This window comes from Hemitrygon akajei, chromosome 4 (genome assembly GCF_048418815.1).
Source record: "Hemitrygon akajei chromosome 4, sHemAka1.3, whole genome shotgun sequence".
Lineage (NCBI taxonomy): Eukaryota > Metazoa > Chordata > Chondrichthyes > Myliobatiformes > Dasyatidae > Hemitrygon > Hemitrygon akajei.
In genome coordinates this window covers 66496152-66640330 of record NC_133127.1, presented here as the reverse complement: position 1 = coordinate 66640330, position 144179 = coordinate 66496152, and the positions used below count along the sequence as shown (strand labels likewise).

Here is a 144179-nt window from a genome sequence, read left to right as displayed (position 1 = left end):
TGCGGACTTGTGACTGCAAAACGCTCACGGCGGAACAGCATGCGGAACTCTTGGTCTGAGACGCCTTTGTGACCGGATTTAGGTCAGTGTATGTGCGCCAGTGGCTGCTGGAAAATGCATATCTTACCTTACGCTTGGCGATCGAGACGGCCAACACGCTGGATGCTGCTCTGCACAACGCTGACGCTGTCCAGCCGCGCGATTCCCCGCCGGTTCCGTGGACACCTCCGACCCCGCCGCCACCGGTTCCCACGAGCAAATTCGCCAACGCTGCTGCCAGTCGTGGGTCCACGCACTCCCCGAACCCGACCAAGCGAAAGCTGTGTTATTTCTGTGGGCTTGAGAAACATCCTCGAAACCGTTGCCCAGCTCGAGAAGCGACCTGCTCCAGCTGCGGAAAACCGGGCCATTTCGCCAGAGCCTGTAAGTCTAAACCGCGCGCGGGGTCAAGCAGTGCTGCATTTGAGACGTGGGGGCCGCCATCTTCCATGCCCGGATGTGGGCGGCCATCTTTGCCGGCGTCACCATGCCCCGCCCCTACCTACCCGTGTGAGACGTGGGGGCCGCCATCTTGCATGCCCGGATGTGGGCGGCCATCTTTGCCAGCGTCACCATGCCCCGCCCCCGACTTGCCGGTGTTTACCAGGCACCAAGACGGCATTTCAACTCTGACCACCGTAACCCTCGACCAAAGCGCTCCGCACCAGCTCGCAAGGTCAATGATGGACATCCTGGTGGAGGGGCTCAGGACTAGCTGCCTGTTTGACATGGGCAGCACTGAGAGTTTTATTGACCCGGACACAGTGCAACGCTGCCGACTCGTGACACGGCCGGTAAGCCAGAGGGTCACCTTGGCTTCTGGGTCGCATTCCACAGACAACCGAGTGGGTTGTGTAGCGACATTGGTGTAGGGCACATTGTAGCAGGGCACAGAATATCGGAACTTTGCGCTACTGGTCATGCCTCAACTGTGCGCTCCCGTGCTATTGGGGCTGGACTTCCAGAGCCACCTCGAAAGTGTGACTATGGCATATGACGGGCCCCTCCCACCACTCACTGTCAGGAATCCTCAGTTTTGTGGGACCTCGCCATATACCCCGTCACTGCACACACACACACACACACACACACACACACACACACACACACACACACACACACACACACACACACACACACACACACACACACACACACACACATCCCAACCAGCACCATGCCGACAGCTGCGCTACTGACACCACTTGCAGCCTCTCCACCCTCAAGATCCCTCCCCCATCGCTGTTCGCCAACCTGACCCCCGACTGTAAACCTGTGGCAACTAAAAGTAGGAGGTACAGCGTGGGGGACAGGGCCTTCATTCAGTCAGAGGTGCAGCGGCTGCTCAGGGAGGGGATCATCGAGCCAAGCACAAGCCCTTGGCGGTCCCAGGTGGTTGTTGTTCGGACTGGGCAGAAAAATAGGATGGTTGTGGACTATAGTCAAACCATCAATAGGTTCATGCAGCTTGACGCGTACCCCCTACCCCGCATCGCGGATATGGTCAATCAGATAGCTCAGTACAAGGTGTACTCGACAATAGATCTGAAATCCGCTTATCACCAGCTCCCCATCCGCCCGGAGGACCGCCCCTACACCGCCTTCGAGGCGGGCGGCAGGCTCTCTCACTTCCTGCGCGTCCCATTTGGTGCCACAAATGGTGTCTCAGTCTTCCAGAGGGAAATGGACCGGATGGTGGACCAGTGCCAACTGAAGGCCACATTTCTCTATCTGGATAACATCACCATCTGTGGTCGTGACTGGTCGGATCACGACGCCAACCTCCAACGATTTTTCCAAGTGGCTGAAGCTCTGAACCTTACTTATAATAGGGACAAGTGTGTGTTCGGAACCACCCGACTCGCTATCCTTGGGTATGTCGTGGAAAATGGGGTCATTGGCCCTGATCCCAACCGTATGTGCCCCCTGTTAGAACTCCCTCTTCCCACCACTCTCAAAGCCCTCAGACTGTGCCTGGGTTTTTTTTCCTATTACGCCCAATGGGTCCCCCATTACGCCGACAAGGCCCGCTCCCTGGTCAAGTCTACCACTTTTCCCCTCTCTGCCGAGGCCTGCGCGGCCTTCAGCTGCATTAAAGGGGACATTGCCAAAGCAACGATGCATGCGGTGGACGAGACCATTCCCTTCCAAGTAGAAAGTGACGCCTCCAATTTCGTGCTTGCCGCTACCCTCAATCAGGAAGGCAGGCCAGTAGCATTCTTTTCTCATACCCTTCAAGGCTCTGAAATTCAGCACTCCGCGGTGGAGAAAGAAGCACAGGCCATAGTGGAAGCTATTAGGCACTGGAGGCACTATCTCGCCGGCAAAAGGTTCACCTTGCTGACTGACCAGCGCTCAGTTGCGTTCATGTTCAGCAACCAACAGCGGGGCAAAATCAAAAATGATAAAATTTTGCGGTGGAGAATAGAACTCTCCACCTACAACTATGATATCCTGTACCGGCCTGGCAGACTCAATGAGCCCCCTGATGCCCTATCCCGGGGAACGTGTGCTAGCGCACAGCTCAACCAGCTATACGCCCTTCATGCACATCTTTGCCATCCGGGGGTCACCCGATTTTACCATTTCATGAAAGCCCTGAACCTGCCGTACTCCCTGGAGGACATCAGGACGATGACCAGGGACTGCCAAATCTGCGCTGAGTGCAAACCGCACATCTACCGTCCTGAAACGGCGCAACTTGTCAAGGCCACCCGCCCTTTTGAGCGACTGAGTGTTGACTTCCCTTCCCTCCACCAACCGCAATGTCTATTTTCTCAATATTATCGACGAGTACTCGCGGTTCCCCTTTGCCATTCCCTGCCCCGACACCACTACCACGTCCGTCATAAAAGCCCTGCGCCAGCTTTTCACTCTGTTCGGATATCCCTGCTATATCCACAGTGATAGAGGGTCCTCCTTTATGAGTGACGAGCTGTGCCGGTACCTGCTAGCTAGGGGCATTGCTACTAGTTGGACCACGAGTTATAATCCCCGGGGAAATGGACAGGTGGAGAGGGAGAATGCCACAGTGTGGAAGGCCACACTTTTAGCCCTTAAGTCAAAAGGGTTGCCGGTCTCTCGATGGCAGGAGGTCCTCCCTGAGGCACTCCACTCTATCCGCTCCCTGTTATGTACGTCCACCAATGCCACCCCTCACGAACGCCTATTCTCTTTTCCCACGAAGTCTGCCACTGAAACCACCCTACCAGTTTGGCTGATGTCCCCAGGGCCAGTGCTGCTCCGGAAACATGTGAGGAGTAATAAATACTCCCCGCTGGTCGAGAGGGTTCACCTTCTCCATGCGAACCCCCAGTATGCCTACGTGGTCTTACCTGATGGGTGGGAGGACACGGTCTCCGTCCGCGGCCTGGTGCCCGCAGGAGCAGCAGACCACTACCCCAAACACTCCACGGTAACTAAGAACCCTGTACCCAAGGTGACACTGCGCACACCGAGCCCTACACAGACCCCTCACGACACTCATATACCGGGAGTCTCATACGCATATATTCCAGGCGCCTCGCACACGCTTGAGGGATCACTGACGCCTAGTGGGTTGACACCTCCAGTTAGGCCGGAACCAGCACAACCTCCGTCTCCGGTGCAATCACCACCGGCACCTGTGCAATCACCACCACCGGCACCTGTGCAATCACCACCACTGGCACCTGTGCAATCACCACCACCGGCATCTGTGCAATCACCACCACCGGCACCTGTGCAATCACCACCACCGGCATCTGTGCAATCACCACCACCGGCACCTGTGCAATCACCACCTCCGGCACCTGTGCAATCACCACCGGCACCTGTGCAATCACCACCACCGGCACCTGTGCAATCACCACCACCGGCATCTGTGCAATCACCACCACCGGCACCTGTGCAATCACCATCACCGGCACCTGTGCAATCACCACCACTGGCACCTGTGCAATCACCACCACCGGCATCTGTGCAATCACCACCACCGGCACCTGTGCAATCACCACCTCCGGCACCTGTGCAATCACCACCGGCACCTGTGCAATCACCACCACCGGCACCTGTGCAATCACCACCACCGGCACCTGTGCAATCACCACCGGCACCTGTGCAATCATCACCACCAGCACCTGTGCAATCACCACCGGCACCTGTGCAATCACCATCACCGGCACCTGTGCAATCACCACCGGCACCTGTGCAATCACAGCCGGTGCTACGTAGATTGCAGCGACAGATTCGACCACCTGATAGACTTAACCTGTAAATATACTTGTAAGAAACATCGCCACCTGGGGACTCTCTTTTAAAACAAAGGTGGGGGGGGGGTGAATGTGGTGAACTACATATACCTGTCTGGACACGCCCCCTTCTGACTGCTCCTGTGGCTCCTCCCACAGACCCCTGTATAAAGGTGATGGAGGTCTGAGCCCGGCCTCTCTGTCTCCAGGATATAGTATAGTGGTCACTCACTGCTTGTTCCTTCTTCCAGTCAATAAAAGCCGATATCTTGCCTTTACGTCTCAGAGTGAGTTATTGATGGTGCATCAATCATTCACATTTGTAACTCAAAATTGTAAAGAAAACACTGCAATAATGTTGTCAATCCTTGATTCATATTTTTACCTATAAGTCCCTGGGCACTTTGTCTATTTACAAGTAAGATGAAAGGTCCATTAGCCAGATCTTGTGCAATGAATGGGCAGCCATAAGATGGCCACAATTTTAACTACCGAGCTGTCAACTTCACAGGTAAATATCAAGTGAAAATCAGTTAAAAAACGTCTGTGATTTTTTTTTTGAGATGTTACTGGAATCTCAGGCATCATGTTCAAAATAGAAATTGATTTCCAGCCATTAAGGAAACCATGAGATGTAAGGATAGCAATGGCATATAACAGCGAAGTAGAAAATCAGCAATGAAGCTGATAAGGATCATCCTACAACTACTCCTTTTTCTTATATTCTTCCACGTTCTACTGCTTCTAGGGCTTCCCACCTGCCTTCAAAACATAATTGCATTGGCATTGTTACCTGTATCCAACATGTATGGAATAATGCCCTGAACTGTATGTGTAACAAGTTTTGATAACAAAGCTCACCCTACAGAAAGGTTAGCAACGACATTATCAATTGAATAATTACATTCATGGGTGTGTGTCACAAATTATGATGTAACATTTTTCAGGATTTTTGATGGGAAAAGAAAATTGGAGATGGCAGATTATTTGACTTGGACATGGATGGCAAGGGTGGATATTTGAAGAAGAGGAGTGATGGGAATAATGAAAGAGCCCAATACCTGAGGAGAGGGAAAGACAGCTTTAATTTATAAAGAAAAATTAGCTGGCCAGTGTGATTGGAATAGGGTGGGGAGAAATGGAAGGTTATCTCATGGGCTCAAAGTGCTGTGACAGGAAGTGGGATAGGAAGTAGAGAAATTGTGAATTCAGGTTGGAACACAAGATATAGTATTAGGGAATACATTTGTTGAAGCAAAATAACTTTTCATGTGCCACAGTCTCTAGAGTTTACAGAAAATGGTGCTATAAACAAAAAAAAATCCAATGAGCGGCAGTTCTGTGGGTGAAGTGCCTTGCTAATGAGAGAGGTCAGACTGGTTTAAGCTGACCAGTAACTCAAATAACCAATCTGTACAGCAGTGGTGTGCAGAGGTGCATCTCTGAACACACAACACATTGAACTTTGAAGTGTAAGTGCTCCAGCAGCAGAAGGCCATGAATATACACCCAGTGGCCACTTTATTAGACACTGGCGGTAGCTAATAAAGTGGCCTCTGAGAGTATGTTAAGGAAAGCAGAGATCCTATCGCAGATAATTGGGACCAAAAATAGACATCTCCTCACAGTCCGACAAGCAACCTTTCACTAATATTCTTTCCTGTCACTTAGACAACTTCCTAACATTTTTACTATTGCTAGTTTTATTTCCTGGGCTTCAGCATTGATGTCAAGACCAACTCCCTCATCAAAAAACCCCATCAACTTAGATTAATAAAATCTGCCCTGGTGAAACCCATGCAATCTTTCCTAATCAATAAGTACTTTTTCAACCAAGTACTACTTCTGAACTTGAACTTTATAAATGTTTCACCCCACTCAGGCTAAACTGACTTCAGTTGCTTATTTTATCATTCAAACGTATTTGTAAAATGAGCAGTTCTTTCAGATAAGAGGAATAATTGGCTGGAGTCAGAATCTTTTCCCATATTAAAATACCAAAACAAGTGGGTTCAACATAGGAATTTTAAAGGTTATTCAAGAGGAAGTTTTACACACAAATCATTTATATATGGAATTTGCTGCTAGAGGGGACAATTGGATCACATACAATCTCAACGTTCAACAGATATTTAGACAGTCATTGGAGCTGGCAGATACAGAAGGACATTGAGCTAATGCAGGCTAATGAGATAAGCATAAATGGGCCAGAAGGTTTGCACAGACAGGGGGCAGAGACCAGTTAATCTATGACCCGATGACTAACTTGGAAAGCACGTTATCAGGATGTTATCACAGTTCTGCCTTTTGGAACTTGCTGTGCACAAGTTGACCTCAGTATTTTCTATATTACAACTACAACTGCAATTGGAATATTCTGGGGGGAGGGGGGTGTTGTTGAACAGAAAGACTTAGAGGTATAAGTACAATATATAGCTCTATGAAAGTGACAAAACAGGCAGACAGGGTAATGAAAAACAAGGTGCATGATGCGCTTGCCTTTGTTGGTACAAGCTGGTATGTCATGTTCCAGTTGTATATAATGTGAATTAGACTGTACGGGGAGTATTGTGTGCAGTTCTGGTCATCACACTACAGGACTGAGCTAGAGAAGGTGCGGAAAATATTCACAAGAACATTGCTTGATCTGGAGGTCTTGAGTTATATGGAGAGACTGGACAGGCTGAAGCACAGGAACCTGTAGGGTGACCTCATATAGAAACAGACACATAGAAAACCTACAGCACAGTACAGGCCCTTCAGCCCACAAAGCTGTGCCGAACATGTCCCTACCTTAGAACTATCTGGGCTTTACTCTATTTTTCTAAGCTCCATGTAACCATCCAGGAATCTCTTAAAAGACCCTATCGCTTCCCCATCCACAACCGCCACTGGCAGCCCATTCCACACACTCACCACTCTCTGCGTAAAAAAACTTACCCAGACATCTCCTCTGTACCTACTTCCGAGCACCTTAAAATTATACCCTCTCATGTTAGCCATTTCAGCCTGGGGAAGAAGCCTCTGACTATCCACACGATCAATGCCTCTCATCATCTTATACACCTCTATCAGGTCACCTCTCATCCTCCGTCACTCCAAGGAGAAAAGGCCGAGTTCACTCAACCTATTCTCATAAGGAACGCTCCCCAATCCAGGCAACATCCTTGTAATTCTCCTCTGAACCCTTTCTCTGGCTTCCACATCCTTCCTGTAGTGAGGCGACCAGAACTGAGCACAGTACTCCAAGTGGGGTCTGACCAGGGTCCCATATAGCTGCAATATTATCTCTCGGTTCTTAAACTCAATACCACGATTGATGAAAGTCGTTGCACCATATGCCTTCTTAACCACAGAGTCAAACTGCGTAGCAGCTTTGAGTGTCCTATGGGCTCGGACAGCAAGATCCCTCTGATCCTCCACACTGCCAAGAGTCTTACCATTAATACTATATTCTGCCATCATATTTGACCTACCAAAATAAACCGCCTCACACTTATCTGGGTTGAACTCCATCTGCCACTTCTCAGCCCAGTTTTGCATCCTATCAATGCCCTGCTGACAGCCCTCCACACTATCCACAACACACCCAACCTTTGTGTCATCAACAAATTTACTAACCCATCCCTCCACTTCCTCATCCAGGTCATTTATAAAAATCACAAAGAGTAGGGGTCCCAGAACAGATCCCTGAGGCACACCACTGGTCACCGGCCTCCATGCAGAATATGACCCATCTACAACCACTGTTTGCCTTCTGTGAGCAAGCCAGTTCTGGATCCACAAAGCAATGTCCCCTTGGATTTCATGCCTCCTTACTTTCTCAATAAGCTTTGCATGGGGTGCCTTATCAAATGCCTTGCTAAAATCCATATATACTATATCAACCGCTCTACCCTCATCAATGTGTTTAGTCACATCCTCAAAATATTCAATCAGACTTGGAAAGCACGACCTGCCTTCGACAAAGCCATGCTGACTATTCCTAATCATATTATGCCTCTCCAAATGTTAATAAATCCTGCCTCTCAGGATCTTCTCCATCAACTTACCAACCACTGAAGTAAGACTTACTGCCCTATAATTTCCTGGGATATCTCTACTCCCTTTTTTGAATAAGGGAACAACATCTGCAACCCTCTAATCCTCTGGAACATCTCCCATCCTCATTGATGATGCAGAGATCATTGCCAGAGGCTCAGCAATCTCCTCACTCACTTCCCACAGTAGCCTGGGGTAAAACCCGTCTGGTCCCAGTTACTTATCCAACTTGATACTTTCCAAAAGCTCCAGCACATCCTCTTTCTTAATATCTACACGCTCAAGCTTTTCAGTCCACTGCAAGTCATCCTTACAATCACTAAGATCCTTTTCCGTAGTAAATACTGAAGCAAAGTATTCATTAAGTACCTCTGCTATCTCCTCCGGTTCCATACACACTTTTCCACTGTCACACTTGATTGGTCCTATTCTCTCATGTCTTATCCTCTTGCTCTTCACATACTATAGAATGCCTTGGGGTTTTCCTTAATCCTGTCTGCCAAGGCCTTCTCATGGCCCCTTCTGGCTCTCGTAATTTCATTCTTAAGCTCGTTCCTGCTAGCCTTATAATCTTTTAGAATCATATCATACCTAGTTTTTTGAACCTTTTGTAAGCTCTTCTTTTCTTCTTGACTAGACTTACAACAGTCTTTGTGCACCACGGATCTTGTGCCCTACCATTCTTTCCCTGTCTCATTGGAACGTACCTACCCAGAACCCCACACAAGTCTCCCCTGAACATTTGCCACATTTCTTCGGTACGTTTCCCTGAGAACATCTGTTTCCAATTTATGCTTCCGAGTTCCTGCCTGATAGCCTCATAGTTCCCCTTACTTCAATTAAATGTTTCCCTAACTTGTCTGTTCCTATCCCTCTCCAATACTATGGTAAAGGAGATAGAATTGTGATCACTATCTCCAAAATGATCTCCCACTGAGAGACCTGACACCTGACCGGGTTCATTTCCCAATACCAGATCAAGTACAGCCTCTCCTCTTGTAGGCTTATCTCCATACTGTGTCAAGAAACCTTCCTGAACACACCTAACAAACTCTACCCCATCTAAACCCCTCACTCTAGGGAGATGCCAATCAATATTTGGGAAATTAAAATCTCCCACCACAACAACCCTGTTATTATTACTCCTTTCCAGAATCCCTCTCCCTATCTGCTCCTCTATATCCCTGTTACTATTGGGTGGTCTATAAAAAAACACCCAGCAGAGTTATTGACCCCTTCCTATTCCTAAATTCCACCCACAGAGACTCCGTAGACAACCCCTCCATGACTTCCTGCTTTTCTGCAGCCACTATCTCTGATCAACAGTGCCATGCCCTCACCTCTTTTCCCTCCCTCCCTGTCCTTTCTGAAACATCTAAAGTCTGGCATTTGAAGTAGCCATTCCTGCCCCTGCACCATCCAAGTCTCTGTAATGGCCACAACATCGGAGCTCCAACTGCTGATCCACTTTCTAAGCTCATCTGCTTTATTCATGACTCTCCTCGCATTAAAATAGACACATCTCAAACCACCAGACTGAGCACGTCCCTTCTCTATCACCTGCCTATCCTCCCTTTTGCACTGTTTCCAAATGTTCTCTATTTGTGAGCCAACCTCCCTTTCCTCAGTCACTTCAGTTCAGTTCCCAACCCCCAGCAATTCTAGTTTAAACTCACCCCAATAGCCGTAGCAAACCTCCCCACCAGGATTTGGCCCCCTGGGATTCAAGTGCAACCTGTCCTTTTTGTACAGGTCACACCTGCCCCTAAAGAGGTCCCAATGATCCAGAAATCTGAATCCTTGCCCCCTGCTCCAATCCCTCAGCCACGCATTTATCCTCCACCTCATTCTATTCCTATTCTCACTGTCACGTGGCACAGGCAGTAATCCCGAGATTACTACCTTTGAGGTCCTGCTTCTCAATTTCTTTCCTAACTCCCTGTAGTCTTTTTTCAGGATTTCCTCCCTTTTCCAACCTACGTCATTAGTGCCAATATGTACCACGACCTCTGGCTGTTCTTCCCACTTCAATATATCGTGGACACGATCAGAAACATCCTGGACCATGGCACCTGGGAGGCAAACTACCATCCCTGTTTCTTTCCTGCGTCCACAGAATCACCTATCTGACCTCCTAACTACAGAGTCCCCTATCACTGCTGCCATCCTCTTCCTTTCTCTACTTTTCTGAGCCGCAGGGCCAGACTCTGTGCCAGAGGCACGACCACTGTTGCTTTCCCCAGGTAGGCCATTTCCCCCAATAGTATTCAAGCAGGAATACTTATTCTTAAGCAGGACAGCCACTGGGGTACTCTCTAGTATTTGCTTCTTGTCCTTCCCTCCCCTGACTGTTATCCACTTCTCCGTCTCTTCTGGTCCCGGGGTGACTACCTGCCTATAGCTCCTGTCTATCACCTCCTCACTCTCTCTGACCAGACAAAGGTCATTGAGCTGCATCTCCAGTTCCCTAACGTGGTCTCTAAGGAGCTGCAGCTCGACACATCTGGTGCAGCTGTGATTGTCCAGGAGGCTGGGAGTCTCTACGACTTCCCACATCTAACACCAAGCACAGAAAACCGGCCTCACACACATACTTGCTGTCTTTATTTTAAACAGATTACCTACCTGGCCTCGACCCTTTATCGCCGAAGCCCCATTGAGCCAAGGCCTTCCTACTCTGTCTCCCACTCCCACTACTCTGCTCTGTAAAATCTGTCTTCCTTTTAAGCTCTTCCTGCTGATCTCACAAGCTGACCTCCACGCACTTGCGCAGTCGTGCCCTGTTCAAACTGCCGAAGAATTCACCGTCACCTTCTCAACTCTGCTCGCTGTTAAACTCTTCCCGCTGTTCTCACTGGCCAACCTCCAGACACTTGTGTAGTCGTGCCCCATTCAAACTGCCGGAGAAATAATAGGTTTATAAAATCGTGAATGGCATATGTAAGGTGAATGGTCACAGATTTTTTTCCCAAGGTAGGGGTGTCTATTGCTTTGCAATTTCCATCTTTAATTCCATGACCATCAAGATGCGTCACTTTTGTACTGAGTGATTCATCCTTTTTTATATTTCTCAACTACATTGTCCTTCTCTGAGATTCCTGTAACATATCCAGGTTCACATCTTGACTTCACTGTTGCATCTAGAGTAATCCAGGAGACCATCTTCTTCTGGGAACCTGACAGCCAACACATCACCAAAACCCAGAGCCCAGAGAAGGTGCTCCTTGATGTACTGTGTCTGTTCAAGCACTTACTGTATTTCATTCAGTGGTATGCAATCAGTAACATTACTGAGTGTGTGTCTGACAGTGAAACAGTATGAGACACTTTAATATGAATAGTGTGTACAGAAATGACTGTTCAATTTTCCAATTTTATTTTGTGGTAGTAATCATTTTCCAACTTCATTGGCAAAATGACTGCTAGCACATAACAAATTTGATGCTTAACAAATTCTAGGTTTAATTGTCTTCCCCCTTTCAAGGCTAGTAGTAACCTAAGTGTGTTTTTTCATCAGAATCAGAATTAAATTTAATATCACCGGCATATGTAGTGAAATTTGTTAATTTTACAGCAGCAGTACAATGCAATACATGATATATAAATATAGAAAGAAAAAACTTGATTTGCATTAAGTACAGATACGTTTATTAAATAGTTAAATTAAAATAAGTGGTGCAAAATCATCGTCGTCATCATTAGGTCACATCTGGAATTTCCAGTTGGCGGACGATTTCCCTCCACGCTGCTCTGACATATTGGGAAATCATGTACGTGGCAGGTTACAGCAGTGGTCTGCCATTGCCTTCTGCCGGGTGAGTTTAAAGAGATCACCAGCTCGTGCAGTGGATGACCAGGACGTCTAAGTGTCTTGTCGTGCTCTTAGCGCTCCACAAACACTTGCTGGCCTGCCTTCTTGACCGTTGGACCATTGATCGGTCTCCTCCGGTCAATCTGCCAGGGCCAGACTTCACACACTGGAACAGGATGATCCCCTACCTCACCGAGGGTTGAAGACCCGTCGGCTACCTCACCTGGTTTGGCCCGTCTGCGGAGACGGTTTACCGCGGTGTGGCTGCTGCGGGTGTTACAGCTACTGGGAGCCACAGGTGAGAGCTGAGCGCCAGGTGGGGACCAAAGGTGGATGAGCTGCCCTGAAAAGGGCTCGGCAGACCCCCACCACCATCAGAGGTGCTACCCCTCCCGAGACACCCCATACATCCTGGTGCAAAATAACAGAAATAAAAAAGTAGTGAGGTAGTGTTCATGGGTTCAATGTCCATTTAGAAACTGGATAGCAGAGGGGTCCCTGAATCACTGAGTGTGTGCTTCAGGCTTCTGTATGGTAGCCGTGTGAAGCGGGCCTGTCCTGGGTGGTAGAGATCCTTAAAGATGGATACCACTTTCCTAAGGCGCTGCTCGTGGAATATGTCCTTAATAATACGGAGGCGGGTACCCATCGATAGAATAGCATAATTTTTGTCTCTATTGTATTGCAGCACCTATTTTAATTCCCTTAATTTCAGTCTTCTTTCCCTGGGGCTTAGTGAGCTGTAATGAAATTTTACATAATATTTCCTTCTTAATAAACTTGCAGCCAAGAATTTGCTCCCTTATCAAGTGTGTGCCTTTCCATCTCTAACTTCTTCGTACTCGACTTCTGCCACAAGCTTCCTGGCATCAAAGTCCTCATTAGTGAACTTTGTTAACTCCAAGTATCTCTATTCTATTTGCTTCCTGGTTGTTCTCTGATGTCGCACCTTATCCATGTTCCAGGTGCTTCCTTGAATGCCCTCTATTTGGTTTGTGATGACGTCTATTTATTATCCAACTCCACCCTAGAACAATATAGACTTGTTAGGTGTTGATTTAGCAAGATAGATCTCCACCCTTATTTAGTATCAAAGATCACATAAATGAATCGTTCTGTTGAGCTCAGAACATGATTATGATATCTTTATTTAATGCTATGTTTTTTCATGGATGTAGAAAAATGAGAATTTATTTTTCTATTCTCTATTTCAGTCAGGAATGGCAGCTTCAATAAATGGTGTACAAGAAAATGCCTTTCCAATTCGTCAGTTTAGTTTTACTTTAAAACACTGGAATTACCGGTAACTACATGCCATATCGTGTCAGTCCTAGGCACTTATCAAGTATGACATAACGCAATTATCCCACAACAAATGTTATATTTCGTAACCATAGAAAATAATGGAAAGGAAAACATGGGGAGACTAGGATAAGTGTGTCTTAGCTTCGTTTTTACTTTAAGCAAGTAACGATGTAAGCCATTTATGTACTTTTACATATAACCCAAAATTAATTATTTAAACAAAGAATGTTTAATCAAACAATATATTGCAATATTACTCAGATAGTACTGAAGTAATATACAACACACCTCCATGTTTAGCTGTAAACTACAATTCAATATGGAATGCATCTCAACTCTACACACAGTACACTATATAATACAGCTAGACAGACAACCAGAGCATAATACATTTTAAATTGTCCCATTCAGGCCTAAAAACTTAACCGCTGTGGAGGATAACTGGCTCGTGTGGGATTACGTTTTTCCTGATGAGGGGGAATCACTCTGCTTGGTTGGTGAGATTTGTGACTGTGAAACTATCTCAGGTTTGGGGCCTTCTGTGTTGGTTGTAGGAGTTGACTCTTGTTCTCACTACAGGAAGTGGTTCTGACAGCCCTTCTTCGCCTTTCTCTGTTTCCATGATTGGTTTTCCTCTTGAATTCAATTTTGTAATTGTGTCCTCCAAGAAACTGAGTTCATCTCGGCATTTATGCAGCTGCTATTAGTGGAACACCTTTTTGTGCATTGAAAATTGGTAACAGTGACTAATGATTAGTAATGAGGGTAATTTCTATCTCATACAAGTACTGTTTGAAAAGTTTTGCACCCAACGCAGACCCAAGGCCTCTCTGTCTATCTGCGTAATTTTTCTCTGCAGCAGTGAGGGAAGGTGATGCAAAGACCATGGGGCGTTCACTTCCATCACTCACTACATGTGACATGATCACCTGTACCATAAGAAGGGGTGTCACAGGTAAGCTTCACAGGATGATATGGATTATAATGTGTCTGTTATAGTCATTCAAATTTTCAAAAATTCAAAGTACATCTATTATCAAAGAATGTATGAATTATACTCTTTGAAATTTGTCTGGCCACAGAAACCCAAAGAACCCAATTAAAAAATAAGACCAAAACCACTGCGCAGAGAAAGAGAAACAAACGCAAATCATATAACAAGCAACAGCATTCTGAACCGGTTTGAGTCCTTAGATCCACTCCCACAAGAAGCCCAAACCTTCACCTCAGTTCATCATAATAGTGGGGGAAAAGGCCATGAAACTCACTGAGATGAAGCACAGGAGCTGGAACAATTCACAGCTTTGGCACCATAGAGAGAGAGAGGAATGAACATAACGGGAGAACGAGTGAAATCAGTCCGACCCTCACCTCTGGTCCTGACACTTGGTCTTTCCAGTCTGTCTGGACTGGTGTTTAAATTGTCCAAGCAATGCCAGCCCAAAGCCGTAGTCGACCACACAAATCAGCTCAGCACTAGGAGAGATCCAAACTTGCACCGGGGTTTGGTGGATGGGCATCGAAACTCTTTCACATTGACTCCTCTCCAAATCACTCACTCCAACTCCATCTCTGACAGTGATGCCACCTCCGTCTGCGAACCCATCTTTAACACATTAACCATATAACCATATAACCATATAACAATCACAGCACGGAAACAGGCCTTCCGGCCCTCCTAGTCCGTGCCGAACTCTTAATCTCACCTAGTCCCACCTACCCGCACTCACATTGTGCTTCAGCTTTGCAATGCACCTACATGGCTCATCCTTCGAATCAGTTTTGCCTCCGCTTGCCTCTTCTTTGTTTGTGTGATAGCTTACCACAATTTACTTCAGAACAGGTGTTACTGGTAATGTTCCTAGTCGAATTTCTTTCCTTTTGAACTACCAGTAAGCTGTTGCATGCCTTCGGTAGCCCAATTTAAACCACAGACTAATTAAGAAATTCTGAAGCACACACAACTGTGACAAGTCCTCTGGCCTCGGGGCATCCATCACTGCTTGAACTTTCACAGCACATTTGTGAAATCCTTATGCGTCAATTGTGTCACCAGATTAAGTGATGCTTGTTTAAAGAACTCACAGCTCTCACATTGTGCTCTGAGCCCATAATCTTTTGAATTTTTTTGGAGATGGAGCATAGATCAGTACAGCACAGGAACAGGCCATTCAGCCCACAATATTGTGCCAAACTAGCTAAAAAGCAAAACACCAATCTCTCCTATCTACACTATGTTCATATCCCTCCATCTTCCTTACATTCATGTGCCTATCCAAATGTCTCTTAAAAACCTCTAATGTATTTGTCTCTACAACCACACCAGGCAGTGCATTCCAGGCATCCATCCCTCTCTGAGTAAAAAACTTCCCCTCTCACCTTCAATGCATACCCTCTGGTTTTAGACCCTAGATACTCTCTATTCACTCAATCTACGCCACTCATAATCTTGTTAACTTCTATCAGATCTCCTCTCAGCCTCTGCCCCTTCAGAGAAAACAACCCAAGTTTATCCAGCCTTTCATGATAGCACATGCCCTCTAAACCAGGCAGCATCCTGGTGAACCCCTTTTGCACCCTCTTCAAAACCTCGGCATCCTTCCTCAATGGAGTGACCAGAACTGTATGTAATACTCCAGATGTGGCCTAACCAGAGTGGTATAACCTCTTGAACTTTGAACTCAATGCCTTGACCTATAGCAGCAAGCATTCCATAAGCCTTCTTAACCACCCTATCAACCTGTGTAGCCACTTTTAAAGAGCTATGAACATGAATCCCAAGGTCCCTCTGCTCAGCAACACTGTTAAGGGTCTTATCCTTAACAGTGTACTGTCTCCTTGCATTTGCCCTACTAAGGTGCAACACCTCATATCTATCGGAGTTAAATTCCATTTGTCATTTCTCATCCCATATCTGCAAATGATCTATATTGTGCTGTATTCTCCACAATTCCATCAATCTTAGTATCATCCGCAAATTTACTAATCCACCCATCTACATTTTCATCCAGGTCATTTATATATCACAATCAGCAGAGGTCCAAGCACAGATCCCTGATTGTAATTCCATCTTGAATAAGTCCCTTCAACCATTACCCACTGCTTTCTATGCCCAAGCTAGTTCTGAAGACAAACAGCCAATTTACCGTGGACCCTTTGCGTCCTAATCTTCTGGATTACACCCCATGGGGCGGGGGGGGGGCTAAAATCCAGGTAGACAACATCCACTGCCCTACCCGTATCAGTCTCTCTCACCTCCTTGTCAAAAAACTCAATCAAGTTGGTAAGGCACAACCTGCCACCACAAAACCATGATGACTCTTCCTAATTTGACCATGGATTTCCAAATGTTCTTATATCTTATCCCTAAGAATTTTCTCCAGCAATTTCACTACAACTGATGTGAGACTCAACAGTCTATAGCTCCCAGGATGTTTCCTTGTTCCCTTCTTAAATGGAGATACACACTCCTCCAGGACCTTGCCTGTGGCTAGAGAGGACACAAAGACACTGGTCAAGGGCCCAGCAGTTTTGTGTATTGCTTCCTTCAATAACCTGGGGTGAATCTCAACAGGACCCGGGGATTTATCCACCTTAATACTCATTAGAAGGCCCAACACTTCCTTTTCCTTGACCTCTAAATGCCCTGAAGTATTTATATACACAGCACTGATCTCCTGGTTCTCTATTTCCTTGGTAAATACTGATCAAAGTACTCCACATTTTCTACATCCAAATAAATACTCCCCTATTAATTCTTGAGTGGTCACACCCTCTCTCTAGTTATTGTCTTGATGTATGTATAGTATGCCTTGGGATTCACCATTCACTATTTGCCAAGGACTTTTCAAGGCCCCTTCTGGCTTTCCTAATTCACTTCTTTAGTTTTTCTCTGGCTTCTTTATATTCCTTATGTGCTTCGTTTGATATAACTTCTGAAGCTTTACATATTTTTCTTTTTCTTCTTGACTAAATTCATCGCCTCTCTGGACATACAAGTTTCTCTTATCTATAAATCCCTGTCCTTCCTTCTAACAGGAACATACCTTTCCTGTACTCTGTGTACTTGATCTTTAAACAACCTCCACATGGCCATTGTGGACTTGACAGAGAACAGGTGTTCCCAGTTAACATTTTTTTTTGCTCCTGCCTAATGTCCTCATAATTTGCCCTACTCCAATTCAAAACTTCCCTGCTTAAAAAAAAAAGTGAAAAAGCTTACCTCTTCTTAACTATGCCTCCGGCAGTTCATGCCAAAGCCCGTTAAGGCATAGCTTCCTCACTCTATCTCTCAAACAAATCATGCAACCAATGGCCACTCAGCTTGAGCCTACCTTTCCTTTACTTGCAGCTGATTTTAGGCCTCTGAAGCTCAAAAAGACAGCCTTCCGTGGATCTGCTCTCTCTCCTGACTTCCATCAGGCTCTGACACCAACACCCACACTCACACTCCCTGTGCCTGAGCCACTGAAAAAAGATGGGAGATGAACCAATCCAAGAAAAGTGTATTTTATACAGAGGACATACTACAGTTTAGTAGTCTCAACTATTCAGATATTACAGATAATTGTCTCAGGCCAATATAGGGTCAAGGAATTATTGACTGCAGTTTTACACACTTTGCTGGTGAATGAGCACCACTGAGCCTGAGATGATCTTGGACTCTCCCCCAGATTTATGCTTCTCTATTATCATTTCCCTGACTTGTCTTGAATGCTCTTTCGTCTTCATTTTGGTTTGGCCTGCTGACAATCTACTCTACTGTTGGACCTTACAGAGAGAGGCAGTATTTACTTTTCCCTGGGTCCCTTTCTCCTAGGATCCTCTCCTATCAGATTCCTCCTCCTCCAGCCTTTGACCTTTCCCACCCACCAGGCTTCACCTATCACCTTCCAGCTAGCCTCCTTCTCTCTCCCAATCTGTTTATTCTGGCATTTTCCCCTTCCTTCTCAGTCCTGAAGAAGGGTCTTGGCCTGAAACATCGACCATTAATTTATTTCCATAAAGGGAAATGATCAACACCAACTCCCATTTTAATAAGCCAATGATCTACAACATCCAAATTGTTAAATGGGTTTATTATCATTGCTTATGCCAAGGTACATAAAAACACTTTGTTTTGCATGCCATGCAAATAACTTCATCACGTTAGAATCTTGAAGTAGTAAAATTAAATGGCAAATTGGTTTATCATTGTTACGTGTATCAAGGTACAGTAAAAAATATGTTGCATTCACATCATTTTCACTATGTTAGTGCACTAGTTGGTATGAAAGAAAACAGCGGCAGAATGTAAGATAAGGTGGTACATTTACAGAGAAAGTGCAATGCAGGCCGACAATAAGATGCAAGGCCATAAACCAGGTAGATTTCATCATGCTACAGCAGGACAGAAGCTATCCTTGAGCCTGGCGGTATGTGATTTCAAGTGTTTGTACCTACTGTCTGATCGGAGGTGGGAGGAGGTGTACTAGGGTAGTGTTAAGCAAGAGGAAAGCCATGCTTGCTAGAATGTGGAAACAGGAAGGTGGATTCTTTTGTCAAAAAATGTAACACTGAATTAAGAGTGAGCTAATCAGTACAAACCTTGCATGAATTGTTGGCCAGACGCTGTTGGGAAAGAAATTTCACTACTTAACCCTGGTGGCAATGAATGAATGGAAAATACATTTCCACATCAAACTGCAGTGTCTCGGAGGGTATCATGCACATGCACATTTAAGTATTCTTATTTCCTTTGGCCTAGGTGGCTGAGGTCATGGGTTTGAAGCGATGATAAAAAGGACTTGACTGCCCAGCAGACGTCTTACACAGTGTACTAGTGGCTGTGTGTATATTCTGAGTGGCAAACATGTTACCAATCAAACAGTCTACTTTGCTCTGGATGGCGCCAGGCTTTTAGAGGATTGGAGCAGCACTGATGCTGGCACGCGGTGCGTATTTCTTCATGGGGATGAATAAAGTATCTATCTATCTATCTATCTATACACTCCTGTGCTGAGCTCTGCATATGATGGAAAGCTTTGGAGAGCCAAGAATGAAAGCACTCAAGCCAGGATGTCGGAGAGCATTCTGCTCTAGTATTTGTATTCTGGTAGGAGTTAACATTTTTATCAACTGCAACCCACAAAATATTAACGTTGGGACATTTTGCCATGGAAATGCCATTGAATTTCAAAGAGAAATGATCAGTCCATAAGACTGTAAGTTATAGGAGCAGAAGCAGGCCATTAGGCCCATCGAGTCTGCTCCACCATTCAATCATGGGCTGATCCAGTCATCCCCACTCCCCTACTTTCACCCCATACCCTTTCAAGAACCTATCTATCCCTGCCTTAAATACATCCACAGCCACTCATGGCAACAAATTCCACAGATTTACCACCCTCTGACTAAAGTAATTCATTCACATCGCAGTTCTAAAAGGACATCCTTCAATCCTGAAGTTGTGCCCTCTTGTCCTAGAATCACCTACCATGGGAAATAACTTATCTAATCTGTTCAGGCCCTTTAACATTCTTAATATTTCTATGAGATCCCCTTCATTCTCCTGAACTCCAGGGAACAGAGCCCAAGAGCTGCCAGACCGCATACAGTAACCCTTTCATTACTGGAATCATTCTCATGAATCTTCTCTGGATCCTCTCTAATGTCAGTATATCCTTTCTAAAATAAGGAGCCTAAAACTGCAAACAATACTCCAAGTGTGGTGTCACGAGTGCCTTATAGAGCCTCAACTTCACATCAATGCTCTTATATTCTATACCTCTAGATGAAAGCCAACATTGCATTCAACTTCTTCATCACCAACTCAAGCTGGAGGTTATTCTTTAGGGTATCCTGCACAAGGACTGCCAAGTCCATTTGTATCTCTGTATTTTGAATTCTCTCATCTAAATAATAGTCTGCCCATTTATTTCTTTCACCAAAGTGCATGACCATACACTTTCCCACATTGTATTTCATTTGCCACTTCTTTACCCATTCCCTTAAACTCTCTAAGTCTCTCTGCAGGTTCTCCGTTTCCTGCTCCTCCACCTATCTTTGTATCATCAGCAAATTTAGCTACAAATCCATTAATACCGTAATCCTAATCATTGACATACATCGTAAAAAGCAGTCTCTCTTCCTTGCTGCCTGCAACACGTGCCTCACTACTGTAAAGACAATACAGAATGGAGGCTTGGACAGTTTTGTTATCTGAGAAGTTACAAATGAACACTAGCAAGAAGTCTTCACTCTTGGGGAGCAAAAAACAATTTATAGTACATTAAGTGAGCTCCAGTGTTTCTTCCTTCATATTCTGAATGGATTTATTATCAGTCTTTTAATAGTGAGGGACATCAGGAAACAAGAAGAAGTGGAAAAAACTGATGTAGGTATTTCCCAGCATATGTGACTCATAAACGCTCCTCAGACTTCCAGTCAGCTCCAGATGTCAATTTTAACCAATGTTTCGATGACAAACTCCACCAGGAATCTTCATCAAGGATGATGCCTACGCATAGTCTGGTGGTAAATAACCTCAGATCCCGTCATCCATCTCTCCTGATTGGTTAGTCCTCAACCAATCAGGTTTCTGTTGTCCCCTCTTGTTTAAAATCATATTCAAGTTCTTACTTTGTCTGTGTTGAAATTCTTATTCTCTAGTTATATTTCAATGGCTTCCTTCACCAGGCATGGCACAGTAGTTCTGCGCTGTCAAAGTCAATCCTGTGGTGATTATGTATGCAATGCTCTGCTACTGCTGATCTTTCTTTCTTTTTTTTTGTAATTTATTTTTTTATTGAAGTTCATCATCAAACAAACATTTCCATAAGATGTATTTCAGACATTGTACATATATATCATATAATCATATATAGCACAAATTTCCACATAGTATTTATCTGAGATATACACTTATAGAAAAGAGTGGAAAGAAAAAACAAGCAAAAGGAAAGAACTATGTACAAGTAGGGAGGGATCTTTTTTTTTACAACATTGATTTGTGAGAATAAAATCAGGCCTATGAGGCATTATGTAGTTAAACCATTTTTCCCAGTATGAATCAAATTGTTCCAGCTTATGATTAACAGATGCTGTTATCTTCTCCATTTTGTAAATGTCCATTGTAATTTCCATCCATGTATTTAAAGTTGGGCTCTCCTGTGATAACCATTTCCTAGTAAGAGTCTTTTTACCAGCCACCAACAGTATATTCATTAAAAATTTATCTCTTTTCAACCATTCTTGAGGTATATATCCAAAATATATGGTCTTACTCTCCAAGGGTATTTCACATTTAAAGATGTCTTGTAGGGCATTGTGTATCCCCCTCCAATAGTTTTTGATAACAGGGCAGTCCCAAAAAATATGATAATGATTTGCATCTTGATTTCCACACTTTCTCCAGCAAACAGGGATATCATAATGGGATTTCTGAGAGGGTGTAATAAAATATCTTATCAAGTTTTTCCATCCAAACTCCCTCCATTTCTGTGAACTGGTACACTTCCATTGATATCTCCATATGTTGCCCATTCTTCCTCAGATATAATTATCCCTCCTTCCTTCTCCCATTTTGTTTTAATGTATGAAGTCCAATGTGTTTTAAGATTTGACAGCCCTTATATGTGCTTAAAATGATTCTACTACCATTATCTGAATTATATGCTTTTCTAAAGAGCTCTATCAAGCATGTATTTGCCTTGGTTACATTTTTTAGCGTCTTATTAACATATTGTCGCATCTGTAAATACCGATATAAATCTTGTTTTTCTAATAAGTGTTTCTCTTTAAGCATTTCAAAACTGAACAGTGTTCCTTCTTTCATTATGTTGCAAAGAACTGTTATTCCTTTAGCTGTCCAGTCCTTAAATCTAGCATCCAGTTTATTCGGCATAAAATCCGGGTCATATGCACACCATTTAAGAATTGCAATATCTCCCTCTAGATTAGATTCTTTTATAGTAGTTTTCCATATTTTAAGAGTCAATTTAACCCATGGGTTATCAATAGTATTTATGTACCTTTGTAGGTTGTTATCAGCCAAAATTGCTTGTATGGGGATGGGAAGTACCTGCTCCTCAATGTTTTTCCATTGAGTGTCATATGATGGGTTGCACCAACATATCACAACTCTCAACTGTGCTGCAAAATAATCATCTCTAAGAGAAGGCAAGCCCCATCCCCCCTTTTCCTTTGCTGATTGCGAAGTTTTGAGACGAACTCTAGGCCTTTTACCCTGCTAAATATACCTTGATAGCATCTTGTTCCATTCATTGAATTGATTTTGATTAATCTCTATTGGTAGGGTCTGAAAGAATATATTCATTTTAATAGACTCAATCCTTGAACTGAGACTGAAAAAAGGTATCAGGTTCCATCTTGCCACATCTTCCTTAATTTTTTATATAAAGGCTGATAATTACATTCTGATAATTTTGCCAGATCTTTTGGCATAATGATGTCCAAATATTTGAAAGACTCTGTGTGCCATGCCCAGGGGTATCGACTTTCAATTTCTCCTGGTGGGCTATAGTAATATGAAAGTAATTGGGTTTTATCTATGTTGATCTTGTATCGTGATAATTGACCATATTGTTCAAAGGATTGCATCAATTTAGGCAAAGAGTATGTTGGTTGCCCTAGATAGATCAAAATATCATCCGCATAACAAGCTAATATGCTCTGTCTCTTTAATAGTAATTCCCCTGATATCTTCATTTTGTCTGATGTATTGAGCTAATGGTTCCAGATATAACGCGAAGAGTAGTGGTGACCATGCACAACCCTGCCTCGTGCCCCTTTCTAGGGTAAGACTATTTGATAAATATCCATTGATTTTAATCCTAGCAGTAGAATTGTCATATAGTGTCTGTATAGTTTTAATAATTGTGTCTTGGAAACCAAATCTATGTAAAACTCTGTAAGGAAAATTCCAATTAACTGAATCAAATGCTTCTTCAGCATCCACGCTTATCACTATTGCTTCGATTTTATTTTTTTGTATATGATCCATAACGTGAAGTGTCCTTCGTATATTGTCTTGTGTCTGATCATTGCGTATCAGTATGGGTAGAAACTCCTCTAATCGTTTGGCCATGATAGAGGTAAATAACCTATAAACTACATTAAGAACAGATATTGGTCTAAATGACCCGCATTCCATTTTATCCCTGCCTTCTTTCAGTTATAGCTGAGATTATCACTTCCTTCCAACTGGGTGGCATTTGTGCCTTTTTTAGAGCCCAGTTCAGTGTGGGGAGTAAAACAGGAATTAACTCATTTTTAAATTCTTTGTACCACTCTGCCGAATACCCATCTGATCCTGGTGACTTGCTTAATTTAAACCTACTAATTGCAGCTTTTAATTCAACTTCAGTTATGTCAGCAGTCATTCTTCTATTTTGTTCTTCGCTTAATGTGGGTAACTCTAGAAAATTCAAGAAGGTGTCAATTTGGGTTATGCTTCCCCCTGGAACTTTGGAATATAGAGTTTTGTAAAATACTTCAATAGCTTCTTGAATTTCACTTAGCTTTTTTTTTAATCATTTTTGTTCTTGGGTCCCTAATTCTATGAATTGTATTTTCTGCTTTTTTTTTCAGTTTCCACACCAGTATTTTCATAGATTTCGATCCACTTTCATAATGTCTGTTTCAGAAACATTAAGTTTTTCCTGATTTCTTGCGTAGCCAAATTATTTATTTCATTCCTAATTCTTTTAATTTCCCCTAATGTATTCTGTGCCAAATTCAATGTGTTTTTCTCTAGTTCCCTCAGCCTATTTTGTAATTCCTCTAATGTTTTATTCCTTATTTTTTTCTTATATGAAGATATCGCTATAATTTTCCCTCTTAAGACTGCCTTCAGAGTATCCCATAAAATGGGAGGTGAAACCTCACCATTATCATTAAATTCTAAGTAGAGACCAACTTCTTTTTTAATTTGTTCCTTAAAGTACGGATCATTGAGTAGACTTGAATTTAGTTTCCAAATAGTATTCTTTAGTTGTAGGTCAAAATAAACAGATAAATATATAGAGCTCAGCCCGAAACGTCGACAGTGCTTCTCCTTATAGATGCTGCCTGGCCTGCTGTGTTCCACCAACATTTTGTGTGTGTTGTTTGAGATAAATATATAGTTGCATGGTCACTTACATCTATTGTTCCAATTCCACAGGTGGTTATTTGTCTTTGTCTTTTCCAAATGTTATGAAATAGTCTATTCTTGTATATACAGAATGGGGAACAGAATAATGAGTGTAATCCCTTCTGTCGGGGAAAAGGTCCCTCCATATATCAATTAAACCAACATCCTCAAAAAGTGTATTAACTTTCTTATGTAAAGATTTTGTTTCATTGGTTTTTCTATTGGAAGAGTCTAAGTTTGGTTGTAATTGTAAATTTAAGTCTCCCCCACATATCAGGAGACCTTCTGTTTCCGTTACCATAATATCAGTAATTTTCTGAAAGAAACCAATATCACTTCCCGGGGGTGCATATATATTCAATAGAGTAACTGAATTTCCGTCTATATTCCCCCTGACCAGAATATATCTGCCCTCTTTATCTCCCATTTCGAATACTTTTTCCAAATTTTCCTTACTTGAGATAAGAATAGCAACTCCTCTCCTATGCCCTGATTTATATGAGGAGAAAAACAGATTAGTGAAGCCCATGCTCTTTAGTTTTTTATGCTCATTATCACTTAAATGAGTTTCCTGTAAATATACTACATGGGCTTGTTCTTTTTTCATTTTGGATAAAATTCTCTTACGTTTGATTGGATTTAATAGCCCATTTACATTAAAAGAAATGAATTTTACCTTGTCCTTAGCCATCTGTAGTTATCTGTCAATGTATCATTGAAATTAGAATAAAACTTAATCGACCTACTCCCTGAACAAATAAGAACCAAGAAACGCAAATAATAACAAAAATGGCAACGAACGTGTGATTCCGAGGCTGAGGTCTCTAGTAGATGACCCTGCGTTGAGCTAGAGGAAATGTCTCGCTGTGGGGGATAACCCCTCCTACTTAAGAGTTGAGGGCCCCCATTGCAGTATTCATAAAAGTCAGTGAACAAATCTATTACACAGAAAAGATTTCCCTGAGCACTCCTCATATATATACATACACACACATATATATATTCTCATTTTGGTGGGGAAAAAGGAGTAATAAAATCCACATTAATAAGTATTTCTCAAGATAGGTATATCACCGTGTACTTCTGCTTCTGTTTAGCTTCTCAACATTTTTAAAGTTAGCCAAACTTTATGGTTCTTCTGAAGGGGGTGAGGACTGTCTTTGGGAAACTCCCAGTCTCTTCCTGATATATTTCTCTCGACCTCCTCCCGTCTCCTGCCTTCTCGATTCTCGCACTATTTCCCAAGCGGGGCGGGATAATTCCTCAGCCAGGCTTTCCCTCATTTTGGTCATGCTGACAGGCAACTTCTGGCCTTCATGTCTGTAGTCACCTCTTCCACTGTCTGGTACAACTGTGTCCTGTTGTCATAAAACACTCTAAGTTTAGCAGGGTACGGAGTTTGAAATCTAATCTTATTTTGTTTTAGTACTCGCTTTACTTCAGAGTATTCTTTGCGTTTCTGGAGGTCCGCGGGGGGGTTTAATCTTGGTAGAAATATATTAATTTATCCTCTAAAAACACACTCTTCTTACCCCAGGCCCTTTGTAGAATCTCCGCCTTGGTGCTGTACCAAAGGAATTTAATTTTTATTGAGCGTGGTTTTCTATCCCGGGTAGGTTTTGGGACAAGCCTGCGGTGGGCTCTTTCAACTTCCAGCTCCATAGCCGGGGGAAGCTCCAGCGCGTCCCGCAGTAACTTTCCGACAAACTCCATCATAGACGAGCTCTCCGCTCCTTCAGGAACGTTGTAGATACTGATATTTTTCTGCCGTGATCTTCCCTCCAGGTCAAGCAGTTTACCTTCTTGGTGATTTAATATTTTTATTGTCTTACTCAGTATCCATTCCATGTTTTGAACGTGATCTTCCATCTTCTCAATTCCAGTACTGCTGATCTTTCTCGGTAATCCAAACCGATACACCTCCTCTGCTCTTCGATGTGGGTTTCTACCGTGCATCCCATCTGGCTGACATACACTGCTCTGCGTTCACAGGCTAGCTGTTCCGAGTCTGGTCATCTTTGATCTGCATAAGCTGGGATTTGAGCTTCCTTATGGGTTTGTGGATGGTATTTAACCAGTGCTTCTTCAGGATCCTGGCAATCCTTCCAGAAAATAGGGAGATGTAGGGAAGACAGGTGGTAGCAACTGATTCCTCCTTGTTGTTAGGTTTCCTGGTCTTTCTGTCAGCCTTTTTAAGGGCCCGGTTCATTTCCTTCACCTTGTAGCCATTCTGAGGGAACATTGTGTGTCAAACATCATGAAGAGGTAGCTCCATCTTCATCAAGAGAGCCCACATGGTGAATCCACCATAGACAAGACTGACGCTTTCACAATCGGGTTCAATCACCAAGTGTAGGGTGGGTGACTCCGCCTTGGTTTACTCATGAAATCCCCTCCCTCAATTCTTTTTTTCACATATATGGTTGGATCAATACTATTTGCTGCATTTGTACACAACTCAAAAATGTGAGAAGCTTTCTTGCCAATTTACACCCCATCTCACGGGGTCCAAATGACTCCTTTCCATCTTGATTAAACTTCCTACATCACTACTTCCTGCAAGGACTCAGCTCCATTCTCCCTTTCTGTTCCACTAATTAGTCTTCATCCACCATTGCACTTACGATGTTCTTGTTTTTATGTAACTATGGTTTCCCATTTTTCATGATTGACAAGAGGTCTCATCCTTACCCTGAAATACTCCTCTCAGCCCTTCTTGTAGACATCACAAGATAGGGTTGCCCCTGCCCTCAGCTCCCACCCCATCAGCCTCGTCATTCAACAGATAATCTTCCATAATTTGAAGCCTGATTCAGCTGCTGCAGTGCAGCAATGCCAAAAAGTTTGTGTGTAATCTCCAAACCAAATTATATCAGATCAATTTGTCTTCCTACAACCATACAAATGAAGCCTCCGGAATAAATAGTCTTTTTCATGCAAGGAAAGAAGACAATGGACGACAAGTTTTTCCACTGTTTCATTGTGATAACTATAAAGTAGATAAAGGAAGGCAAACTGGAGCAACAATTAATGCATTTTTCCATGATTGACCAACACTTTCTAGTATTGAGGAACATTTTTAATACATTATTTTCTTAATTTGAGACACTGAAAAGCACTTTAATTAACTGTTTTATTGGCATGAAAGGTAAAGTAGATCTCATAAATTGAATTTCAACCATAGTCTTATACAAAACACAAGGTTACTGCTATTGTACATACGCATACAGGACACACTTTCTAACAGCAGTTTAAAGCTGGATTTACTGTACAAAAGCAGCTTAACAAAATGCTGACATTATAGATGATTTTACGTTGTTTTAGTGTTGCAGCATTTCTGTTTCACATAGAGAGCAAGCCTACATGGGAAGAAGGCCCCAGGACTTTAACTAACTCATAGCCTGTGCCATCCCACAACTTCTGGCTACCCATATCTCTCCCTCTCTCCTCTTGAGATGCAATGTAAAACCTACCTCACTGACCAGGCTTTCAGTCATGAGATTTAATCTCGCCTAAGGGTTGGTGTAAATTTAAGTTGTCTGAAACTGACATCAGGAACTTCTACTTCTTTTTAAAATGGGATCTGCATTAATACAAGATTGCTTTCCAGTTTCTGTACCTCCTCCAGCATTTTCCAGCCTTATCCTTCAGAACTATTTGTGAAGACTGGTCATTAGGAGGAGCAGGATCCCTCTTCAGCCTGCTGTTATTCAGTACTACGGCCCATCTGATTTTAGAACACAGTACAGCAGCTGGTGGTGGCCCACGGCCAACAGCATCTGTGCTAATCATGATGCCAAATTAAGTGAATTCTTACGGTCTGCATATGACCGTTAACCCTTGGTACCCTGCATATTCATGGGTCTATCTAAATTGCTCTTAAACTCTTGCTATCAAACTATCTACTTCCACCTCAGCCTCTGCCATGTTTCCCAGGCATGTACAAATTTCACTATTATGACCATTCAGTTCCACTTTCCTGTGTGTTCCCCAGAACCTTCAAGTTCCATAAAGATCAAAAATTTGTACAAGTCAGCCATTTCCTAGGATAGAGCATTTCAGATATTTATGACTTTCAGAGAAGGAATTCCTCCTCAACTTTGTCTTGAATGGATGACTCACTCTTCCCAAACCATGCCTGTCGCTCCAATTTCATTCTATCTTCTTAGCACATGCCTCAGAATCTTATGTTTGGATTACCTTTCATTTTTTTTAATATAAAAACTATAGACTCAATCTGATCAACATTTTCTCATAAAACAACATTCTTCCTAGGAATCAATGAAGCCAATCTTCTTTGTACTGACTCCAAAGCAATCACAGTTTGAGTTTACTTATTTTAAATAGTTCTCCAAGTGTGGTCTCATATCCCATCAATACTGAAATCAGGTGGGGAAAAAAAAGGTATAATTTTAGACTTTATTAGAAAGTCACAAATAGTATTCCTTAGTTTTTAAAACACCAGTAGAATAATTGTGCTTTGTCTTAAATGTCTCTGAACTTAGTTTAGACAACAGTAATGATGACTTTTACTTGAAACATGTTTTCCAATCAAAATTATACTTTCAAACACACTATTGGGAACAAAAGCTGTGAATGTTTTCCAGGAAAAAAATACATCTATATAACTTCAACCCATTTTCTTAGATCTATCAAAATCACTGCAATATATTTGAATTTTGGACCAATAAATTTTCCACGTTGGGTTAAGCTGAAGAGCTGGCTTTGCAAACATTCAAGATGTATATATAAATGGCTATTTCTGTGAAATATTGCCACTATCTAGGACATATTTTAACATCTTCTAGATGCTGTGTATAATTAACAGTTATTGGAGCATGAACAGACTCAATTATGAATAACAAACAATGCTTTATTCTTCGTGAGGAATGCCATTTAGTGAGAAAGTCCAATGAGTTCACGTGCTACGAAACACTAAATCATCTAAATACACAGTTGTATCCTGTACTAAATAAAATGTAGGTCTGTAAATGATCTGTGTAATACAGTCAAGCATGAAATGTATAGTGCATTGGGCATTAAGAATCACTGTAACTGGTTAACACTGCACGAGTTAATAATTCTATTCCTCATTTGTGCGCCCAATTACAAATATAAACTAGTGTAATCAGGCAAAATATACATATAAATAAACTAAGCATTAATTAGCTAATTTTATAAATTGTTGCTGGTTCTTACATTTTGCAGTCTTACATTTATTGTGAAGGCCTCTCAAGGGAACGTTTCTTTACATACACACAAAATTCAAGTTAAGGCAAGACATGGCAACAAAGGATGTGGAAAGAACAACTTTCAAAACAAAAAGTGGAAAATGTAGTGTAGCTACCATAAAACTGGCAGAAAACAGGAGTCATTTATGCTTTGGTGGGGTAAAAAAAAAGCTTTTTTAAGTAAATCTTAAAGACAGAATGTGAGAAGTTATCATATTTGATTAATCCAAATGTTCCCAGTTACATTTATTTCTGAAGAGCACACTTGTAAAATAATTCTCAATGAAACATAATTTCCAGAAATTTTATTATGACACATAGCATAAAATATTTATGAAGAATGATAAAAATATTATTCTCAATTTCACGGTTACATTTGAAGCAATTAAAACTGCCTTTTGTCATCTATGACCTTTTGAAATGAATGGGTTTCCATCAGTATTATGATTTGAAAACCAATGCTTTCATGCTTATTATTGACCTGTTTAAATCAGAGGCATCATCTTAGCTCTTCCAATTGTGCCCCTTTCAGAATACATGAATGACATGCCCACACAATAAGACTTAAACCAAAAGCAAAGTTACTCTTTGGACTCAGAGTGTTAAAAGCGGCTCATACTACATTGGTCACCCAGGTAAATCGTCATTAATATTATCCTTCTGTACTGTATCCATTCCTCTTGGGATCTGTGTATACTTAACATTGAACCATTTTGCATCAGTTTTAAAATTAAGTGCATATAAAATACTTTTCTAAATTACATGAATAACAAAAATACTGGACTTGTAGTAACTGCTACCTAACTCTTCACCCAGGCTAGAATATCAATATGGCACAGCTGTGATGAAAGGGTTTTTTAAAAAAAATGGACATAGATTTTAATTCAAAGTTCCTTTGCATTGCTCAAATTATTAACTTCATTGCTAATTGAACAGTGAATTGAATTAAATGAAAACAAAATTGATTAATTCTTATAAAAATAAGCATTATTCACATTGAATTTTGTACAGTCAGAAAATTGACATTAAGTTAAATATAAAATTCAATATTTATGACTATTTACAATTATTTACAGATAATATTCACAATTCACTATTTACATGCTAAATAGAGTTACTGTTTTTTCTTCAAATTCCTTCGTACAAGATCTTCAAAGGCTTTTAGAAATTCTCTTACACTTTTTTCTTGAAATTCCTCACATGTTGTACAGCCCTAACATTGGATAAGAACACAAGTTTAGGATGGCACATTGTCGCAGCTCTTAATTGAATATTAAATGTAAACCATATTTTCCAAGAAAGGCATATAAATCAAATGGCAAGATACCAGGATTACTTTACAAGCATCACAGATGTGAAGTGCTAAAGAGACACACCTGGACACACAGACTGACAAAAAAAATTGAGACAAGGAGGAAAATAAAACATTAGCAGCAACTTTGATCAAAGGTCACCAGCAAAAGAGAATTACACCATTTATTTTGGCCTGCCATAAGTTGGCACTGTATCTTTGTCAATAACACAAACTTCAATTTTCTGCTTGCCTTTGTAAATCACTACCTTGGTGTCAAGAAAGAGAGATGACCTCAGTGTCAACAAACAGCTTCTGCTCCTGCCTAATGCAATCCATTTGGAATAAACGGCATATTTTACGTTAGATTTTTAACACTGGTTCCATTGGAATACAAGTGTTTTAGTTGCAGGTGCCCTGGCAACTGTTTCAATTTCTGTAAGGCTATATTGTTTTCTGGAAAGCTTCAGAGTTAACACTTTAAATGTAGATGAAAGTCACTTTGTGACTGGATAAACAGCAGTGAAAATTGAAGGACAAATCTGAAGCAAGAATGGATCAAGAACATTCAAAAAGATGCAACACACAAAAAAAAATCAAGATTGAACAACACACACAAAATGCTGGTGGAACACAGCAGGCCAGGCAGCATTTATAAGGAGAAGCACTGTCGACATTTCGAGGCTAGACCCTTCGTCAGGACTAACCGAAAGGAAAGACAGTAAGAGATTTGAAAGTAGTGGGGGGAGGGGGAAATACAAAATGATAGGAGAAGACCGGAGGGGGTGGGGTGAAGCTAAGAGCTGGAAAGGTGATTGGCGAAAGTGAAAAACAGCTGGAGAAGGGAAAGGATCATGGGACGGGAGGCCTCTGGAGAAAGAAAGGTTGGAGGCTACCCAGCCAGTATATAAGGTGTTGTTCCTCCAACCTGAGTTTTGATTCATTTGTCCACTCGTCCCCCCCCATCCCTTCCCACCGATCTCCCTCCTGGCACTTATCCTTGTAAGCGGAACAAGTGCTACACCTGCCCCTACACTTCCTCCCTCACCACCATTCAGGGCCCCAGACAGTCCTTCCAGGTGAGGCGACACTTCACCTGTGAGTCGGCTGGTATGGTATACTGCGTCCGGTGCTCCCGGTGTGGCCTTTTATATATTGGTGAGACCCGACGCAGACTGGGAGACCGTTTCACTGAACACCTACGCTCAGTCCACCAGAGAAAGCAGTATCTCCCAGTGGCCACACATTTTAATTCCACGTCCCATTCCCATTCTGATATGTCTATCCATGGCCTCCTCTACTGTCAAAATGAATCCAAACTCAGGCTGGAGGAACAACACCTTATATACCGGCTGGGTAGCCTCCAACCTGATGGCATGAACATTGACTTCTCTAACTTCCATTAATGCCCCTCCTCCCCTTCTTACCCCATCCCTGACATATTTAGTTGTTTTTTTTCTCTCTCTCTCTGCCTATCACTCTGCCTGTTCTCCATCTCCCTCTGGTGCTTCCCCTCCCCTCCCCCTTTCTTTCTCCTGAGGCCTCCTGTCCCATGATCCTTTCCCTTCTCCAGCTCTGTATCACTTTCGCCAATCACCTTTCCAGCTCTCAGCTTCACCCCACCCCCTCCAGTCTTCTCCCATCATTTCGCATTTCCCCCTCCCCCCCACTACTTTCAAATCTCTTACTATCTTTCCTTTCGGGTTAGTCCTGACGAAGGGTCTCGGCCCGAAACGTCGACAGCGCTTCTCCTTATAGATTCTGCCTGGCCTGCTGCGTTCCACCAGCATTTTGTGTGTGTTGTTTGAATTTCCAGCATCTGCAGATTTCCTCGTGTTTGCTCAAGATTGAAGAAGGTGTTTTTCCATAATAAAATCAACACAAGTAAAACTAACAAAGGAAGATTTTCTGGAAAACAACAAAAAAATGGACGGTGGCAACTCTAGTCACAGTGGCAGCTGCTTTCTCATGGTTTAAGCTCTGACATGATCTCATTTACAAGTAGCTGTTGGAAAGATTTATCTGCAGCCAATTCAACTGTAGATGAGTAGCACAAGTACATTCAGCAAATTATTCAGTTAATCCCACTTATTTCTTTCATGCAGAGGAAAATGCTCTCTTCCACGAGCTTAACAAGCTAATGGCCAAGCTGTGGTTGGTTGTAAATAACCAAAAGCTTGGATGTAACTTTATATTACCTCAACAGGTCCAGAACTGAAAAATATAGCAGGATGAAAAAAAATTAATTTGATGTAACAATTCTATTTGATGAGTATTGAGTGCAGTTCTCATTGCTACATTGTAAGAAAGATGAGCAGCTGCCATCCAAAGCGTAAAGAAAGCACAGCTCACTCAGCTTCACCAGTTGAGTAGGTACGGAATACGAATTCCCAGCTCTCTACTTCACCCTCTTGCCTCACCTGGCTTCACCCATCACCTGCCACCTTGTACTTCTTCCACCCCCCCACCTTCTCACTCTGACTTGGAACACAAGAACGTAAGAAACAGGAGCAGGAGTAGGCCATCCGGCCCATTGAGCCTGCTCCGTCATTCAATAAGATCATGGCTGATCTGACCATGGACTCATCTCCACCTACCTGCCTTGTCCCATAACCCTTAATTCCACTACTATGCAAAACTTTATCCAACCTTGTCTTAGATATATTTACTGAGGTAGCCTCCATTGCTTCATTGGGCAGAGAAATCCACAGATTCACCAGTCCTAGGGAAAAGCTTTACACAGCGATTCAAGTGGAGTCTGACCAGTGTTTTGTCGAGCTCTAAAATAAAATCCTAGCTTTTACATTATATTGAAGTGTACAGCCCAGAGTGAGGGTGTGGGGATGGAGAAAGGAAGTGTAATCTGGAAATGATGAAAACACCCAGCAGGTCAGACAGCATCTGTCAGAGCTCTTGCACGATGATGGTCAAATCCTAATCTTCCAACGGGCACTTTGTGGCCCTGATTGTTTACCTGCACCCTATTTTCCCTGTAACTCTAACACTGTTATATATTCTGTTTCCCATTTGCTCTGCCCTGATTTGTCAGGACAGCACACAAAATAAAACTCCTCAATACAAGTGAGAATAACAAAGCAATTATCAAAACAGAGAAGAAGGTCAATTGTAAATTGTGCTGTGGAACTGCAGAGGGGAGTGGGGGGTGGAGGATGTCCCTGATGGGCTAACACTGAGGTAACCATGGGGAGAAGGTGCAGACATGCTCAGAGTGATTGGGAGCAGTTGGGGAATGAAAACAGATAGGGGAACATACGTCACAGGTTTACAAACACCCAACCTGCACACACCCTCACACTCCAAACACCCAACCTACACACACCCTCACACCCCAAACACCCAACCTACACACACCCTCACACACCGAACACCCAACCTACACACAGCCTCACACTCCCAAACACCCAATCTGCACACACCCTTACACCCCAAACACCCAACCTACACACACCCTCACACACCGAACACCCAACCTACACACACCCTCACACCCCAAACACCCAACCTACACACACCCTCACACACCGAACACTCAACCTACACACACCCTCACACTCCCAAACACCCAATCTGGACACACCCTCACACCCCAAACACCCAACCTACACACACCCTCACACCCCAAACACCCAACCTACACACACCCTCACACCCCAAACACCCAACCTACACACACCCTCACACACCGAACACCCAACCTACACACAGCCTCACACTCCCAAACACCCAATCTGGACACACCCTCACACCCCAAACACCCAACCTACACACACCCTCACACCCCAAACACCCAACCTACACTCACCCTCACACACCGAACACCCAACCTACACACAGCCTCACACTCCCAAACACCCAATCTGCACACACCCTCACACCCCAAACACCCAACCTACACACACCCTCACACCCCAAACACCCAACCTACACACACCCTCACACACCGAACACCCAACCTACACACAGCCTCACACTCCCAAACACCCAACCTGGACACACCCTCACACCCCAAACACCCAACCTACACACATCCTCACACCCCAAACACCCAACCTACACACACCCTCACACACCGAACACCCAACCTACACACAGCCTCACACTCCCAAACACCCAATCTGCACACACCCTCACACCCCAAACACCCAACCTACACACACCCTCACACCCCAAACACCCAACCTACACACACCGAACACCCAACCTACACACACCCTCACACCCCAAACACCCAACCTACACACACCCTCACACACCAAACACCCAACCCACACACCCTCACACTCCCAAACACCCAATCTGCACACACCCTCACACTCCAAACACCCAACCTACACACACCCTCACACACCGAACACCCAACCTACACACAGCCTCACACTCCCAAACACCCAATCTGCACACACCCTCACACTCCCAAACACCCAATCTGCACACACCCTCACACTCCCAAACACCCAACCTACACAGACCCTCACACACCGAACACCCAACCTACACACACCCTCACACTCCCAAACACCCAACCTACACACACCCTCACACTCCAAACACCCAACCTACACACACCCTCACACTCCCAAACACCCAATCTGCACACACCCTCACACCCCAAACACCCAACCTACACACACCCTCACACCCCAAACACCCAACCTACAGACACCCTCACACACCGAACACCCAACCTACACACATCCTCACACTCCCAAACACCCAATCTGCACACACCCTCACACCCCAAACACCCAACCTACACACACCCTCACACCCCAAACACCCAACCTACACACACCCTCACACTCCCAAACACCCAACCTGCACACACCCTCACACCCCAAACACCCAACCTACACACACCCTCACACTCCCAAACACCCAACCTACACACATCCTCACACCCCAAACACCCAACCTACACACACCCTCACACACCGAACACCCAACCTACACACACCCTCACACTCCCAAACACCCAATCTGCACACACCCTCACACCCCAAACACCCAACCTACACACACCCTCACACCCCAAACACCCAACCTACACACACCCTCACACACTGAACACCCAACCTACACACACCCTCACACTCCCAAACACCCAATCTGCACACACCCTCACACCCCAAACACCCAACCTACACACACCCCATACACCCAACCTACACACACCCTCACACACTGAACACCCAACCTACACACACCCTCCCACTCCCAAACACCCAACCTACACACACCCTCTCACTCCGAAACATCCGACATGCACACACCCTCACACTCCCAAACATCCAACCTACACACACCCTCACACTCCAAACACCCAACCTACACACACCCTCACACCCCAAACACCCAATCTGCACACACCCTCACACTCCCAAACTCCCAACCTACACACAGCCTCACACTCCCAAACACCCAACCTACACACAGCCTCACACCCCAAACACCCAACCTACACACCCTCACACCCCAAACACCCAATCTGCACACACCCTCACACTCCCAAGCACCCAACCTACACACAGCCTCACACCTAACCTACACACACCCTCACACTCCCAAACACCCAACCTGCACACACCCTCACACACCGAACACCCAACCTATACACACCCTCACACACCAAACACCCAATCTGCACACACCCTTACACTCCCAAGCACCCAACCTACACACAGCCTCACACTCCCAAACACCCAACCTATACACACCCTCACACACCGAACACCCAACCTACACACACCCTCACACTCCCAAACACCCAAACTACACACACCCTCACACACCGAACACCCAACCTACACACACCCTCACACTCCCAAGCACCCAACCTACACACAGCCTCACACTCCCAAACACCCAACCTACACACAGCCTCACACCTAACCTACACACACCCTCACACTCCCAAACACCCAACCTGCACACACCCTCACACACCGAACACCCAACCTATACACACCCTCACACACCAAACACCCAACCCACACACCCTCACACCCCAAACACCCAATCTGCACACACCCTCACACTCCCAAGCACCCAACCTACACACAGCCTCACACTCCCAAACACCCAACCTATACACACCCTCACACACCGAACACCCAACCTACACACACCCTCACACTCCCAAACACCCAAACTACACACACCCTCACACACCGAACACCCAACCTACACACACCCTCACACTCCCAAACACCCAACCTGCACACACCCTCACACACCGAACACCCAACCTATACACACCCTCACACACCAAACACCCAACCCACACACCCTCACACCCCAAACACCCAATCTGCACACACCCTCACACTCCCAAGCACCCAACCTACACACAGCCTCACACTCCCAAACACCCAACCTATACACACCCTCACACTCCCAACCTACACACAGCCTCACACTCCCAAACACCCAACCTACACACAGCCTCACACCCCAAACACCCAACCTACACACCCTCACACTCCAAACACCCAACCTACACTCACCCTCACACTCCCAAGCACCCAACCTACACACAGCCTCACACCTAACCTACACACACCCTCACACTCCCAAAAACCCAACCTGCACACACCCTCACACACCGAACACCCAACCTATACACACCCTCACACACCAAACACCCAACCCACACACCCTGGTGAAAATTTCCAGAAGGCCGGGAGTGTTATGAGTGATGGACAGACCTGATGGACAATGGGGTGCAGAGTTAACCATTCCCCCCCCCCCCCGAGAACTATGAACTACTGCTGTTGCTAGGGAGGGAGAGAGAGGGAGAGAGTGAGAGTGAGAGTGTGTATATATATATATATATAAAGCCCAGGCAAGAACATCTGCTACAGATAAGAGGGGGAGAGAGACTGTTGATTTACTGTATTATGACTCTTCCTGGATTATTTACCTTCCACTACAAGGACTGTACTTTGCTCGTTAACATTCCTCAGAAGATAGCAGGAGTGGCCTGATTTGACGGACACATTCATTCAGAGTTGATGGATAGCTGAGACCCCGTGAGTGGGGATAAAAGACAGGTCTGGAGAGACACCCTTCAGACACCCCAGTGGACACTGACTGAGTGTTGGGAACCCACAGAAAGGTGGGGGGGGGTGTGGCTTCGGAGACCGAACCAGGAGATCGGTCAGTAAAGCTCAGTGTTACAGCAGGGCCGGTGGGGACTTGTGTGTGTGTCCACTCATGCCAGAGTGACGAGTCCACCACAGAAGAACGGTCTAGCTGAAGAACAGAGGGGTCATAACTGAATGGCCACAACGACACGACGGATTAAGAAAGCCACAAAAGGTTTGCCTGCCGCAGCTGTAGCTGTTATCTCTCACTCGCTCTCTCTCTCCCCAACGATTTCAATACAACCACCATAACCACCTCAGCATTTATGAACAGAACTCTATACTTTCCTACGACAATTCATTTACCCCGAGACATTGATAGAGCTTGTTTATTATTGATTATTATTATTCCTACACTTTTAGGTTTATTACTGTTAACTTGTTTTATATGTATATTTGCATTTTTGATATTGTATTGTGTAGTTTACTAATAAACACCTTTAGTTTGGTACCACCAGATTCTTCTTTCTCTGCTGGTCAGACACCCAGTTACGGGGTACGTAACACCCTAAACACCCAACCTACACACACCTGCACACCCCAAACACCCAACCTACACACACCCTCACACACCGAACACCCAACCTACACACACCCTCACAGTCCCTTTCGTTCCAGTCCCGATGAAGGGGATTGACCTGAAACGTTAATTATTCTTCTCATGGGTGCTGCCTGGCCTGCTGAGTTCCTCCAGTATTTTGTCTGTGTTGCTTTGGGTTTCCAGCATCTGCAGATTTTCTTATGTTTGACGCAAGGCATCAGTTCACAGCAGTTTGGTGTTTTGACAGCAGCCAATCAGCGATTGGAATCGATTGGCAAGAACGAATTAAAATAAGGCGGTGGCAAGCATAGCGGCCATTGCTGGAGTGGCTATTGTTGGAGCGGACAGTGTCAGAGTGGGATTCTGAGGCGTTACCTCTTTGAGGCTTTAGCGAAGAGAGGACTGAGTGAGAGAAGGTGAAAAAGTTGTGGGTAGATTCCCCCCCCCCCAGTTTTTTTTATTGTTTTCCTTCTTTATATTTGCACAGTAAGAACAGTAGAGATGTTGGACAGGATAGTGGGATGCACATCTTGCAGGATGTGGAAGGCAGGAAGACCTCCAGGGTCCTTAACGATTTCACCTGCAAGAGGTGCATCCATCTGCTGCTTCTAACAATTTGTCTTAAGGAGTTGGAGCTCGAACTGGATGAACTCCAGATCATTTCTGAGGTTGAGAGGGTGATATGTAGGACATATATTGAGGTAGTTATTCCCACGGTGCAGGACACAGGATACTGGGTGACAGTCAGGAATGGGAAACAGGTTAAATAATCAATACAGAGCACCCCGTGGCCATCCCGCTCGACAATGGGTATACCACTTTGGATACTGTTCGGTGGGGGGGGGGGGGGGGGGAACCTAGCAGAGGTAAGTCACAGCGATTAAGTCTCTGGTACCATCTGACTCAGAAAGGGAGGGGGAAGAGTTAAATAGTGGTGATAGGGGATTTGTTAGCTGGAGAACAGGAGGTCGTCCTATGGACAAGAATGAGATTCCTGGATGGCATGTTGCCTCCTGAGTGCCAGGGTCTGGGACATCAAAGCATTCTTAAGTGGGAGAGTAAGCAGCCAGAGGTTGTGGTCCGCGTGGGTGCCAATGACATGGGTAGGAAGAGAGATAAGGTTCTTCAAGGAGATTTCAGGGAATTAGGTGCTAAGTTAAAGGGTTGTGATCTCAGGATTGCTACCTGTACTAGTGAGACCAGAACTAGATAGATAGATAGATAGATACTTTATTCATCCCCATGGGGAAATTCAACATTTTTTCCAATGTCCCATACACTTATTGTAGCAAAACTAATTACATACAATACTTAACTCAGTAAAAATATGATATGCATCTAAAATCACCCTCTCAAAAAGCATTAATAATAGCTTTTAAAAAGTTCTTAAGTAGTTTACTTAAATACATTGAGTCCTAACCCCGGCACTTTAACATATCTTACTCCTGGCGGTTGAATTGTAAAGCCGAATGGCATTGGGGAGTATTGATCTCTTCATCCTGTCTGAGGAGCATTGCATCGATAGCAACCTGTCGCTGAAACTGAAACTAGGAAGACTTTAAAATTTAACACGTGGCTAAGGAGTTGGTGTAGAAAGGAGGGTGTCAGATTTTTTTTTCCTATTAAGCTCTCTTCCAGGGTAGCTGGGCCCTGTACAGAAGAGATTGCTTGTACCTGAACTGGAAGGGGGATAATATCCTAGTGGGAAGGTTTGCTAGTGTTGCTCGGGGGGGAGGGTCTGAACTAGAGTTGCAGGGCGATGGGAACCAGAGTGCTGGAATAGAGAGTGGAGAGGCTGTGGACACAGATGTTGTTAAGACCTCAGATAAAGTCAGGAATGAAAAGGTTGAGCATGGTGCGACTAATGTCCCGAGCTGCCTATATTTTAATGCACCAAATATTGTAGGAAAGGCGGATAAGCTCAGGGCTTGAATGAACACGTGGAATTATGTTACTATATCCACTGGTGAGACTTGGCTGCAGGAGGGATTAAAGGAAGAGGGTTGGCATTACTAGTCCGGGAAAATGTCACTGCAGTGCTCAGTCAGGACAGACTGGATAACTCCTCTAGTGGGTGGAACTGAGGAATAAGAAGAACTGTAAAGAGATCGCAGACTGTTGCAAGAAACTTAAGGCTGTTATAGTAAGTGATTTTAACTTTCTATATATTGACTGGGATTCCTACACTGTTAAAGGACTAGATGGGATTGAGTTTGACAAGTGTGTTCAGGAAAGGTCTCTTAATGAGTACATAAAAGTCTCAACAAGACAGTGTGTGTTACTTGATCTGCTATGAGGGAATGAGTCAGGGCAGGTGACAGAGGTTTGGGTAGGGGAATTGTGATGGTATAACAAAGGATCTGGCAGGCATGGATTGGGACAGGTTCTTTTCTAGCAAAGCTGTACTTGATAGTGGGAGGTCCTGAAAGGCGAAATGTTGAGAGTATGAAGCTTGTATGTGTCTGTATGAATAAAAGGGAAAGATTACAGGTGTAGTGAACCTTGGTTTTCCAAAGATATTGAGGCCCTGGTTAAGGGGAAAAAAAAGGAAGTGCATAGCAGTTATGGGCAGGTAGGAAAAAATTAGGTACTTATGAGTATAAGAAATGCAAGAGAACACTTAAGAAATAAATCAGAGGGCTAGAAGAAGGCACGAGGTTGGCCTAGCAGACATGGTGACTGAGAATCCCAAGAGCTTCTACAGAAATGTTAAGAGCAAAAGGACTGCAAGAGACAAAATCGATCCTCTGGAAGATCAGAATGGTAATCCATGTGTGAAGACGAAAGCGATGAGGGAGATCTTGAATGGAATTTTTGCACCTGTATTTACTCGAGAGATAGACACAGAGTCTATTGAATTGGGGCAAAGCGGCAGTGAGGTCATGGGCCCTGTACAAGTTACAGAAGAGGAGGGATTTCCTCTCTTGAGGCAATTTAGGGTGGTTAAATCTACTGGGACTGACAAGGTGTTACCTTGGACCCTGTGGGAGGCAAATGCAGAATTTACAGGGACCCTAGCAGAGATATTTAAATCAACCTGCATGACAGGTGAGGTCCCATAGGATTGGAGGAGAGCTAATGTTGTTTTGCTGTTTAAGAAAGGCTCGAAGAATAGTCAGCATGGCTTTGTGCGTGGTGGATCATGACTAACCAATCTTAGAGTTTTTTCAGGAAGTTACCAGGAAAGTTGATGAAGCCAAGGCAGTGGATGTTGTCTACATGGACTTTAGCAAAACACTTGATAAGGTCTCGCATGGGAGGTTGGTCAAAAAGGCTCAGTTGCTCTGCATTCAAGATGAGGTAATAAATTGGATTTAACATTGGCTTTGTGGGGGAGCTAGATAGTGGCAGTAAATATTTGTCTCTCTGACTGGAGGTCTGTGACAAGCCGGGTGCCACAGGGTTTGGTGCTGGTCCTGTTGCAGTTTGTCATCTACGTCAATGATCTGGATGATAATGAGGAAGAGTGGATCATGAAATTTGTGGATGACACCAAGACTGGGGGGGGGTCTAGTGGACAGCGAGGAAGACTATTAGAACTTGCAAGTGGGATCTGGACCAGCTCGAAAAGTGGGCTGAGAAATGGCAGATGGAATTCAATCAGATAAGTGTGAGGTCTTGCACTTTGGTCGGACCAACCAGGGTAGGTCTTACACAGTGAGCGGTAGGGCACTGAGTGGAGAGCAAGAACAAATGTATCTGGGAATACAGGTCCAGAATTAAGTGAAAATGGTGTCACTGGTAGACAGGATCATAAAGAAAGCTTTTGGCATATCAGCCTTCATAAATCAAAGCACCGAGTACAGGAGATGTGATATTCTGTTGAAATTTTATAAGACATTGGTGTGGTCTAGTTTGGAGTATTGTGTGCAGTTTCGATCACCATCCTACAGGAAGGATGTAAATAAAGTTGAAAGAGTGAAGGGAAAACTTACAAGGATGTTACCAGGTCCGAGGGCCTAAGTTATTAGGAAAGATTGAATAGGTTAGGACTTTATTCATTGGAATGTAGAAGATTGAGGGGAGGTTTGATAGTGATGCACTAAGTTAGGAGGGGTGTAGATAGGATATTTACAAGCAGGTTACTTTGACTGAGGTTGGATGGAACTACAACTAGAGGCCGCGGGTTAAAGGTGAAAGGAGAAATGTTTATGGGGAGCATGAGGGGAAAATTCTTCAACCAGAGGGTCATGAGAGTGTGAAACTGGTGGTTGCAAGCTCGGTTTCAACATTTAAGGAAGTTTGGATGGTACATGGAGGGCTATGGTCTGGATGCAGGTTGATGGGACTAGACCGATTAAAGGGTTCAGTATGGATTAGATGAGCCAAGGGCCTGTTTCTGTGCTGTACTTTCCTATGACACTATGTGCTTTTACCGGAGAGAAATTCACTATGATATTGCTTGAAATAGATGATTTTAGTCCTATAGAGTGATTTGACAGTGCTGGGGTTGCTTTCTTGGAGCAACGAGACTGACTGGTGAGTTGATAAAGGAATGAGATAGTAAAAAGTATTTTCCCATCAAAAGAAGGCATGAGTTTAAGGTAAGCAGAAGGAATTTTAAAGGAGGACCTGAAGAGTAATTTTGTTTTTTAAGCAATGAGTAGTTGTTATCTGGAACACATTGTCAGGGGAGGTGGTGGAATCAGATAAAATTACCATGTATTACAGATATGTAAGCAGGCACTTAAATTGGAAAAGCAGAGGAGATACAGTCCTAATGAGTGGGCTTAAAACGAGAGGAAAAAGTTTTAAAAAAATGGAGTTGAAGGGAACTGGTTTGTTCTAAAATACAGAGAATGATGATAACTGGGTATGCCTGCCAGAGGGACTGAAGTTCAATCACTAGGTTTAAGAGACATTTAGATAGGCAGTTACTTTGTATAGACAATGCAAAGAAGATGACACACCCAAAGCATGAAAATAGGATTAGTGCAGGCGAGCAAAATGGTAGACTTGGATTTGTTGGCTGAAGCCCATTTCCGCACTTCTGCACTGTACAACTTTCATTCTATAATTGTCAACAATTTGCCAGGGAATCGTACAAGAAACCAAAGGCCCTAAATGACGTTCCTGTTTTGTGTGCTTGGCAACTTAACTGCCACAAAGTTTTAGTAAGATCCTACTGCCCATGAATAATTGCTCAGCTCGTCCTAATATCCATGCAATTCCCATGTGTTTTTTCCTATTCCATTTGACTTTAATGACTTGGCCATATGTCCAAGACATTGATAAAAAAAATTGAAATGGTTTATACCACAAGATACCTGCCTGCATATTAAAAAATTGTAGATTACCTCAGGCAATGAACATTATAGAGCCGACGGCAAAGAGACAGGCCTTCAGCCCACCAGAGCTATGACAACATTTTTGCCTGTATTAGATCTGTGTGTGTATATATACACATGCCTTGCCTATTTAAGTGCCCATCTAAAGATCTGTGCAGCTTTGTGATTCTGAATCCACTAGCTCCTTTAGCAATTCTGGAAAATCAAGAAAGCTCAGGCACCTCATTCTGAGATATTCAGCACCCTTACATCCCTTGCATCCTAACTGCACAAAAGCAAAGGAAGCTAATTATTTAAGAAGCACCTGAAATTAGGAAGAAGTCATTGCACATAGATAAACTTCATAACTCAATATGAGGAAGCAGATTTCTTATTTGCCATTATCCATTTAGTCAAAGATTCCTTGGCAAGTAATTTATATGTGGTGCTGAGTATTGTGGGCATCTGTGCAACCCTCCCCCTCCACCCAGAAAAAGTTAAAATATTAAGGGTAAAACCCATCAGAAACTCCACTGTCTGTCCAGATGATATACACCTTACACAACATATTTTCTCATGCCTCACTTGTTGAGCAATCCCCTATTTTGGGGTCACAGAACATTACAGCACAGAATTAAGCCCTTTGGCCCTTCTAGTCTATGCTGAACTGTTAATCTACCTAGTCCCATTGACCTGCACCCGGACCATAAGCCCTCCGTACCCCTACCATCCATGTACCTATCCAAATTTCTCTTAAATGTTGAAAATGAACCACTTCTGCTGACAACTTGTTCCACATTCTTCACCACCCTCTTAGTGAAGTTCCCCCTCACGTTCTCCTTAAATCACCATTCATTCTTAACCCATTACCTCTAATTCTTGTTTTACCCAACCTCAGTGGAAAAAGCCTGCTTACATTTTCCTTATCAATATCCATCAAATCTATCAAGTCTCCATTAATTCTCCTACCCTCTAGGGAACAAAGTCCTAACCTATTCAACCTTTCCTTACAACTCAGGTTCTCAAGTCCTGGCAACATCCTAGTAAATTTTATCTACTGTCTTTCAATCTAATCGATAATTTTCCCGTAGGTAGGTGATCAGAACTGCACACAATACTCCAAATTAGGCCTCGTTAATGTCTTATACAAGTTCAACAAAATATCCCGACACCTGTAGTCAATACCTGTGATGCCACTTTCAAGGAATTTAAAGGAAATCCCTCTGTCTTCTGCTCTCTTCAGTGCTCTACCTCTCTGTGCAAGTCCTACCCAGGTTTGTCCTCGCAAAGTGCAACACCTCACATTTGTCTGCATTAAATTCCATCTGCCATTTTCCAACCCATTTTTCCAGCTGGTCTAGATCCTGCTTTAAGCTTTGAGGGCCTTCCTTGCTGTTCACAATGCCTCCAAGCTTGGTATCATCTGCAAATTTGCTGATCTCAGTTTACTATATTATTATTCAGATCGTCGATAAAGATGATAAACAACAAAGGACACAGCACCGATCCCTGAAGCACACCACTAGTCACAGGACTACAGTCAGAGAGACAACCATCTAATACAACTCTCTAGCTTCTCCCACGAGGCCAGTGTCTAATCTAGCTTACTACCTCATCCTGAACACCGAACGGCTGAACCTTCTTGACGAACCTCCCATGCCGGACCTTGATGGATGCATTTTTCTGATATTGAAGTAAATATGAATCATTTAATTTATTGGTAAGCTGGAATCAGCTATGATTTTCAGCACGTGATTTCACACAGGACATCATCATAGAGGAAAAGAGACATTTTTATTCTTCTTGGGACCAATGATCGGCTGTCAAGTTTAACAAAACTAGAAGTGATATTTGGTGCAAGCATGCCTCGGCGACTGGTCCCACTTTGAATATAAACTGTTTTCAAAAAATGGCACATTTCTTCTCTGCAATTTGTAGCACATAGGATAATGATAATTAAAAAGCCAGTATGCAGTTCTGTCACAGACAACAGACAGAATCCCCTCTCTTCCTCACTAATTACTATGGGGCAACATCACTCTGGGCACATATGGGAAAAGAAATTGGACAGCTCATTAAACTTGAAAAAAATGAAGCTTCTTATAGTTGGGACAAATTTTATTTGTTTTCAGCGACAGCCGAGGGGAAAAGTGAATTATTTTCCATTTTTGGCAGCTGGGAAAGATCCATCCTGCAGATAAATGGCAAAGTTCAAACTTCCCTTTCTCCTTCTCCTCCACATCTGTAAAACACCTCACACTTTGTAAAGCTAATAAGAATTAAGACTTTACCTCGGAAAGTTTATTATATCCATCGGCGTTTCTAAATATGATGTCTAATGCGGCTATTTCAGGACAGTCAAGTTTGTATTCATAGCCTACAACGAACAACTCTGAAATGAAGCAACTGAATGCAGTTTCCAAACAGTCATCCTGTAGAGGTAAAAAAATAAAAAGATTAGATATATCTGGGTAATTCTAAATCTTTTTGAGAGTTCTTCATTACTTGCATGTCATTTAAGGAACTGCATGTTCCAACTAATGAACTGGAAAAGATCCTAGTGTTTAAGTTGTGGAACAGCTGCAATGAAAATACTGAAATTCAATCATTAATAAAGCATGATACTAATAAAGCATTCTCGTTCATTTTGAACCAGCTGATAAATTACAGAACATCATTCAGACTGGTTACTGATTACTTACTTGGGTGTTAAAATTACTAAGAAGCATAAGGATCTATTTAAAGTTAACTTTTTACCCTTAATTGATCACGTTAAACAACTGCTTACTAAATGTTCCCCATTTGTTGATTGGTAGAATTAATACTATTAAGATGATTATTTTACCTAAACTTCTGTATCAATTTCAGGTGGTACCAATTTTCATTTCTAAATCCTTTTTTGATATTATTGACTCCAAAATTTCTTCATATATATGGCAGAATAAAATTCCTAGATTAAGTAAGAAATATTTACAGAAATCAAAAAAGGAGGGCGGTTTGGCAATGCTGAATTTTAGATTCTATTATTGGGCAATTAATATTCGATATTTAATGGTTTGGACACAAGATCTGGATGAAATTCATTGTCCACGATGGGTGAACTTCAAGTGTGAGTTTGTATAGGGGTTTTCATTGGCTTCTATCTTAGAGGCCTCACTTCCCTTTGCACTTACTAAATTATATAAAATAAGTTTAAGTATAATTTATTAAGCAAATTATTCTACATCCCTTATCTTTAGATCTAGATTCAGACAGTATAATACTAGCATCTTAGTAATATGAACAGGATGAAGTTGCCTGTTTGAACACTGTTGTAGACATTCAGTTCTGTAGGCCTTTGTGCTTAATAGAATATTGAGAAATCATCTATTTGATTCTGTAGTAGAAACAACTGGCATTCAAAGTGAGGGCAAGCAAAAGGACTGTCAAAAGATCAATTCTCTCTTCAATTTCACAGTTAAGTTATAGGCCAACCTTAATTTGGATCTCTCAACAATATAGAGCTACTACTTAATCTTAACCCACAAAAAGATAAATTCCAGTATTTTTCAATTGATAACAGCCAGGTGTTGGAGCTAGGAAAGTTCATTTTGAGGTATATATATATATATATATAAATAAAATCTTGTTTTGATTCAAAAAGGTGGCTGTGTTGACCTTATGATTGCCCATAATTAAATTGAGTTGGTCACCCATTGTGCTCCTGAGAGCTGGAAACAATACAGCAGCACATGGGCTGCACCTCTTGCAACCCCCCCACCACACTCTCAGCAGATGTAGCCTGCTGAACAGAGGAAAGTTTCTGGCTGTGTGAAATCACAGCAAGGATATTTAGCTATGGATGTACAGTGGAGAGCAATCTGACTGGTCACATCACATTCTGGTACGGTGCCTTCAATGAACAAGATTGCAAGAGGCTGCAGAGGGCTATAGACTCAGTCAGCTTCATTATGGACACAACCCTCCTCACCTTGGAGGACCATCGTCACCCGGGTCTCTTACTCTCCTTACCACCATACAGCAGTTACAGGAATCTGAAGATGCACGCTCAATTACTTAGAAACAGCTTCTCCTCCACTATTTCTGAACTGTCCATGAACACCACTTCATTATTCCTTTGTTCTTGGCACTATTCATTTATTCTGTAATTTCTAGCAACTGTATGCCTGTACTGCTGCTGCAAGACAACAGATTTCACATCACATACAAATCTGATTCAGATTCTGAGCTCAGGGTTCACTGTGGTGGGGGAGGGAAGTGGTGAATGAACTGGGATGCCAATGTTATTGAATAAAATTTTACTTCAAATCTTAAAAGATTCTCAAGCATGATCATTATTGTCTCTTTAGTATTTATCAGGCTGTGAGTAGAGGATGTGGTGACTTCTTATACAGCAAAAGTTGATGTATAAAGGATTGCGATTCCCTCAGAACACACTGCAACAATTAGAAGCAATTCATGGACTTCTTTCTGCTTTTGAAAACTAATGTAATAGACTACAATTGTAATTTTAAAATTTCATACACAAATACTTATAAAAGGGAAACTTGTTATGTGAGATCCCAAAGCAGAAGGTAAGCTAAATTTTAATTTCAAATAAATAGTCTTGATATATACAAAATAATATATATCAAGTAACAAGCTGTGAGCTGAAAGGACTATTCCTGTTCTATATTCAATGCAAGTGACTGTGGTACTAAGTTTAGAGACAGACAAGTTCACAGTGTCACAGCATAATGTTGGGGTCTTCAGCTCACCACATCGGTGCAGATCATTATACTCCTCTGCAGTAATCCCACTTGCCTGCATTAATTCCATATCCCTCTATGCCATGCTCATTCAACCAATTGCCCAGACTCTCCTTAAATAAAACAAGACAAATTGAGAGGGTAGATAGTCGTGGCTACTTCCCATTCTGGGGGTGTCTAAAACTAGAGGACTGCCTCCCCAGCAACTCATTCCGGATATCAAGTAACCTTTATACTTGTATGCCCTTATATCACAAAATCACAGTTTAACAATACACCCCAGTATACTGAAATCTTCCGTGCATGTCCTGCCCTGGTCTGACTTCACAAAATGCACCACTGAACACTTGTCCAAATTAACTTCCATCTGGCCATCTCCTTGCTAACTTTCCCAATTGATCTATATTCTGTTGTAACTTTAGACAACTTTCGTCACATCCACTGTGCCAACAATTCTGTCATCATCTGCAAACGTGCTAATCATGCCACATACATTCTCAGCTAAAACAGTAAATGACCATTCTTGTGACAGGCCCATTATAGGAAAAACAGCACACTCTACTTCCTACTACCAAGCCAATTTATGTATCTAAGTCGCCACCTTACTCTGAATCCGAGGGGTTCAACTTTCTAGATGAGTCTACCAAATGGGAGTTCGTCAAAGGTGTTACTAAAATCCATGCAAACAATATCTACTGAGCTGCTCTTGGTCAGCTTTTTCACAAAAAAAACAATAAAATTTGAGAGACACAGGTTCTCACACACAAAACCATGCTCATTATCCCTAAGCAGTCCTCATATTTCCAAATGCAAGAAAATCCTGCCCCTTAGAATCCTTTCCAACAACTTTCCCACCACTGAAGCAAAGCTCAACTGGCCTGTAGTTTACAGAATTATCCCAGCTGCCCTTTTTGAATAAAGGCACATTAGTTATTCTCCGACCTTCTGGTACCTCACCTGTGGCTAACAAAGATACAGAAATTTCTACATGACCCATGCAACCTCCTACCTTTCTTCCCATGACACAGTAAGGTACACCTGGTCAGGACCTGTCCAATATTTCTTTACAAGCAAACAGCCAACTTCCGTCAGTTTTTAAGATCTTATGCCATTGATACTAGCCTACCCTTATTTTTTTCCTTCCACAAAGGCCGGTTACAAGCTTCCTATATGACATCTTAAAACTATTGGAATATGGGGATTAGTTCCAAAGCACTCTCCCACAGTCACATCAAACACTTGATCAACCTCACTTCCTAAATTGTTGCGTGTAGCTCATTCACTATTAGGGCCATCTCTATAATCCCTTCAGAAAACTTGACTGGACAAATCCTGCCTCATCTAATACCAAAGCAGGTCTAGTCAATATCAGGGAAGTTAAAATCACCTACTATTGCAACGCTATTATTCCGACAACCGTTTTCTCTACATAGCCTTTCCTCCAACAACCACTCTAAATCCCACTGACTATATTCATTCACAATCTTTTATCAACACTCAGCAAAACACCTTTGTCTAGAAAGGTCTCTTTATGTCACGTGTATTTCAAGTGACCCAATTCAATTGAGAGAGGAGGCTCCACACAGATCGGGATGAGTGATTCAAAAAGGAGTGTTCACAGGTTTCCAACTTTTTCCAGCGGCACAATCAGATCACGATTCATTAGCATGGGCAAATAAATTAAGGTAGGGACAAGCAGAGCGGTCATGGGGGATGTCACGTGATGACGTAGGATCGAGACGTGGAAATCCAGCTCTCCCATAAAAAAACTAATAAATTAATGTTTAAGTGAAGAAAAGTTAGTAAATATTTTCTAAAAACTATGTCAAAACTACTCAGGATTTTCCTTAGATATGCCTCCTAAACAGATGCAGAAGAAAACTACTACTTTGAAGACAGTGCAAGCTGAGCCGGCCACCATGAAGAAGCCTCGGACTCAAGTACATCTTACCTCCGGCGATACAGAACAGAAATCGGCGGCAACATCAACAGTCTCCAAGAAGGAACAACAGGAACTGTGCGTGCACGCAGGAAAGGGCATGCGCAAACATGAGCAATTTGAACTACAAATCCCAGCTACGATTGGAAGTGGAAGTGAAAATGAATCCGAGGTGGATTCGGATCCTCTGGAACATACAGATGAAGATGAGGAGGTAAAAGAACAACAGGAAGAGGTTGGAGGTGGAAGATCTTCTGGAGACATAAGAGAAGCTTTGGCGCAAATAATGCATGAATTAAAAGAATTAAAAACATTAAAAATAATAAAAGATATTAAAAATATGAAGACTATGTTTGATAAAATGGTGAAAAAACAGGAGAAAATGGACAAGAAAGTTAAAAAGCTGATAGAAATAACGGGAGACACTATTGAAAGAGTGAATAAAATGGAAGATAATATTCTTGCCTGGACATCAGAAAGAAAATGACTGTTGGAAAAAAATACACGTGCTTGAAAATTTTAGTAGACGAAATATTAAAATTGTTGGTCTTAAAGAAGGGATAGAGGGAGAGGATCCAATAAAAAATTTTCAAAAATGGATCCCGGAAAATTTGGAAATGGAAGAGGGAACCCAGTTGATTGAAATCGAAAGGGTCCACAGAGCCTTAAGACCAAAACCTCAATCTGATCAAAACCCACGACCAATCTTGATAAAATGCTTAAGATATCAAGATAAAGAAAAGATCCTGAAGGTGGCTGCCCAATGTGCCAGAAAGAGAAATGAGCCATTGATGATAGAAGGGAAAGCAGTTCTTTTCTATCCTGATATGTTATGACCTTTTGAAGAGAAAGAAGGAATTTAATCCAGCGAAAAATGTTTTATGAGAAAAGGGTTATAAATTTATATTGCGCCACCCGGCAACACTGATAATTTTTTTGGATGACGGAAAAAGAAGATTTTTTACTGATCATCGGGATGCAGAGGAGTTTGCACAAGAACTCCCAAATATTCGCTAGACACAGTAAAGATTTAAAAGTGAAACAAATTAAAGATGAAGACGGGGACAGTGAAGTGAGTTGATGGACATTAAGGATAGAGAAATATTTAAATATACTTTTAATTATATGATACAGGGGGAGAAAGGTAAAAATTTGAGAAATATTAATCGAGAGTAGTGATATTATTTTTTCTTCTCTTATATATACTTTTTTCATGCTACGGGGGAGCTGGGGGAACTTCGGATCGATCGCTACGGGATTCACGTGTGTAATCATGGCGTTTGCCATGACCCGCACAATGGAGGGGGGTAATGTTGTGTTTTTTATTCATTCACGACATTAGCAGGGGTTTTTTTTGGTTTTTTTTTCTTTATAATCTATTTTTCTTTTATCTTTCTTTCTTTGCCTGGATGATCGGAGGGGAGACACATAACAGTATGGAGAATTTTAAAATAATTCCCCAGGGTACTATGAGAGTTGAAATATTATGTATTATTATAGACTGGAGTAACCCCGTTAAAAATAATGACTAATTTACTGAATTTTTAAAGTTTCAATGTTAATGGGCTTAATGGACCGGTGAAAAGAAAAAGAATTTTAACATACATTAAGAAAATGAAAATAGATATAGCTTTTATACAAGAAACACATTTAACAGAGATAGAACATCAGAAATTAAAGAGAGATTGAGTTGGAAATGTTATTGCAGCTTCATTTAATTCAAAAGCGAGGGCAGTTGCAATTTTGGTTAACAAAACTTTACCAATTAAAATACAAAATGTATTAATTGATTCTGCAGAAAGATATGTAATTATACATAGTCAAATCTTTTCAGAACTATGGCCTCTTATGAATATTTATGCACCAAATGAAAACGACATAAAATTTATACAAGAGGCTTTTTTGAATTTGGCTGACGCACACAATAAAATATTAATAGGTGGAGACTTTATCCTTTGTCTAGACCCAGTTTTAGATAGGTCAACAAAGGTTGTTACAAAACCAAAAGTAGCAAAATTAACTTCATCATTGATGAAAGATTTAAATTTGATTGATATATGGAGAAGAATTAACCCAAGAGAAAGAGATTATTCATTTTATTCAAATAGACATAAAACTTATTCAAGGATAGATTTTTTCCTACTATCAGCGAATATTCAAGACAGAGTGAAAAAGATGGAATATAAAGCAAGAATATTGTCAGATCATTCCCCCTTGATAATGACAATGATAATGATGGATAAGGAGGAATCGATTTACAGATGGAGATTTAATTCAATATTATTAAAACGTCAAGATTTTTGTGATTTCATGAAAAAACATTCAGTTTTTTTTTTAGATACAAACTCACATTCAGTTGATGATAAATTTATATTATGCGAAGCGATGAAGGCATATTTGAGAGGCCAGATAATAAGTTATACTTCTAAAATTAAGAAGGAATATATGGTAGAAATAGATCAATTGGAAAAGGAGATTACAAAATTAGAAAAAGAATCTCAAAGATATATGACAGAAGAAAAACAAAGACAATGTGTTAATAAGCTACAATATAATACACTTCAGACATACCGAACAGAAAAAGCAATTATGAGAACTAAACAGAGATATTATGAACTAGGTGAAAGATCACACAAGATTCTTGTTTGGCAGTTAAAAACAGACCAGGCTTCCAAAACGACAAATGCAATTAGAACAAGTGTAAATAAAATTACTTATAAACCTTTAGAAATCAATGAAACTTTTTAAATTTTTTTATTCTGAACTGTATCAATCAGAATCACAAAATGACATTGTTGAGATAGAAAGGTTTTTTATCACAAATCACTCTCCCAAAATTGAATTCGGAAGAACAGAAGGGATTAGATGTGCCTTTTACATTAAAAGAGGTTGAAGAAGCTCTAGGTTCACTTCAGAGTAATAAATCTCCAGGAGAAGATGGTTTTCCTCCTGAATTTTACAAAAAGTTTAAAGATTTATTAAGCCTTCCTTTTATGGAGCTAATACACCAAGCGGAAAGAACGCATAAACTTCCAGAATCTTTTTCGACAGCTATTTTAATAGTAGTGCCAAAAAAAGACAGAGATCTTTTAAAGCCAACATCATATAGACCTATTTCTTTGTTGAACACGGACTATGAAATAATAGCAAAGATTTTATCTAATAGATTATCTAAATACTTACCAAAATTAATACACATGGACCAAACAGGATTTATTAAAAATAGACAATCGGCAGATAATGTAACTTGGTTACTTAGCATAATTCATTTGGCACAAAAGAGGGAAGAAATGAGTGTAGCAGTTGCTTTGGATGCAGAAAAAGCATTTGATAGATTGGAATGGGATTTTTTATTTAAGGTATTGGAAAAATATGGATTAGGAGTATCTTTTATAAAATGGATTAAAACCTTAAAAACTAACCCCAAAGCTAAAGTGGTGACAAATGGCCAAATTTCAACATCATTTCAGTTAACAAGGTCAACTAGACAAGGTTGTCCATTATCACCTGCTTTATTTGTGTTGGTGATAGAACCATTAGCTGAATTAATTAGAACTGACTCAGATATTATGGGTTTCAGAGTTAATCAAGAGGAATACAAGATTAACTTATTTGCTGATGATATTCTGATTTATCTAACTAACCCACTGCATTCGTTGTGTAAATTATCTTCTAGATTGGAAGAATATGGGAAAATATCAGGGTACAAAATAAATTGGGATAAAAGTGAAATTCTACCCCTTACTATATATTGACTATCCCTTATTATAGTCAATGTCGATTAATAACTCAATTTAGATGGCCGATAAATGGTATAAAGTATTTAGGTATAACAGTTGATAATGATATAAAGAATTTATATAAACTAAATTATTTGCCATTATTGAAAAAAATTCAAGAGGATATTGATAAATGGATGATGTTACCAATAACATTAATAGGTAGAGTCAATGCTGTAAAAATGAATATATTCCTTAGATTACAATATTTATTCCAAACACTACCAATACAATTACTGCAGAAGTTTTTTCAAGAGTTAAATAAATGTGTGAGGAAATTCCTTTGGAAAGGTAAGATGTCAAGAATATCTTTGGAAAAATTGACATGGAAATTTAACCTAGGAGGGTTACAATTACCAAATTTTAAGAATTATTACAAAGCAAATCAACTTAGATTTATTGCATCTTTTTTTGATGAAGATAAACCGGCATGGATTAGAATAGAATTAGACAAAATAGGAGAAAATATACCAGAAGATTTTATATATAAATGGGAATCTAAATGGAAACGGGAAAAGAAAGAATCTCCTATACTAAAACATTTGATTTGATTTATGGAATAAGATAAGTGTTGATGATGAGATAAAGAAATCTTTATTAGCAAAGAGACCTTTAATTCAAAATAAACTTATCCCTTTTACAATGGATAATCAACTTTTATATAATTGGTTTCACAAAGGGATTGCATATATAGGAGACTGTTCTGAAGGAGGTATATTAATGTCATTTGACCAATTAAAGAATAAATATAAAATATCAAATGACACTCTTTTCTGTTATTTCCAATTATGGGCTTATTTAAGAGATAAACTGGGTCAAACAATGTTATTGCCGAAACCTAATGAAATAGAAACTTTAATTCATAAAGGAAAAATTTTAAAAAATTATTTCTGGTATGTATAATTTGATTCAAAAACAGGTAATTAAACAAGAAATTCATAAGTCAAGACAAAAATGGGAAACTGATTTGAATATTAAAATTGATGAAACAAGTTGGTCAAGATTATGTCTTGACAGTATGACAAATACAATAAATGTTCAACTAAGATTAGTACAATATAACTTTTTACATCAATTATATATTACACCACAAAAAATAAATAGATTAAACTCAAATTTATCTGATCAATGTTTTTGATGTAATCAAGAAATTGGTACTTTTTTACACTCTACTTGGTCTTGTTTTAAAATTCAACCTTTCTGGACAAATTTAAGAGTTTTACTGGAACAAATTATTGGAATACAACTTCCACATAATCCAACATTATTTTTACTAGGCGATATTGAAGGGATAAAATCGAAATCCAAATTGAATAAATATCAGAAAGAATTCATAAAAATTGCATTGGCAGTAGCCAAAAAGGCTATTGCAGTTACTTGAAAATCGGATTCATACTTAATTATAGATCGTTGGAAGAATGAAATTTTTAGCTGCATTCCACTTGAAAAAATTACTTATAATTTAAGAGATAAATATGAAATATTTCTGAAAATTTGGCGCCCTTATTTACAAAAGATAGGATTAAATATATTGGTGCTCTGAAGATAAAACTATTGGTTATCTAGGGAAATAAATAAATATACATATTAAAGCTATTATGAACTCCATGGAGCATGTGGAGATCTTCCAATATCCAGGCATTCTTTTTTTCTTTTTTCTTTCTTTCTTTTTTCTTCTCTTTTTTTTCTATAGGGATATGTTAGGGGGAGGGGGGAAGGGTTGATAATTTTTTTTCTTCTGTAACCTATTTGAAATTTTTTTAAAAAAAGCAGAGTGGTCATTGTGTGAATAGACCAGTGTTAGAGTGGGGAGGATTTGGCTCAAAATGCTTAAGCGAGTTAACTTTCTTCTTCGTTCTTCATCAGTTAATGCATAGTTAGTGCAGTGAGAATGGCTCCAGGGACTGTGTTGTGTTCTTTGTGTGAGATATGGGAATTCTGGGAGACCTCCAGACACTTGGATAACCGTATCTGACCAGGTGCACTGAGCTGCAGCTCCTCAGAGAATGTGTTAAGGAACTGGAGCCACAGCTCAATGACCTTTGGCTCATATGGGAAACTAAGGAGGTGATAGATTGGAGCTACAGGGAGACAGTCACCCTTAAGCTGCAGGAGGCAGGTACCTGGGTGACTATCAAGGGAGGGAAAGGAAATGGCAACCAGTTCAGAGTACTCCTGTGGCCATTCCCTGCAATAATAAGTATACCACTTTGGATACTGTTGAGGACAACGACCTACCAAGAGGGTAGCCACAACAACTGGGTTTCTGGCACTGTCTGGCTCTGTGGCTTAGAGGGGAAGGGGGGGGGGGGGGTAAAAGAAGAGGACTGCAGTAGAGATAGAGGATTCCATAGTTAAAGGAGCAGAAAGCAGATTCTATGGAATTGATATCCAGATGGTAGGTTGCCTCCCAGGTGCCAGGGTCACGGATGTCTCGGATTGGGTCCATGGCATTCTACAGGGCGAGGGTGAGCAGCCAGAGGTCCTGGTACATATTGGCACCAATGACATAGGTAGTAAAAGTGAAGATGTCCTGAAGAGAGAATTTAGGGAGTTAGGTAGAAAGCTGAAAAACAGCACCTCCAGGATTGTACGCCTGTACTACGTGCCAGTGAGGGTAAGAATAAGATGATTTGGCAGATGAATGCATGGCTGAGGAACTGGTGCAGGGAGTGGGGTTCCAGATAAATGGATTACTGGTATCTCTTCTGGGGAAGGTATGCCCTTTACAAAAGAGATAGGTTACATCTGAACCTGAGGGGATCAATACCCAGCTGTTGGGGAGGTTATAAACTAATTGGAGCCAGAGTGATACGGTGAAGGATGGAACAGTTCACACCAGCAGCAGTGTGCAGCAAGTCTGACAGGAAAGACAGTCAGTGGGATAAGTTGCAATGCAACACGAGGACAAAATCAAAATCAAAAAGGGTGACCAATACAGGACTAAAGGTGTTATATTTGAATACACACAGTATATGAAATAAGGTAGATGATTTTTTAGCACAATTAGAGATTGGTAGGTATGACATTGTGGGCATCACTGAGTCATGGCTGAAAGATCATAGTTGGCCAAGGATACACTCTGTATCAAAAGGACAGTCAGAGGGGGTTGGGTGGCTCTGTTGGTAAAAAGCGAAATCAAATCCTTAGAAAAAGATGACATAGGATCAGAAGATGTAGAGTTTAGAAACTGCAAGGGAAAAAAGCCCCTGATGGAAGTTTAATATAAAGGCCCCCAAACAGTGGCCAGTAATGGGAGAGAGGTAATGCATGCCAAAAGGGCAATGTTATGATAGTCATGGAGGATTTCAATATGCAGGTAGTTTGGGAAAATTAGGTTGGAGCTGGATCCCAAGAGAGAGAATTTGTGGAATGCCTACAAAATGGATTTTTAGAGCAGCTTGTGGTTGAGCCCAATAGGGAAAGGCAATTCTGGACTGGGTGTTATGTAATGAACCAGATTTGATTAGGGAACTTAAGGTAAAGGAACCCTAAGGAGACAGTGATCATAATATGATATACCATGTTGCAATTTGAGAGGGAGAAGCTAAAGTCAGATATATCAGTATTACAGTAGAGTAAAGTGAATTGGAGGCATGAGAGGAGCTGGGCAAAGTTGAATGGAAGGGGACACTAGCAAGGATGATGGCAATGGCTTGAATTTCATTTTGAAGGACACTAGCAGTATATTGGAAGTTCAAGAATGCCGGGGATATAAGTGAGTGTAATTGCTATTATAAGGGAGAATAAATCTTGTCCTCTCCCTCCTCCCCCACCACCCATTTCAGTAAAAAGCATCAGCACCTATCAACAACAAAGCACCCAGAGACTATGATCTGCCGTCAACAAAAACTATCGTTCATCTGACAGTTCAACATGCCACAGACTCTCTCTTAGTAACAAGGGAAAGAGAGATGTCACCCATTTTCACAGCATAAGGGGAGACTGACAGGGAAGGGGGCAGCTTGATGCATCGATGCTTGCTGCTGCTTGGGCGGGGGAGGGGGAGAGGGGGCTTTGGGGGTTCTACGGTTTTCTGAATTCATTTTGTTGGGGATCTTCTGTTTCTGCAAAGACAAATATTTCAGATTGTGTAATGTATATATTCTCTGATAGTAAACAGAATCATTTGATGAAGGAAAACAGAAAAAACAAAATTATAGGCCAGTTAGCCTGACTTTAGTGGATCTTCAGAAGGCCTTTGACAAGGTGCCACACATGCTTAACAAGAGCCCATGGTATTATAGGAAAGCTACTAGCATGGATAGAAGATTGGCTGACTGACAGGAAGCAAAGAGTGGAAACAAAGAGGGCCTTTTCTGGTTGGCTGCAGGTGACTAGTGTTCAGTAGGGGTCAGTGTTGGGACGACTTATTTTTACATTATATGTCAAGGATGATGATAAAATTAATGGCTTTGTGGCCAGTTTTATGGATGATACAAAAAATAGGTGGAGGGGCAGAGAGTGTTGAGGAAGCAGGGAGTCTGCACTCCCATCCCCCCCCCCATCCTCATCACATTCTATAGGGGTTGTATTGAGAGCATCCTGAGCTCTCAATATGTGGTGAACTACATATACCTGTCTGGACACGCCCCCTGATGACTGCTCCTGTGGCTCCTCCCACAGACCCCTGTATAAAGGTGATTGAGGCCTGAGCCCGGCCTCTCAGTCTCCAGGATGTAGTATGGTGGTCAACCACTGCTTGTTCCTTCTTCCAGTCAATAAAAGCCGATATCTCGCCTTTACGTCTCAGAGAGAGTTATTGATGGTGCATCAAGTTAAAGGGCCCTTGTCTCAGCAAGATCTAAAAGAACTTGTCTATGCATTTATTTTTATTTTGGTTGGCTACTATAACGGCATTTTCCCAGGTCTCTAAAATAGCCCTCAGACAGCTGCAGCTCATTTAGAACACTGATGCTAGAGTCCTCTTTCAGACCAAGAAAGCAGAACATAATACTCTAGTTCTCAGATCGCTACACTGACTTCCTGTCCATCAGAGTATTGACTTTACGATATTACTGCTGGTTTATAAAGCACTGAATGGTCTGGGGCCAAAATACACCTTCAAGCTCTTACTGCATTATTGACCTTCCCGAGCTCTCTGGTTATCTGGGGCAGCTCCAGAGCCAAAACAAAGCATGGTGAAGCAGCTTTTAGTTACTATGCTCTACATATCTGGAATAACTTTTCAGAGGATCTAAAGTCTGTCCCAACTTTAAGCTCTTTTAAAAGAAAAGTTTTTTTAAGCTTTTCTTTACACTGTAGCTTTTAATTAGAATCTCCTACACTGTAACTTCAATTTATCATATCTATTTTGTGAGATTTTATTCTCTTTAATATTGTCTGAAACTTAATAGTTTCATTTTTATATCTTGTTCTATGTAAAGCATTTTGAACTGCCTTTTGATTGAAAAGTTCTACACAAATAAACTTGCCTTACATTAATTTTGAGAGGACTAGAATATAAAAGCAAGGATGTGATACTGACACTTTATAAGGCATTGGTCAGACCACACTTGGAGTATCATGAGCAGTTTTGGGACACTTACGGTCATTGGAGAGGGTTCCAAGGAGGGCACGAGAATAATTCAGGGATTTAAAAGGTTATCATATGATGAGTATTTTGATGGCCTTGGACCTGTAGTTGCTGGAATTTAGAAGAATGAGGGGGATCTCATTAAAACCAATCGAATATTGAAAGGGCCAGGTATAAGTTGTTTCTTATATGAGAGACACTAGGACCAGAGGGCACATCCTCAGAATAAAGAGATATCCAGTAGATAAAAGAGATGATGAATAAAAGAGATGAGGAGGAATTTCTTTAGCCAAAGGGTGGTGAATCTGTGGAATTCATTGCCACAGCAGATGTGGAGGCCTGGTCATTGAGGGAATTTAAGGCAGAGCTTAACAGGTTCTTAATTAGTCAGTGTGTGGAAGGTTATGGGGAGAAGACTGGAGAATGGTGTTGAGAGGGAAAAAGGATCAGCCATGATGAAATGGCTGAACAGACTTGATGGGCCAAATTACTTAATTCTGCTCTTATCTCTTATGACCTTATGGGACTATTGACTGACAATTTGTTGAGCATTATCAGTTGGAATTGGCAAAGTCACAGATACTGAAAAAAATATGTTGCTTAGCACAAAATGCAAGCATAGAATGTATTACTATTATTTGAATATATTCGTATAAATCTACAAACTGGTCAATTCTTGGTTAATATGTCATGTCACAACAGAAAATGAGGCCTAATAAATATAGCAAGTTAACATTTTTCATGCAAACCTGATTGGCGTTTCTGGTGTCTGAAGTGGAAATGCAAGTTAATCCTGACCAAGAGGAACTAATTTGTCACACAATTATGTGACATAAATAATGAGTGAAAAATGTTCTACACAATGGAAAAATATAACAAACAATTATCACAAAATGCAAAATTATCTCCAGGAGTTAAATGTATTATTACAATGACTGGAGTTTAAGAAATCAGGTTTGCTGTAGAACAAACCGTTACTTGCTGTTGAATGAGTGGTAAACTTATCTTGTTAAAAATGCATGAAACATTATTCAATCACCAATAATCATTCCATCCCCACATAGCTTGATAGCATTTACTTTATTATTAGAGAGTTAATGAAGAAAATTGAAAAGGTTAAAAATTAATAAGCAGTTGACAAAAGGTGAAGGGAGAGAATTATTTAAGGGACTAATAAAAGTGTATTTATAGACTTCTATAAAACAATTTAAGAATTCTTGTAGGTAACAACATTGATTTAAAAATATTTGCTACTGCTGTAGGTAATGCTTGTGCTTGTACAGACTGGTAGTAAGTTATGCAAGCCAACTACAGAAGTGCTTTGAATAAGCCGAGAAACAAGCTTTCTTGGTGTCAGGTTGTTAATCATAAATACAAGGAAGGGACGATCGTGTGACCTTCCTCACACACCAATGACACTAGTAAGGTGCGACTCGTTGGTGGGATAAACCCCAGGAAGGTTACCATGCTGGAAAAGCACTCACTGTGCTGACGCCTTGAACTATTATACTAAAAGGCAGTCCTGGCTGGGATTGCTTAAGGATTCCATTTTTGAAAGGTGCTCATATGCTGACTGCTCTGTGAGTCAGAAATGTGCGTCTTCTATAGCCACCTACAGCATAATCACACTGAATCCTGTTTTATTTTACTACCTCCATGTATTACGCATGGCACGCTCTAAATGAATGGCACACGGGGGAAAGAAACATTTCACTGTACCTCAGTGCACATGACAATAAACTGATGCACATACTCGCTAAAATCTTTCATGACCTTAACTTACCTATAATTAAACTACTGGCATACAGTATATACCACATCTGGTCATTAATAAACACCACTAAACATTTTGCTATTATAGAATCAGCGTTCCACAGCTCGGAAACAGGCCACTTCTTTATACTATCTTCAAAGTAGGAGTAAATTTGCATAAAGCTGAATTTCCATACATCTGGTTATCCATTATCAGCTGAAACACTGTACACTGGAGGACATGATAAGAAACCCAACAATAAATGTCATGTCCTGAAAATTTTATGTTAAGAATTCAAAAGAAACCAAAAGGTTTTCTGCACTAAAACTCAAACACTTCCAAAAGCAAACATAGAGTTACTGCTGACCTCTGACTACAGACATCATTTTCCAGAGCACACGGGAAAACCTTCATCAACAGGTTTGGTGACAGTATCAGGAATGGTTCTTAGTCAGACCTGAAAATATTAACTCTATTTCTCATTCCAGAGATTTTGTTTAATCTGCTCAGTGTTTCAACAGTCTTGGATTTTATTTCAGAGTTCCAGCATCTGCAGTCTATTATTTGCTTTTCCAGATTCAAAGATGGCCTGTCAACTTGACAGATTAACTTTCTGCAGACCACCCTAGGTTCTGGGGCTGCTTTTTTTTTTACTGATTCATTGCGCTGAGATCAATGTCATTATTCTGTTAGGCAAAAAAAAAGCTATAAGGAAAAAGATTTAATTTAAACTTGTTTCGATCATGCAGAAGTGTTCTAGTGATTAGTACTTACAGTTACATCTGCAGGTGTGTATAACCTCAATTCCTAAGAAATGAGAAAGGTTCAATGAAAAATTGTTCTTTTAAATCACTACAGCAACCCCTTTAACTTCATATGCAAGCATAATGAGAAATGTAGCTTCTGTCCATACCAACTGACTCAAAAGAAGATTTCAAACACTGTTGCCTATTGCTAGAATCATTTTTTAAAATGTGCTGATGGTTAATATTTGTGGCATGCTTTGTGATTAAAAGGAGTTAAGTCAGTCTAACAAGTTCCATTCTAATAGGAGACCAGGGATTTTAAATATACAGGCATTATTGTCCATGTACCTCTTGTAGCATTTCTCTGATAGTAATCTTTTGTAGATCACAACATCATCTGACATTTGAATCAAAATGGCTCATGGGTGAAATTTATTAGATTTCAAATAATTTAAGCAGTGACTAACTGGCTGTAAGAGCCATGAAATAGTGGGGTAGAGAATGCAGAGTGAAAAAATAATACTTAGTGGGAATGTGAATTGTTAGTATTTACCAAGGACAGAAAAGTGAAGAGAAAATTATGTAAAAATATAGGGATTTTCAGGATAATGTATTGTTAGGTACTAAATAGTAATTAATTTAATGCATGGCTCCTGGCAATAGGAATTTGGTACAGATTAGTCTGAATGGAGATGGTGCCAAAAATGAGCTCAAATATTGTGCAAGGTAATTACTGGTAAAGTAATTGAAGTCAACTATGAGTAACTGTGAGGATTGGAACTTGATTGCATTTAGTGATTTATAAATTATGGTTCCTTACCACGGGAGATCTATACTGGTTCCAAGACCTTTCAGGACAAATATCTCTAAAATTAAGAATGGAAGAAGGAAGGCTTATAGAGTACAGACACTGGAAATGGGTGCACAAGAGTGAAGATATTGTAGACTCATTCACAGTACTCCCTGCCAAAGTTATAACTGAGTTATAACTCCTCAGAGAATAACTGTAAATATGCTCATCCCAGGAACACAAGAATATTCGATAAGCATAACACCATTCCAAATGTAGAAATGGGAATTTATACATATTTTCAGATCTCCTATAACCACTTACTCCCACCTCAATACTCCCTTGATGAGAAGGGTAATGTTGAGATCGTAACTTCCCGACACTTATGTAAAAGTCATAAAAAGTTTTATTACTTAATGAGACAATAAAATATGCAATAAAATGGTTCAAGGTTTCAGTTTGTCTAAAGTGTAAAAAAAAAGGCACTGTAGCCAAATACTTACGGACGCCTCCGAAGTAGTTTTTATTTTCAAATTCTACAAATTAAAACAAAGTTATCTGATTAAAATGACACAGGATTTAATACAAATTTTCAGAAAAATAAGTCTGTGTAGTAATCTTTTGTCTTCACTTCATGTGTATGCAGAATTCTAACAACAGTATCCTTTTCCCAAAAAAATCAGTTACTGATTTTAATTCTATAGCTTTTATCAAACTAATTTTGTTTTGCATTTGCTAGAAACATTTGTACGTTTGGATGCTGTTCACAGACTTCAGTTCAGCATTCAACACAATCATCCCTCAGAAACTGACTGGAAAGCTGAGCCTACTGGGCCTGAACACCTCTCTATGCAACTGGACCCTAGACTTCCTGACTGGGAGACCTCAGTCAGTCCGGATCAGGAGCAGCATCTCCAACATCATCACACTGAGCACAGGGGCTCCCCAGGGCTGCGTGCTCAGTCCACTGCTGTTCACTCTGCTGACCCATGACTGTGCTGCAACACACAGCTCGAACCACATCATCAAGTTCGCTGATGACACGACTGTTGTGGGTCTCATCAGCAAGAATGACGAGTCAGCTTACAGAGAGGAGGTGCAGCGGCTAACAGACTGGTGCAGAGCCAACAACTTGTCTCTGAATGTGAACAAAACAAAAGAGACGGTTGTTGACTTCAGGAGGGCACGGAGCAACCACTCTCCGCTGAAGACTGACAGCTCCTCGGTAGAGATCGTTAAGAGCACCAAATTTCTTGGTGTTCACCTGGCGGAGAATCTCACCTGGTCCCTCAACACCAGCTCCATAGCAAAGAAAGCCCAGCAGCATCTCTATACTTTCTGCGAACGCTGAGGAAAGTCCATCTCCCACCTCCCCATCCTCATCACATTCTACAGGGGTTGTATTGAGAGCATCCTGAGCAGCTGCATCACTGCCTGGTTCGGAAATTGCACCATCTTGGATTGCAAGACCCTGCAGCGGATAGTGAGGTCAGCTGAGAAGATCATCAGGGTCTCTCTTCCCACCAGTATAGACATTTACACTACACGCTGCATCCGCAAAGGAAAAGGCATTATGAAGGACCCCGCACACCCCCCATACAAACTCTTCTCCCTCCTGCCATCTGGAAAAAGGCACCGAAGCACGACCAGACTATGTAACAGTTTCTTCCCCCAAGCTATCAGACTCCTCGATACCCAGAGCCTGGACTGACAGCTTACTGCCAATTGTCTTGTTTATTATTTATTGTATTGCCTGCACTGTTTTGTGCACTTTATGCAGTCCTGGGTAGGTCTGTAGTCTAGTGTAGTTTTTTTCTGTGTTGTTTTTTATGTAGTTCAGTCTAGTTTTTGTACTGTGTCATGTAACACCATGGTCCTGAAAAAACATGGTCTCATTTTTACTATGTACTGCACCAGCAGTTATGGTCGAAGTGACAATAAAAGTGACTTGACTTGACTTTGTGGGGAGGTGTCATAAAAGAATAGAGAATAAAGGTTGGAATAGTAAGTAGTAATACACCAGAAAAGTAATATATTTACATGAAACTATCTCAGTAAAATTTTAGATTTCATTTCATGAATTCATGAAACAGTTCAGAAAACAATAAAAATGAAGCTACATCAGTCATAACTAAAATCTTGCTTATTAATATTAAATGTATTGCAATAACTAACATTATGAAATAGCCTATCCAGGGGTTTTCACGTGACACAAAAATAGGTGGAAAAAGTTATGAGAAAGCTGGGATTCTGCAGAAGGACTTGGACAGATTAGGAGAATCGGCAAAGAGTTCACAGATGGAATACAGTGTGGGGAAGTGTGTGGTTATGCACTTTGGAAAAAGGAATAAAGACATAGAATAGTTTCTAAATGGGGAGTTAATTGGAGGTATAGAAAGACTTGAGAGTCCTAGTGTAGGATTTCCTAAAAGCTAACTTGTAGACTGAGTCTGCAGCAAGGAAGGTAAATGCAATGTTAGCATTCATTTCCAGAAGACTGGAATATATTATTTTATTTTTATTTAGAGATGTAGTGCAGAACAGGCTATTCCAGCCCTACTGTCTGTCTGTGATTATAAATTATGGTTCCTTACCATGGGAGATCTACACTGATTCCAAGATCCATCTCTAAAATTAAGAATGGAAGAAGGAAGCCTTAAGGAGTACAATTCCAGGACAATTCACAATGACCAATTAACTTACTACTAACCTGTACACCCTTGCCTGTGAGAGGAAACTAGAGTACCCAGAGGAAATTCACGTAGTCACGCTGAGAATCTACAAACTCCTTGCAGACGGCTACAGAATTGAACTTCCAAACTCTGTCACCCCAAGCTGTAATACTATTACACCAACCGCTGCGTTATCATGCTAAAAGCAAGGATGTAATGCTGAGGCTTTATAAGGCACTGGCCAGACCACATTTGGATTATTGTGAGCAGGTTCGGGCCCCTCATCTATCTAAGGAATCATGTGCTGGCATTGGAAAGGGTCCGGAGGCAGTTTACAAGAATGATCCCAGGAATGAAATGGTTAACATGTGAGGAGTGTTTAATGGTTCTGGGCCTGTACTCACTAATGTTTAGAAGAATGGGGGGCGGTGGAATCTCACAGGCATCTACTGAATATTGTAAGGCCTCAACAGTGTGGACATGGAGAGGATGTTTCCATTAGGACCAGAGGGCATAGACTCAAAATGGAAAGACGTCCCTTTAGAAACAGATGAGAAATTTCTTTAGCCTGAGGGTGGTGAATCAGTGGGATTCATTGCCACAGACAGCGGGGGGTTCTCTTCTAGGCCAACGTTCGTAATGACAAGACTCTAACTACATTCAGTCAGCTCCAGTGGATAAACAACATTGTTTGCATGCACAGCACTCAACTCCCCAGGTCACTCTGCTCTGAGCTCCATCACAGCATGAGGTTATCTGAGACAGGCATGCTGGTTTAGCTGTTGCAAAACAAGTAGTTCACAGTTATTGGACAGATGAGCCTGTTCTGGCATTCACTTTTAATGGCACTTCCACGTGCAAGGTTCTGCTACCATGCAGATGTTCAGGGGGTCCAGAGAACAGCAAGTTCACTCACTTAGTCTGCTTCCGGCACAAGCAGCATGTTGCTATCTGGCCCAACACTTCACCGTCATAATAACATTAGCCCAATCTAATTTGTCAGTCAATAAGGGTAATACTTACATCACAAGATATGTTCACCACTTGATTCTAAAAAAAAATAACATTCAATAAGTAAAGGCAATTGTACAGGTAATAATGACAAATTGCTTCAGAAGTACATCGAATACTAACGTGAATATTTTTCAGTACTTTTAAGATTTCTTCCAGTTCAGCAGATCTCTTCACTTTCCTTGCTCTATGAGAGTCGGCACCATCTGCTTTTGGAAGACACATGGCAAGGCTGCTGAGCAACGCAGAGAGGAAACAAAAATCAGTAACACAGTTAACTTCTGTGCTGTAGTGCTCTGTGACTGTACGACTTTCTCTTTCTTAACCACATTTTCCCTGCAGTTTGGTGAGATAATTCTCCTGGTGTTGCTCAGCCAACATGCCGTGCAATTGTATCGTAACATTCCAACTCCGGTACCTAACGACAGAGGCAAGAATTAATGCATTCTCTTCACCACTCTATCTCCCCGTGTCACCATTTTCATGGAACTTGTGTCCCTGGGTCTCTCTGGACACTCCTCGGGCTCTGCCATTCATTACGCATGTCATGTTCCCAAAATGCACCACTTTGCATGTGCTGGAATTAAATTCCATCCATCATTCTTTTGTCCATTTCCCCAGATAGACGATACCCTGTTGCAACTTTAGACATCCTGGTTCACGTTCTACTTTAACAACATTATTGGTGTCACCTGCAGACTCATGCCTACTAATTCTCATCCAAATTATTAATATGCATAACAAATAACAGAGGACCTGGCACTATCCTTACACCACACCACTGCTTACAAGCCTCCAATTTGAGAAGCAATCCTACGCTGGCACACTCTGACTCCTACCACCGAGGCAGTTCTGAACCCAATCGGCCAGCTTACTCTGGATTCCAAATGCTCACGATTCAATTTTATTTGCCATGTGTATATCGGAACGAACAGTGAAATGCATCATGTACTGTATATTAACAACCAACACACTTGAGGGTCTGCTGGGGGCAGCCCACAAGGGTATGGCACAGTCCAGTGCCAACAACACTCGGCAGAACAGCAGCAGCAAAACAGGCCCCCTTCCTCCCACTCACCCACACACATACACAGTGCTGTAACCACAGGACAAGCCTACAGACTCCAGCTTCCAATAGACTCTGACTTGGGACTGCAGACACCAGACTAAAACCTCCCCAGCAGATGTGGACAGACTTACAGACTCAGCTCCAGCCAATGGGCCTTGATTTCCAGACATCTGATTCAACACTCGGGCCTTGCTGCTTCCATCGATCACAGGACAAGCCGATCACTGAAAACCAGCCCTTGAACCTTCCGGTCTAGGTGGGACCTGCGCAAAATGCTCTTCCAGTTGTCATCTTCTGGCTAGATCATGAAAACCATATGCTTCATTTCCTTTGTGTCTTTTATGTTTGTTTTTCGTCTTGGGTGTGATTCTAGATCTGCTGAAGCCCAGGTTTTCTGTGTTTTGGATGTGGACTTGGGACTCCACTCTTCGTTTTTGGTCTTATAGTTTTTTTTTAATATTCTGTGTTTTTCACCCAATCTTTCTATTTTTTTTTGAGCAGGGTGGGGGATTTTGGGGGTTATGTGCCTGTTCAATTCTGTCCTTTTTTTGTGCAGTCGCAGGGATTGATGTGCCTGTTCAGTTTTTGTTTGTTTTTTTCTGCAGGGGAGTGGGTGTTCGGGGTTGATGATCACACTGCCTTGCTTTTCTTTCTTGGTTTCATTGCTACCCGGAAAAGAATCTCAGAGTTGTATACTTAGATCATAAATGAAACTTTGAACCTTTAAACTCCAAATCTGTTGATGATGAGATCCCAAACACTAGATGTCGAACTCCAGTCTCACCGATTCGTAAGCCTAGGGGCACATTAGATCTTGTTCCTCCTGCCCACAGAAAAATCTGACTCTGGAGCCCACTGAATTGGGTGGAAGGGGCGAGGGAGTTGTCCACTTTGCCCGCCTGGCATCGACTACACAAGTCCCATGTCCATGTCCCTAGTCTTTAAACACAGAGTGGAGACTTAGACTCCAGCCTGACCTCTAATACCCCCTCATCCCTATCCCAAAACCATAACCTGACCCCCAACTCCCCTCAGTGTCCTTAAAACCATCCTCACAATCCTAAAAAACAAATAAATCTGAGCTGTGATGTGCAAATGTTTAGTCACTGTCCTCACAAATCCCCTTCAATGACTGCTTCAAAAAAAAGTCAGCCAAACTTGTGGGACAGATTTCCCACGCACAATGTCATCATAACAATTCCTAAACAGTCCTTATCTTTCTAAGTGCAAATAAATCCCATCTCTCAGAATCTCTTCCAATAACTTTCCTGCCAATGATAACAGGCTCACCAACTGGTAGTCTTTGGCTTCACCCTGTTGTGGTTTATAATAAAGTTTCAATATTGGCCATTCTCCAAAACCTCACCTATGGCAAATGAAGTTACAAACAATCAGTGTCTTTGTAGACTTTGGTATCTCTAACACATCCTTCGTAATTTGATAAGCTGCAGAATATCAATATTCCCTTTCAAGAACTTTGGAAGGACAAACTCCAAGGCAGAGTACAAAGTAAATGGCAGGATACTTGGTAGTGTGGAGGAGCAGAGGGATCTGGGGGGTACATGTCCACAGATCCCTGAAAGTTGCCTCACAGGTAGATAGGGTAGTTAAGAAAGCTTATGGGGTGCTAGCTTTCATAAGTTGAGGGATAGAGTTTAAGAGTCGCGTTGTAATGATGCAGCTCTATAAAACTCTGGTTAGGCCACACTTGGAGTACTGTGTCCAGTTCTGGTCGCCTCAGTATAGGAAGGATGTGGAAGCATTGGAAAGGGTACAGAGAAGATTTACCAGGATGCTGCCTGGTTTAGAGAGTATGCATTATGATCAGAGATTCTAAGGGAGCCAGGGCTTTACTCTTTGGAGAGAAAGAGGATGAGAGGAGACATGATAGAGGTGTACAAGATATTAAGAGGAATAGACAGAGTGGACAGCCAGTGGCTCTTCCCCAGGGCACGACTGCTCAGTACAAGAGGACATGGCTTTACGGTAAGGGGAGGGAAGTTCAAGGGGGATATTAGAAGAAGGTTTTTTACTCAGAGAGTGGTTGGTGCGTGGAATGCACTGCCTGAGTCAGTGGTGGAGGCAGATATACCAGTGAAATTTAAGAAACTACTAGACAGGTATATGGAGGAATTTAAGGTGGGGGGGGAGATATATGGGAGGCAGGGTTTAAGGGTCGGCACAACATTGTGGGCCGAAGGGTCTGTACTGTGCTGTACTATTCCATGTCTATGTCGAACTTGTTAGCTTGCATGTCTTTCTCTACAATAAATTCATAAAAGTAATAACTAACACAAGAATTTCTCTAGATACTTGATGCTGCCCAATGTGTTGAATTCCTCCAGCTGGTTGTGGACTACAGGAGGAATGGAGACAGGCTCACCCCTATTGACATCAATGGATCTGGGGTTGAGAGGGTAAACAGCTTCAAGTTCCTCGGCATCCACATCACTGAGGATCTCACATGGTCTGTACATATTGGCTGTGTGGTGAAAAAGAAGCACATAAGCGCCTCTTCCACCTCAGACGGTTGAAGAAGTTTGACGTGAGTCCCCAAATCCCAAGGACTTTCTACAGGGGCACAATTGAGAGCATCCTGACTGGCTGCATCACTGCCTGGTATGGGAACTGTACCTCCCTTTATTGCAGGACACTGCAGAGAGTGGTGTGGACAGCCCAGCCCATCTGTGGATGTGAACTTCCCATGATTCAGGACATTTACAGAGACAGGCGGGTAAAAAAGGCCCAAAGGATCACTGGGGACCCGAGTCACCCCCAACTACAAACAGTTCCAGCTGCTACCATCCAGGAAATGGTACCGCAGCATTGACAGGCTCCGGGACAGTTTCTTCCATCAGGCCATCATGCTGACACAATTGTATTTGAAATGAAACCATGAAATATCTTTATTGCCATTGTATAGTATAAACTGCCATGCACCAATACAGCGAAAATGAGTTTCTGACTCTCATACTCAATGCTATAAAACAACCAATAAAATAAACAAACAATAAATAAAATCAAGTAACCAGCCAGTACAAGCAATATCCAGCAGTACAAAAGCACAACTCAGATGCATGGCAGCCATAAAACCAGTATTAAAAGCAGCAATATAACAAATGTATGGATGATGCTTGATCGATTGCTTCAGAGCAATTATAGCTCTGGGGAAAAAGCTATTTTTCAGTCTCAAAATGCGGGCATAGAAAATCTTATAACGTCTGCCAGATGGAAGAAGTTCAAACAGATGATTGCATGGGTGTGTATTGTCCTTACAGATGCTTGTAGCTTTCCTTAGGCAGCATGAGCTGTAGGTGTCCTCCAGGGCTGGGAACTGTGTCCCAATGATCTTCTGTGCACTAGAGACGACCTGCTGAAGTGCTTTCCTATCAGCTGCTGTACAACTGCGATACCACACAGAGATGCAGTATGTTAAGATGTTCTCTCTTGTATTTCTGTTATATTGCCTGTTCTGTTGTATGTCTTACTGTACATACTATTTATTACAAATTACTATCATTTGCAAATTGAGAAATGTAACAATTTTTTTTATTCCTTGTGTATGTGAAGGATGTAAGAAATAAAGTCAATTCAATTCAATTTTGTGGGTGTTGCTTCAAACAATAAATATTTATTTATGACCTCACCCATTTCCTCTAGCACCACACATCAATTATTAAATTGGCCCTTAAAAAGACCTCCTCTCTTCCTAGCTATTCTTTTAACATAATTACACAAACCTTTAAGATTCTTCTCTATCTTATCTGCCACAGATATCTCACGGCCTCCTTTTTGCTTTCCTAACTTCCTTCTCATGTCTACCGCTATATCCTTCATACATTTCAGGGGACTCACCCGATTCAGGCTGCCTATATCTGACTTATAGATGCCTTGTTTCTCCAAACCAGGCCATCAATGTCTCCTGACAACCAGGTTCCTCAATCCTGCCAACTTTGCCCAACATTTGTACAGGAACACAATGCCCCCGAACTCTTCCTCTCTGACATTTATAGCTTCCCTCTTGCTAGATGTCTCTTTATCTGTAAACAGCCTCTTCCAATCAATTTTAAAAGACCCTGTTTGATGCCATTAAGTTTAATCTTCACCCAATTTACTCTGAGGGCTATCTATATATTGCTTCAGAAATCCCAAGAGTGAACAAAGAAAAAACTCACCACTCTGATCTAAAGGTACTGCTCTTCCCACACCTGCAGTGAAAACATATCCTCTAATTCCAAAAAAAAATCTGCTAAAGGAGCCAAACAAGTCAAGCAGCATCTGTCGAAGCAAAAAGATGGTTGACTTTTTGGGTCAAGGCCCTGCATCAAACACCAACCATCCCTTTGCCTCCATAGATACAGTTTGACCCACTGGGTTTTACCAGAAGTTTGATTTTCAGAATCAGGTTTATTATCACCGGCATGTGACATGAAATTTGTTAACTTAGCAGCAGCGGTTCAATGCAATATATAATCTAGCAGAGAGAGAGAAAAAAATTGTAATAAATAAATCAATTACATATATTGAATAGATTACTAAAATGTGCAAAAACAGAAATACTGTATATTTAAAAAAGTGAGGTAGTGTCCAAAGCTTCAAAGTCCATTCAGGAATCAGATGGCAGAGGGGAAGAAGCTGTTCCTGAATTGCTGAGTGTGTGCCTTCAGGCTTCTATACCTCCTACCTGATGGTAACAGTGATAAAAGGGCAAGCCCTGGGTGCTGGAAGTCTTTGGACGCCGCCTTTCTGAGACATTGCTCCCTAAAGATGTCCTGGGTACTTTGTAGGCTAGTGAATCTGTTCCAGATTCAAGTCTCTTGTATCTCTCAAGATTCCCACTGACTAACTCTTCCCAATAGTAAAATGACTGGCACTCAGTACTAAAGTCTAGCAGTCAGCTGGCTTCAATTATGCACTATTAGTAACTGTAAAGATGCTAGAAAATGAAGGCTAATATTTACTGAGGGACTTAATTGTAAAACCCAATAATTACTAATATTCACCTTAGGAATGAACTGTAATAATTAGAATCATCCCAAAAGAATCGTTAGTAAATGCTACTGGTGTAGTCTAAATGAAAACAATAAATGTTACAAGTGTAATTTGGAAATCACTTTTACATTCGATACATCTTCATACTTTCTCAACAAGAGCAGGCTCTTGTTGAATTGCGGTGTACAAAATTGAGAGGTGGTGATTGGGTGGTTAGTGAGAAACTCTTCCCTTTGGCAGAAGAGTCTAAATCCTGAGGGCATAGATCGAGGGGCAAGAGGTGTGATGTCGGGATCGACGGGAAGTTGTTTGTTTCCCCCCCACTCAGTGGGTAACTGGAAGCTGGAAAACACTGCCCAAACGATAAAGGCACAGACTTCCACAAAATTTAAAAACCCAGAGGAGGACTTGAATCACCAAAGTTTAGAAGGTGGCGAAGCAAACACTGATAAGTGGGATTCGTATAGATGAGACTTGAGGGTCAGCATGGATCCGGTTGGCCAAAGGACCCATCTCATATGACTCTACAAATTAATATAGATCATTCTATTCCAAGATGCCACATCTATCCTTTTACTTCTTCCCTTCCCACCATCCAGGAATCAAAGTGCAGCCACTGATCACTTGCTCTTTTTTAGCTAAAGCATTGCACTAGGTGTATTCTCCTCTCCACTGGAGAAGCTGAACTCAAATCAGGTGACTGCTTTTGCAGAGCACCGAAGGTCAAGTCACTGGCGTTTCCAGGAGCTTCCATGTTCCTGCCACTTTACACTCCTTACCACTCCTATGACTTGTCAATATATGCCCTCGTGTTCAGGCTGATCTCAAGTTTGTAGAAGATCAGCTCATTTTCCACATGAATAGGTCTCCGTCTTCCTCACTCTGTATTGAGCATCAGCCAGATGAGTCTTCAATTATTCCCAAAGCAACCCTGTCCTTGCCCCATCAGGGATTTACCCCTTTGTCAACAATTTAAAATTACATTCTCTCCCAGTTCCAAAGGTGGTCCTCGAAACTACTTTTCTTTCCGTAAATGCTACCTGACCTGCTGAGTATTTTCTTTTATTTTAGTTATCATGCGCTTCTACATACTTCTTGTCAGAGTCAGTTAAATGGAATTAAAGGATTGAACAATTCACAACATAAAATCAGTATTGCATCCACTTTTGATCCTTCAATAGATTATAAAATTCTTAACCTTCACTACTTAGCGTAGTGTACTAAATGATAAAGTAAAACAAAGAGAAAGAAAACGAGATTAAGGTTGTTAAAGAAAACAGAATATTAACTTTAAAATATACAACAATAAATAAAATCTGATGCCCTGACAATACTTCAAGTTTGTAATGTTAATTTTCAGACAGATCTTTGAGGTAGTAACTAAAACTTTCCACACCTGCTTTTCAAAAGATGAATCACTTTCACTAGAATGGTCAAGACCTTTTCTTTTCAGGGATATTTAGTGGTCATCCGTCAACTCCGGCATCAAGGCTTTCAAGTGTTAGAATAGCATGATTATAGTTTGGGGCAGCTTTTTCGAATGGCAATGCAATGCAACAGACAAATTTTAATTTCAAAATTTAATTGGTTACATGCAAATGATACAAGTTAATGTCCAATTAAATAATTAAGTGTTTAACTTCCTATAACTCAGAGCAGCAGTATTACGTGCTTAACTTATTATACCCTATGCTTAAGCTAGAACATACTTCTGAGTACAATTAATAATGACATCACCAACCACCCCTTCCAACAATAGAAATTTCCAGTTTTATAACAGTGTCTGCCAATTTATGCAAAATGTAATTTTTAATAAATTTTACTTAGTGATGTTACTTAGTGCAAGGAAGAAATTTTAATTTAGTTTGAAGTTATTACAAGTACACAGTAACCAATACCAAACAAGTGAAAATGTGCATATCACACACACACACACACACACACACACACACACACACACACACACACACACACACACACACACACACACACACACACACACACACACACACACACACACACACACACACACACACACACACACACACACACACACACACACACAATGTTGGAGGAGCTTAATAGGCTAGGCAGCATCTATGGAAAAAGAGTACAGCTGACATTTCAGACCAAGACTGCACTGATGATCCATTCTCCTGTCTTCAACCCTCCTCCTCTACCTGGACAGCCTGCTCCGGATCTTTTCATTACTAACTGCCAATCGGGCATCAACCATCTCAACTTCACCACTCCTCTCTCCAATTCCAACCTCGCTGCTTCCAAATGCTCTGCTCGCCACTCTCTCTGCAGTAATCCTAACCTCACCATCAAACCTGCAGATAAGGGAGGAGCTATCGTAGACTGGCGGATCGATCTCTTCCTTGCGGAGGCCCAACAACCACTGTCAGATACTTTCTCTTACTTACCCCTCAAAAAGGACCCTACAAAGGAGGGTCAGGCCATTGTCTCCCACACCATCATCGACCTTATTAACTCTGGGGATGCCCCATCCACTGCCACCAACCTCACAGTTCCCTCACCCCATACCTCCTGTTTCTACCTCCTACCCAAGATCCATAACACAGTTTGTCCAGGTAGAGCCATTGTTTCTGCTTGTTCCTGCCCCCCTGAATTTGTATCTGCAAACCTTGACTCAGTTTTATCCCCCCGGTTCAGTCCCTTCCCACCTACATCCTAAACACATCACACACTCTGAATCTTTAAGGATTTCAGGTTCCCTGGTCCCAAATCATCTTATTTTCACAAAGGCTGCCCAGTCCCCATACATCTCCATCCTCCCACCAGGAAGGCCTCAAATCTCCCCACTTCTTTCTGGATACCAGACCCAATCAGTTCCCTTCCACCACCGGTCTCCTGTCTGGCAGAACATCCTGACTCTCAATATTGTCTCGTTTGGCTCCTCCCACTTCCTTTAAACAAAAGGTGTAGCCATGGGCACTCGCATGCGTCGCAGCTGTGCCTCATGGAACAGTATATGTTCCAAGCCTACACAGGTATCACTCCCCAACTTTTCCTATGTTACACTGCTTCCAGCACCTATGCGAAGCTTGTTGACTTCATAAACTTTGTCTTCAACTAACACCCTGCCCTCAATTTAACTGGATCTTTTCTTACACCTCCCTCTCCTTTCTCAATCTCAATCTGTCTCCATTTTTGGAGCCAGCTTATCTTCTGATGTCTATTATAAACTCACTGACTCTCATAGCTACATGGACTATACCCCTTCCCACTCTGCTACTTCTACAAACGCCACCCCCTTCTCTCAATTCCTCGGTCTCTACTGCATCTGCTGTCAGAATGAGGCTTTTTATTCCAGAACTAAGGAGATGTCCTCCTTCTTCAAAGAAGGGGCTTCCCTTCCTCTACCATCAAAGCTGCCCTCAACCACATCTCTTGCATTTCGCACACACGTGCCCTCACCCCATCGGGGATTGTAATGACTTTGTGTGATGACTCAAGTAGGAAAATAAAGGAACTGAAAACAAAAACAGCAAAATAAACATTGTTAAATGCAATTACCCAACCACACCTTGGTCAAAGTTATATTAACCTCAACACCAAGCCACATGAGACTTCACAGCAGATGACTGAAAGATTACTCAAACAAATTTTAAAGAGGAATAGGAATAGATTTTGAAGTAGAATAGGAGGTAGAAGTGGAAGGGTTTAGGTCTAGGCAAGTGAAGTCATGGCTGTAATTGTTGAAAGGGAGGAGAATGTATTAAACTCACAGTTGATTAACAGCCTAGATTAGAGGCTGGAAGAAATTACAGAAAGAAAGGGAAGGCAGCATTGAAGGATTGAACTAAGGGAGCAAACAAAAACAATCATTTTACCTAGAAAATTGAGGTCTTTTAAATAGCTTCTAAAGAACTCAGTCTGTCAGGTAGTGAAAATTCTATTTATTATTTCCTAAGCACTGCATGCTGATATTTTAATAGTACATTTCCTGTTGACAGGACTAGATATGACATTAGACTCCTATCCTCTGTCCACTAAAATTTATTAGGTTGCAACACTGAAGCAGGCTGGTTGTTCCTCATTGAACTAACTATCCCAATCTGCCTGCTCTCTACCTAGACTTCAAGAATGGAATTTTAAGCTCAGGTACAATCTTCAGACACAAGGTACTGATCTGTTGATTAATTCATTAACTGCACTCTAAAATTTAACTGGCAAGAAGTGGCTCAATTGCATGACTCAACTGTATCCATTACACACTGCTGAACTTAAAACCGGTTCTTTGTCACATTGCTTCAATAATTCCATGTTGTTACTAATCTTGCAATTAAATTGACTACAACATTTTCTGAGTCAAACATGACCAAAAAACATGAAAATATTGAAAATACGCATCATTTCAGCTGGCATCTGTGGAAAGAGCAACTGAGTCAAAGTTCCATCCAGAAACAATTACGATGTTTCTCTTCCCACAGATGCTGTCTGACCTGATGACCATTTCTCACATTTTCTGATTTCATTTCAAATTTACTGAATAGGAACTTCATTTCTGATTTCGACAGGGAGCCTCAGGTACATGGGGGACACTGGGGTTGTTTACAAGTTGGGAAAGATGACTTGAGGTAGAGAAAGAAAAAGCAGCTCAGAGGATAGCAAAGAGCGAGGGAGCTCGAGGGATCACAGAAACAGAAAAGGAATATAAAAATGGTGCAGGGAAGACATCAAGAAGAACAAAACAAGAAGAGGAATGTGGAAGACAAGATTTAGTAAAACATCTTTGTCAAGTCTGGAAAGAGTTCAAAGCCCCTTGAGCAACTCACACAAAATGCTGGAGGAACTCATCAGGTCAGACAGCACCTATCGAAGGGAATAAACAGTCTATGTTTCAGGCCAAGACCCTTCATCAGGACTGGAAAGGAAGGGGCTGAAGCCAGAATAAGGTGGGGAAAGGAAACCCTTCCTCCTGCTTCTGCCTTCCTTTCCCGTCGTTTTGGTCCGGCTCAGTCCAACTGCTTATTCCTCTCCATAGATGCTGCCTGATTTGCTGAGTTACTCCAATATTTTGTGTGTTGCTCAAGATTTCCAGCAACTGTAGAATCTTGTCCAAAAATACTATGGCTTCGAAACTGGTCATGAATTGGCAAGCTGTTTTTTTTTTAAAAAACATAGATTGGCACAAATTTTGTGAAAGACTGCTTTGCATTAAAAGTCACAAGTTGCATCCAAATTTAGTTTCAATTCGGGAAAAAAAAGTCAGCCCTGAATTGTAGAATTCATCAGCACCATCAGGAAAATGACAACTGAAAGAGGTCTTAAAAACTGTGCTTACTTCTCCCTGACAACAGGTGAACATACCAACTGCTCTGACAAGATCAGAAAACAGGATTTATTTGATTTGCACGACATGAAAATTAAGTTTGCTATTTGTGAAGAACTTGGCGGAGGAACACTTCAGAGTTAAGCAACAGGAACATACTTGATCAAACTCCAGGACAAGTCAAAGCATTTATGTTTGGAATGGGAAAACCTGGCCAGAGTTTCAGACTGGGTGGATGGTACAATTCCAACAGAGAATAACAACTCTACCCACCAGAAATACAGGCATAGCAATGATACTGTTTGAACTCTGGCTGTCATCTCCATGGTGAATTCTATAAAATCTAGGGGAAATCAAATCTCTTCAATTTCCAAACTTATTTAAAAGAAACTGAATAATTGGGAATGTTGTTTAATATGCACAACTGACTCATGTCAAGGGTGTAAAGATTTGAATGGGTAATACTGCAGCACCAAGCTTTTTTTATTGCCAAATAAAACCCAAGGCTCCTAGAGGAGAATCCTTACTGACTTATTTAATTAACTGTCTTAATGGCCTCCACCCCACCAACCAAAAAGCATTGTTTCAAACTAACATGGAAGCCATCTATCTACCAGCAGCAGGGTTTGCTCTCTGCCAGGCAGCTGCCTGGTAACCCCCAAGCGATACCCCCCTTCCCCACTCTCCAGCAGATGTGCCTGAAGGTTGTCATATCTTGCAGCCCCATTCTGATATCACAGAGTAACTTCTGTGATCATGTGAGCAACAACCTCTGATCCTCACTGAGACACGAAGCAACTGAAATTTGTCACTGACCCATTTTCAGCCAGTCCAGAAGAACGGAATGATCATTATTGACCTTTCCAATATCACGTTACGTAGCAATTGTTTCTGAAACTATGACAGACAGCTATCATGATTATTTGGCAGAACATTCATTTGTGACCTGGTTTTTCCTCCCTTCAATCTCCACAAATACACTCCAGCCCAAGGGTTTCTCAACCCACTGGGTGGGCTGGACAGTGGCATCAGGAAAGGGCAGAGACAGCAGCAATGTGGCATCAAGCATTTTCTTCCAGATGAGCTCAATGATCTCTACGCTCACTTTGATCTACAGAACATGGAGGCCCATCACAGCCCCCGACAACCCCCTGACTGCAGTCCGAGGACATCGTGAGGGCATCCTTCAAGAGAGTGAATCCATGGAAAGCATTTGGCCCAGGTAGCCTACCTGGCCCAGTGCTATATTAAAAAAATGCTAATTAACTGGCTGGCGTGTTTTCAGACATCTGCTACCTCTTGCTTCAGCAGTCTGAGGTACCCACCTGCATCAAGCGGGCTTCAATCATAGTGGTGCCCAAGAAGAACCTGGTAACCTGCCTCTGACTATTGTCCAGCAGCACTTACATCCACTGTGATGAAGTTCTTTGTGGGACTGGTCGTGAAGCACATCAACTCCTGCTTGAGGACTGACCTGGCTCCACTCCAATTTGCACACCATCACAACAGGTCAACAGCAGATGCCATTCCACTGGCACTTCACAGAGCTCTAGAGTGAATTTTGTGAATAAAGTGGAACATCTAGACAGTGAAAATACACAGCAACACACACAAAATGCTGGAAGAACTCAGTAGGTCAGGCAGCATGTTGAAGACGACATAGATGTTGCTTTTCCACGCTGAGGGTGGCCTCATCATGGCAGATGAGGAGGCCAAGGACTGACAAGTTGGAATGGGAACTGGGATAGGAATTAAAATGGCTGGCCATCAGGAAATTCTGTATTTTGTAAATGGAATGTGGGGTGCTTAATGAAGCTGTCCCCCAATTTACTTCTCACCGCTGTAGATAGATCGTATCAAGAACATCAGATACAACAGAAGACCCCAACACATTTATAGCTGAAGTGTTGCCTCACCTAGGAGGACTTTTTAGGGCCCTGAATGTGGGGGGGGGGGGGGGTAAATGGGTTGGTGTAGCATTTCTGCAGCTTGCAAAAGTTCAAATTCAAAGTAAACATGATCAAAGTACATATACAGTATGTCACCATATACCACCTTTTCTTGCGGGGAAATCACTGTAAATACTAGAATCAATGAAAGAAGAAGTTTTGTAAGCAATTTGCAAAGCGTCACTATGATTCACCAGTGCCATTTTGGTATAGGGATACATGCCAGGAGGAACATTAGTTGGAGGGGGGGGGGTATAAATGGACAAGGGAATCAAGGAGAAACTGAGCCCCGTCATCAGCAGAGAGTGCAGTGGGGGTGGGGGGGGGTGGTAAAAGGACCAAATGGCCTACTCCTGCACCTACTGTCTATTGTCTAAAGAGGTGTTTGGTGTTAGGGCCCCATTGAAGATGGTGGACGTTACGGAGAATGGTGTGTTGGATGCAAAGGCTCATGGGGTGGTAGGTGAGGACAAGGGGAACTGTACCCACGTTAGGGCGGTAGAAAGATGGGCTGAGTGTGGATGTCCAGGAAATGGAGGAGATGTGGGTGAGTACAGCATCGATGGTGAAGGAAGTGAAACCCCGTTCTTCGAAGGAGGAAGACATCTCTGGTGTCCTGGAAAGGAAAGCCTCATCCTGGGAACAGGTGCGGCAGAGACAAAGGAACTAAGAAAAGAGAATACCATTTTTACAGGAGAGAGGATGGGGAAAGGTATAGTCCTGATAGCCATCTTTAATGGGATCCCAGCAGCAAAAACACCTTTATCTCCCCTCCACAGGAGATTTCTTCCTCTACAATTCCCTTGGCCATTTGTCTTTCCCCTCTAATCTTCCTCCTGGCACATATCCCTACAAGCGACAGAAATGCCACACCTGCCCTTTCACCTCCTCCCTCATTTCCATTCAGACCCCAAACAGTTCTGCCAAATGAGGCAGTACTTCACCTGCAAATCTGCTGGGGTCATTTATTGTACCTAGTGCTCCCAACGTGGCCATCTCTACATTGGTAAGTCCCAAATGGGGAGGGGAGGGCAGCACTCTATCAAGCACCACTACTCAATCTGCATAAAGCAGAATTTTCCCACGGCCAACCATTTTAATTCCTACCTCCATTCCTGTTCTGATACGTCAGTCCATGGCCACCTCTTCTGGGTCAATGAGGCCACTCTCAGAGTGGAAGAGCATCACCTTGTATTCCGTCTAGCTAGTCTTCAACCTATTGGCATGAACATAGAGTCCTCCTTCCAGTCATTTTCCCCTCCCCCTTCTCTTCTCTTCTCTTCCCTACCTCTTCTTACCACCCATCACATCCCTGAGGTGCTCCTCCATCTTCCCTTTTTCCCCATGGTCCACTCTCCTATCAGATTCTTTCTTTTCTAGCCTTTTGCCTTTCCCACCCATCAGCTCCCAGCTTTTTAACTTCATTCCTCTCCCCCGCGCCCCCCCCCCCATGCACCTGGGTTTCACCTATCACCTTCTAGCTTGTTAACCTTCCCCACCATCCACCTTTTTGTTCTGGCATCTTCCCCCTTCCTTTTTAGTCTTGAAGAAGGACCTCACCCCAAAAAATTGATTATCCATTCATTTCCATAGATGCTGCATGACCTGCTGAGTTCCTCCATGTGTGTTGTTCTGGATTTCCAGCATCTGAAGAATCTTTGTTAATGAAAATGCATACATCAGGATGTTCTTCATCAACTATAACTCTCAGCATTCAACACTATCAACCCCTCAAAACTAATCACTGATCTCCAATGCCTAGACCTGGATAACTCCCTGTGCAACTGGATCCTCAATTTGCTCACTTGTGGACACCAGTCAATATGGATTGGCAATAACACCTCCTTCACAATCACCAAAGGTGAATCACAGGGCCGTGTGCTGAGCCCTCTTCTCTACTTGCCTTATACTTATGACTGTGTGGGTCAGTACAGTTCCAACGCAATGTTTAAGTTTGTTGACAACACCACTGTCAGATGGTGACAGATTGGCATATAGGAGGGAGTTTGTAAATCTGATTGAGTGGTGCCTCAATAACAACCTCTCACTCAATGTCAACAAAACCAAAAAGCTGATTATCATTTGCAGGAAGAAGAAGCCAGTCCTCATTACAGGATCAGAGGCAAGGAAAGTCAATAACTTTAAAGTCCTTGGCATTATCATATCATAAGCTCTCTCCTGGGACCTGCACACAAGTGCCATTACAAAGGCGGCAACACAGTGCCTTTACTCTCTTATAGGTCTGTGCAGATGCAGCACATCATCTGAAACTCTGACACATTTCTGTAGATGTACAGTGGAAAGTACCCTGAAGAGTTGCATCACAGACAAAAATGCAGAACGCCAACACCCAGAAATGAAAAAAGTCGACAGAAAGTGGTGGAATCCGCCTCATCCATCACAGGCAAAACTCTCCCCACCACTGAACTCATTTACAAGGAATGCTGCACTCATTATCAATACCCCAACACCCAGGCTGTGCTCCCTTCTCATTATTACCATCAAGCAAGAGGAAAGTGCAGGATAGATGTATTCCGAAAGCACAGAAATACTCAAATGGCAAAATACTAAAACCGTGGCTGACAAGGGAAATCAAAGCGAATGTAAAAGCAAAAGAGATCATGCAACAAAGCAAAAATTAGCAGGAAGATAGAGGTAGCTTTTAAAAATCTACAGAGAGCAACTAAAAGAATCATTAGGAGGGAAAGATGAAATCTGAAAGCAAGCTAGCAACCAATAACAAAGTGAATAGTAAAAGCTTAAAAAATAAAAGAGGTGAAAATAGATATAGGACTGCTAGAAAATGAGGCTGGAGAAAAAAATAACAGGGGACATGTAGATGACAGAAGTACTAAGTGAGTATTTTGCATCGGTCTTCACTGTGGAAGACACTAGCAGTGTGCTAGATGTTGAAGAATATGAGGGAAGAGAAATGAGTGCAGTTACTATTACAAGTGAGAAGGTGCTCAAAAAGCTGAAAGACCTAAGGATACATAAAATCACCCAGACCAGATGAACTGCACCCTAGGGTTCTGAAAGAGTTAGCCATAGAGATTATGGAGACATTAGTAATGATCTTTCAAAAATCATTGGACTCTGGCATAATGCCAGAGGACTGGAAATTGCAAATGTCACTCCACTCTTTAAGAAAGGAGGAAGGCAGCAGAAAGCAAATTATAGACCAGTTAGCTTGATCTCAGTGGTTGGGAAGATGTTGGAGTCAATTATTAAGGATGAGGTTATTGAGTACTTATTGAGTATATAGTGACACAGGACAAGATAGGACAAAGTCAGCATGGTTTCTTTAAGGGAAAATCTTGCCTGACAAACCGGTTGGAATTCTTTAAGGAGATTACAAGTAGGATAGATAAAAGGGATGTACTGGATATTGTATATTTAGACTTTCAGAAGGCCTTTGACAAGATGCCACACATGAGGCTGCTTATCAAGTTAATAGCCCATGGTATTATAGGAAAGTTACTAGCATGGTTAGAGAATTCGTTGATTGGTAGGAAGTAGTGAGTGGGAATAAAAGGATCCTTTTCTGTTGGCTGCCTATGACTGGTGGTGTTCTGCAGGGGTTGGTGTGGGACCTCTTCTTTTTATGCTGTATATCAATGATTAGATGATGAAATAGATGGCTTTATTGCCAAGTTTGCAGATGATATGAAGATTGGTGGAGAGGCAGGTAGTGTTGAGTAAGCACGGAAGTGGCAAATAAAATACAATGTTGGAAAATACATGGTCATGCACTTTGATAGTAGAAATAAATGTGCAGACTATTTTCTAAACTGGGAGAAAATCCAAAAAATCTGAGATGCAAAAGGTGCATGGGAGTCCTTGTGCAGAACACTCTAAAGGTACACTTGCAGGTTGAGTCAATGATGAGAAAGATAAGTGCAATGTTAGCATTCATTTCAAGAGATCCAGAATACAAGAGCAGAGAGATGATGCTGAGGCTTTATAAGGCACTGGTGAGGCCTCACCTTGAGAATTGTGAACGATTTTGGGCTTCACATCTAAGGAAAGATGTACTGGCATTGGAGAAGCTTCAGAGGAGGCTCACAAGGATGATTCGGGGAATGAAAGAGTTATCATACGAGGAACGTTTGATGGCTCTGGGTCTGTACTCGCAAGAATCAAGAAGAATGGGGGGGGGGGGGGGGGGAGTCCTACTGAAACCTTTCAAAAGTTGAAAGACCTAGACAGAGTAGATGTGGAAAGGATGTTTCCCCATGGTGGGGGAGTCTAGGACAACAGGGCACCTCCTCAGCATTGGGGGGGGGCGTCCATTTAGAATGGAGGTGCAGAGAAATTCCTTTAGCCAGATGATGGTGAATTTGTGGAATTTGTTACCACAGGCAGCTGTAGAGGTCAGGTCGTTGGGTGTATTTAAGGCAGAGATTGATAGGTTCTTGATTGGACACGGTATCAAAGGTTACGGGGAGAATGTTGGGGAGTGGGGCCAAGGAGGGGAAAAAGGATCAGCTTTGATTGAATGGCAGAGAAGACTCGATGAGCCAAAGAGTCTAATTCTGCTCCTATGTCTTATGGTCTATTGTCTTATAGGAGCCTTGGGTCCCACACCAGCAAGTTATTACCATAGAACCATTAGGCTCCTTGACCAGCATGGAAAACTTTAACCACCTCAACACTGAAATGATTCCACAACCTATGGACTATTCTCAAGGACTCTACAACTCATATTCTCAGTAATATTTATCTTTTATTTGCACAATTTGTCGTCTTTTGCACATTGTCATTCTTTATGTATAGTTTTTCATAAATTCAATTGTATTCTTTATTTTCCTGTAAATAGCTGCAAAAGTAGACAAATCTCAAGGTAGTATATAACATATACTGAACATACTTTGACAAAGTTGCTTTGACTTTGAAAGGCATAATTGAATCACAGATAACAACTCAAAACCACCTGCCACAGCAATTATGTTAATCCTGAAGTGTGCATTGGTGAAATCGTACAAATTCTTCTTCAACCTTCACCACACTGTTCTGGATCTTGAATCTATAGTTCAAGTAATAATCTGACTTTTTTAAAAATGCTAAGCTTCAGAAAAGGCAATCTGTCACCATTACTTATTTAGTCTATTTGTGACTCCAAATGTACCAATAGTTGAGGATCCCCACCACCCATCCCACTATCCCTTCGACCCTCTACCATCAGGAAGGAGCATCAGGACTAGGACTGCCAGACTGGGTAACAGCTTCTTCCCTCAGGCTGTGAGACTGACGAACACCCTGCCACCACCGAGGTCTCGTTCACTAGGACAGTGAGCTGTTTAATGTTTACAGCACTGTTCACCTGTGCTGTGCACTACATGCACTCTGAATTATATTTTATTAACTTATTTGTAGTAATATTTTGTTTTATGTGCTGTGTGTGATGTGTGTTTTGTTGGATGCACTCCGGTCCAGAGGAACATTCAGCTGTGTATATATAGTCTTTGGAAGGGCCTAAAATATGATTTGCAGAGGACATTTAAGTCCGAAGTGCAATTAGATAGGCAGTAAATGCTAACTTTCCATTAATGCCCAGATTTTAAAAATTATGCTGTACAAGTTACTAAGTGCAATCTAGGCTGCAGAAATTAAAAATCGTATAGTTGAAGGCACAATAATGACCAGCTTTACATAACATTCTTTATACATTGCAATATAACAGTTATCCATAAATACTAAGTTACCATAGTAAGAGCAAGGAAATCCCAGTCTCGGTGTTAATGAATGTGAAAATATGGCAGTCCAAATTAAGGTGGTGGTAATAGTTGAAATAAATTCGTTTCACTTGCCTTCTCTGCAGAGAAAACAAAATGATACATATAAATTAATTTCTGCTAAAATATCATTGTTTATATATCAGTGCAATAATACACTCCATTATTGCTCAAAAACTTCCACTTGGTCAGTACTTTTGAAAAAAATCAAAATTGAATATGAATACTCAATTTAAAATATATTAAATAGTAAAATTATAATATAGAACTACATGTAATGGCTTTACTATATCAATATCTTGCATGCAATATTGCTCTGCATTAAATATTAATACATTTGCATTCAAATATATATAATAAAAACTTCAATATTTCTATCAACACTTTGATGCAAATCCAGAATTAGTCAAAATATGAGACACCAGCTCAACTAGAATTCAACTTGCTAGCTTCAGCTATTATTTTCAGATATTTTAACTACCATTGGCTCTGGCATGCGTAACAGCTTATTTTAAGTATCTGTTGTCTCCTGTAGTTTGAGGGCACAAAAGGACTAACAGTATTCCTTAAACACAAAACTACAAGGCCCATTAAAAATGCTGTGTGTTGTGGACAGTGCTGGGCTTTCAAATGCTTCTTTCTGTTCCAATGATTACCTTATCCATTTATAATGAATCTTCCTACTTTGCGTCTTGTATAAGTTATAATGTTAGTACATTTACCTCCAATCATTCATTGAATGCCTTGCTTTCCAAAGTCATACAAATTGAAAATGATTTGTATATCTTGCAGCTTCCACTAAGTGGTGTGATCATCCTTGTCTGTGACTTATTACAGTGACCCAGGCTCATTCTCCAATGTTTCCAAGGAGTCTGCTAATAATTATCCATTTTGTTAAAATAGTGAGGGCATAAGGAAAATTCAGTCTGAAGATCTTCTAATTTTCATTATAAAATATGCAATTTTCAATATCCTATATGAAAATTTTCAAGTAACTTAAATCATGGTGGATTGCATAGTGGACTACTTGACAGATAGACCTCAGTATGTGCGGTTGGGAGACTGTAGGTCTGACACGGTGGTCAGCAGCACAGGGGCGCCGCAGGGAACCGTACTCTCTCCGGTCCTGTTCACCCTGTACACATCAGACTTCCAATATAACTCAGAGTCCTGCCATGTGCAGAAGTTCGCTGATGACACGGCCATAGTGGGGTGTGTCAGGAATGGACAGGAGGAGGAGTATAGGAAACTGATACAGGACTTTGTGATATGGTGCAACTCAAACTACCTGCGTCTCAATATCACCAAGACCAAGGAGATGGTGGTGGACTTTAGGAGATCTAGGCCCCATATGGAGCCAGTGATCATTAATGGAGAACGTGTGGAGCAGGTTAAGACCTACAAGTATCTGGGAGTACAGTTAGACGAGAAGCTTGACTGGACTGCCAACACAGATGCCTTGTGCAGGAAGGCACAGAGTCGAATGTACTTCCTAAGAAGGCTGGCGTCATTCAATGTCTGTAGTGAGATGCTGAAGATGTTCTATAGGTCAGTTGTGGAGAGCGCCCTCTTCTTTGTGGTGGCGTGTTGGGGAGGAAGCATTAAGAAGAGGGACGCCTCACGTCTTGATAAGCTGGTAAGGAAGGCGGGCTCTGTCGTGGGCAAAGTACTGGAGAGTTTAACATCGGTAGCTGAACGAAGGGCGCTGAGTAGGCTACGATCAATTATGGATAACTCTGAACATCCTCTACATAGCACCATCCAGAGACAGAGAAGCAGTTTCAGTGACAGGTTACTATCGATGCAATGCTCCTCAGACAGGATGAAGAGGTCAATACTCCCCAATGCCATTAGGCTTTACAATTCTACCTCCAGGACTTAAGAACTTTTTAAAGCTATTAATGCTTTTTGAGACGGTGATTTAGATGCATATCATATTTTTTTTTTTACTGAGTTAAGTATTGTATGTAATTAGTTTTGCTACAGCAAGTGTATGGGACATTGGAAAAAAAGTTGAATTTCCCCATGGGGATGAATAAAGTATCTATCTATCTATCTATCAAAGTGCATTTTAACTGGATATGTCCAAAAATCACACTGTAAATATCATTCACTGACATCAAAATGTCAACACCTCAAATTTTGATGACATTTCTGAAATACTGTAACTACATGCTTTACAAATTTCTTTACAACTCCCCTTTATCAAAGTAAATTTACCAAGAAACCAGTACAACAGGTTCAGCCCACACAGATCCCTAACCTTCCCAATGTTTCAATGATCCAAAACTCTGTTCATACCCCTTCCCCATAGCATGCTCTTCACTTCTACTATGCCCTTACTCCTGCCTATCAAGTGGTATTGAGAATTCAGATATCGCTACATCCAATATCCTGCTTACTAATTAATGTCTTTCCTGCTTTTCGACTGCACACAGTACTTAAAGGACAACATTCTCTTTCCAAGTGTATCGTTGGTACTAAAATGAACTATTACCTTGGTGGACCTTGTTCCCTCAAAATATTCCACAGCTGGTGACTTGCATTTCATGCTGGCTCTCCAGCGAGGCAGAATACCAACCAAAAACCACACACTTACCAACATTTGCTTATGTCTCTTAACTCGATTCTGCAGTTCTATTAGAATCACAATTATCTTGAAAAATGGAGAACCCCGGATGTTCCCTCTTCTCCCCTCCTCCTATTGGACAAAAGATATAAAACCCTGAAAGCTTGCATCACCAGGCTGAAGGTCAGCTCTGTCCCACTGCTATACAACTACTGAGAGGACTCGGACTGCTCAGCCGAGTTATTTATAGCACAGAACCAGTCCTCCCTGCTCAGTGTGCCGCACCACTCCTCAGCCCACCTATTTAACCCAAGCCTAACCGCAGGACAATTTGCAATGACCAATTAATCTACCGACCAGTACATCTTTGGAGTGTGGGAGGAGGAAAGCTAGAGCGACCGGAGGAAATCCATGCAGTCACAAGCACCGTACAGACGGTGAACTGAACTCCGACACCCCAAGCTGTAATAGTGTTGCACTAACCGCCACCTGCCCTGGGTCATACTTGCACCTTACTGTCTACCTGTGCTGTACTTTCTCCGTATTGTAGCACGTTAGTCCATAGTTATTTGTTTTAACCTTGTCATAAATTGATCTGTATGGATGAATTGCAAGACATATTTTTCAGTGCACTTCAGTCCTTCTGACAATAATACCAATTTACCAACTTATGTACCCAAGAAACAGCCGGCAGACAAGCACTCACAGCAAATCTTAATATGATGCATTACTAGCAACATTTGAGCTAGCAATGTGCATGGAATTTAAAACTCAGGGTATTGTCTCTCACTCATAAGTCTGTTCAAGGGTTACACTGTCAAAACCCCCGTTCATGCACCCTTTTTAGTTCTATGCTCACAGGCTCTGTGCTTGTATGTTACTCAGAACTACACCTGTCATAAACAAACTTTGTTTTTTTCTGTGAGTTCCTCCGATGTCTCAGTCAAAATCTAAACTGTAAAACACATTACATCCTCCTTACCATGACTACTAATTTGTAATAGTCTATCTAACCCAAGCTAGTGTTCTCAAAGCAGTTTTCCCCATCTCGTCCATGATCTGAAGACAATTCCCAACACCTTTGCCTCACTTACACATTTATTTCTCCTCCAACATTATACCCAATTAGTAATAAGGCCCATTTTAGTGAGACATGCATAAGGTGTAATGATGTAATCTTATAGACAGCATGCAAGACAAGCCTTTAACTGTATCTTAGTGCATGCGACAATAATGAACCAATACCAAATTTGTAGTACATTCTCAAAGACTTAGCTGAATTCCCGTGTCCCCATGCTGCAATCTCACCTTTCATTGTGCAAATCTCTGCTTAAGTGATCACTGACTTACATGTGGCACTTATACTTCTATTGCAAAAACTTTGCCTTCATTTTTTCTATAAATGAGATAAGTGTACACAGCGAGTGCATGTGTTGTTTCAGCTTTGTTCCAAACAACTGAATAAACTACTGTGATTATCACTTGTGATCAGAATTACGTCAGTCTATTGACACTAAGCAAAGCCATGGATAGATTTGTACATTGCTACCCCCACTTCATATGTCACCCCACCTGGATATGGTTTCCATTTCCATTAATTTTGTTCCAACTTCTTGAGTCCATTGTATGATGTTAACATAATTTTTACAGCACTGCTTTGGATTTTGGTTTGCTGTTCTGATAGAATTAGTAGAGACATCCTAAATAAGAATGTCCTTAATATATTATACAATATTTTTCTTGTCCTTTCTATGTCACTCTCGAAAGGGTGATATCTGGCCTAGTTCACATGAAAAGGTTCTTTAAGTCTGCATTGAGAATCTGGAATAACTATAAACCGGGCACATTATGACTGCACCTGCTGCTTCAAACATGTTCTTAGTAATAATCTATTCTCTTCCACAGCATTATGATTTCCAAACTACACATTACCTTATTTGATAGCTACCACTTGCATTTCTGCCTAGAATAACTTCATTGACTAAGGGTTATTAGGGCTACCATTTATACAAGTCCATTGTATCTATTTGCACTTCCTAAACATTATTTTTAAAATCACCTTAGGTGCCTTCCTAGGTATAAGCACTGTGATGTGACCATAAGTAATAACATTTAACCGATCTGGAACAGTTAAATACAGAAGATCCACTTTCTCTGTCAAATGTGCTATATCCAATTCCCATTTATTCCAGATTATATCCAATGCTGTTATCCATTATATTCCTTTTCTGCCTTAACTATTTTAATCAGTTTAACAAGTACTTTACCACCAATTCATTTACTCTACTCGTATTGATCCCAATTTTTGCATTTGCGTCATTATTACAAAGTGCAAGCAGAATGTTTTTTTAACATGTTAGCATTCTCAAGATTGTATTTTCATTTCTGCTATCCAAAATATCGACCATCTTCCATGTCCAGATCATTGTAAAATCCCTGTTTTTGTATTCCCTTTCTTTAAAGCCCTCTAATTTCCTGCTTCAACAAATTTTTAATGTAAATTATTAACATTGCAAGTAAAGAACAATTATATAATACTGAAAAAGCTATTTTCACTGAATTAACACACTATTCATTATAGCGTTATAACTTTCGCAACTTATTAATTTTGCAACTGATATTAATGATTCTATACCTTGCTGGTTTTTAACATTTTCCCTTCTGCTCTGTCTTTAAAGCCTCACATGCATCTTTATAAAAAGGATGATCATTGTTAATTGTAGTAAGATAAAAAAAAATGAATATATGTACTGAACATTTATACTCAGCGGTTACTTTATTAGTTATGCCTCGTTAATGAAAACTTCTAACTAGCCAATTATGTGGCAGCAACTCAATGCATGAAAGCATGCAGACATGGTCAAGAGGTTCAGTTGCTCAGACCAAACATCAGAATGGGGAAGAAATGTAATCGAAGTGACTTTGACCATGGACCGTGACTGGTGTAAGATGGGGTGTTTTGAATATCTCAGAATCTGCTGATCTTCGGGGATTTTCACAAACAACAGTCTCTAGAGTCTACACAGAATGGTGCAAAAAGCAAAACAAAACATCCAATCAGCGGCAGTTCAGTGGACGAAAATGCCTTCCAATAAAAGAAGTCAGAGGAGAACGGCCAAACTGGTTTAAGCTGACAGGGAGGCGACAGTAACTCAGAGAAAAGGTGTCCAGAGGAATGCAACATTTGAGGTTGAGATCATTTCCCGATAAGCTCAAACTACAAAATGCCAATTCAAAATAAGCACAGAGAAATTATAGGAAATGGAAGTTTTAAAATCAAAACTACACATGGTTAATGTGGAAGGTAAACAGAATGTAAGCTCATGCTTACATTTTTTCATAAAAAGACTTTGCAAATAACTGTAAAGATGGAACATAGAGATTTACAGCACATTACAGGCTCTTCGGCCCACAATGTTGTGCCGACCATGTAACCTACTCTAGAAACTGCCAAGAATTATCCTGCCACATAGCCCTCTAGTTTTCTGAGCTCTATGTACCTAAGAGGCACTTAATAGACCCTATTGTATCCGTTTCCGCTGCTGCTGGCAGTGCATTCCACGCACCCACCACTCTGTGTGAAAGACTTACCCCTGACAGCCCCTCGGTACCTATTTCCAAGCACCTTAAACTATGCCCCTGTGTTAGCTATTTCAGCCCTTGGAAAAAGCCTCTGGCTATCAATGCCTCTATAATCTTATAAGCCTCTATCAGGTCACCTCTCATCCTCCGTCACTCCAAGGAGAAAAGGCCAAGTACACTCAACCTATTCTCATAAGGTACGCCCTCCAATCCAGGCAACACCCTTGTAAATCTCCTCTGCACTCTCTCCATAGTATCCACATACTTCCTGTAGTGAGGTGACCAGAACTGAACGCAGTACTTCAAGTAGGGTTTGACCAAGGTCTTATATAGCTGTAATATTACCTCACAGCTCTTAATCCCATGGTCGATGAATGCCGACACACCAGACATCTTCTTAACAAAACTGTCAACCTGTATAGCAGCTTTGAGTGTCCTATCAACATGGACCCCAAGATCTCTCACATCCTCCACACTGCCAAGAGTCTTACCATTTATATTATATTCTATCTTCAAATTGGACCTACCAAAATGACCAACTTCACACTTATCTGGGTAGAAGCCCATCTACCACTTCTCAAACCATCTCTGCATCCTATCAATGTCCAGCTGTAACCTCTGACAACCCTCCACACTATCCACAACACCTCCAACCTTTGTGTCATCAGCAAACTTACTAACCCACCCTTCTACTTCTTCATCCAGGTCATTTATAAAAATCCCAGAATAGATCCCTGCTGAACACGACTGGTCACCGATCTGCATGCAGAATGCGCACCATCTACAACCACCCTTTGCCTTCTGTGGGCATTTCTGGATCCGCAAAGCAAGGTCTCCTTGGATCCCGTGCCTCCTTACTTTCTGAATGAGCCTTGCATGGGGAACATTATCATATGCCTTATTGAAATCCATATACACTACATCCACTGCTCTACCTTCATCAATGTGTTTTGTTACATCCTCAAAGAATTCAATCAGACCCATAAGGCACGACCTTCCCTTGACAAAGCCATGCTGACTATTCCTAATCATTTCGTGTCTCTGCAAATACTCATAAATCCTGCCTCTCAGGATTTTGTCTAACAACTAGCCCACCACTGAAGTCAGACTCACTGGTCTATAATCTCCTGGGTTATCTCTACTCCCTTTCTTGAACAAGGGAACAACATTTGCAAACCTCTAATCCTCTGGTACTTCTCCCGTCCCTATTGGTGACGCAAAGATCATCGCAAGAGGCTCAGCAATCTCCTCCCTCACTTCCCACAGTAACTTGGAGTATATCCAGCTGGTCCCAATGACTTATCTAACTTATTGTTTTTCAAAAGCCCCAGCACATCCTCTTCTCTTAATGTCTATATGCTGAAACATTTCATCTGCTGTAAGTCATCCCTACAGTTGCCGAGGTCTTTTTCCCTGGTGAATACTGAAGTATTCATTAAGTACCTCCACTACTTTCTCTGACTCTGTTCACGTTTCCACTATCACACCTGATTAGTCCTATTAGCACGCAGCTCATCCCCTTGATCTTCACATACTTGTAGAATACCTTGAGGTTTTCCTTAATCCTGCTCACCAAGGCCTTCTCATGGCCCCCTCTGGCTCTACTAGTTCCATTCTTAATCTCTTTCCTAGCAACCTTGTAATTTTCTACAGCACTAACAGTACCTAGTTTCTTGAACCTTTTGTAAGCTTTTCTTTTCAATTAGAATATCTACATCCTTTATACACCATGGTTCTTTAACCCTACCGTCCTTTCCCTGCCTCAATGGAATATACCCATGTAGAACTCCATGCAAATGTTCCCTGAAATTTGCTACATTTCTGCCGTGCATTTCCCAAAGAGCATCTGCTCCCAATTTATGCTTCTAAGTTCCTGCTTAATATCATCATATTTCCCCCCACCCCAATTAAATGCTTTCCCAAATTGTCTGCTCTTTTTCCTCTCCAGCACTATGGTGAAGGAGAGAGTTGTGATCACTACCTTCAAAATGCTCTCCCACCGAGATATCTGACACCCCACCAGGTTCACTTCCCAATACCAAATCAAATACAGCCTCTCCTCTAGTTGGCTTATCTACATATTGTGTCAGGAAATCTTTCTGAAAACACCTAACAAACTCCACCCCATCTAAACGCCTTGCTCTAGGATGTGAATCAATATTAGGAAAGTTAAAGTCTCTCATCACAACAAACCTGATGTGTTTCCATATAACTAAAAAAGCCCTTGCTACAGAACTATCATTCTCACCAGCATACAAATGGGCATTAAGCGTACTTAGATAGCAAGATCGATTTAGTAGGACTTCTGCCTTATCTCTTTGCGTTCATTCATTGTCTGTGGGCGGATACCAATTCTCCTTTTGCCTTTACAGTCTTACACTGTGTGACGAGAACCAGGGACAACTCAGTCTTTTAGATACACACAAGAAATATTAATAATTGCTCAAGCTCTCAAATCTTAAAATCTGAAGCACTCCCAATGCATGTAGGTTTTCTGGATATAACAGTAGGGATTTTGCCTCAGTACTTTGCTCCTTTGGACACATACCGCCTTATCATTAAGCTCTCTGACTAAATACAAGGTTAAACTTAACATGAGTGAATCTGCAGATGCTGGAAATAAATAAAAACACAAAATGCTGGCAGAACTCAGCAGGCCGGATAGTATCTATGGGAGGAGGTAGTGATGAAACCACTCCTGATGAAGGGTTTCGGCCCGAAACGTCGTCATAACCTCCTCCCATAGATGCCGTCTGGCCTGCTGAGTTCCGCCAGCATTTTGTATTTTTACAAGGTTAAACTTCATCAATTGAATGATACACATTTACTCATTGTTCAGTTATGTACTTAATATTTAATAAATATATCAATGTAAATGATTACCAGTTACTTTACCCACCTTCGACATACTGTGATGTCAGTCCTTGACAGTTATCCTGTGCCTCAGAGCAGCGAGCTTCTCCAGAAGCTCTCAACCTGCCCTCTCTTTCAAACTGTTGCTATTCAGGGATCCCACACTTTTAGACCATTAAAAGGAAGAAGATCAGTGTGGTGAGCAGAGGATACAAAAACCCAAAAGCACATAACCACCAGGCTCAAGGACAGAACCAACTCCACTGTTAAAAGACCAACACATAGTTCTGTAGTAAGATATTGGACTCTTGACCCGCCGTAATCTACCTTATTAGCTCAGTAGCTGTTACACTTTATTTTGCATAGTTATTATTTTACCTTGTTCTACCTCAATGCACCGTAATGGTCTGACCTTTATGAACAGTGTGCACGACAAGCTTCTTCACCGTATGTTGATACTTGTGACAATTCCAGTTTGACTTAGTTTTCAGAAGGGAGGATATTTAGATTGTAAAATGATCAAAGAGGGTTGCAAAACAGTCAGAGAACTTAATATTCAGAATTTGTTTTTACTCATGAATTAGAGGCCCAAATGAGAGCATGGTATTTTAAGATGATGGGATCTTCTTTTAAAACCATAGTTCATGATCATTTCTTCTTCCAGTGGTTGGCAAATCACTGGAATTTTCTGCCCAAGAGGCTAAAGGACACTGGCTGTTTAGAAGTATTGAAAGTAGAGGATATAATTTTTGAAAGATCAAGGACTGAGGGCAATAGGGATCTAAAACAGAGAAGGAATGAGGCCAGGAGCAGATCAGTCAGGTCATTTCGAACAGTGGGGCTGGATTTAAGAGGTTAAAGGACATAGTCTCAAGTCCCATTTTATTCCGTTCTTGGGGTTTTAAATATCCTGCTTCAAGCAAATCAATCCACCTTCTTAGCCAGTCTGATGGGATCAAGGAGAATTGGATTCCACACTGGTCCTTTGGTTTCTCAGGATTCATCATAGCTGAGACAAGTGCTTTCTGGGTGCTTTGTTGAGTGATGATCTCCTCCTATTGGTCTTGGGCTTCCTGTGTGCTTCTCTATTAAGGATAATAATGTTTTCATTGCCTTCCTAAGTATTCCTCCTTCACTTTTTTTGTGGTCAAGAGCAACGAATTTGGAGGGAATATTGCATTTTTAAGGGAGTTGAGGCATTAAAAAGAATTTTTTCAGTCCAAGCACAGCTTGAATTAATTGCCATGGAAGTTAGTTTTTTGCAGCAGCAGCATGGAACACTACAAAGCAAGGACAAACACAAGGATAGTCCAACTGAGGCAACTGAATTTATTTTAAGTCTCAATGTTGGAGAGGCTGGGCCAGGAAAGATGCTGATGCTGGTTCACTTATCCCAACAGTTGACAAAGAGGATTTTGCAGACATTGACAGTGGTATCTTGCCATTGCTTTGAGATACCTGCTTCAGGTAGTCTATGTCTAAGAAACCTATGGGAGGACAGGTATCAGTGTTGCCCGGTAGACTGTGACTTTTGTGTCAGGATTGAAATCTCAGTTCTCAAACACCCTCTTTTCTCCAACAGCCAAAGGCTGAGTTGATACACTAATAGTGATTTTCATCACCAATGCCTGCTTTTGCTGAGAAGTGGCTCCTGAGATGGGAAGCATTCTTGGTTCTCATCATGAACCTTCATTATCAGTGACACACACGGAACGCTGGAGGAACTCAGCAGGCCAGTCAATGTCTACGGAAAAGAGTACAGTTGACATTTCGGTTCCAAGGCCCTTCAGCAGGACCGGAGAAAAAAAGACGAGTAGAGTTAAACCCTTTTTTTGGATTTCTAGCATCTGCAGATTTTCTTTCATTTGTTTCTTCATTGTTAATGATCGTATTAGTACAGCTGGGGAAGAGTGGGAAATTAGTTACATTGCAGATAAAGTGTGCAAGGTTCATCCCTGCACATGCTTCAGTGGACAAATTGGTGAATATCTGGAGTTTGACCTCTAGAGGTGGTCATAAATAAGTGCTGACTGCAATATGTATCTTGACTATTGATGTTGTGATAACTACGTTCTTGTCTTACCTTCATGAGAGACATAAAATACGTGGTTTACCAGTGAGACCACAACAGAACCAGTGTCGGTACAGGCTGGTGTTGAGCAGCACTGTCATCACATCTACACTTCGTTCAATCTGGTCCCCACCTCCACCTGCTCACCAGTGTTTATCTAACTTTATCTTAAAAGAAGTCAAAATCTCTACTTCTAACATCTTCTGATAAAAGTTCCAAGTTCCACCCACCCAATCAAGCAGTCCCTCTCATACCCATGACAAAAATTTCAGAATCAAGAGCTGGAGCGGGAACAATTCTCCCAGTTTCCAAAGGGTTGGCCAAGAAGGTGGGCTAAACTGCTTGAAACAATATTTCAAGACCTTCAACAACACAGGAATGAAACAAAAAAAAATCTCATCTCTGCCTTAAATGAATCATCCTATATTCTTAAACAGAGACCACTAGTTTTAGGTTTTTCCAGAAGAGTAATATCCTCTCTACATCCAACCTGTCAAGGTCTCTCAGGTCCATTTCCGACACCTCCCTCCCACTGTCTCTATCTCTATAGTCAGCTTATCTACTGATGTCTTTTATAAACCCTCCGACTCTCACTGCTACCTGGACTATATCTCTTCCCATCCTGTTACTTGTGAAAAATGCCATTGCCAATCCGACATGTCAGTCCATAGCCTCCTCTTCTGTCACGAAGAGTCCACACTCAGGTTGGAGGAACAACACCTTGCATTCTGTTCAGGAACTATGTTTCAATCAAATCTTCTTTTACTCTTCTAAACTCCACCTAATTCAAGTCTTGCCTGTACAGTCTTTCTCTTAAGAAAATCTGCACATTCCAGGTATTAGTCTCGCAAAGGCTGGACTGTTTCCCATGCATTTGTGAGAATGACACTGTACACTTCACATGTGGTTTCAAGCAAAGTCCTGTACAATTGAACCACAACTTTCCCTACTTGTATCTTTGATTCTTATTGCAACTTTTAACATTCTTTTAGTGTTCCTAATTACTTGCCTTATCTGCTTACAATACTTTTCCCAGCTCATGATCTAGGGCACATAGATCCTACTACATGGAAGTGTTCATTTAGACAACTTTTTTTTAAATTCCTTCCAAAAGAGAAAATTTCACATTTTTTATCTACATCCATCTTGTCAATCTTATAGCAAAACAATTAGGAAAACCAACAGGAAGACAACCTTTGAAGCAAACACAGAAAATGCTTTGTTATTGTCATAAAATGTCATTGCTCATGAACACAAATCCACTTACACGAAAGGCCAACATGCATGAAAAAAATCAAAAAGACTGTGCATTCAGGAAATCTGAGACAAAACAGAAATTGCTAGCTGTAGATCAAGCAGCAATTTTGGACACAGAAACAGTCAGCAATTCAGGCTTTAGACACTTTGTCACATAAGGGTTGCAGTATCCAAACTATTGACTGATTTTCTTACCACTGATGTTCCCTGACATACTAAATTTTTCAAGTGCTGTTTCTGATTTTTAGCTGCAGTATTTCTTACAATTTTCCTATACATTGACATTTACTGCAAAAGGATTTGAATACAGCAGTAATTTACGGGCCTGGTCTCCCTACCTGATATACTGGTTTTAAAAGGGAATATAATGAAGGTACACAGAGTGATTCCTAGAACGGCAGGTATGAAGTACAAGGAAGGATTAAGCAAACTGTTTCTGTACGCTTCTGAATTTTGAATGACAGATGAGCTCAGTAAAATGAGGAAAAACTCTTAACGGATCTTCACAGAATTGATTCAAGGACAGATGTTTCACCTGGGAGAGGTTTCTAGAACAAGGAATCATAAATTAAAATTGATCATTCAGATCAGAGATAAGTAGATGTTTCTGAACTCAAAGGATAGTGCATCTTTGGAATTCTCTAACCAAAGAAATCGTGAAGACAATCTCTAAATATACTCGACAAACATCTGTAGACCCCATACATATGAAGAGAAAGGAGGTTTAAGGGATTACTGCAGGGAAGTGTCACTGAGGTATGGGGCTAAGCGTCATCTTATTGAATAGTGAAGCAAGAACAAAGAGTTCATATGCAATAACAATATAGAAGTTAGTGATTCAGCACATGGCTTTCAAAGCCATTCCATTCCCCACAACCCATTCTCTCTCTCCAGCCACCTACACTTAAGGTAGCTTTAGAGCAGCCAATTAATCTACCAGCCAGTAATTTCAGGATGTGGAAGGAAATTGGAACTACATAGTCACTGGGAGAATGTGCAAACTCCACCCCAGAAAATAAAAGCGGAAGTTAGGATTGAAGTCTGGTTGCTGGAGCTCTCAGGACAGCTGCATTACATTTAGCACATTCTGCCATTGTAAATAGCCTACCCTTGCTCGCATTGCTCATGTAAAATCGTCCTCTTGAAGAAGTTTTAGTACCCTGTTACAAAGAGGATAGAAAAAAACTCAGGAGGGGCAAAGTACAGCATTTACTTGCTAGGTCTAAGCAATGAAATACAGATATGAATAGATAACCTGTTGAATTATTGATATTATTTTCTCATGGGAGTTGAGAAGAATCAGCGAACCAGTGGAGAGAATGGCTATTTAGAAAGAGCAACATCAAAGATCGGATGACTCATGAGGTGAAAAGCAAACATCCAAACTGTCAACTTCGATCCAGTTTTGTCAAAATTCACAGAACAAGCTAATGTCAAAGTTTGACAGCAGTTAACTGAGATTTAGGGCGAAACTCATTCAGAAGCACAAGCCTGATCTACATTACAATCACAATCTAATTCCCCTTTCAATTTTCTTATTTATTTCCTTTCAGAGATACAGCATGGAATAGGCCCTTCCAGCCCAGCAAACCCCAATTTAACCCTAACTGATTCACAGGACAATTTACAATGGCCAATTAACCTACCCGGTACCTCTTTGGACTGTGGGAAGAAACCAGAGCACCTGGAGAAAACACACCCATTCCGTGGAGAGGACGCACAGAGCATCCTTAAAAAGGATGCTGGAAATGAACTCCTAACTCCAGTGTCCTGAGCTGTAATAACACCAGGCTAGCCACTACACTACCACAGTGCCCAATCTATAGTATAAATTTGACTTCCATTCTAGCTTTGCTCAGAAGCTTTTAACAGGGACCAATATACCTTCAACCAGAACAATTCTAACAGATGGTGAGACCTCCCAATTATTGTTCTAAGAGGAAATGAAATAATGTATTATTAATTTAGCCACTAATTTAACCCTCAAGCTTTCAAAATCTTCCAATTTTAATTTAAACTTGCTTTCTGGCCGATCTGATAGAGCCTACTTTATAGGATTACCCGAGGCCCTCCACTAGTCAGGGTTGACCGTGAATGTTGCATCCCAGCAGTCTACACGATACACAAGTCTAGGCTGTACAATATGGAGGGTGAGCTTTACGATGCAGCAAGCTCCATACAGCTGATGGGTCCAAAGCAACAGTGCAGTCTGATACAGTTTGGCACCAGCGACATCGCAGGAGTTGCCAGTCAGTGCTGAACTCAGCTTAGGATTGCTTTAAGGTCTCCAGTTCCAGATTTTTCCTTTGTGTTTACACCCGAATTTTCCTAACGCATGGGTATAGCCGCAAGGTAGCAGAGGTTTGAGATCGGAGTTTTCCTTCTCCCAGAGGAGTTGTCAACCACAGCTGACAAGCCCCATCTGTCCAAAGCAACTGCCTTTAAGGGCCACATTTGCCCCTTCTCCTGTCAGTACAAATGGTTCTGCCAGGCTTAGTAGCTAAGCCATTCCTGAAGGCCAGGAACTAGACTGGTTATCAAAGACTATTTGAGACACACACCATTGGGAGCATTTAATAGGTAGCGGGAGCTGATCCCCATTACCACTTGCAGCTGTAACAACCTTAAGGAACGTAGTATTCCTAAAGTCACTATTACTCATCAGTGCATTACAATTCCATTGATTATCAAAGCAATTTAATAATTCTGACTGCACTAGTAGCCACCTATGCAGAACTCCAACTGTGCTTCAGAGTATTAAACTATTGGCATATCGCTGGATATGCTATGAGCAACACAACTGTAGATTCACCAACCTATTTAACAAGCTGGTAAAGAGGATGTGGAAGAGCCGACAGCCTGGAGTCAGGCAAATAACCTCTTCCTTAATGTCAATAAGACAAAGGAGATGGTCATTGACCTCTGCAGAACTCACACCAATCACATTCCTCTTCCCATCAGTGGCACGGCAGTGCAAATTGCAAGTAGCTTCTAATATCTGTATATCTGTGCACTTGTAAAGCTACTGTGACACTGTAATTTCCTTTGGGATCAATAAAGTATCTATCTAAACTCCTAGCAGTGCACATCTCACACAACCTCTCATGATTCCAGAACACATCCTACACAATCAAGAAAGCTCACCAACACCTCCACTTTGAGGAAGCTGAAGAGAGCTGGATTATGCATATCCATACCCACGGCATCTACAGATGTGCATTAGAGAGCATCCTGACAAGCTGCAAAGCTGTTTTGTTTGGAAACTGCACTGTGGTAGACAGGAAGGCTCAACAACAGGTAGTCTAAACTGCCCTTCGTATCACCTGCACTAGCCTACCTGCCAAAGTCATATGAAAAAAGGTGCTGGGAAAGGGGCCAGTAATCATGAAGGATCCCACTCACCCTGCTCATGGACTGTTTGCCCCGCTCCTGTCAGGGAGGAGGCAGTGTCACATCCATGCCAGAACCCCCAGATTCAAAAACAGTTACTTCCCCCAAGCAGCAAGTCTGATCAACTCCACCACTACTTTAATATTACCCATCAGTCACCTTATGTACAGCCCAGCGTCACTTTACGGACATATAAATCAAGATATACAAGCTATCCCATGTATTTATATTTATTGCGATCTTTATCTCTTGCAGTTGTTTTCTGTTGTTGTGTTAATGAAATCACCGGAGAAAATTACTGGTAGATACAAAGCAGTTTCTTTATTTGACAAAACAAGGTACAGCAGGCATCATATGGAGACACTTTCGGTGGAAAGGTCTGCTAGCCCGGCGTGGGGCTCCATATTTTATGTGCCAAACATCAAAGGGCAACTCCATATTTACAATGTATGAACAAAAACTACATACAACCTTCACACCTCCTGATACACATCCACACCACAGACATCCAAATGAATTTAATCAGCATTGTCTGGATTGGGATTCAGAGCTTTTAGGAACCCATTGTTCAGCGCTGCACTCCAAATTAAATGCACAATACATTTTCAGATGTGAAGACTGGTAGCCACAATCAACTTTTATATGTCCTAAACCCAAAACTCACTCTAACATGCTGGGCTATATCAGATCTGGAGTAACAATGACTTCACTCTCATTTACACTTGTGTACAGGAAATAACATTCAATAGTTTTGAATCTCAAACAAGTTTTTGGCACATTTCATGTTTGTATTAAATTTGTTCATTGTTAAAATTCTTCTGATTGACCCAATTGTTAACAAGTGTTAATAATTTTAGAATTTTAGTGTGAGGAATGGGAATGACATTACTTTACAATATAAATTAAGAAAAATCAAGTAAGAAAGAAATACAGCTGCAGATTAATTGCTTTGGCTGTTCGTGGGATTATATACAATAATTATTTTTAAATAAGAGATCAAGGCAGACAGCTAACAGATGTACATGCACTGAAGCGCAAGTCAACTGACCACATCATGATGAATAATTTTTCCACCAGGCACCTATTGGAAGTTATTGAAATTAAAGTCCATGGCCCCAAAAAGATACTGAGCTGAAACCCAATCCCAATGCAGGTACACACCTTCAGCGATCACTTAGCATATCATCTTCCATTTCCTTTTACTTTAAGCAAAACAAACTACTTACAATGCAGTGACATGTTATATTTGTTCTAACATTCATTTGTGGCTCCAGTTTTCTGCTCCAGAGAATGCTTATGTATACAGTGATTCTGACCCATTCTTTCCTCCTGTAACATGTCCCAGGCAGTCCAGGGAATTCCCTTTTAATTGTGACTAGTTTATTAATAATCTTTCTCCATCTTCATCCCAGCATCACTTCTTTCAGACTAACAGCATTTCTATAAAAAAGTGTCCCTGGTAGTATTGACAAGTGGAAATATGGCATGTCATATTGGTATTTGTGCCTCTAGAATACCCTTTTTCTTTTAATCTTCTCAAGCATTAGTGATGTATCATGGAAAAAGTATAGCCCATCCAGCCTCTACGCATAATTCCAGTACTCCAATTCCAAACATTCCTGTAGATCTTTCCTTGCATGCTGTCCAGTTTAAAGACATTCTTCCTAGACCAGTCTGACTACCTTCAACCCCTCTTTCATAGAACTATGCAACAATGCACATTCTATTCTACAGCACACCCTGGGGCCCTGTTACTTACTTCATAATTTCCCTACTTTGTTACTTTTTCCCCCAAATTTGGATTCTCTTTTGCTATTTGTTATTTTATTGCATGAGGGCTTAGCGTTTCAGCATTGTCTTTAGCTTTGACTTTGTTTCTTCTGCTTAATTTGTCTTTAGTGTTTCATTCTTTGCTAGTTTGTTGGATTTATTTAAAGCATTGAAGAATATATCACCTGAATGGCATTGACTTTCATTTTAAATACTTCCCACAGGTCCATATTTCTGATTTTTGTTCCTTGGTCCATTTTCGTCCCATCGAAATTACTTTGGTTGCTGTGCTTTCTCAAACTTTTTAATACTTCATTGTAATTGCCTAGGTGATCTGTGTATAATTCCCTCACCTTTATTGGTTCTCTTATTATTAGGTCCAGCAACGATTCCTCTCCCTGGACTTTGTTTTTATAATTAAAAACATGTCTTCCGATCTTTGCTAACATTCCCCATGTAACTGACCTGCCTTCTTCTACGTCAGTGATCACCCCACTGGCCTTTACTACTTATTACAATCCACCTGCACTCTGTGCAGTTGCACATGCTTTTTAATAATTAACAGTGCTAATAGTACAAATACATCATCTGGTTGACATTCTGTGGTCCACATTCCCTCTGCTGTCTGTAAGGAGTTTGCACGTTCTCCGTGTGACTATCTGGGTTTCCTTTAGATGCTCCGATTTCCTCCCACAGTCCAAAGATGTACCAGCTGGTAGGCAAATTAGCCTGAGATTAGGCAAGGGTTAAATCGGGGGTTTCTAGGCAGCATGGCACGAAGGAACAGAAGTGTCTACGTCACACTATCTCAGTAAATAAATAACTCCTGTAGTTTGGCATGTTTTGAATCTGTAGCACTGATCAGTACTAATTAACTAGTTCTAACTAAGATCTGAGATCTAGAATTAAGTAACTTAGATATGGGGCTAATTAACTTCCCAAAGCAAGTTTTTGCAATCTTAGCTTATTGTTTTTCTGAGATAAGAAAATGTTGGTTTACAGATAATTGTCAGAACACTTATGTAACCTGGAGGAGTTTAAAAGCATTCTTCTTTTTCATGTGCCTTGCACATTACACACTTGGGCGATCATGGCTCCCCACATCAAACGAGCCCTCACAGCATCAATGATATCTCTCCCAGTTAGATTTGTTAGTTCTTTCACTGTGTCCATATATTTTCTTCTTTGCCTTTCTCTTCTGCGTTTCCCGGGCATAGTGCCTTGTAATGTAAGGTATTCTATTTCTCCCTTTCTGATGGCGTGGCCCAGGAAATTAAGATTCCTCTCATTTAATGTTCTCATTAAAGATCTTTTTGTATGGGGATGTTGGAGTACTGTCTCATTAATTACCCTATCTCTATATGATATTTTCAGCATTCTTCTAAGAAACCACACTTCTGTTCCTTCTAAGTTTCTTTGGAGTTCTAGTGTTATAGTCCATGTTTCGGAAGCATACAGCAAGATTGACCAGATGTAACATTTTACTAGCTTTCTAAGCCTTGTTGTCATAGAAATGTGTCTGTTGGTAAAACAGGTTTCATTTTTTGGAAGTTGGTTTTGACAATGGCAATTCTTTTTATTTCTACTTTACTTCTAGCATCTTAATTAAAGCTGGTCTTTTGTTCAATTGCTTGGTTACCGATAAACAATTGGCAGTTGAGAGTATCCTGCTGTTTTGATATTACCATACATTTGTGTTTTTTTTAAAAACAGGTGATGGTTAGAGCAAAATCTGCACTTGTTTGTACTACTTTGTCTAGGAGGATTTGTAGGTCTTCTGCAGCACCTGTTATTAGGGTGGTATCGTCTGCGTATCTTATATTGTTGATGTTAACACCTCCAGTTTTTATCCCATCTAGGTCTTCTATTTCTCTGAGAATCATTTCACTATAGATATTAAATAATTCCGGTGAGGCAACGCATCCCTGTCTAACTCCTCTTTGAATTTTAGTCCAACTGCTTATATTATCATCAATTTTTACTGCCACTGTTTGATTCCAATATAAATTTTGAAGCAGTTGTTGGTCCTTTCCGTCAATGTTTAGTTTAGCAAGAATTTGAAATAATTTTTCATGTTGCACTTTGTTGAATGCTTTAGTGAAATCAATAAAACATAAAAAGACATCATTTTGATATTCAATTGCCCTTTCTAAAAGCATTCATAGTATGAAAATTGCATTCCTAGTTCCTCTATCCTCAATAAACCCATATTGCAGTTAAAAGTTTCTGGCCTTAACTTGTTTTTAATTCGACTCAGAACAATTCTTAACAAAATCTTTATTATGTGACTTATAAGACTGATTGTTCTATAATTTTCGCAGTCAATAGTTCCAGGAATTTTTGGCGGAGTTATAAATACTGATTTCAAGAGAACATCAGGCAATACACCAGACTCATAGATGCCATTAAACAGTTCAAAAAGAATATCTATGCCCAGATCTTCTAGGGCTTGTATCATTTCCACTGAAATTTCATTAGGTCCAGTGGCTTTACCATGTTTCATGCTTTTCATTGCTTTAGTTATTTCTTCTTTGGTAATAAGTGGGGCAGAATGAGGGTGTTTAATATCTGGGGGTTCCCCTCTATTATCTTCAAAAAGCTGCTCTATATACTGAATCCACCTCTCACATACTTTATCTGGATCTGTTAGTATGGATCCGTCTGCTGATCTTGTGCATCCTGTAGTGGGGGTTTTCTTAATTCCAGTAATTTCCTTAATTTTCTTGTGCATTGCTTTGCTGTTGTTAATATGGCCTTCTACTTCATTGCATTTCTGATTCAGCCATTCTTCTTTTGCAATATTGCACAATTGACTGGTTTGTCTTCCTCGCTCTCTGTGTTGCACTTCATTATTCTTCACTAACCTTCTTTGTTCCATCAGATCTAGAATTTCTTGGGTTATCCACCCCTTGTTGGTGCTGGATTTCTTGTACTGGGATTATCTCCTCTGCTGATTGCTGTATAGCATATTTAAATCTGTCCCAAATAGGTGTTGTTTAGTTTTCGTTGAGGTGTTCTTCTACAGCTGTTTTGAATTGTTGCTTAAGTATGCTATCATTTTCAAGTTCTCCCAACATATACTTCTTTCTCTTTTTTCTACGTTTCAGCTTTGATTTTGTTTTGGTGGTAGCTATTACTGGATGGTGATCTGAATCACAGGCTTTAGAATTTGTGATATTATTTCTAAAGCGTTCATTGATGGTAATGAAACCTATTTGATTCCTTGTTCTATCTCCAAGGTAATCCAAGCACACAATCTACGTGGATGGTTTTTATACCAAGTACTGGCGATCACTTGGTTGTTTCTGACACCCCAATCAGTAAACCTTTCTCCATTTTCATTTTTCTCCCCTAATCCAAAAGGTCATATGATGTTATCAAACCTTTCCTGTCCAACTTTGGAGTTAAAATCTCCCATGACTAGTTTTATATCCTGAGATTTACATTGCTCATTGTCGAGATCTTCAGAAACTTTGTTGATATCTTCTTCATCTGCATTATTTGTTGGCACATAGGCTTGGATTGTGCTAATGTTAAAAGAGTTACCCCTTAATTTAACTAAAAGCAGCCAGTCAGATATCACCCAATATCATTTTATCACCCAATATTATTTGTTTACAATAATTCAACTCCATACATAGGCTGTTGACCTCCAGAATACATTATCAGAGAACTATTCTTAGTGAATTTGCCACTGACGGTCCATCTAATTTCTGACAGGCCTAAGATATCAACTTCCAACCTTTTCATTTCATTTAATGTGTTGTCCAACTTCCCTTCCTGGTAAAGTGTACAGATGCTCTATGTTGCTACCCTTAGCCTTTCCTTATTGCTTACAGTCTCTGGATAACGGTCTGGTGTCACCTACAGCCTATGACTACCCCTACCGAGCGAGGTGTTCTGCTGATTGGAATCAACCCCATTCACACCTTTGTCTGGTTTTCTTCTTTTGTTTCTTTCCATGATTGACTAGGCAGAAATTTCAACAGTGGTTTGCCGTTGCCTTCTGTTGCCGCAGTGCACATCTAACAAGAGCATTTGACCTCTACTGGTGTCCCCGAATGGGATTCATACACGAGATGTCACACAACCTTTGCTGTTGTTGTACAAAGACAATCCTCCAAAGTTTGGAATCCATCTCCCTGCTGCCGAAGACTTCGGTGATTTTAGGTGACACCACCACCATTGGTCTGGTTATTTTTCTGGCGCCAAACACTTGCCATAGACAGAGCTCCTTCAGTGAGACAGGGTGCACCTGGATCCAAGTCCTACGTGAAGGCCCAGTTGTCTTGGGTGGGAGAAGCTATACAATCGTTATTGGCATTTCCTGATATTTAGTCAGGACCAAACCACCCCATACATAGCATTTTTTAAAAATTCTCATGCTCAGAGGAAGATGATTGAGGGGCAATTTTTGTGCTCTGGCATCAGTTAAATCCCAAGGGCACCAGTCTGAAGAATTTCAGCTTTAGTAATTTGAGATCTTCACCAAGATAACCACTTCCTGTTTTATTTGGCAGCAATGTATATTCCTGAACTCCTATAGTTGAGTAAGCTTGTTTTAATTGTTGCCTTGTTTACTTTGTAGCTTCTGTTATGAAACAGATGAACAGAAGGTTACTTCTACTATGTCTGAACTTAAATGTCATCAATACATTTGGGTTCCATACCAATTTGACTGAATATTTACTAATATTCAGTCAAGCTGGAAAACTAGTGTTCTGCAGGAGAATGTTCTTCAGCCTGGAAAAGTCTTCAGTTCATTACCAACTACAAATACAAGACACCCACCCTGGCCCACTAACCCCACTCCTCCCAAACTGATTGAACAAGTTCCACTGTAGATTTAACTTGCAGATCACACTTCAAGAACCCTCTCGACTGCCTGTTCAGCCAGACCCTTTGTCGTCAAGGAAGGTGGCGGGGGGGGGGGGGGGGTGAGAAATCTTTTCAGCAAGAAAAATACCAAGGCAGCTGCAGGCCCCGATTCCTTCTCCTCTGCCATCCTTAAACACTGTGCTAACCAGTTATCTACAGTTTTCACAGACATTTTCAATCAGTCTCTCTAACTATGCACTGTTTCAGCATGTTTCAAGTAATCTGTTTTCATTCCAGACCCACCCTCCCCAAAGAAAATCAAAGATCATGGGACTGAATGACAACAGTCAAGATACACGCAATTCAGTCATACTGAAAACTTCTGAAAGGCTGATTGTGTCATTTCTCAAATCCATAACTTAAAATTTTCTAGATCTGCTGTTTGCATACAGAGCCACCAGATCTGTAGATGATGCAAGTTAATACCAGTCTAGATTTCATACTACAAAGCCTCGATTCCCCAGTACACAAGTCAGGATTCTCTTTGTTGATTTCAGTTCAGCCTTCAAACCATCATCCATGAGCTTCTGCAAGAGAAACTCTCCAAACTTAACACTCTAGGTCCCATCTACAGGTGGAGCACAAGATTCCTCACTGACAGGAGGCAGTTTGTGAGACTAGGAAAATCCATCTCCAGATCTCGCTCAGTCAGCGGTGGTACGCCTCAGGAGCATGTTCTCTCCCTATCCTATTTTCTCTATGCACTAATGACTGCGTCTCCAGAGATCCATCAGTTCAGCTGATAAAGTGTGCAGATGACACCACTGTCACTGGACTAACCACCAGAGGCTACAGATCCAAGTACTACTAGAAAGTAAGCAAGCTGATGTCCTGGTGCAATCACAACAATTTGGAGCCAAATGCCCTCAAAACAGCCGCTATTCATAACAACTTCAGGAGAAATGCGGCTCCTCTCTACCCACGCGTCATTAGCAACACCGCAGGTAGCACCATTCCAACATTCAGATTCTTAACCATCATTATTTTGCAGAACCTCATGTGGGAGAACTACATCTCCTTCAATAACAAAAAGGCTGGGGCGTCACGTGATGACGTAGGATCGAGACGCTGGAACCCAGCTCTCCTGTAAAAAAAGTCAATAAATTAATGTTTAAGTGAAGAAAAGTTAGTCAATACTTTCTAAAAGTTACTTATAAACTACTCCGGATTGTTTCAAGTTATGCCTCACAAACAGAAGATTAAGAAAACAACTACTGTGAAGACAACGCAAGTTGGAACAGAATCAAGGCCCACTTCTGCCAAAGAACCGCGGGCTGAGGTACATTTCACCTCCGGCGATACAGAACAGGAAACTGCGGCAACATCGACCATTTCTAAAGAAAAAGACCAACGAGAACTGCGCAAACGTGAAGGAAGGAGCATGCGCAAACGAGAGCAACCAGAACTACAAATCCCAGTTACAATTGAAACTGAAAGTGAAAGTGAATCTGAGGTAGATTCAGATTCTCTGGAAAAATCAGACGAAGATGGAGGTAAAAGTTTTTCTGGAAATATAGAAAAGACTTTGATACAAATAATGCGTAAATTAGAAAAATTAAATGCATTAAAAGTAATAAAAAAAAGTGATAAATATGGAGATTATGTTTGATAAAATGACAAAAAGACAGGAAAAAATGGAAAAGAGAATTATAGATTTGGAAACTACAATGGAAGACATGGTTGAAAGAATGAATAAAATGGAAGATGATATTACTGCCTGGACATCAGAAAGAAAACAATTTATGGAAAAAATTGATAAGCTTGAAAATTTTAGTAGACGAAACAATATTAAAATTGTTGGACTTAAAGAAGATATAGAAGGAGAAGATCCAATAAATTTTTTTCAAAAATGGATCCCTGAAAAATTGGGAATGGAAGGAGAAACTCTAATTGAAATTGAAAGGGCTCATAGAGCCTTAAGGTCAAGACCTCAAGCTGATCAAAATTCACGATCAATTTTGATAAAATGCTTAAGATACCAAGACAAAGAAAAGATCCTGAAGGCGGCTGCCCAATGTGCCAAAAAGAGAAATGGGCCATTGATGATAGCAGGGAAGGCAGTTCTTTTTTATCCTGATATAAGTTATAACCTTTTGAAGAGAAAGAAGGAATTAAACCCAGCGAAAAAAGTTTTATGGGAAAAGGGTTATAAATTTATAATGCGTCACCCAGCAGCACTGATAATTTTTTTGGAGGAAGGAAAAAGAAGATTTTTTACCGATTATCGAGAAGCGGAGGAGTTTGCACAAAAACTTCCATTTATTCACTAATTACACATAGAGACTTCCAAGTGTAATGGATTAAAGATGAAGATAGAGACAGTGAATGGAAGTGATGGCCACTTAAGGATGATACAGGGGAGAAAAGCAAAATTTCAGAAATACTAATTGAGAATAGTATTTTCTTCTTCTTATACTTTTTTATGTTGTGGGGGGGCTGGGGAGCTTTGGATCAATTACTACGGGATTCACGTGTGTAATCATGGCGATTGCCATGACCCGTACAACAGAGGGGGGTAATGTTGTGGTTTTTTTTCACAACATTAGTAGGGGGGTATTTTGTTTTCTCTTTATACTCTATTTTTCTTCTATCTTTCTGCCTGGATGATCGGCGGGGACACACATAGCAACATGGAGAATTTTTTAAAGATTTCCGAAGATACCACGAAAGTTGAAAGATTAGGTATTATTATAGATTGGAGTAACATAATTAAAAATAATGACTAATTTACTGAATTTTTTAATTTTAATGGGCTTAATGGACTGGTGAAAAGAAAAAGAATTTTAACATACATTAAAAAAATGAAAACAGATATAGCTTTTTTTTTACAAGAAACACATTTAACAGACATAGAACATCAGAAATTAAAAAGAGACTGGGTTGGAAATGTTATTGCAGCTTCATTTAATTCAAAGGCGAGAGGAGTTGCAATTTTGGTTAATAAAAATTTACCAATTAAAATATAAAACGTATTAATTGATTCGGCAGGGAGATATGTAATTATACATTGTCAAATTTTTTCAGAACTATGGACTCTTATGAATATTTATGCACCAAATGAAAATGATGTAAAATTTATACAAGAGGTCTTTTTGAATTTGGCTAATGCACATGACAAAATATTAATAGGTGGAGATTTTAACTTTTGTCTAGATCCAGTTTTAGATAGATCAACAAAGGTTGTCACAAATAACAAAAAGGCTCAGCCGAGGATGTACTTCTTGTGGAGGGTGGTAAAACTCCCCATTTCCTGGAACATACTGGTACTATTCTACACTGTCATCATAGAGAGTATCCCCACTCCAGCTGTCACTGTCTGGATCGCTGCAGCATCCTCTCACAATAAACAGAATCTACAGCAAAATGCTGGGTCATCAGCTGCAGACTCCCATCACTGCAGGGCTGGTATGTGGCCAGGAAAAAGAAGCAGGAAAATTATTGTGGACACTAACCACCCAGCTTTTCCAAAAACTCCCTTCCTAAAAGCACCATGAAGCTATTAAAACAAAAACTTAACAAAAATAAAAACTTTTAAAAGTTTCTTCGTCCAGGCAGTTAATCTGATCAACCATTCTAGTTAGGTGCCCTTGGCCCCTTTATCTATTACCCCTCCCAAATCACTGCACTGTAAACACTTAAAACCACTTATGATAAAGCTGTTTACATTGTAAACGCATGGCTGCATTCAAGAACATTTTATTCAATATCTGTACTTCAACCTCGAAACTTTTTGTATAACTCTTTATCATTGAATTTATTTTTGCTGCATCTTGCACCACACAACACAGCAAATTTATGGTACATGTAAATGCATATGGTAAATAATGTTGATCCTTAAACCAGCAGTTCCTAACCTGGGGTCCACTAACACCTTGCTTAATGGTATTGGTCCATGGCATAAGAAAGGCGGGGAACCCCAGCCTTAAAATATTGTTATTAAATCCCTGTCATTTAAAAGAAATCCTCTCTGACTCAGATGGAGAAACTTGTCACAACAGTGATGATATCTGTGTCCAATATAAATTGAGTCTCCACTTCTCTACCAGTCTTTCAGCTACGTGTTATCTGTGTATATAATTAAGAACTTCAGTTCCCACTGTGCAATGCAGGTGGTTCACCTGAAACCCAAAGTGCCACTGGCAAATGGGACACAGACACACTCTCGGTGGGCTGAAGTTTCCAAGTAAAAATGTGATTGAGCTGAACCCATTCTGTAAATAAAATAGTTCCAGCATTTTTACCAACACAAAGTTTGTCTTTGTTAAAGAACAAACGTAACACCACACTTGCACTTTCATATTGCACACTGCCTATTCGTATAACATTTAGTCTCAGAACTATTAGTTTTGTATTAATATTGAGCACTTCTTCCTAACAAAACAGAGCTTTACAATTCATTAAAAGTAAGGGAAATATTTCAAGAGCATGAATGCTGGATTGTGATTCATGGAGAAGGGAGGTTGCCGTATTTTCATTCCACATGGATAATCATCACAATAAACAAAAATTATTGTAAATAAGAAATAGTTTGAATGAAGTAATTGATCTGCTTCTAGTTTTGCACAAGATAGCTTTCAATATGTATTCTTCACGTAGACACTCATTCACACAGCACTGCAAGTTCATCTGAGCATACAATAAAACATTCACTGTCATTTACACAGGAGATTCTGCAGATGCTGGAAATCCAGAGAAGCACTTTGTGTGTTCTTCAATGTCATTTGTTCATTCTTAGAAGGATAAAGTAAGTAAATGAATCCCTGGTGGGAGCTGCAGCCACCTGGCTTTGATCATCCTGCTGAGTTCATCCAGCTTTTTTGTACGTCTGGCTTTGATCCCGTCTTCTAGAACTTTCTGTGAAAAGAGTATGTATGAACTCCCTGTGACTAACTGGGTTTTCTTCCTCATCCCAAAGACACAGATGCTGATAGGGAACTTGGCTACTATCAATTGCCTTAAGTATAAATTGGTAGTAGGAGAATGGGGTTGGAGTTGATGAGCATGTGAGGAAAAATAGGTCACAAGGGAGTAAGTGGGTGAGAGAGCAGGGATCATCTTGTTGGGCTGAATGGCCACCTTCTGTGTCATAAAAGGGAAAAAAAACTTAGAAATCATTTGGATTTTACTTAACCATATAGTCTCGAGGTTTATTTCTTCATTCAATCAGCTAATATCAATTTTAGCAGCCACGAGTGCCAGTGAAAACACACTGCAGACGTCTTTGCTACAAATCACCCACTGACAGTTTGCTGATATGAGCGTATAACAAAACAGAGTTTAATCCTATAATTCATTCCATAATTTAATACTAACAGAAGTGCACTAAAGTTAGAATACACGAAGGACAAGACAAAGAAAGTAATTTATATTCCTCAGTGCTATGGCTGTTCCATGCAAGCAGCACTTACCGTGCGCGATAGAGCTTGCATTGCTGGTAATCAGCTAGAGTTCAAGAAATGCAGTGACGGTCTGTGGAGAGTCACCAAGGCAACGAAGTAATAATAGAGACCAGGTTCAGACTCGACTTTCTACCAACAACACATGCAGCTCATGGCGAGGTCTGCAGACTTCAAAGCTAAGCACAGTGGAGTTTCCAACATCGATGCCTCTCTCCCAGACAAGCTAAATCTTTTTACTCTCGATTCAATGTGCCCCTAAGGAGACCTGCAGATGATGTGACCAGTAGCTTGGTCATCTCTGAGGCCAAAGTACGCGGGTGTTTCCAACAGGTGGACAGTCGCAAGGCTGCGGGACCGGACGGCATCCAGGGCGGGTACTCAGGATGTGCACAGCACAACTGGCAGGTGTGTTTACAGACATTTTTAATCTCTCCCTCTCCCAGTGCAGAGTGCCCTCCTGCTTCAAAACATCCACCATTGTCCCTGTACCTAAAAGGCCCAAGGTAACATGTCTGAACGACTGGCATCCTGTCACACTCACCTCAATAATAAGCAAATGCTTTGAGAAGCTGGTCAAGGACTACATCTGCAGTTTGCTACCACCCAGACTGAACCCCCTACAACTCACCTACCGACACAACCAATCGACAGATGACGCAATAGCCACAGCTCTACACATTGTCCTTACACTCCTAAAGAAGAGGGATGCTTATGTGAGAATGCTGTTCTTGGACTACAGTTCAGCATTCAGTACCATAATTCCCTCTAGGCTTGACAAGAAGCTCAGAGAGCTCGGTCTTCACTCTGTCTTGTGTACCTGGATCCTGGACTTCCTGTCAGATTGCCAGCAGGTGGCAAGAGTGGGCTCCCTCACCTCTGCCCCCTGCCCTTCAGGGCTGTGTACTAAGCCCCCTCCTTTCCACTCTGTATACCCATGACCGTGTTGCCACCCACAGCTCCAATATGCTAATTAAAATTGCTGATGACACTACACTGATTGGCCTAATCTTAAATAATAATGAGGCAGCCTATAGAGAAGTTGTCACCCTGACACAGTGGTGTCAAGAAAAAAACCTCTCCCTCAATGTGGCAAAAACAAAGGAGCTGGTTGTGAACTACAGGAGGAATGTAGACAGGTTGGCTCCTATTGACATCAATGGATCTGGGGTTGAGAGGGTGAGCAGCTTTAAGTTCCTTGGCATAAACATCCCCAAGGATCTCACGTGGTCTGTACACACCGGCTGTGGGTGGTGAAAAAGGCACAACAGCGCCTCTTTCGCCTCAGACGGTTGAAGAAGTTTGGTATGGCTCCCCAAATTCTAAGAACTTCCTATAGGGGACACAATTGAGAGCATCCTGACTGGCTGCATCACTGCCTGGTATGGGAACTGTACCTCCCTTAATCGCAGGACTCTGCAGAGAGTGGTACAGACAGCCCAGCGCATCTGTAGATGTGAACTTCCCACTATTCAGGACATTTAAAGGGTCTGAAGGATCATTGGGGACCCGAGTCACCCCAACCACAAACTGTTCCAGCTGCTACCATCCAGGAAACGGTACTGCAGCATAAAAGCCAGGACCAACAGGCTCCGGGGACAGCTTCTTCCACCAGGCCATCAGACTGATTAATTCATGCTGACACTACTGTACTTCAATGTTATATTGACTGTCCTGTTGTACATAATGTTTATAATAAATTACTAAAATTGCACATTTGAATGGCAGCATAACAAAGATTTTTATTCCTCATGTATTTGAGGGATGTAGGTGATAGTCAATTCAATACTGTATCACACATCTAATGCTAAAGGTAGAAGGAAGACAGTTAGCACCAAGATCAAATGCACAAGATAGTAAAGAGTTTACTTCCTAGAAAATATTTGCATTATGATTTCTATCCTAAATGGCTGATTACATTTTATATTTTATGAGCAAGATAGCTGATCACATGATTCATAAACAGGTTGTAGACGTACTAATTAGAGTTTAAGAAAGCATACTGGAAATAAAGTGAAATGAGTAAAACACAGTGGTTAAGATGAAGCACTTTGCATAACTTCTTATCTTCCGAAGATACAACTCAAAAGCTAAACAATGAGCATGGCATTGGTTCTGGTGCCAGGTGTTCATTTAATATTCACTCAAAAGTCCAACACCCAGATGGCATGTAGCAACAGAGCTCAGCGACAAAAGTGTGACAGGATAAAGAAAAATTCAAAAAATTCTCTAGATGCTGGAAATATTGAGCAACACGCACAAAACACTGGTTCAGTAGCATCTCTTGAGGGAAATGAACAGTCAACACTGAAGGATCATGGCCTGAAACATTTACTATTCATTTCCTTCCATAAATACTGCTTCACCTGCTGGGTTTTCCAGCATTGTGCACGTTACTCAGAATGGACTGATTCTTCATCAGTCGGAAAGTGACTGAAAATCTGGCTGAGTGGCTCAATATTGCAAACCAAGGAGATGGATCATTGACTTCTGGAGGAAGCTGGAGGTCTAGGAGCCAGTCCTCATCAGGGGATCAGAGGTGGAGAGGGAGGGTCAACACCTCTAATTTCTCAGTATTATCATTTGAGGATCTATCATGAGTCTAGCACACAAGTGCCATTATGAAGAAAGCACGGCAGTGCGCCTGCTTTCTTAGAAGTTTGCAAAGTTTCGATGTCATCTAAAAATCTGACAAACCTCTTATAGTTGTATGGCGGAAGGTATATTGACTAGTTGCATCAAGGCCTGGTATGAAAATACCAATGCACTTGCATGGAAAAACCTACAAAAAGTAGTGGATACAGCCCAGTCCAACACGGGTAAAGCCCGCCCTACCATTGTGCATATCTACATGGAACACAATTGCAGGAAAGCTGCATCTATCATCAGGGACCCACACCATACATGCCATACTCCCTTCTCACTGCTGCAGAAAAGGTACTGCAGCCTCAGGATCTGCACCACCACGTTTAGGAACAGTTTAGCAGAGTCTTCAACAAAATAGACAACATTCAGGTTAGCTTACGCAAGGACGAGAAAGTTACTAACTCCTGTCTCACTGAGGTGACTGAGATGTGGAAGAAGTTAAACAACTTGGAGGATAGATCCAGAAGAAACAATGTGCAGCTGGTTAACTTAGCGACAGGCGCTGAGGGCAACAATCCAAGAGGCTACCTCCAGGGGATGCTGCCTAATTGGATTCCTGCACTCAAGAGTTCCCACAGCACTCCATTGGAGATTGATAGAGCACATAGGATCTTTTCCAACAACACCTCAAGACCACAGACCATAGTTTTTAGGCTTCTATGATACACCGACCGACAGGCTAGTCTGGAGGGCGCAGGGAAAGCCAAACCTGATGGCACCCAGCTGCAGTTCTCCACTGACTACAGCCCCGGCACGATGCAGGATCGGCAGGGATACAAGGAGATCCGTGCTAAGCTTCGACAGAAGGGGATCGACTCGTTCCTCATATACCTGGTGATTTTGAGTGTGAATATCAAGGGCATGAAGATGTTGTTTAACTCGGCAGAGGAAGCAAAAGCCCTGAAATCATCAGTGCTGGGAGATATGGAAGAAGACCCTGGGCAAAGTCCACACAACCCTCGGGAGGAGATGGAACTGCAATAAGAGCTCAGACAAGCCTGTATGCACAGTCTAAAAGGCACGGGCAAGTTAACGTCCTGGGTGTGAAGTTTCCTGGTTATTCTTTTATTGGAAAGTCATTCGATGCACTTTTGTATTTAGTTAATTAAGGGGCCAGTTTGTTTCTGAGTATTGCAGGTCAGCGTTTTAAGGCAATGGCTCAGTTATCTTGTTAGCACAAGGATAACATGGTCAGGTGATACAAGTCCGCCTAGAATATACTTTTTATCTTTTACTTTCTAAGGTGATATTCAACACACCCAAATGTCATACTCATCAAGAATGAAGCTGAAAAACAGCAGTTTGTTCTGAATAACTTTTGTTGTACATGTTTATTTCAGGTTATATCTCCAGTAGACTTGTTTACATTCCTGGGCACGAGATGAAGACATCACTGGCGTTATCACTAAGCGACGGTGTATTAAAGCAACAGTCTCCTGCAAGAGAGCTGTTGGGGTCTTAATTATGTGTTACACTATATTTGAGACGGGAATGGTTTTGATTATATAGGTTAACAGGTTTGACCAGGTTTTTTTTCTTGTCTCTTTGATATGATTGTCTATGAGAAACGCTTTGCCTTTCTAATGTGTTGGTGCTAGAGGGGGGCAGTTAATGTTCAGTGTCTGGCATTACTAAGTGACACTCTCAGATGTTACAAAGTAAAGGGTTGAATGGGAGGGGTGATGGGAAGGGGGGTGGGAAGGGGGTTCCACCACCAACTTACAACAGATCCAGGGGAAGATGAGCACCACAGATAAATTAGAAAATCTTACTATTGTATCATTTAATGTTAGAGGATTAAACTCTCCCTGCAAGTGTTCAAATGTTTTAGATTTCTTATGCAGTTACCTGGAATAATCATCAACAAGAGTAAATGATGCGCGACCAAACACAATCTTAATGTAAACAAATTTGATGTCCAACTTGTTATGCCCGCAGTCCCCTCCTTTGTGAGAATCGCAAGATCACTATTGGATTGGGTCAGGGGACCCAGGAAATGAGAGAGAGACGTGCAGAATGCCTCGTTCCCCGGCGATGTAAAATCACGAGACATGGCCATTGTCTCTTGGAGACACATTTGTGGATTGAGATCCTATGCTACGTGAGAGCCCTCGGGCAAAGTGGGCTGGGTGAAGGGGAGAGATTGCATCATCCCCCAACCTGATTGACATCTACGACCCTGCGAGTCAGGATAAAAGAGGGGCTATAGGAACAGCCCCTCAGACGCACCAGAAGAAACGCTAGCGATCCCGTAATAGCAGGAAGCCATTTGAAGGAAGCCACGTGCGTTCAGTTCCGTTGCCTGGGACTGGTGGCTGGTACCACGAAAATGGCTTTGAACTAACAACGGGGAAATCAACTCCCCCGACTCAAAGGACTGGCATCATAAAAGACCCGGGCAAGTTTAAAACCGTCTCTCTTAAACCCAAAGAGCTGCAGCTTGAATGACAGTGACTTTTATTTTTCCATCGGACAATACAGCATCCCCTAGACAACGATAGAGCTATTTCTTATTGATCATTATTATATCCGCGCTTTTAGATTTAGTACTGACGACGTATATTATCTGTATGTTTGCATTAATCTTATTTTTGTGCCCCTTTATCAATAAATACTTTTTAAAATAGTACTATCAGACTTCAACGGACCGCTCTATCTTTGCTGGTAAGTGTCCCAGTTACGGGGTACGTAACAAACTTAAAAGATCTTCTGTTAAAACAGGAATGCTCTGTCTGTGTATGCACCACTATTCAGTTGGTTGGTGGAGGGGCGAGGGGAGGGGGGTGGCTGGGTTAAACAGTCAAAATGTAATCGGCAACTGGTTGTATTGAATATAATTTGTTGGCGTTGGAATAAAAATTAGTGATAAAAGAGGCATCTCTTATTTTTTTATGTTTATTTTTGTAGGACCACAATCCCATAATAAATAAATTTACATGACAAGCCATGGAATTGATTTTACATAGTGATCAAAGCAATGTTTTGACCTATTACTGTAAACTGTGACCCTACTTAAGGATTACCCCAAATCAACTCATGCAAACTTGATGATCAACATCAGTCAGTAATGTACAAAACGTCTAGATCTATTCTAGATCATAACATTGCATCACAATACAAAACATTCCCTTTTCCCTTTCAACAGCTTACAATTAACTTAAAATATTTGTATTTATGATGAAATATATGCCTGGTGCCAAAATACCACTGTACAAAAACAATGAACTTTACTTCTAGTCTAATGGACCATTTCATTGTGATGCTATTCTTAATGTTTTTATGTAGAGATTAAACGATGCCATCAATTTTCCTACTCTCATTTCAGCACACACTTGGATTCATTTATTTGGAATGCTGACATGCTTAGAATAATCAAGCATAAAACCAAGGCTATTAAGATGACTGATTTTTGATGAATGCTCCACGTGAAGTCATGTTACTTTTACATCATTAATTTCCTCATCTGGTTGCAAATAATAGCACTATTCAAAATATGGGCAGATCAAACAAGGGGAAAAAATCTGCTGATGCTGAAATTCAAAGCATCACACAAAATGCTGGAGGAACTCAGCAGACCAGGCAGCATCGAAGGGGGGAAAAAGAAGCACAGTTGACGTTTCGGGCCGAGATCCTATGGCAGGACTGGACAAAAAAAAAAAATGAGGAGTAGGTTTGAAAAAAAAGGGGGTTGGGGAGAGAGAAACACAAGGTGATAGGTGATGTGGGAGGGATGAAATAAGAGTGAGGAAGTTGATTGGTGAAAGATACAGGACTGGAGAAGGGGGAGTCTGATAGGAGAGGACAGAAGGACATGGAAGAAAGAAAAGTGGGGAGGAGAGGAGCATCAAAAGGGAGGCAACAGACAGGCAAGAAGACAAATTGAGAGAGGGAAAAGGGGATGGGGAATGGTGAAGGGGAGGGAAAGGTATTATCAGAAGTTTGAGAAATGACAATAGGTGCAGGAGTAGGCCATTTGAGCCAGCACCGCCATTCACTGTGATCATGGCTGATCATCCACAATCAGTACCCCGTTCCTGCCTTCTCCCCATATCCCTTGACCCTTGGATGTTCATGCAATCTGGTTGAAGGCTACCCAGTTGGAATACAAGGTGTTGTTCATCCAACCTGAGTGTGGCCTCATCGTAACAGTGGAGGAAGCCATGGATGGACATGTTGGAATGGGAATGGGAAGTGAAATTAAAACAGGTGACCATGGGGAAATCCCACTTCTGCTAGACAGAGCACAGGCGGTTGGTGAAGCGGTCTCCCAATCTACGTCAGTTTTCACCAATATACAGGAGGCCACACCGGGAGCACTGGATACAGTTTATGACTCCAACAGTATCACCACACCTGGAGAGACTGTTTGGGGCCCTGAATGGTATTGAGGGAGGTGGTGTAGAGGCAGGTGTAGGAGATCAGAAGAAGTGGGATCTCCCAGTGGCCACCCATTTTAGTTCCACTTCCCATTCCCATAGATCCATCCATGGCCTCTCTGTTGTGATGAGTCCACACTCAGGTTGAAGGAATAACACCTTATATTCCAACTGGGTAATATTGGAGTATAAAAGTATAAATAAAACTATGAAGTCAGTTTTGAAACTTGCTATTTGATATGCATGTGTAGGAGAATGAAATCTTAAGAATGTAGAAGACAATGGTGTGTTAATGAGAGGTAGCTACAGAAATGTAGATTAGAACATTGGTCAGTTCTGAGTTTGCTATTTGCTATGCATGTATCCTAAAAATGTAGAAGACAATGGTGTGCTAATGAGAAGTAGCTAAGAGATATAGATTAGAACATAATTAAGTCATAAATCCTAGGACTATTATTTGCTATGCATGTACCCAATTTGGTAGGAGACTAAAATCCTAAAAATGTAGAAGACAATGGTATGTTAATGAGAGGCGGCTAAAGAGATGTAGATTAGAACATGATTAAGTCAATGGGTAGAAACAATAGGGACATGATGTACGTGAGGTACGTGTAATACGCAACTATAGATCGATTACATATGCTAATACAACTGGACCAGGAGATTGCTATAAAAAATGCTGTGTCCGGGGATCGGTGGGCAATCAGCGACTAGCTCAATGACTGTCTCAGCTTTGATTTGCAAATTAAAGTTTAACCCTTCTTGAAGAATCTTCTGCGTCTCCTGGTCATTTGTGGGGCACGAGAAACCACGACAAAATTGGCGACCGCGGCAGGACCGGATAGAGACCCGCGGAAAGGAAACAGCAGATTGGGGACGCTTCCCGGTCCTCTAGGGACCCCCACAAGGCTAACAGAATTAAGGGTGCACCCAAACAAAAGGTAAGCGCTTTTTGCGACAATTTGGACTAAGAATTCTGTTGGCTTTGGGGAGGTCTTGGAGTCTCAGAAGTGTGAAACCACTGCCGAAGGGTCTCTCCGGTCCAAAGAATCTGGCAGAATTGGGGGTTAACAGAGGAGGCTCAGAGGATTGATCAAGAACACTGCAGTGAGGGTAAGTACAAATAAGTTAATAAGACGTTAAGAAAAAGTCCACGTGGTGTTGGTAAATCCCTGTGGGTACCGCTTCGTATGAAACGAAGGGCTGAACGGGCAGGGAAAGGAAAATAGACTAGGCGTAGAATTAGAGTAAGTTTAGTTAAGAAAAAGTCCACGTGGTGTTAGACTAGGAAGAAAAAGTCCACGTGGTGTTAGACTAGGACTAGGTGTAGAATTAGAGTAAATAATATTATCCAGTAAACAAACTGTGAATCTCTGAAATACCTTAAAAAGAGAGAATAATATGACAGGTAAAGGAACAGCAGTAGAGATTCTGAGCAAAAAATTCCCGTTAATTAAAAATGAGATTACAAAAACTTCAGAAAAATGGGAAAAAAGAACCAAAAACCTGGTCACAAAGTGGCCAAGAGAAGGAACGTTTGATGTAAGTTTGTGCAAAGAAATGTGTGCAATTAAAAATTACAAACCAAAAGATAAATCTAAGAAAAGAGGGCAAAAAAGAGAACGAGAAGTGGAAGTGCTAAAACTCTTCAGAACGGAGGGGGAAAGGCTGAGGAAGACAGGTAGAATATTGATTACAAGCGAGGAAGACACTAAGGTGCTGGAGAAACAGCTTGTTAAAGAGAGAGGAGGGTACGGTGAGAAGCTGGCTTCGGCTCTGTACCCAGATGCGAAAGAAACAGAAAAGCCCCCTCCCTATAATGAGGAAGGAACCCCTAAGCAGTGCCCCCTGCTGACGGGAACAGTAAACATGCAGGGAGAAGTACAGGTTTGGGATAATGAGGAGGAAAAAAAACAATACGAGAAGGAAAAAGCGGCGATATGGAAGGAGATACAGGCAGAAAGGATAAAGATAGAACAGGTACAGAGAGAAAAGGGAGAAGAGATTGAACGGATGAAATACTTGAGAGAGGTAAAGGAGTATGAGGAGTATCGGTTATACTATAGAAATAAACAGACTAGAAAAGAAAGTGACTCATTGGAGGAGCAAGAGTTAAGTGGAGAGAGAGAGAGAGAGAGGATGTGAGAATTTGTGGGGAAGAGGTAGGAGGCAGAAACCTAGAAGAGCAGAAGGAGGCAGTAGGGGAGTGACTTGCGGAAGTAGAGAGAGAGCTAGATAAGTTACTGAGAGGGGATTGCCAGAGGAGATGTGAAAAATACTCCAGGGGCCAACCAAGTATTGAATCAAGACAGAAAGGAAGGACTCCACAGGGAGACCGAGGGAAAAGCAGGACCCCGGAGACATTTGTGTGGGAGGCAGTAAAGACATACCCTGAGACAGATGGGGAGTCAGGTGAGGAGAAGAGCCAGGGCAGGTGGGAAGAAGGAGGAAGAATGATGCCGTTGTTAGTTAAAGGATCAGGACAAGTGCAGTATATCCCTTGGGGATCCCAGGACCTAGAAGGGCTGAAAAACACTCTGCCCAATTTACATGAAGGAGCAGGGAAATGGATTAGAGCCTTTGAAGAAGAAACAGCGGGACGATTATTGGCTATGGGAGATTTGAAGGCACTGTTGATAAGGTTGATGGGAACCTCCAAATTTAACAAACTAATGGAAATGGCTGGCATAGTAAACTCAAACGACCCAAGAACTGATGGAGATGGGTTTGACAGAGTGAGGCAGAGGATATGGCAGGCCCTCAGAAAGCTTTATCCACCCAAAGTGGACCCCAAAGCCTTAAAAGGGGATCCACTGGGAGACACTGAAAACCCAGCAGCCTACGTAGAAAACCAGTTGAAAAGGTGGAGACTGGAGACTGAGCAAGAGGTGGAGAATAGCTTATTTATGACCTCACTGTTCCGACATAGCATTTTGGATGCAATGCCTCCACAAGTAAAATCTAAACTGGAGGAAGTGGTTGGGCTGATGTCAATGACCCCACAAGAATTTAGCGACCATGTAGTCCATGCGGTTGAAAAATACCGGAAAGACAAACGAAGGTTGGCTGAGCAGCAGGAAGAGGTGCAAAGAAAGTTAATACAAATGCAGCTCGAAGAACTCAAAAAGGAAAAAGAGAAAAACAAAAAGATGCTGCCAGCAACCACCAGTTCAAGTACAGCCATCGAACTGGACAAAGCACTGCTCTATGGATATACAGTATATATCATACTGTAAGACAAGGGCTGGAAAACCCCATGCCAATAATTGTCTTTGAGGGAGCATTCCCACAAATGCCCTATCAGGAACAGACTGAATTCAAACAGCCCAGACAGGACTGGAAGTCCCAAGGAGGGGGACAGAGGAGCTATGGGCAAAGGGGACCAGTGAGGAAACAGTGGGAAAGAGAGGTAGAGAGATTGTGCTGGGAATGTAATGAGCCAGGTAACATGAGAAGAGATTGTCCGTTTACACTATGGCCTGTCACACACCAGCAGGAACCGATAAGAAGGGAACAAGGGAACTAGAGTTTAGCCAAGGACCAGCCTTCACAGGCCCAAGCGGACCTGTGAACCCCTATGCAAGGTATTAGGGGTGCCCCGAGAACTTGAGTGGGAAGGGACATTACCCAATGATAACAAGGGAGGCAGATGAGGAACCCATTGTTCAGGTTATGTTAGAAGGGCAACTGACACCAATGATGATAGATACTGGAGCCACGTACACTTGTGTACAGCCACAGTATGCCCTTCACCTTCCCATGTCAGGAAAGTTTATTAAGACGGTAGGGTTCTCGGGGAAAACACAGTTGACACAGTGCACGGCTCCAGTGCGGTTGAGAATGGGAAATAAAGGAATTGTTTTGCCGGTGCTAGTATTTAAAGGAACTCCGATTAATTTGTTAGGCAGAGATGCCTTATTGAAACTGGAATTAAAATTAGAATGCACCAGAAATGGGCTGAGTGTGGAAAGAGCAGGGGCTCAATTGATAGTGCAAGAAGACAAGAAGGCTAATGTCTTTTGGACAGGAGACATTGCAGATCAGATTCAGGAAACCTGGGAAAAATGGAAAAAGGGCGTGCAGGCTATATTACCCAGGGCTGTAATGCCCAAATCTGAGCTACATTGTACAGTGATTTTTGACGAGACTCAGAACAGGGAGTTAGAGGAGAAATGGCACCTGGAGGTATGTACCCAACAGCACCTGGAAGGGGAGGCTGTGATAATTGGAAAGCAAGGGGCAGCTTTACAAGTTAAGTGGAACACCTTTTTAGAAAAATGGTACAGGATACCGGAGGCTGCGCCCCACGTAACGTTGTTGGTAAACAAGGGATATCAGTCTAAAGACTTAGGACCTTTAGTTAAGAGTGCTGAAACCGTAACAGTGTGGAGGAAAATCACGCCAGAGGTGTGGATATCAGAAGACAACAATTGCATTAAAATAATGGTAAGTGTAGATATGGTAGGGACAGTGAGAGAGGTCGGAATAACTCCCCAACCACACATGCCCTTGCTGGGAAAGGAAAGAGGCCAGCAGAAAGAGAAAAGGTTAGATGAGTTGCCGTCTATTCTGTGGTCACAGCATGACACGGATGTAGGGAAAATAAAAACAGCTAGTCCGGTGGAAATAAGGCTGAAAAAAGGAGCAATTCCACCCAGGAGACCACAAAACCCTCTAAGACCAGAAGCGGAAGAGGGAATAGCGTCGACAGTGCAGGGGTTGCTTGAAATAGGAGTGCTTGAAAGAACAAACAGACAATGCAATACCCCGTTGCTGCCGGTCTTAAAAGCAGATAAATCTAAGTGGAGATTGGTGCATGATTTGCGAGAGGTAAATGATGTGGTAGAGGACTGGCCAGCGGTAGTCCCCAACCCACACACACTTTTGACTAATGTTCCACCAGAAGCAAGTTACTTTTCAGTGATTGATTTGTGTTCGGCTTTCTTCAGCATTCCTCTAGCCGATCAGTGTCAGTATTTGTTTTCATTTACTTACAGAGGTGCTCAGTATACCTATACCAGAATGCCGCAAGGATTTAAACATTCACCACACATTTTTAATCAGGTATTGAAGGCAGACCTAGAGGGCATGCCATTGGAAAAGTACATTGTTACAGTATGTGGATGACCTGTTGATTTGCTCCCACAGCAAGGAACAGTGTAAGCAGGACACTATAACTCTGTTAGAGAAACTAGCGCGCGGAGGACATAAAGTATCCAAAAAGAAACTGCAATTTTGCACGCAGCAAGTGGAATACTTAGGCAGGGTAATATCCAAGGGAGTGAAGGCGATAGCACCAGATCAGATTGAGGCAATAACTAAGGCCCCAAAACCCCAGACTGTAGGGCAGATGATGACATTTTTGGGAATGGCAGGGTACAGCTCAGATTGGATAGGAGAATATGCTGAGATTGTGGCACCTTTGAGAAAGATAATGAAAGAAGCAGGACATACAAATTTGAAGAACGGCTTACAGTGGAATGGAGAGGCGGAGATAGCTTTCAATACTATTAAGCAGGAATTGCAGTCAGCACCAGCATTAGCTTTGCCTGACTACGAGAAGGTTTTTCATTTGTATGTATCCAACCGACAGGAGGGTTATGTCACAGCGGTTCTAACACAGGAGACAGGCACAGGAAAAGCAAAGCAGCTGATAGCATACTACGGTACGAGACTAGATGAGGTGGCTCAGGGGTATCCACCCTGTTATCAGGGATAGGCGGGGCTGTACTATGCATATGAAAAGGCATCATCTGTAACCCTGGGCTATCCTGTGACTCTGTACACACACCACAAAGTAGCAGAATTGCTAGAAAGGAGGAAAATTTGTGCTGACGCCAGCCAGGATAGCAGCGTATCAGATGCTATTGACATTTCCTGACATAACTATACAGAGATGCACTACCAGTAATATAGCCGATTTTGTCCCTTTAGACTATGAAGGAGAACCCCATGATTGTGTAGGGAAGACAATGGCATTTGCCAAATTGAGAGCAGATTTACGGTCAGAACCACTAGAGGATACAGATAAAAAGGTTCTGTTCGTAGATGGCTCTTGTTATAGGGATTATGATGGAAATCACGCAGGATTCTCAGTAGTGCAGCGGGATCAGTCGAGCTATAAGATTATTAGGATGGAGTCCTGTCCCCAACCGTGTTCTGCCCAAGTAGACAATGTGGAGAGACGGGGGCCAAGCAGAACCCGGAAGGCTTGTGGAGCATGGAAGATGGTTTGTTGGTAGCGCCCACCCCTCTACTGACGATTCTGATTTCAGAAGCACATGGGATGGACCATTGTGCAAGGAGGGGAAGTGATAAAGAAAATAAAGAAGGATGGTTTTTGGTCACCTTATTTACAGGCTTCAGTGGACTTTGTCTTGTCACAGTGTGAGGTATGCGCACAAAATAATGTTCGGAAGGGAATTACAACCCCAATAGGTCACATTCCTGTACCTGAAGGACCATTTAAACATCTAGTGATCGATTACGTAGACATGATAAAGACAGTGAGAGGGAAAAGATACATGCTGGTAGTAATTGATCGATTTAGCAGATGGGTGGAGGCGGTACCTTCAAGAGATCAAGGGGCAAAGACGGTGGTAAAATTCCTGACAAATGAAGTGATCCCAAGGTTTGGAATACCTACAGAAGTTAGCTCAGACAATGGTTCAGCTTTTATCCAGAAAGTGGTCAAACTGGTACTACAGGCGCTGAGGATAAAGCAAAGATTTGGATGTGTATACCACCCTCAGTCGCAGGGCATGGTAGAGAGAATTAATGGAACCCTGAAAGCCAAACTAAACAAAATTTGTGCAGACACTAAACTTAATTGGGTCGATGCTTTACCGTTAGCATTGATGAGTTACCGCATGCAAACTAATCGAGTGACATGCCTGACACCGCACGAGATGCTCACTGGGAAGCTATCATACCTGTGATAGGGATAAGCAAAAATGTTGAATGGATAAACTATATATACTACAATCAACAGAGGTTCATCAACTACACCGATGATGCACTGGAGGCCTTAGGGCAACAGCTAGATGCAACTAGCAGGGTGGCGTGGCAAAACAGACAGGTAGGTACTGGATTGGCTTTTGGCAGAAAAAGGGGGTGTGTGTGTAATGTTTGGAGAACAATGCTGCACTTTCATACCGAACAATACTAGCCCAGAAGGGTCTTTCACCAGAGCAATGATAAATTAAAGAATCTGCGGACAGAGGTCAAACAGAATGCAGGATTTGAACATCAGTTCTTTGATTGGTTGGAAAGTAGACTCGGAGGATGGGGAGCACGGCTGACTAAAATAGCAATAACTGTCAGTATTATATTGTTGAGCTGTGCGCTTGTGCTGTGCTGTTTTCTTCCTTGTCTCAAATCTCTTGTAGTGCCTGCTGCAACCAAACAATTTCCAATGCTCGTGGCAATTACTGAAGCAAGCTTAGTGGAGAAATAAACACCGAAAATGTATCGTTACAGCCTACAACACCTGCAGGATGAACAGGAGCAAAATGACAGTGTGGGAGTAGATTGTAAGGGCTTCTGAGTCTTTTTCCCTGTCTCAGATATACAGAGGGACAGGTTTTTGGCTCAGCGGCCCAGGGTAACAGGGAGAGAATACTTTGAGGTCTTGGCACAGAAAATTTTAGTTTAACCCGAGATTTGGGAATAAGTGCTTGAGTTTATTGGGGCTTTTGTGCACAGACTCTTAGTCTTCTTTCTCTGTGTGAGACCCTCTGGGTCTCAAAGGGGGTATATATTGGAGTATAAAAGTATAAATAAAACTATGAAGTCAGTTTTGAAACTTGCTATTTGATATGCATGTGTAGGAGAATGAAATCTTAAGAATGTAGAAGACAATGGTGTGCTAATGAGAGGTAGCTACAGAAATGTAGATTAGAACATTGGTCAGTTCTGAGTTTGCTATTTGCTATGCATGTATCCTAAAAATGTAGAAGACAATGGTGTGCTAATGAGAAGTAGCTAAGAGATATAGATTAGAACATAATTAAGTCATAAATCCTAGGACTATTATTTGCTATGCATGTACCCAATTTGGTAGGAGACTAAAATCCTAAAAATGTAGAAGACAATGGTATGTTAATGAGAGGCGGCTAAAGAGATGTAGATTAGAACATGATTAAGTCAATGGGTAGAAACAATAGGGACATGATGTACGTGAGGTACGTGTAATACGCAACTATAGATCGATTACATATGCTAATACAACTGGACCAGGAGATTGCTATAAAAAATGCTGTGTCCGGGGATCGGTGGGCAATCAGCGACTAGCTCAATGACTATCTCAGCTTTGATTTGCAAATTAAAGTTTAACCCTTCTTGAAGAATCTTCTGCGTCTCCTGGTCATTTGTGGGGCACGAGAAACCACGACAGTAGCCTCCAACCTGATGGCATGAACATCAATTTCTCAGACTTCAGGTAATACCCCTCTCCCCTTCACCATTCCCCATCCCAATTTCCCTCTCTCAACTTGTCTTCTTGCATACCCATTGCCTCCCTTTGATGCTCCTCTCCTCCCCACTTTTCTTTCTTCCATGTCCTTCTGTCCTCTCCTATCAGACTCCCCCCCTCCTTCATTCCTGTATCTCTTTCACCAATTAACTTCCTAGCTCTTCAATTCATCCCTCCCACTCCTGGTTTCACCTTTCACCTTGTGCTTCTCTCCCCATCCCCCCACCTTTTTAAATCCACATTTTTTTTTCCTACTGTGCTTCTGAAGGGTCTCGGCCCGAAACGGTGAATGTACTCCCTCCCCCCCCCGCCCCCCCGGAAGATGCTGCCTGGCCTGCTGAGTTCCCCCAACATTTTGTATATGGGGAGATCAAATTAGACCTTTCAAATGTACCCAAAAAATAATCTTGGTGATGTATTGTGCTCCTTCCCAGAGAAGTAGTGGGCTAAAATGTCACTCTTCTGCTTCACTGACCAACACTGAATAAAACTCACTTTGTAATCGGATTAGAGCAACATAGTTTAGGTAATACAAGCTGTTTATAGTTCAGAACTTTGAGTGCTTTGTTATTTGCCATGTTTTAGTCACGGGTCGTGCCAAGCTTCAAATCTGATAGCTTTCTACTTTAAATAACAATGGCGGACAGGGTGTAAGAAAATTCCCGGGTGCAAAATTTAGCTTCACGGCACCAAATATTCAATTGTTAACATCGCTCAACATTTTGCAGCCAACCCTCACACAGACATTTGATATTCAACGAGTTCAGCCGCCAAGTAGAGGATGAGATCAACCTACATCTCAAGATTCACTCTGCTCCGTTGAGAACATTTTGCCATAAAACCAAGCATTCTAATAGCAATTTACTATTCATAAACTGTACTACCATGATGATTCAGAGTTACCACTCAAAACCAAATGATCAGAGGTCTTAAAACTAGCTTAGTCAGCATGGTCAAATTGGACCGAAGAGCTTAATTCTGTGCAGCATTAACTCTGCAGCTGCATGCCCCTACGTGCTTAATATTGTTGCACCGTGTCAGATTCTTCAATTTCTTTAAATGCATTCCAAATCATTGGCTTGAACTCAATAATGAGACTAAATTTACAACAAGACATTTAGCACCCAAATATGAAAGGGGCCAAACTAATACAAGGCAGTAATGCAGCTTTCACATATAGATTGTCATATCCTAACAACCTAGGAGCTCTTAAACCAGGGCTTCCCAACCTTCTTTATGCCATGGACCAATACCATTAAGCAAGGGGTCCATGAACCCCAAGTTGGGAACCCCTGATTTAAATGAACTTTTGAAGCAGTCTGTAAGGTGTGTTACATACCCCGTGGGTATCTTGTGACTGTCTCATGACCATGATGTAATGGAGTATCTGGTGAGCGTGATGTAATGGTCTTGTGATGGTGGGCTGATGTATTTCCCTCCCAGTGTGAGGTCACATGATGTAACTTTCCCACCAGTGTGAGGTCATGTGATATCCTGTTTTCAACAGGTATAACGCGGGGAAAGCCTGCTGTGACGTAGGAGTTTTTGTTGGGACGTCGTTTAAGTCGCCCGTTACTCCGCGACTATGGTTTCATGATGCAGTTTTGTTTCAAAGTGGAGTTTTGATTCATACTGTAAGATACATTGTCATTGTGCCGGCAGTTTTGAAAATCACTGCCAGTTATGCTTGATGTATCGTCGATTTAATTTTAAAGTCTTAAGTATTGGAGAGTGAAGATTTATTGAGGTACGAAAACCTGGAGGATAGAGTAAAGTTGGTGTCGTCAGCGGTAATACAGGACTGACCTTATTGGATCTTCGTTCCGGAGTTAGTAACCTGCATCCGAGATAACCCCTGTCTTGTAAGGGCAGGAAGGGTTGGGCTCAGCATTATTCGTCAAGGAAAAGGTCAGTTCCTTCATGCCATTTTGATTTCCTTCATTGTGAATCCTTCGGGCGAGGCACATTTCGGCTGGGACCAGCAGTAACGGCACATCGTCGAGGAATTCGTTACTTCAGAAAAGTCTCTCCTAATTGACTGTATAAATCACTTGGACTTTTGCATTTATCGCTTTAAGAACTGTTCGAGTTGCCGTATAGCAGTTAAGTTTTGGTTAAGTTAGTTGTTTATTTACTTTTCATTTTTATTGAGCAGAGTTTAAATGTTTATTTGTTTATAAAAAAAAACTATCTGCATTCTATATCCATTGTTGCCGAATCGCAACAGGTGAAAGAAGTAGTCCCTGGTTCCTTTTCTGAATTTCAATTTTCTTCTTAAGTAGGAACAGCCTTTTTTATTTTTTTTTAAATTTACTCATTTACGGAATGTGGGCATCACCAGTTAAGCCAACATTTATTGCCCATCCCTAGTTGCCGTTGAGAAGGTGATAACGAACTGCCTTCTTGAATCACTGCAGTCCCTGAGGTGTAGGTACACCCATAGTTCTGTTAGGGAGGGAATTCCATGATTTTGGCCCAGCGACAATGAAGGAACGGCGATATGCTTCAAAGTCAGGATGCTGAGTGACTTGGAGGGGGATTTCCAAGTGGTGGTGTTCCCAGGTATCTGCTATTCTCATCCTTCTAGACAGTAGTGGTCGAGGGTCTCGAAGGTGCTGTCTCAGGAACATTGGTGTACTGTTGCAATGAATCTTTTAGATAGTACACACTACTGCAACTGTTCGATGGTGGAAGGGGTACCAATCAGTGGGCCGCCTTGTACTGGATGGTATCAAGCTTGTTGAGTGTTGATGGAGCTGCACTCATCCAGGTGAATGGAGAGTATTCCATTACACTCCTGACCTGAGACTTCTAGATGGTGGGCAGGCTTTGGGGAGTCAGGAGGTGAGTTACACGCCGCAGGATTCCTAGCTGTTCATTGCCACTCTGTTGCCAGAGTGAAACCACCCTTTTTTTTTTAGAAATTTCCTAAAACATGTTTGTATTAGGTTAAAACACCAAAACAAGATTCCTTTCATTGGAAGTGCAAAACCCTAGGTTACAAATGAACTCTTCTCACAGAAAGATGGTAGATTGCCCAGATTAAGCTAACAATGGTATAAAAATCAAAAGCCAGTGGCAAAGGAAGAGTTTCATCAAACGAAATGTCACAAGTGTGACTTTTGTAAAATCAGGAAGGTTCAGCATAAACTTCAGCAAATTGTAAGAAATCCAGAGACAGGATTTATGCCCTGTTCCAAGTGGTAACATACTCCTCCACATGAGCTGCAGTTAAATGTGTTACATATCCCGTAACTGGATCACTTACCAGCAAAGATAGAGAGGTCCACTGAAGTCTGATGGTACCATTTTTAAACGTTTTTATTTATAAAGGGGCACAAAAGGAAGGTTAATACAAACATTCAAATACCATAAGTCGTCAATACTCAATCTAAAGCGCAGGTATAGTAATGATCAATCAGAAATAAGCTCTATCGTTGTCTGGGGATAATATCTTGTCCATTTGGAAAAATATAACAGTCATTCAAAAGTCGGCAGGCTTCAACCTTTTGGGAACCGCTGAGTTTCCCGTGTTGGAGAGAGAGAGAGAGAGAGAGAGAGAGAGAGAGAGGTTGGTGAGAAAAGGAACACTTGCCCGGGTCCTTACGAAGCAAAGCTGTGGAATCAGGAGAGCAGGCTTTCCTGTTGTTAGTTAAAAGCGATTGTCCGTGATTCCAGCCACAGACTCCCGATTCGGAATCTAACGCACGTGGCTTCCTTCAAAATGGCTTCCCGCTACGACGGGATCACTATCGTGTCTCCTTGGTGCGTCTAAAGGGGTCGTCCCCCCCAGACCCTCCTTTATACTTCCTCACGGGATCGCAGGTGTCAATCTCTCTCTCAACCAGCCCACTTTGCCCGAGGGCTTTACACGTGGTCTTCATGAGACAATAGTCAGGGTCGCTTTATTCTGCATCCCGGTGGAACGTGGTATTCAGCACGTCTCCCTCTCTCTCCCATTTCCTGTGGCTGTTCAGCACGTCTCTCTCTCTCTTGGGTCATTGACCCCCCCCCCCTTCACTAGGGCTCCTGCGATTCTCGCAAAGCAGGGGGCTGGTATCATAACAAATGACATTGTACACAAATATAGTTAAAACTTAAAGAGATGTTTACAAGAAACTCTGAACTATCATGCATCACTTTAGACATCATCTCTTATACAGCTGGGAACAATCACCTTCAGAATTAGAGATGTACAAGATGATGAGAGGCATTGATTGTGTGGATAGTCAGAGGCTTTTTCCCAGGGCTGAAATGGTTGCCACAAGAGGACACAGGTTAAAGGTGCTGGGGAGTAGGTACAAAGGAGATGTCAGGGGTAAAAATTTTTAATAAAAAACGCAGACAGTGGTGAGTGCGTGGAATGGGCTGCCGGCAACAGTGGTGGAGGCGGATAGGATAGGGTCTGTTAAGAGACTTTTGGATAGGTACATGGAGCTTCAAAAAAATAGAGGGCTATGGGTAAGCCTAGTAATTTCTAAGGTAGGGACATGTTTGGCACAACTTTGTGGGCCATAGGGCCTGTATTGTGCTGTAGGTTTTCTATGTACACGTATATTGAAGTTGCAGTTAAAAGTTAGAACTGTCTAATGTCATTAGAGTACCCAGGTTATATTACTTGCACCACTTTTGTGACTTTATGGCTATTCAGACTTTTAAAAGCAGTTCTAACTGAGGCTGCACTGGCAGCCCTTTCCAGCCTTACATAGTATGGATGAATTCAGGGCTAACTTAAAGTGGGTGCATGAGATGCCAATGTGGAGGCTTGTTAAGAGAAGTTTGTGAAGATCTGCCCTTAGGTAAGTACTAACAGTCATAACTGGTGGTAGAGGTAGATACACTAAGGAGATTTGAGAGATTCTTAGGTAGGAACATTGATGAAAAGAATGGGAATTTGTGGGACGGAAGGGTTAGATTGATCTTGGAGTAGGCTATTTAACCTACTGTACTGTGCTGTACTGTTTTATGTTCTATGACTGATTATATAAAAAGTAAGAATAGAAGGAAACATAGCATTCAGAACAATTGAAGATGGTGAGACATAGGTATTAGTGTACATATGGGCAGAGAACAAGTCTCTCAGAATATTTATGTCCAGAAAATATTGTGAAGTTGCAGAAAAGTTAGGAAAGATGCAGTGAAGATAGGATTTCCAGAAGAATTGTAAAAAAAATAGGTAGGAGAAAGGTAGAACAGAATGGAGACAAGATAGTTAATTAGAAACACTGAAGGTTGGGAAAATGGGTAAAGAGGTGGATAGTGAAGTGGATAAATTAGTTGAAACAGATGCTGGTCATTCACAAAGGAAGCAGAGATTGAATGTTTTCAGCTGAAGCTACAAATACACAAGATACAACCTATTCCCAGGTAAGAGCTCTGGAGAAATGGAATGCATTAGACATTTAGTGAAGGAAAGCAGAAAAATAAAAATGCCCAAGAGGACAGACAAAAATTACACTGGTGACTGACGGGAAGTTGCTTGTGCTGAATTTAATGAAACTTAAAATCCCCCACAATTACAGTAAGCAGCAAGGTTTTCAGGAACCAAACAGGAAAGAGATTTGCAGGAATATTTCCAACATTTTAAAATTATGACTGCAATGCATAGTTCTGATGAATCCAAGAAGTGGTGTTAGTTTGTTCTAGATAGGATAGTTGTAAACTGGGCTACCCCCAGACACCAAACAGCACATTAGATGAGCTAGCAGGAGCAAAGGGTATTCCACTTAAGATAATAGCACAAACTATTTATGGAAAGGAGGAACACCCAGAAGTGACTGGCAGCAGATTGCTGCTTGTTATAATGACTAAACTGCAAAAGCAGGTTTTGTGGTTTCAAATGCATAAAATATTGGGTAGGCTTCATTGCCCAGTGGCTTTTCTAGTAGGCTCTGGGCTGAAATAAATGAAGTTGGCTTCACTCTCTAAACCCCTGTAATCTAGCTATCTGCAAGATTTAATTAATTGCAAGAAACTGAAAGTTCCCATGACAAAGGAATCGATTTCAACTGGTCATTAGGTTCAATGTCAAGAGTTTAATAAGTTTTCATGTGTGTTGTCATTTTTATGTTAAAAAAAGGGCAGCTTGCAAGGTACTGCAGACAGGACCGATCACCTCTACAGAGGAAACATCTCCTTGAATGATCACCAGGATAACTTGCATTCAGAATTGAAGTACAAGTAAATTGAAGTTACAGTCAACATAAGAAATAGGAGCAGGAGTCGGCCATCTGGCCTGTCGAGCCTGCTCCACCATTCAATAAGATCATGGCTGATCTGGCCTTGGACTCATCTCCACCTACCTGCCTTTTCCCCATAACCCTTAATTCCCCTACTATGCAAAAAAAATCTATCCAAACTTCTCTTAAATATATTTACTGAGGTAGTGTCCACTGCTTCATTGGGCAGAAAATTCCACAGATTCACCACTCTCTGAGAAAAGCAGCTCCCCCTCATCTCCATACTAAATCTACTCCCCAGAATCTTGAGGCTATGTCCCCTGGTTCTAGTCTCACCTACCAGTTGGAACAGCTTTCCTGCCTCTATCTTATCTATCCCTTTCATAATTTTATATGTTTCGATAAGATCTCCCTTCATTCTTCTGAAGAATGAGTTTGCTTTCATTCTTCTGAAGAATGAGTTGCCCCAGGCAACTCAATATTCCTTCATACTCTAACCCCCTCCTCTCTGGAATCAACCTGGTGAACCTCCTCTGCATCGCCTCAAAAGCCAGTGTATCCTTCTTCAAGTAAGGAGACCAGAACTACACGCAGTACTCCAGGTGTGGCCTCACCAGAACCCTGTACAGCTGCAGCATAACCCCCTGCTCTTAAACTCAATCCCTCCAGCAATGAAGGCCAACAATCCATTTATCTTCTTGATAGACTGCTGTACCTGCAAACCAACCTTTTGCAATTCATGCACAACCACTCCCAAATCCCTCTGCACAGCAGCATGCTGCAATTTTTTACTAATTAAATAATAATCTGCTCTCTTAATTTTCCTTCCAAAGTGGATAACCTCACATTTACCAACATCGTACTCTATCTGCCAGACCCTTGCCTATTCAACCTATCTATATCTCTCTGCAGACTCTCTGTATCTTCTGTACAATTAGCTTTTCCACTCAATTTAGTATCATCAGCAAACTTAGTTACATTACACAACGGTAGTGCCCCCTGAATTATGAGCATAACCGGACTAGCAGAAGTTGTTGTTAGTGTCAATAACAGGGATCTTGTCCTCCATTCCCACCACCTCAAATCACTATCCACAAGGTGGTTTCAATATTGAAAGGAAAATTAATAACTACATACAGAATGATAAATGGGCTAAGGAATTAGAATTCATTTACAAAAATAGATTAGGGTCAGAAAGATGTGTCAAAGTCATGGCCACATTTATTGATAAAGATAATATATTGAGAAAGCAAACTCAAGCAGAAAAGTACTTCAAGTCACAGAACAAAGGATGCAAAATTGAACCTGGTTCTGAAAGAATGAAAGTAAAAATTAATTCCTAAATTGAGAAAGGAAGTCGTATTGGCAAATACCAAACAATGGAAGAAATGAAAGGCAATTTATCCTGGACACAAAACAGTCAGCCAGTTAAAAATGAAGCAGGATATTTGTAAATATCTGAATGACAGGAAACATGCTAACCAAAACAGAAGGTCACAGGCCACACAGACTTCAACTGATAATCAGTTTTAAGGCATTTCAACTTCCCAGTTCAGGTCCAAAGTAATGCCTCATAATGAAATCTAGTCAGCAGAATTTTTCTTACCCTGCTTAATCTAATAATGTCTCTGTGTAACTTAATACTTCTAGCAACTTCTACGTCATCAGCAAATGTAGATAAATTCTTCCCGAGATCCGTTGGCACACCAGTACACACAGAGTGCCAACTGAACTTCTCTCCTCTGCTGTTTGCTATTCAGCTAATCTCACGGGCAGGTGACTTATTTTAATCTTAACGCCATGAAGTGTAATCTTAGTTGACAATGTCCTTTTTTTTTAAAAAAAACCTCTTCTTTCAAATATGATTCTACTACTAAGCTGCATGTGATTGTAATCTGTGGTTACATTTTGATCGTGTTTTTGGGACCAGTTGGGCAATGCAGCATTTTGCTGTCTCCAAGAGAGTCCAGTGAGATTCAAGGCAGAGTGTGCGGCCTGGAGGCAGGCTGCAGGCCCGAGGTGAACTCTCTCTGACTGAGGTGTCGAAGGCGGGAGGGAGCCCAGGATTGCTTCGCTCTGACTGAGGCGCTGAGCAAGGTTGAAGTCCACAAGGAGGACAGAGGAGGATGGGCAGGTGTTCACTGCTGTCCACCCGTGTTTGACTGGTCTTCCTCTCCTTCTCGCTAGCTGCTCTTAGAGGAAAGCACAGCAGTCCTGAGAGGATTGATCAGCAAGGCTGTGCACTCATTTTGGGGAACTGTGAGGTTCATGTTGCCCATGCTCCTGGATTCTGGTGCTCTTCCTTGGCTGTTTTTGAGTGGTTTGATTGATACGGACTGGGGCATGTCAGCAAAGAATGGCCCTGCGACCTGAATTGGCTTGCTGAACTGAACTAAGTTGGCTTGAAATTTAATGCATTATTCACTCACGTTTTGTCATTTGTTCAATTTGTTCTTTTTTCCCAGCGTTGGGTATTTGATGGGGTTTTTTTAAAAATGTGTTCCATGGTGTTTCTTTGTTTCATAGCAGTCTATGAATCTCAGAGTTGTATTCTGTATACATACTTTGATTATAAATGTACTTAGAATCTTTGAACCTTTGATGGGCTTTATGACATGCACCTGCAAATCCATATAAAGAGCATTCAGACAGACATCATCTTCCTAAGTACTTCAGTCAGTTCCTCAGGCAAGTTTGTCAGGGATGATGTACTCAATTTAGCATTCACTCCTTTCCCAATTATAGACTTCTCAAAAACTTCTGGGCCAAATGGTCCATATGTTCTATCACGATTCCCTCATTTACTTTACTACTGGAGTAGCACATTGTTTCTAATTTAAATTATCTATTCTTGGACATTTAGTGCACATTTCCTTAAAAAGCTAATGCTGTAAAACATTTGGTCAAACAATATGATTTTCAAGTGTCTTCATCATAAACCAATGTCTCAATTTCATAATTCCCTTTCAATAGGATTCCAACATGCCTTTTTCTTTATCTACCTCAAATACTGGCCCGAAGTAATTAATACACCTGTTAATTTCTTAATTTTATGTCAACATCCTTTCCCAATTTAAGGATCCTGATTATTCTTAACCATCACCCTGTAAACCCTAATATATTATAAAATCTGCCAAGTTTTCCTGCTAACTCTACTTTCACAACCTTCTATCACCCTTTCCTGTTGCACCCATTTGCTTAATATCAAATCATTTATCTTTTAATCTTATCCTGTTCCTCACATTCAAAAACTCAATAGATAAAACTGCCTTCCCTTTTATCATATAAACTATTTCTGCTATGTGTAACTCTGAATATTTGTTCAATTAGCAAACAAGTCAATGTAAACTTGCACAAATCTGTTTTGTGATTTATTACTGGTCATGAACTTCACAGACAGCTGTGCTGTGCTCTGTTGTTTGACATAGCATTACAATTGCTCTCTGTGGGACAGAGGGTCTGGCAGCATCCATACCAGTGCTGTGGACTATCAGCAGTTGTTAAAATGTACACAACCACAATCTGAAGCATCCTCAGCCTCATTGTCTCACAGCTGTTACAATAAAGCCAGGTAACCATCCTGGTTCAATGACTGCAAAAGGACATGGTGAGATCAGCACCAGCACACTTTTTAAAAAGGTTACACGCTGAATTGGTGGGTTTGCAACATCGGTGCTAAGCAGCTACAAAGGACAGCACATTAGCAAATGTGTCTAGTGATATTCAGTCCACAAAAATAAACAACAATTATATTCAGTCTAAATATAATGTCTAAATCAGTACTTTCTACTCTTATCAAAGTTAAACGAGACAAGAATCCCTGGTGTACTTGTAACTTGCCATGGCAAGCTACTAGTATGGATAGAAGACTGGCTGACTAGCAGAAGTCAGAGAGTGGGGGTAAAGGTCAGCTTTTTGGATGACTGCTGGGCTGCTGGTGACTAGTATGCAGAAGGCTGGGAGAGTGGACAAAGAAGGGGCAGATAGAATGCAGTACAGTGAAGAGTACGGGCCACGACCTTTGGTAGGAAGAATGAAGGCACAGACTGTTTTCTAAATGCAGAAAACATCCAGATATCTGTGGCGCAAAGAGATTTGGAGTCCTAGTTCAAGATTCCCTCAAGGTTAACTCGCAGACTGAATCAGTAGTAAAGTTGGCTAACTCAACGTTAGCAAGGACTAATAGATAAGAGCAAGGATGTACTGCTGGGGCTATACAAGGCAATGGACAGATGCATTTGGAATATTGTGGGCAATTTTGGGTCCCATATACAAGGAAAAGATGTGCTGGGCATAGAGAGTCTCCTGAGGAGGCTCATAAGAATAATCCCATGATTGACAGGCTTAACATCCAAGGTTCATTTGATCGCTCTGGGCCTGGACAAAATGACATTCAAAAGAATGGAATTCTCATTGAATCACACTGGAAACTGGAAGGTCTGGGTAGAGTGGATGCGGACAGCATGGTGCCATTAGAAGAAAAACCTAGGATTCACGGGCACAGTCACAGCAAAAGACATGTACCTTGAAAATTTTCTTCAGTCAGGGGTGGTAAATCTGTGGAATTCATTGCCACAGACTGCAGTGCAGGCCCAAGTCATTGAGTGCATTTAAAGTAAAGATTGACAGGCTCTTTACTGACAATGGAGTCAAGGGTTCTGGGGAGAAGGCAGAAGACGAGGGTTAAAATAAGGTCATGATTGAATGGGAGAGCAGACTCGATGGACTGACTGGCCTAGTTCTGCTCCTATATTTTACCACCTGTAAAATCAATGCTAAACCTCATTGATTGTGCTGTCAATGTGCACATGCTTGGAGATGACCTGATCACTGATGCAAAACTTGGTTTCTACCAGAACTGCCTGGCTCAAAATCTCTTTACAGCACCTGTGCAACAAGGACAATGAACTCCGAAACAAAGTGACTGTGACTGGCCATTATCGCTGACACACTACCGGCAGCTGTGATTCCAGTTGTAGAGTTCTCAAGCCCTTCAATTCCAGCTGTAAACCTTCCCACTCCGGCCCTGCAAGACCATCTTTGAATGTTGTTTGAACTGTAGTTTTTTTCCCCCAACTCTATCACAAATACCATGAGGTCATTTGGTTTCGAAAGATGGCACCGATAAGGGGTGACTCATTGCGTATGGCTCCGATGGAAATCATAATATATTCCCCTTCAGGACTACTATGGCTGTCCACAGTCATAGCGGTGAGTACTTCAATAAGCAACATAACTTAAAAGACATTTTTTAAATCTATCGATACTCAAAATCAACAGATCCCTGAATTCAGACTCCTGTCACAAGTACAGCCTCCCTGTAGGAAAAAGGAAGCAAAGAAAGTTTGCTGGGCTGCAAGTAAAACTGAAACACAGAGGCCTTAGACCCCACTCCCAACTATCGTTCGGAGGAATGTACAGTCTCTGGAAAACAAAACTGGATGTACCAGAGAAACATCAGGGATTGCTGGGTACATTGCTTCATGGAAACATGGCTATCCCCTGCCATTTTGGATGCAGTACTGCAGTTCACCATTCACTGTAAAAGACAGGACAGCTCAGTCGATTAAAGGCAGCAGAACTGGCGTATGCTTTATAATTAACACGGCATTGCACAGGAATGGCAATTGTGTTTCAGTCCTGCTCACCCGACCTGGAAATCTAGCGGTCAAATGCCATCCTTTTTTATCTGCTGAGGGAGTTTTCTGCCATTGTCCTGGTAGCGGTGTACATTCCATCTCAGACTAAAATGAGGCAGGCACCGGAGGATCTGAGCTCCATAATCAACAGGCACAAGGCAGCGCACCCTGATGCCTTCCAGATCATTCTGGGGGATTTCGAACAGACCAGCTTGAAGGAGTCTCTGAACAGCACCAACTTATCACTATGGAACCAGTGGAGCCATCACACTTGACCACCATCAAGAACGCTTACAATGCCACCCCAGGCCCACTCTGGAAAGTCCTATCACCTAGCTATACTTCTACTCCCAACATAGAGACAAAGGCTAAAGAGCACAGCATCAGTGGTGAGGACCAAGAAGGTATGTTTAAGAGAGGTGGAGGAACACTTCCAGGACTGATTTAAGTCAATGGACTGGAAAATATTCAGGGATTCATCTTCGAGTCTGAATGAATATCCACTAATTTCATGCATGGATTTCTGTATGGATGAATGTTTGCCTTCAAAAATATACCGGACTTGGCCAAATCAAAACCCATGTATGAACTAGGAGATTCATAGTCTGCTGAGGGCTAGATCTATGGTACTCCTGACCAATGATCCAGAAATATACAATAAGTCCAAGTACAACATATGGAAGGCTATCTTAGGAGCAAAAGCAATAAATTCCAGTTGAGGTTAGGGACAGAATCAGATGCACACCAGCTCTGGCAGGGTTTGCAAGCGAAACCTAACATTGCGAATGGCAGTGATGCTTCACTCCCACTTTGAAAGGGAGAACAAAACTCTATGGGCCATGGCACAGGATTGGAAAAAGCTGCAGAAAGTTGTAAACTCAGCCAGCTCCATCACGGGCACGAGCCTCCCCAGCATCCAGGACACCTTCAAAAGGCAATGCCTCAAAAAGGACTCCCATTACCCAGGACTGCTACCATCAAGGAAGAGGTACAGGAGCCTGAGGACACACATATTCAGCATTTGACAAACAGCTTGTTTCCCTCTGCCACCAGATTTCTGAATGAACAACGGGCACATCAACACTTCCTCAGTAACTTTTTTCCCTTTGTTTTTGCAATACTTATTTATTTTTCATATATGCCTCTTACTGTAATTTATAATTTTATTACTGTGTATTCCACAATAATACATATTCTAGAGATGTTAAATATATTGATTCTGGACTTTACCAGTGTTGTGATGAACTCTGAGATATTTTAGGAACTGAATAATTATTGACCTAATATTACGATATATTTTCTCACAGCTCAGAAGCCAGTCAATAAATTCGGAATTTCACCCAAATCAGTGAGAAAATTTTGCTCACCCAAATTTAATTCCAATTTTAAAAAATGGGAAAGTTACAGCATACTTCGGTTCCGTCTCCAGCCCAAACACTTAACAGCTGAAAGAAAATAGTTTCGCAGAAATCTTTTGAGAAAGCATTTGCTATATTTAGAAATACGTGGCTCAGGTCTAGACACTCACACGATGGTGTCTAGACACGGTGGTGTTTTGCTCAAGTGCTCAGACGAGGTGGTTAAATACTGAAGTGAGGTTTCCTCCGTTTTTTCCACTTTTTCAATGGTCACAGGTTGTAAGCGAACGGAAGGAACATCGAGTTTCTAAAACCCGGCTCTTTCCCAAATATGCATTTAATATATTCGCAACGAGCAAATACTGAGCTGGTAATTACGCAGTTAAAGCTACCGGCTTTCGAGAATTCTGTTTAAGGTTGAGCCTTAAACCTTCTGTTGCACGTAAAAGGGGAAAACCTCTCGGCGCCTACTTGTTCCAGATCTCCCAACTTCTCGCCCAATCCGCTAACAACCAATAGATTTTACCAGCAAACAAAAACTTCCGTATCGAGGGGTTGAATTTAGGCAGACGATAATGCATTATTTACGTTAATTTGATTAGCGCAGTGCACTGGCAGGGAACGGAAGCGAGCACAAGCCGCAAGGGAAACTAGGCTCCAATCTCCAGAATGCAAACACGGTAATGTGAAAGGGATTACCTGTGTAAATGGACTGAACCGCATAAGCGACAGAGTAGTGAGACTTAGAACGAAGATGCAGAATAGAGTGCTCATCCGTCCGCTTTACTTCCTCTTCACGGTAGTGAGTGCGGTGGGTTCAGGGCGAGCCGCATGATCCCAGACAATGCCGACTGGTGAAGCCCAAGCAAACTCCAGCTTAACTCCGTAAACTGTTCCTTCCCCCTCAAACGCGTGTACGAAAAGAATCAGCTGCAAGCAATGACCACAATAGCAATGTTCCGCGATCACCCGGGCACCCCCTGTCGTTAAATATGCATTCAACGCACTTTCGAAAGAGAAAGTTCAGACTTGAAAAGTTGGGAGGAGTCCTAACTTTACGAGAAAATGCCGCGCACATTCTCAGCACTACTATCACGAGCCACTCCTACCTCAATCAGTTATTTGCCCGTTTCTCTTTTTGCTACTTATCCTGTCTTAGAGAAGGCGGTGTATAATTTTACGGTTGGTTACTCTGGCTCGACCAGTTATTCGCATCTTGTTTGTTTGTCGGGGATTCGTTACTGGAGTCTTTGGTGCTGCAGCCTACAAAAATAGTACTTGTCAACAGGCAGTTTTTATTGCAGGGAGTAAACGCTCAATTAATTGCAGTGCCAAGTACAACAAAAATATGGTCCAGCGTATCGATCCGGCTATAAAGAAAGCAAGACATCGACTATATTTCAAGATGAGTTTGAGGATATATGGTTTGTCACCTAAACTACTCGAAAATGTTCACAGATATACCATGGAGAGCATTCCGACTGGCTGCATCACCGTCTGATGTAGGGGGAGGGCACTGCACAGGCTGGAAGTAAAAGCCGCATCGAGCTGCAAAATTAATCAGCTCCATCACGGGTACTATCAGAATCAGAATCAGACTTCAATCGCCAAGTACCTATGCACATACAAGGAATTTACTTCCGGCAGATGTTGTCTCTCTGCTCATAACAAT

General features: G+C 41.7%; 1 protein-coding gene across 7 annotated transcripts; it reads right to left on the bottom strand.

The window, feature by feature from the left end:
• Window positions 1–27678: 27678 nt before the first annotated feature.
• Window positions 27679–143752, bottom strand: LOC140726410 (interleukin-15-like). 7 transcript variants are annotated; one of them, XM_073042754.1, is made up of 9 exons: window positions 143207–143752; window positions 88670–88771; window positions 86041–86150; window positions 67168–67261; window positions 67039–67065; window positions 63847–63879; window positions 62582–62614; window positions 46344–46484; window positions 27679–31003 (listed from the first exon to the last, which is right to left on the bottom strand). In XM_073042754.1, the coding sequence occupies exons 1-9, from the start codon at window positions 143279–143281 to the stop codon at window positions 30905–30907; spliced, it is 714 nt and encodes a 237-aa protein (XP_072898855.1). In that variant the 5' UTR covers window positions 143282–143752; the 3' UTR covers window positions 27679–30904. The 7 variants fall into 7 exon arrangements, with proteins under 7 accessions (XP_072898855.1, XP_072898854.1, XP_072898853.1 ...); XM_073042753.1 differs by having other exon boundaries at window positions 67150–67258; window positions 143207–143751; XM_073042752.1 differs by having other exon boundaries at window positions 67150–67261; window positions 143207–143745.
• Between the last annotated feature and the right edge of the window lie 427 nt (window positions 143753–144179).

What these genes read in the sequence shown, in the direction of transcription:
- LOC140726410 (XM_073042752.1), bottom strand. Translation starts at nt 143,281, where the DNA reads ATGAGCACTCTATTCTGCATCTTCGTTCTAAGTCTCACTACTCTGTCG. An exon ending in ATTTCCTTGCTCTTACTATG is followed by an intron (nt 67,262 to 86,040) that starts GTAACTTAGTAT and finishes TGCGTTGCTCAG; the next exon opens with CAGCCTTGCCATGTGTCTTC. An exon ending in AAGTACTGAAAAATATTCAC is followed by an intron (nt 67,066 to 67,149) that starts GTTAGTATTCGA and finishes ATTTTTTTTTAG; the next exon opens with AATCAAGTGGTGAACATATC.